The 119,688-nt window shown below is 41.4% G+C and overlaps 5 protein-coding genes and 10 long non-coding RNA genes across 31 annotated transcripts; 3 read left to right on the plus strand and 12 right to left on the minus strand.

Moving 5' to 3' along the window:
- Positions 1-5,200: 5,200 nt before the first annotated feature.
- Positions 5,201-7,837, minus strand: LOC143485635 (uncharacterized). 2 transcript variants are annotated; one of them, XR_013122961.1, is made up of 5 exons: positions 7,692-7,837; positions 7,123-7,588; positions 6,905-7,043; positions 6,709-6,812; positions 5,201-5,993 (listed from the first exon to the last, which is right to left on the minus strand). It is a non-coding gene; the product is annotated as an uncharacterized LOC143485635 (long non-coding RNA). The 2 variants fall into 2 exon arrangements; XR_013122960.1 differs by having other exon boundaries at positions 7,120-7,588; positions 7,692-7,836.
- A 33-nt stretch (positions 7,838-7,870) lies between these two features.
- Positions 7,871-10,705, minus strand: LOC143485743 (ubiquitin carboxyl-terminal hydrolase 37-like). Its single transcript, XM_076985273.1, has 8 exons — positions 10,274-10,705; positions 9,926-10,092; positions 9,755-9,807; positions 9,625-9,664; positions 9,271-9,435; positions 8,898-9,029; positions 8,650-8,776; positions 7,871-7,876 (listed from the first exon to the last, which is right to left on the minus strand). Exons 1-8 carry the CDS (start codon positions 10,298-10,300, stop codon positions 7,871-7,873), a joined length of 717 nt encoding a protein of 238 aa, XP_076841388.1. The 5' UTR covers positions 10,301-10,705.
- A 3,935-nt stretch (positions 10,706-14,640) lies between these two features.
- LOC143485534 (uncharacterized) lies at positions 14,641-22,211 on the minus strand. The gene is made up of 10 exons (XM_076984988.1): positions 22,157-22,211; positions 18,105-18,166; positions 17,855-17,922; positions 17,517-17,606; positions 17,306-17,404; positions 17,167-17,214; positions 17,000-17,080; positions 16,474-16,901; positions 15,530-16,343; positions 14,641-15,080 (listed from the first exon to the last, which is right to left on the minus strand). The coding sequence occupies exons 4-8, from the start codon at positions 17,559-17,561 to the stop codon at positions 16,731-16,733; spliced, it is 444 nt and encodes a 147-aa protein (XP_076841103.1). The 5' UTR covers positions 17,562-17,606; positions 17,855-17,922; positions 18,105-18,166; positions 22,157-22,211; the 3' UTR covers positions 14,641-15,080; positions 15,530-16,343; positions 16,474-16,730.
- A 5,329-nt stretch (positions 22,212-27,540) lies between these two features.
- On the plus strand, positions 27,541-33,046 carry LOC143485700 (uncharacterized). The gene is made up of 3 exons (XR_013122989.1): positions 27,541-27,746; positions 27,916-28,012; positions 31,153-33,046. It is a non-coding gene; the product is annotated as an uncharacterized LOC143485700 (long non-coding RNA).
- A 7,198-nt stretch (positions 33,047-40,244) lies between these two features.
- LOC143485657 (uncharacterized) lies at positions 40,245-42,862 on the minus strand. 2 transcript variants are annotated; one of them, XR_013122973.1, is made up of 5 exons: positions 42,736-42,862; positions 42,167-42,632; positions 41,949-42,087; positions 41,753-41,856; positions 40,245-41,037 (listed from the first exon to the last, which is right to left on the minus strand). It is a non-coding gene; the product is annotated as an uncharacterized LOC143485657 (long non-coding RNA). The 2 variants fall into 2 exon arrangements; XR_013122972.1 differs by having other exon boundaries at positions 42,164-42,632.
- A 2,124-nt stretch (positions 42,863-44,986) lies between these two features.
- Positions 44,987-46,288, minus strand: LOC143485537 (uncharacterized). Its single transcript, XR_013122911.1, has 2 exons — positions 45,863-46,288; positions 44,987-45,418 (listed from the first exon to the last, which is right to left on the minus strand). It is a non-coding gene; the product is annotated as an uncharacterized LOC143485537 (long non-coding RNA).
- Positions 46,289-46,300: 12 nt separating this feature from the next.
- On the minus strand, positions 46,301-53,586 carry LOC143485535 (uncharacterized). 4 transcript variants are annotated; one of them, XR_013122908.1, is made up of 7 exons: positions 53,512-53,586; positions 53,285-53,396; positions 52,812-53,205; positions 51,131-52,000; positions 47,663-47,896; positions 47,393-47,551; positions 46,301-46,672 (listed from the first exon to the last, which is right to left on the minus strand). It is a non-coding gene; the product is annotated as an uncharacterized LOC143485535 (long non-coding RNA). The 4 variants fall into 4 exon arrangements; XR_013122907.1 differs by having other exon boundaries at positions 52,812-52,882; positions 53,004-53,396; XR_013122909.1 differs by having other exon boundaries at positions 47,663-47,843; positions 52,812-53,396.
- On the plus strand, positions 47,723-64,137 carry LOC143485533 (uncharacterized). 5 transcript variants are annotated; one of them, XM_076984986.1, is made up of 3 exons: positions 47,723-47,911; positions 63,108-63,184; positions 63,342-64,137. In XM_076984986.1, exons 1-3 carry the CDS (start codon positions 47,750-47,752, stop codon positions 63,649-63,651), a joined length of 549 nt encoding a protein of 182 aa, XP_076841101.1. In that variant the 5' UTR covers positions 47,723-47,749; the 3' UTR covers positions 63,652-64,137. The 5 variants fall into 5 exon arrangements, 2 of the variants coding, with proteins under 2 accessions (XP_076841101.1, XP_076841102.1); XR_013122904.1 differs by lacking the exons at positions 47,723-47,911; positions 63,108-63,184; positions 63,342-64,137 and adding exons at positions 55,832-56,032; positions 56,383-56,471; positions 61,226-61,335; XM_076984987.1 differs by lacking the exon at positions 47,723-47,911 and adding an exon at positions 55,861-56,032.
- Positions 64,138-64,210: 73 nt separating this feature from the next.
- LOC143485539 (uncharacterized) lies at positions 64,211-65,909 on the minus strand. The gene is made up of 3 exons (XR_013122912.1): positions 65,612-65,909; positions 65,271-65,520; positions 64,211-65,165 (listed from the first exon to the last, which is right to left on the minus strand). It is a non-coding gene; the product is annotated as an uncharacterized LOC143485539 (long non-coding RNA).
- A 5,346-nt stretch (positions 65,910-71,255) lies between these two features.
- LOC143485541 (uncharacterized) lies at positions 71,256-75,976 on the minus strand. Of its 3 annotated transcripts, none has more exons than XR_013122915.1 (3): positions 75,838-75,976; positions 73,020-73,406; positions 71,256-72,938 (listed from the first exon to the last, which is right to left on the minus strand). It is a non-coding gene; the product is annotated as an uncharacterized LOC143485541 (long non-coding RNA). The 3 variants fall into 3 exon arrangements; XR_013122916.1 differs by having other exon boundaries at positions 71,256-72,132; positions 72,248-73,406; XR_013122914.1 differs by having other exon boundaries at positions 71,256-73,406.
- On the plus strand, positions 75,836-82,985 carry LOC143485540 (uncharacterized). Its single transcript, XR_013122913.1, has 2 exons — positions 75,836-76,295; positions 82,379-82,985. It is a non-coding gene; the product is annotated as an uncharacterized LOC143485540 (long non-coding RNA).
- Positions 82,986-90,430: 7,445 nt separating this feature from the next.
- Positions 90,431-93,047, minus strand: LOC143485636 (uncharacterized). Of its 2 annotated transcripts, none has more exons than XR_013122963.1 (5): positions 92,921-93,047; positions 92,352-92,817; positions 92,134-92,272; positions 91,938-92,041; positions 90,431-91,222 (listed from the first exon to the last, which is right to left on the minus strand). It is a non-coding gene; the product is annotated as an uncharacterized LOC143485636 (long non-coding RNA). The 2 variants fall into 2 exon arrangements; XR_013122962.1 differs by having other exon boundaries at positions 92,349-92,817.
- A 729-nt stretch (positions 93,048-93,776) lies between these two features.
- On the minus strand, positions 93,777-95,002 carry LOC143485744 (ubiquitin carboxyl-terminal hydrolase 37-like). The gene is made up of 5 exons (XM_076985274.1): positions 94,879-95,002; positions 94,520-94,684; positions 94,147-94,278; positions 93,899-94,025; positions 93,777-93,782 (listed from the first exon to the last, which is right to left on the minus strand). Exons 1-5 carry the CDS (start codon positions 94,884-94,886, stop codon positions 93,777-93,779), a joined length of 438 nt encoding a protein of 145 aa, XP_076841389.1. The 5' UTR covers positions 94,887-95,002.
- On the minus strand, positions 95,003-95,937 carry LOC143485536 (uncharacterized). The gene is made up of 3 exons (XR_013122910.1): positions 95,523-95,937; positions 95,176-95,342; positions 95,003-95,057 (listed from the first exon to the last, which is right to left on the minus strand). It is a non-coding gene; the product is annotated as an uncharacterized LOC143485536 (long non-coding RNA).
- Positions 95,938-99,898: 3,961 nt separating this feature from the next.
- LOC143485566 (uncharacterized) lies at positions 99,899-113,469 on the minus strand. Of its 5 annotated transcripts, none has more exons than XM_076985024.1 (12): positions 113,327-113,447; positions 106,299-106,479; positions 106,029-106,187; positions 103,362-103,423; positions 103,112-103,179; positions 102,774-102,863; positions 102,563-102,661; positions 102,424-102,471; positions 102,257-102,337; positions 101,731-102,158; positions 100,787-101,600; positions 99,899-100,338 (listed from the first exon to the last, which is right to left on the minus strand). In XM_076985024.1, the coding sequence occupies exons 6-10, from the start codon at positions 102,816-102,818 to the stop codon at positions 101,988-101,990; spliced, it is 444 nt and encodes a 147-aa protein (XP_076841139.1). In that variant the 5' UTR covers positions 102,819-102,863; positions 103,112-103,179; positions 103,362-103,423; positions 106,029-106,187; positions 106,299-106,479; positions 113,327-113,447; the 3' UTR covers positions 99,899-100,338; positions 100,787-101,600; positions 101,731-101,987. The 5 variants fall into 5 exon arrangements, with proteins under 5 accessions (XP_076841139.1, XP_076841138.1, XP_076841141.1 ...); XM_076985023.1 differs by having other exon boundaries at positions 106,299-106,532; positions 113,327-113,444; XM_076985026.1 differs by lacking the exon at positions 106,299-106,479.
- Between the last annotated feature and the right edge of the window lie 6,219 nt (positions 113,470-119,688).

Below are 119,688 nucleotides of genomic sequence, written 5' to 3' on the forward strand. Positions count from 1 at the left end.
ATTTAGGTACTCCGCCTGGTTGATGTACTGCACGTCCTCCTGTGCTCGCTGCAATGAACAGATGTCGTGTCGTACATACTCTGTACCACGGCCAGAACAATTTGTCGTAGCTCTGCTGAGTGTGTCACTAATAAACATCTCAGGCCCGGGCTTGTATGTGATTCCTAAGTTGTAGTTTTGCAGTGTCAAAAGCATGCTCTGGAGCCTCTTAGGTGCAGACAGTAAGGGCTTGCTGAATATCGAAATCAAGGGCTTGTGATCGGTCTCTACTGTGATATGGTCACGTCCATACAGATAATGGTGAAACCTCTGGCATGCAAATACGATACTAAGACACTCCTTTTCAATCTGAGCATAATTTCTCTCCGTAGGAGTGAGTGCCCTTGACGCAAAAGAAACAGGCTGGCCGTCTTGCATGAGGCAACAACCCAATCCGCTCTGGCTGGAGTCGCTCTGCACCGTGACAGGCCTAGTAACATCGTAATAGCGCAACACTGGTGTGGACGATGCTAAGGATTTCAGTTCGGACACTGCTGCATCATGCTTGGGGAGCCAGTGCCAAGGGGTGTCTTTATCCAATAATCGTCGCAGTGGTTCACAGACGGCAGACAAGTGTGGCATGAACTTTGCTAGGTAGTTGGCAAAACCTATGAGTCGCTGCACACCTTTCGCATCTGCCGGGTTAGGCATGTCCACTATTGCCTTCACTTTCTCTGGGTCGGGCTTTAATCCAGTGGCTGTTAGAATGTGTCCATGAAAGCGGACATCTGACAACTTGAACTGCAGCTTTGTCAGGCTTAAGCGGAGCTTCACCTCTCTGCAGCGTTCCATCAGTGCTCTCAAGTTGATGTCATGGTCTCTCTCTGCCTTTTCATCAGTGTCTCCACAGCCTATGACTAAAATATCATCCGCAATAGGCTCAATACCCTTAAGCCCGGACAAAAGCTCATGTTGTTTGCGCTGATACACCTCGGGGGCCACAGAAACCCCAAACGGTAGCTTGAGCCAACGCTTTCTGCCCCAAGGGGTCCAGAAGGTGGTCATGAGGCTGCTCTCTTTATCTAGCCTACACTGTAGGAATGCATGCTTTGCATCCACTAATGTGAAAACTCTTGCCTTTGGCAACTTGTATAATACATCCTCAAGAGTAGGCATGATATAGTGGGAGCGTTTCAGAGCTTTGTTCAAGAATTTAGGATCCAAGCACACTCTTAACTTGCCCGGCTTTTTGACAATGACCATATTGCTGATCCAGTCGGTCGGCTCAGTGACATCTGTGATGTGTCCATCAGCCTGATATTGATCCAGCAAGGCCTTGACATCAGCTTTCATTGCAATAGGTACATTGCGCGGTGCACATTGAACAGGGGGAATGGTCGGGTCCAACTCAAAACAAACTACACCAGGCACTGACTTCACTGGTGAGTTAAACACATCTCCAAATTGTTTTATCAACTGTTCTTTCGTTAGTGCCCCGGAGTAAGTGTGCTCCACGGTGTGCACTGTGGCTGGAATCATGAACTGAATGAGTCCCAGGCGCTCACAGGTGGAGCCTGATAACAAAGGCTTTTGACTAGTCTTGACCACCTCGAATGCCAGTTGGTGGGTCTGGCCATTAACCGTGCACTCTGTTTCAAAAATGCCCATGGAGCTCAACAGGTCGCCTGAATACAACTTTAATCTGGTACTGCTGGGTTGCAGTAGTGTATTAGGTGCCAGTTTCATCTTGTCTCTGTAGCTCATTACGTCACACGTGGCCCCTGAATCAAGCTGGCACTGCTGTGGCCTCTGGTTAATTTGTAGCATGACAAACCATTTCTTCCCTCTTGTCTGCACTGCCCCAATTGACTCATGCATGTATATGTCATCATCAGTGTTCGCCTCCGAGTCCCCTGTATAATCTACACAGTGCAACTTCTTCTCAGTCTTTTTACTTTTCAAACACATTTTGGCAAAATGATTTTGCGTTCCACATGACTTGCATGACTTCCCAAAAGCAGGACAGTGTTGTCTACCCCTAGGGTGTGTGTAGCCGCAGTATTTACACAAATTATCTGTGTCTGCAATTTGAGGCGCATCACTCTGTTTCGACTTGATCGGTCTGAAACGTTGCTTAGCAGCTACATGTACGGTGTCGGTATGAGGTGCGCACTCCATCATTTTCATTCGCATGTCAGTCTGTTCTGATGCGCGACACATTTCGATAGCATTGACGAGTGTTAGAGCTTTTTCCCTTAGCAGTCTGCGTCGTGTGCCTTCATCCATAATGCCCAGTACAATCTTATCACGAATCATCTCGTCTTTCAATTGCCCATACTCACATGTAGCAGCTTTTTCCCTCAGCCTGGTAACAAATGTATCAATCGTCTCTCCGTCCTCTTGTTTGCAACGCCCAAACATGTACCTCTCATAAATGACGTTCTTCGCGGGCTTGAAATACCGCTCTAATGCGTCCAGTATGACTTCAGGATCATTCCGTTGCTCTTCGGTGAGATTCAGATTGTGACGGTAAATGTGTCTGCACTCACTTCCCATGACGGTCCGTAGCATAGCTGCTTGCACATTCTTCGATTTGACAGCAAGACCCGTGACCAAAGAATAGTCCTCAAACTCTGCACGGAATATTTCCCAGTTCGCATACCAGTCACCCGCGAAACTCATTGGTGATGGCGGTGAAATGTTAGCAGCTAAGGCTAGCCCCGCCACCTGCTGCTGAGCACCTGCTACCGACTCATTATCGCCTGCCTCTTGTGACATCCTGTAGCTTTACAATTCAGCCTCGAACAAAAGCGCAAGTTCACGAACTTCTGACACCATGTTACTGTGCTAGTAATGTTTAAAGGAGAGAGGCACACACAAAGATAGTGTATCGTCAGGTGTGTATTGCTCGAGTGCCGGTACAGTGCTGACTTCCGGTGTCATAATAAAAGTATACAGCCAATACAAATCCCGTAACAGACTGGGGCGCTGGTGCTGTCGTCCTGTCACTGCTCGTGGTCACTCAAGTTTGTTGACAGTGCAGTGGACGGATGCCATTGTCTCAGAATGCCCCCAAGCCTATGTTACCTTCTGGTTCTGCCTTTTAGCTAGGCTGTAATAATTTAACTAAATGCCGGAGATGCTGCCACACTCCGGAAATGTTTATAATTTCACCTGTCCTGTATATGTCCTCATACAGAGCTAATTTTCCCTGTTTCATTTCTCCACATGGCTGCCCGCCTGCTTGAGGAATAATGAGATGAGGAGACCAGCGATCCATCCTGGGCCAGCCACCTCCTGCCTAACCGGATGCATACATCATGATGGACATTATTACATATTTTTCCTTTTCTTTCTCTTCTTTCTGTCTAAATTGTTGTTGTTGTTGTCATGGTGACCGGTGTCGGCCAGAGGAGGATGGGTTCCCCCCCTGAGTCTTGGATCCTCTCAAGGTTTCTTCCTCATGCAAAAAACTAGGGAGTTTTTCCTTGCCACTGTCACTAGGACTTTCCTTGCCACTGGGGGCTAGGACTCGGCACTTGTAAAGCTGCTTTGTGACAACAACTGTTGTAAAAAGCGCTATATAAATAAAATTTGATTGATTGATTGATGTTCTCCTCCACATACGTCTCCCAGTCTAAAATATCTTCTTCATATACAGTGGAGCCTCCTGGGTGGAAATAGACTCCTCATCCTCCTCAAGTGTAGTAGGAAGTCTGGACAAAGAGCAAAATGCAGTAACCAAAAAATACCTATATAGTAACCAAAAAGTTGTACATTGTATTTTGGACTAGGGCTTGTCATGGTATGCCAGCCCTGTAGCCCAAGGGAGACGCCCACACACATCTGCACACACCCTTCACTTATTCTACACAAGTGACTGTAAGGAAGGAGTGAAGCTACACAAGCCTCCCGCTCTTCTGAAGTCACAGCGCCAGGGTCTCAACTTCTCGAAACATGCATGTTCAATCTCCTGAATACTAATGACCTCCACCTGTCCCTGTGTGTCCCCACCCTCCTCCACCTTTCTTACACTACTCACTCACCACTTTACATTGTGAAGTTTTGCCTCTGACGTTGCATAGTGAGCGTTCCTTGCTTGTTTTTGCCTACCGTTGTTGTGACCTTTGCTTCTCCCTTACACCTCATTCTCAGCCCGACCCCTGGATTTGTAATGGACTCTGGACTGTATGGACCATGCTGCCCTGACCCTGCTGCCCTGTGTTCACTTCTTTTTGTACTGTGTGTTTTGTGTGTGTCTTGTGCTGCTAGCTACAGTAGATTGTGTCTGGAGGATAAAGAAGCACTACGCTGCATTTAGATCCTTTTGTGGTTTTTCCAGCACATATTACAGTCACAAATGTTACAGGTTTTGCTTCCCATCTACGTGGGACCATTACTTACCCACTAACTAGAGACTGGCTTAATCTGCTAAAATCAGAACAAAAAACAAACAAAACTTGGCTATTAATTTGTCTATTTGCATGCATAAAGATTGTCTGAGCAAATTAAGTAAAAAAACTACAGCATGAAAGAACTACTCACCTGCATTTCAATTCGTTGTTGCACTTGAGAGTTCGCTCCTTACAGAACCGAATGTATTTTCATGTGTGGGTATGCAACATGGATTTGGCTTATTAATATTGTTCATTAAATGACAATGAATTCTTCTGCCCTTGCACTACTTTACCATCTGCATATTTCATTCAGCACAACTAATGACTTGTAGTGTAACCTACCAAAAATGCCAATTACAATGTTCAGGAATATGAAGGAGCGAATACAAATCCACAGAACGATGTAAATGCTGCAGGTGATGCTGTCCAGCTCTGGAACCCTTTGTACTTCTGACAGCAGGACACACCAGTGAGTCATGGTGAGCAGCGTGAACAGTGTGATAAATGCATTGTGCAGATCTCTGGAGAACACAACCAGCACACTCACTTTCAAAGCAAACACTGGCAATTATCAAATACAATGTAAAAACTGAGGAGTCCAAAATGACTGAGGAGCGAAATTAGGCAAACAGCCAGAGAAAAGAACTAAGAACTATTTACTACTAATGTCACGGCCTTTCCCGACAAAGGGCAAAATTTTATATTTCCCTTAGCCCAATCCCAACCACTACACCTTGGGGAGTCGCAAGTTGACAAATGCAGAGAGAAGATGGGAATTTGCACAATATATTTATTCAACAAAAGAATTTTATATATATAAAAAAAAAAAAAAAATCCATCAACTCCAAGTGCACCCAGTCCCAGTCCAGAACCTCGGCAGCCAGTTCAAGGAGGGACACGCAACAGTCCACTTAGTGTTCTGGATAGCAATGCTGCAGACAAAGGACAGAACAAAAACAAAACGCAGTCACCACTCAAAATAACTGAAATTGTAACAAAGAAACACACAAACCCACAAAGACGCAACACAAAAATGGAGCCCAAAGATATAGAATATTTTAGCCAAACAAAATGTTCCCTAATAGGCTAGCACTGGAAAAAAAAACTACTTAACACCACAGCAAACCCTCCAAATTATAAACCCCAAAATAAATCAAACCAAACAAATCCAAATCCCTTACACACAACCAAAAATCAAATAATGAAATAAACCTATAGCAGTACCCAGCCTAATAGAAAGCAACTTAGCTATTTATAGCAACGGACTCCAACAAACTAAAACGAAAATGAAAAATTAAAATGTACTGCCCTAAAACTACGACTGGTGGATGGCAGAAGGTTAAAATTCTTCTAAAAAGGTAGGGGGTTGCACTTAGCTTTTAATCAGCGCGCTTCTTGTGCACAGACAGCACCAGCAGCAGAGTCTCTCACGTTCTCGCTTTCACCAGCAGCTCAGCTGTATTTACTCCGGCACGTCCCAACTTCTCAGATCAGTCGGACAAAACAGACACCGCTTGGTTCACTCGGTTCACCCTTCAAACAACGGAAGTCTTTCCGCTTTGTTGCGTACTTGCCAGAGTCGGGAGCAGTGTCCGCCTGTGTCACGCCTTTTCTGGCCTTTAACACATGAATGGTGGAGAAAATCAAGCGTTGACAGGTCATCTAGGCTACATGCTGTCTAAAGTGACGTCATTCATGAATAGTCATTTTTTATTAGAAAGCCTTTTATCTACTAAGATTTGGAAGAAAAGCAAGGGGCTATTTACACAATTCCCATAGAAACGCAACCCATTAACAGATATAACGGATATAGCATTGAAGTGATGATCACCTTTACAGCTTGTTATTTAGCAGTTGCCTGTAGTCTGCTGGTCTGAATCATGTTTAACTAATTAATTGTAATGAAAATACCATCTAAGCATTAATCATTTTAAAATGGTAGTCTGTAGCCTTATCACACAAGGGGGGAGGAGTGTTAATGTTGAACAAATAATAACTCACTTGAAACTTACCAGTAATATAAAAAGATGTAATATACCACACATACCAGTGTGAGCGGTAATTTAGGAAGGAAGTTTCTAATTGTGTCTAGCCTTATAATTTTGATTGTAAGGGCAGGGTAAAGGTTAGGTTTCTGCCAACATGTAAAATCTTATGGAATTTGTATCTGTCCCCATGGACCGAGGTATTTATGTTCCCAAATCTGAAAGGCAGAAGCCGTTCTTAATGAATTATCTCCTACGATTGGACGACAGGAACAGACAGAAATAGACCTGAACTGAACTGAGCAGATGTGTAGCCTGTCTTGTTAAGTGTGGATGTAGGTGCTTACATGTGTATCCTGACTTAGTCATGGCATGGAGTTGGGTTTAGGGGGATACTGCTGCTTCTCCCTGGTCCACCATCCACGGGACCACGTTCTTCTCTCCAGCCCCACTGGAGACAACAGCAAAACAGGAGCAGCTGGAATTCAGCCAGTTCTCTATGTGTTTCAGCAGATGTACCTGAGTTAGAAGGTGAGCTACTACCTTTGCATGTAGAAAAGCAGGTAGGCTGTTTTTGCCCTGCTCTTAAGGACGGCTGGCTCTGTCTTTTTTGAAACCTTTGAATCGTTGAATTTTAACCAGCACTCTCCTTTCTCCTCAGCTACGTCGCTGATGTAGTGCCCTGTCAGGGAAGCAAGATGTCATTAGTCACTTTATAGTTTCTACTGCATGTTTGTGGATATTATCAGACTGCTCACCACTGTCCATGCTGCCACCCAAATGAGACACCACAGCGTGGAGTCTGTAGATGTCTGTGTGAACAGTTTCCTGCAAACAACAAGTACATCTGTTTTTTCATATGATTAAGTAAGAATGCATCTTAGATCGTTGATATGGGTCTCTCTCATATCTATCTATCTCTCTCAGCCTGTCTTTCTCAGTCTCTCTCAGCATCTTTCAATCTTCTTTTTCATCTCTCTCTCTATTTCCTCACCAGTGGGCTGACGTGCTGTACTTTCTCTCCCTGTCCTTCTCTGCTCTCATTTACTACTAATGGGTTGAGAGAACTACATCATTATGGCAGGTACGTATAAACGTAGACAGGTTGTAAATCCAAAATTTAATTGATCACTGTAGGAAAATGGCTGATGTTTACCTTGTTCTGGCACAGAGCTTTTCTCCAGATTATCCTCCTCATGTCCTTTGTCCTGGGTGTATGCTGGTCCACTGTGGACACATCACAAAGCCATTCAGTTAGCGTCTCATTGCTAATTGTGAAAGGGTGGACAGAGGTGAGAGAGCGTATGCTCAGGCCGTTGTACAAGCTGACCTTAACGGTTGCCCGAGTGAAGCCACTCCAGGGAGGACAGAGAGGTCCAGCTCTGAGGGGATGTCCATTAGGTTTGTTAGTTTCTTGCCCAGCATGTCAAACCTCTTAATGTGGAGGATCAGAACTCTGTTCCAAAAGGAAAAATGATGTAAGAATTGGAAGAGTGTGAGATGACTGCTTTAAAACTCATTGTTTGTGGTAATTCACATAATGCGAGACTCACCGTGGGAGTGTGAAGAACTCCACCACTTCACATGCCTCGGTGCCTTGACCACATTCACATTTGAACTCCAAAACCGTTGACTGAAAAAAAGTTTTCATTGAGAGTGACAATGGTTAGGATGGCTCCCTAACTTAACAAACTGGCAAAAAAGTGTTGTCCAGTAGGGGTGTGTGAGGTGACAGACCTTGAAGTAATTGTGTAGGCTGTCAGTCAAGGTAGAGCTCAGGTTAACAGAGAGGTGGTTGAAGTCCTCCACTCTGGAGCTCTGCAGTCCACAGCTTTCAAACAACAGAAATCAACAGAGAGGTTACAACATTCACACAGAAATAACCCACATTATCCCATACCAAGTGTGTGCATACTTTGTGACAATGCACACTCTGAAGAAACACATGTTAAGAACAGTTGATTTACAAGAAGGAGATGTGGTGATATAGCACAGAATTACCTGCTGCAGGTGCGCACAGATTTGAGGTGAAACTCAAAATTTGCCACAGGGCAGATGTAAGAGAAGGAGGAAACCCTGAGTGTCTCTCCCTCCTCCTTCAGCTGAAGCAAACACATCATCAGGAACTCATGAGCATCCTGTGGAAGACAGTACATCAGAAGGGCATTACTCCTGGACTTCAGCAGCAACAGAGTTGAGAAAACAAAGAAGGTTGTGTGCAGTTCCTGCAGACTACTGCATGTGGTTCTGATGTGTTCTGAATGGCTCAGAGGGTTGTTTAGCCGAACCTGTTCGTAGTCCTCTCCAAACGCAGGGCATCTGACTGAAATACAGGCATTCAGGGCTCTCAGGAGCTTCTTCTTCTTTGAAGAGCTACGACTAGTGAGCCTGCCTTGCTGTAGATCTGCAAAACATCTACGCACAGTAACAGGGAGACCAATGTGGTTTATAACTCTCAGCATCACAACACCTCTCTAAGCACTCATAATTGAACAGTTCATTTAGACATGTGAATCCTCTGTTCCTGATTGGCTACCTGAGCATCTGGCAGCTGGATGGATCCGTCCAGCTGGAGCACTGAGCTCTGATGGGGCTCCAGAAGCAGGAGAGACTCAGAAGACACTGCAGAGTGGCGTTCATATAACATGTATTCCCAATGTTGGGAAACCTAACAGGACATTAATGTTTAGAATAGATTTAATACATAATCAGTAAAACTTCCAGGCCACTAGGTGTCAATGTCACATAATTTCAGAATTTGAAGAAGAACTGCAAAAATACTTATTGCTCCTTTAATTGCTACGTGCCTTTATTTTGGTTCAGAGATAAAGACTGTGTACATTACATCTGTGTACACTGCAAAATCACGTAATGGTTGTGTGCTAAAACACAACGTGTTCTGTCTTTACCCGAGCTGTCGGATCTCTGTGTCTCTGCCAGCAGAAACAGTGGGGGCGTGTCCTTGGCCCTCACCCTGGCCACTCTCAGTCACCCTTTCACTACTGACGATGTGCGGTAACAGGTGCTGCAAATTCTGCACACGAAAGTCTCCCTCTACCACAACAGCCGGAAATCTGAAAGAGAGAGTAGAAGTGACAGATGAATATGGAGTTTGTGTAGTGCACAAAATGTTCACATACATACAAATGTTGTTTTTAATATTTTTCAGTTTCTCTTGATTTATGCCACAATGTCAATATATAACCATTATAGATTGTCCATACTTTACTGTGCCATGAAGATGACTTTAATAATGTACCCACCTATCCATGGGCACGGAGCACACATTTTTATCAGCAGCCCCTATGGAGAGAACAAAGCCTTGGAGTAAGTGTCTTTGACTAAAACATACTATGCAAAGGGACAAAATCATAAAAGATTCTGAGCTCTGACCAGGAACAATCCCTTCCGTGTTCTTGGGTTCAGTAGGGAGTTTGTTGTTGGACCTGGGGGCAAATAATTCCAGGGAAAAATCATAGACAGAATAAATAATAACCAAATGTGCATGTGACTACACATGTGCATGTGACTACACAATTCATAAGGCTGGGACGGTTTTCATACCTGGCTAAGTGTCCCTCAGAGGAAGAGGAGCAAGAGATGGAGGAGGAGCTGACATTCAAGGACTGAGTGTCAGTTACTTGTGTCAGGGAGGATGACTCTATATGTCTCCACCATCTTTGCTTTTTCTTCTTTTTAACTTCACTATTCACACCCTCTTTGTTCTTTTTCTGTAGGAAAGCATTGGTTTGTCAAATCATGGGTATGGGAAACCTCAGTACACCCTAAAAAGCATCACATCTTAAATCGAAAAAATATCGGAGAAAATATCGGAGAATCGGAGAATAACCGGTATAAAAATGCCGGTTACTCCTTTTTAGACCACAACGTATAAAAACGTTAGATAGCTACCTTCATACACGAGTAAATGCAACCCATTTGTCCGATATACGCTCCTTCCTAACAGAATTAATGTAAACGTCGTCGCGTCGGGTTTGCAGGTACTTTAAATGTGATGTTCGCGATATATTGACCTGGTTCTATTGTGCAGCGCTGTCACGGCCTCGTTGTTAACGTCAGTAGCTATATGACGTAATAGTGCTGCGTTCTGTTATCGTTAAGTGTGAAGCTGTAAGCTCCAGACTATTTAGCACAACTTCTATACCCTAAATCCAAAACCAAACACTTAGGTCCTCAGACACAGGTCTTCTGGTGGTTCCAAAATACAAGCTTGTTACTGCTGGTGGGCGCTCATTCTGTGTAATGGCCCCAAAACTGTGGAATGGCCTCCCGCAACATCTCCGCCTCTGTTCATCCTTTTCCTCCTTCAAAACTCAGCTTAAAACTCACCTTTTCTCTCAGTATTTTCTCCCTTCCACATAGTCATAGTATGGTTTAATTAATTATATTTATTTATTTAATTGTTATTTGTTTTTTTTCCCCATAGGATTTTTGTAAAGTGTCCTTGGGTACTAGAAAGGCGCTATATAAGTTTAACTTATATTAAATACGTTGTTTAAATATCTAAGTGACGCACTACCGCTACTAGTGGTGAGAAAGTGTACTGCATTTTATTCAAAATCAATGCGGTCCGGCGGCCCTCTGCGGCCCAAAGTTTAAAACTGTTGTTCTTTTGAGGCCCTCAAGGTGGCGTTCGCGGCCCACAGTTGGGTTAAGAATCCCATCTAGATGAGGTTTTGGGGCTAAATCATCTCTTGACTGTCATGATGATGCCCGATGTTGTGAGGGTTTTGTGTGTTTTTTTGTTTTTGTTTGCCCAATCTTTCCTTTGCAACCTTTCAGTGACTCTGCAATATACTCCGCAGGGGACGACCAAGTTCATGGTCATGGTTCATGGATCATGAAATCCCTTCACCCTTTAGTGCTAAGGTTTAGTGATTCATCTTATACATTATTATACTAGAAAAATCCACATACTAGAATGTAAGATACTGATTAGTGAAAGAAATCTGCACAATTACACACACAGCTTTGGCACCTTGCAGGGCTTTGAGCTTTTATGAAAAGTGCGGTTCAATTATACTTCACATGTACAGTATCAGCTACTCTTTTTGCATTTTAAAGTCCCCTCTAATTTATAACTGTCCAACAATATTTCAGGTTGTCCTAAAATATTTCCTGATTGCTTATAAATTGTTTCTTCACAGCTGATTGCCTGACTGAATCTATAGATTGCCTTTCCTGCATTTACACTGAATGTAGTTTGACAACATTATAAAGGATATATGTTTCCAAAACATGCATAGAAATTCAAGTCATGGAGTACAAATTTAATTTGATCAAATTACAACTTGACAGAAAAAGTAAAACTGCATTTTCATTAAATAAATATACAAAATTCAGATTCAAATTGTAGCTGTAGAGAGAGGAATAAAATCCATCCAATTGTCATTAACAAAAAACAAGCAAAAACAAAACACACACACACACACACACACACACACACACACACACACACACACACACACACACAAAACAGATTTGCCAGATTTCTATACGATGAAGATTTTTTAATCAGGTGTCAACAGCACGACATCTAACTTGGATAAAGCCACTTCTGTTACGTAAGGAAGTGTCTGATGGAAGTGTCTGATGGGAGGGTCTGATGGGAGTGGATCAGAACTCTGTTCCAAAAGGAAAAATTATGTAAGAACTGGAAGAGTGTGAGATGACTGCTTTAAAACTCATTGTTTGTGGTAATTCACATAATGCTAGACTCACCGTGGGAGTGTGAAGAACTCCACCACTTCACATGCCTTGGTACCTTGACCTTGACATTCACATTTGAACTCCAAAACCGTTGACTGAAAAAAAGTTTTCATTGAGAGTGACAATGGTTAGGATGGCTCCCTAACTTAACAAACTGGCAAAAAAGTGTTGTCCAGTAGGGGTGTGTGAGGTGACAGACCTTGAAGTAATTGTGTAGGCTGTCAGTCAAGGTAGAGCTCAGGTTAACAGAGAGGTGGTTGAAGTCCTCCACTCTGGAGCTCTGCAGTCCACAGCTTTCAAACAACAGAAATCAACAGAGAGGTTACAACATTCACACAGAAATAACCCACATTATCCCATACCAAGTGTGTGCATACTTTGTGACAATGCACACTCTGAAGAAACACATGTTAAGAACAGTTGATTTACAAGAAGGAGATGTGGTGATATAGCACAGAATTATCTGCTGCAGGTGCGCACAGATTTGAGGTGAAACTCAAAATTTGCCACAGGGCAGATGTAAGAGAAGGAGGAAACCCTGAGTGTCTCTCCCTCCTCCTTCAGCTGAAGCAAACACATCATCAGGAACTCATGAGCATCCTGTGGAAGACAGTACATCAGAAGGGCAATGCTCCTGGACTTCAGCAGCAACAGAGTGAGAAAACAAAGAAGGTTGTGTGCAGTTCCTGCAGGCTACTGCATGTGGTTCTGATGTGTTCTGAATGGCTCAGAGGGTTGTTTAGCTGAACCTGTCCGTAGTCCTCTCCAAACGCTGGGCATCTGACTGAAATACAGGCATTCAGGGCTCTCAGGAGCTTCTTCTTCTGTGAAGAGCTACGACTAGTGAGCCTGCCTTGCTGCAAATCTGCAAAACATCTACGCAAGGTAACAGGGAGACCAAAGTGGTTTATTTCTCTCAGCATCACAACACCTCCCTAAGCCATCATATTTGAACAGTTCATTTAGACAAGTGAATCCACTGTTCCTGATTGGCTACCTGAGCATCTGGCAGCTGGATGGATCCGTCCAGCTGGAGCACTGAGCTCTGATGGGGCTCCAGAAGCAGGAGAGACTCAGTAGACACTGCAGAGTGGCGTTCTGGAGGCGGGAAGGGAAACTGCAGGTGTTCTCAATACACACCTTGACTAGCTAGCCAGGTATTTTAAAATGAAATGAAATGTGCAATGTGAAATGAGCACACATTTCATTTCATTTTACCTGGCTAGCAGAGGAGTCAATTCCAGGTTCAGAAAGTAAAAGTCCTCACCAGGATTTTGCTCAGGCTTCCTGGATTGTGTTGATTCCACTAATTTTACCTGGATTGCACTAATTAGAAAATCTAGCAAGCTTGAGCAAAATCCTGGTGAGGACTTTTACTTTCGGAACCTGGAATTGACACCTCTGCTGGCTAGCGAGTCAACATGTGTATGAACACCTGCAATTCTCCTTCCCTTAATAGTTTTAGTAAACAATTCAGTAATGTGTAGTGTCTCCACCAAATTTCTCATGGATTTTCGTGACTGGATATGGTGACGGATTAAATCTGGTGGCTTGAAGAATCCCGTTCACCACTGTTAACGACACACTACTATAATTTACCCAGCTACAGTTTATGTATTATGCATTGATGTGCATTTACAGCACACTTGTAATATAGTAATATAATTTTCCCAGCTACATTTTATTGTCACGTAGGGCTACTCCCCCCTCTCCTAGCTGTCACTCCGGTGTCCTGCTCTTCGTGTCTTTGTTGTTCCTTGCTTGTTAATCCCGCCTTGCTTGTCTGTTACCATAGTTTCCCTCTGTCTGCCATGCCCATGTTGTCATTGTCTTCACCTGTGTCTAGTCTATTTCTGTGTATTTATATCCCTGTGTCTCCCTAGCCCGTTTTCGGTTGTTCTGTTCATTTGCTCCGTCGGTATTTGCCAATGTGCTCCGCGATCCTTGTTATTTGATTTCGTGAGTATTGTTCCTGTTCCATTGTTCATTCCTTTTAGTGTTCTCCCCATTGCCCTGTTCGTTCTCTTTGTGTGTCTGATTATGCCGATCAACTTGTCAAACCTGGATGGCTCACCTGTTACGACCCCTGCCTGTTGTTACGACTATGATTATGGAATTCCTTCTAATAAATCTCGCTCTCCTCAGCGTTTGTCTGCCTCCTAGCTGAGGAGGTGCCTGCGTTACATTTGTACTTATATTTTATGTTGTGCATTTGTAGCACACTTGTACTATTTAAAAGCTAGTCATTTCATTTTTTAAAATAAACATTTTAAAATTTCCACCAGGGAAATTTTAGTAAGCACCAATGCAAACTGTCTATAAGAAACTATTTCTACTTTCTTTTGTTTCCCCTCTCTTGAAGCTACATTTTATTTATTTGTAATAATTTAGGCTGTGTGTTTCCAGTGTAATATTCCTCTCTCACTATAGTTTACTAAATTCAGGTATCGCATGGTTAGTGTTGCTAGCTGGGAAAATAGTGAATCACTCAAATATCATAACTGGATACATTCAACCTAAAACATAATTAGCCTATAACTCACTAATGATCAAGTCAAGTCAAGTTTATTTGTATAGTGCTTTTCACAATCTTTACAAGATTAACAATCTTATGGGTCCAAATCCCTAATGAGCAAGCCAATGGCGACAGTGGCGAGGAAAAACTCCCTATGATGGAGGGGAATAGGAAGAAACCTCGGGAGGACCAAGACTCAAAAGGGAACCCATCCTCCATTGGGCGGCCCGTTAGCACAAGTCCGTGGTGCGCAGGGTGGTTCTACAGTTCTACAGTAGTAGTCACAGTTCTCGTTCCCCGGCCAAGTAGTCACAGTCCCTTCAGTGTAGATGGTGAGCCTCTGATAGGAACTAGCATCCGCACGACCTCTTGTGGCAATGGCACGTCCAACCCTGGCATCAGTACATCCACAGGCAGGTGCTTGTATCCGGATAGGTGCGTGTATCCAGCAGGGACCAGTCCCCTTCGGGTGGCCTGGTTAAATACACAAATCACACAAAAAACACAAAATCAAATTATACAGACTAATACACAAGTCACACACAAACCACACAATCAGACTAAGCATACTGATGATTACATGAGTAACACCAAAGGTAAAATACAAGACAGTATGACTCCTTTGCAATTAAAACACAATCACATTACTGATAAATATTTATAAAACAATAATACATATTTCACTAACAATTTACAAAATCATTTACATTTACGGCATTTAGCAGACGCTCTTATCCAGAGCGACTTACAAAGTGCTTTGCATTCAATCACAGAATTCATCCTAGGAAATAGTACGAATAGGCCAGAATTCAAGATACCATTGAGTCAGACTACTACTAAACCACAGGAGTCAATGTCATTACCTAGTGTTTTTGCAAGTTAGACATTTGCCAAGAAGCACAAATAACCACAGACAGACATACCATTTAAAGAACCACGGCAAGTGGTATCAGCTGAGTTAGTGCTCTGGTAAGAACTCAACAAACAGGTGGGTCTTCAGTCTACGCTTGAAGATAGCAATAGACTCTGCAGTCCTAGCAGCTAATGGAAGATCGTTCCACCATCTTGGAGCCAGGACGGAGAATAGTTTGGAGCTTTGTCTTCCATGAGACTTTAAGCATGGAGTTTCGAGTCGAGGCAAGCTTGAGTTTCTGAGTGTTCGCTGTACGGATTGGCTTTTGACCATGGACATCATGTAGGGAGGGGCCAGTCCATTTTTGGCTTTGTAAGCAAGCATCAATGTTTTATATCTGATGCATGCCACTACTGGAAGCCAGTGAAGAGAGCGTAGCAGAGGAGTCACATGTGAGAACTTAGGGAGATTGAAGACCAGTCGTGCTGCAGCATTCTGAGTTAGTTGTAGAGGTCTGATGAGGATGACAGGAGCACTGATAATCTGCTGTTGATAACCAAAAATCCCACAATGGTCGAATCTGTAATCCTGATGGTTGTCCACGGTGATGATGAATAGTCCACGAATGGTGATTCTTTCGGGCTTTCCTCACAGTTCCTTGCACACTGACGATGGTGATTGTTCTAATAATCCCGACGATCGGTTCTTGATGCCGTTCAGTCCTCTGGTCTTGTCTCTGTTCTCTGGCGTGGATCACAAAGTCTCTCATCATCCTGATGCACATCTTGTCAAGGCTTATTATTCTGTCCTGGTCCACAAACTGCAGTAGTCCTCTTGTCCTGGGAGCCTGCGTGAAATTCAGGTTGCACAGCTGTCGGTAGTCTCTAATCCAGGAAGAAGCACAGGAGACCCACATGATGGACAGAACGAAAGAGACAGAAAAGCAGAATAAAGACTACACACAGCTTTATGTTTTCATGAGAAATCTGGAAGATGAGTTAGGGTTACACAAACCTCAAAAGATGAAACAGAGTGTTGGGGGAAAGAGAAGGGGCAGATGTAAAACGCTCCAGGTGGGTGATCAGTCCATGTGATGTTCTACCTCTGTGTCCCAAAAGACCAACATCTAGTCCTCATGTGGTTATGGGAAAACCTTCAGCATCTGAAAAACACACATGCAAGGAAAAATATTAAATTACGTAGAAAAATAAAACGCATGCCACACAGTGAAATTATGAATTTATATAAGAATTCAATTCATGTGTAGGTATTTAAAAGCCTGGAGGTGGTCGTTGAGGGGGTGCTCTCGGTGGGGATGGACTGCTGGAAAAAACAGCTGGGTTCGGTGTCTCCAGGGTCTGGGTGTGACTAGATTCGGATGACCTGAAAATGTCATCCGAACCAATGGAGACACCCTTAAACCAAGTGGACACCACCGTTTGCTACAAAACACACAAAATAAAAATGCCTTTAGATATCATTTTCTAAAAACCTCACCACAAATAATTCTAAATGCAATCAGAAAGGAGGAAGCACTAACCAGAAAAATATTCTGCACCGACGTTGTTGTTGAACAGGTGCGCAGGTAGATGGTGGCGTCTGTGATGCTGGATCCCCTCCGCTGAATTAACAGAGGACATGCTGATGAGTGTAATTCAGAATGGGACAAGCTAGTGAAAGATGCTTATAGTGAAGACTCTTTGTTACCTTGATGCAGGCCACGGCACTAGCGCTGGCAAAGTGGTGGAGGGTAAGCTACAAATACAAGGAAAAGATTAGGTTGAAGGGACATTTACAGTAGCATGTCCATTCTTACTGAAATTGTGAACCTGTTCCCATGACTCACCTCTGCACCTATCCAGTAGAATTCATTGTTGAGCACCCACCAGTGCTCACTCTCCAGCCCACTGTAGATGGACTTGTGCTGGAGCTTCACCTCCACCACCTGCAGTCAAGCAGAAAAATAACTTTACCACTGAAATGGACAAACCCCTTATAAACCCTCAGGTAACAAAATATTTTTGTGCCTGTGATACACATTAAAAACTTAAGGGAACCTGTGTAGCTGAAGAACCCATTCGTGAGAAGGTGAAGGCAAACATCCTATGTGCTCTGTCCAATCCTTGGCGAGTCTGTATAAGCCTCAACTATGGAGAAAACCAAATACGTGTTACTTTGCGACTAGACAAGTATGTGCAAGACCTGCATTTTACAATTATTGTGACCAGCATGCAAATAAACAATGCATGCTACAGTTCTGCACAGAAACTTCCCTAAATCCTGTACATGTTGTGACAACGTGTTGTGAAAAGCGCTATACAAATATATTTGATTTGATTTGATTTAAACAGAATGAAGCTGGCTAAGAAAGATTTCACCAATAATAGCCAACTACCTCTCGGATCGGGGTATGGAGCGTCTCAAAGATGCCTTCGTCCAATGCAAAAGGCTCCCGATCATGTCCTAAGGAAGATGTTTAAAAAAACACTGAAATATTAAAAACTTTGATGCAACCTAGTTTAAATTTGCCGTTAAAGGGTAGCCAATTTAGTTAGGCTAAGTAACATAGTGATAAGTAGCTAGTTTAATGTAGCAAACTAGCTTGCGAATATAAGGGTGTGTTCGTCGCTAGCTCCCTAATTTACCGTCGCAGGTGTCGGTATGAGCTGCAGCTTCGACTTCCCTCTGTTGATCTCGGACCCGCCGCCTGTAAACGAGAAAAGACCAAACAACGGCCGAAACTCCAGTGGCACAAAGGAGCACTGGTCGCAGCCCAGTGAAAGGCAGGGAAAACAACATTTTAAACAGGTTAAACAAATTAATTCGAGATATTAACTCGTTGAATATGTTAATTCGAGATATTAATTCGGTACATATATTAATTCAATATATTAATACGTTGAAGATATTAAATTGAGATATTAATTGTTTGAAGATATTAATTTGTAGATATTTGGAGATATTTGTTGATTTTTTTCCACAGCAAATGCAAAAGTGTCTTGTCTCTTTGGGGGTCGGTAAACGACTGAGGGATTTTAGATATTTTGTTTGGAGTTTCACCTTGGCGATTTACCTTCATATCAAAACATGTTTTTCTCCATGACTCCGATATGCAGAAACACTTAGCAACGTAAAAGGGGGAAAGCAAACGCTAGCAAAATAATTACCTTTTGCGGAGTATTGGACTAAATGACACATAATACCTTGTCGTTTTATTTAACTGCTGTCAAATAAATATTCTGCCACATGAATTAAATTAGCAGTAATGTATGCTTGTCAGAGTTAACCACAAAACGTGACATCTCTACTCATTGGACGGATAATTGTCTACAAACGAATGTTATTTACTTGTCAGTCTTAAAGTTCGTTTTATTTGAAGATTAGCGTATTGCCTGCAGTTCTTATTTCTGCCGTTAGGTGGCAACCGTAATGCACCAGTTTATAGCTCGCACATATGGAGTACGTAGAGGCAGCGGCACGATGTGGCTGTTTTTCTAATTAATTGTGTGTCCATTGATCGTGAGTAACATTATTTGTTAGTGATGGGCACAGCAGTTCTTTTAGATGAACTGAATCATTAGAATCAGTTCACTAAAAATATTCGTTCAAAAGATTCGTTCACCGAATCGTTCAGTGCTTGGCAGGACTCCAACCCACATGGGTCCACTATAATGATTCAAATTGGACTTTGACATTTTCAATTTTTTTGCTTAAATGTATCATTTCTCTGTGTACATCACAGCATTAAGGATATTTTTATCAATCACAAAATCATATTTTCTCATCTCAAGCATTAGCTCTTTATAATTATTGGTCATTTTTTCAAGATCTGGGCAATGTTTTTCTTCAACCCCATTTCGTACACAGTGGCAGCTCTCTGAATATGATCATAAAATGCATTTCTGAAGAAATCAATATTTTCATATTAATCAGATGTCCTCAACATTAATACAATAATTGTGAATACAAATACTTTTTGCAATACTAAGGTCTGAAATGTTCCTTTTCATGAAAGTGCTGCTATCTACATTATTACTGCCGTTTGGCCTGAGTCTTGGTGTTTCTTTTTACCATGGATAATGAAGCTTTCAGTTTGCAGCCTCTGCCTCCTGCCACCTCTGTACATGCGTCACACCATGAAGGAATTCTCCACACAGGTGTACACACATCTGGAAGTGCCATTCTGATGGTGTATGTCTCCAAAATAATAAGGTGGTCTGCATGTAGAGACTACAACATAATGAACATAATCATACATTTTGATAAATGTCATATTATTCCGTTTTTATGTCATGTCAGACAAAATGTTTTCATAATGTAACATAGACTTGATATGCAGACCAGGAAGTGATGGCAGTACTTCACATGTACTGGGAGACACTGGAAGTGTTGTATAGTGTGGTGATGAGGCTGTTGGAACACAGGTGAATGAGAGGAGTATCCATGGAGACCAACAGTATTCAGGGGATGAAGCTCACTAGTGGCCAGAATGGTGCATGCGGCCGCTTCCCACACAGCATCCCTGAAGCAAGCAGAGCCAGTACAGTTTGTTTGCTGTGCACAAGGAACGCAGGACTGCAGGTGGAGAAGGTAGACATTAACATTACCTTCTTTCCTTATTATCATTTATTAAAAACTGCTTTAATTACCTAAGCTTACCAAAGTCTTTAAAAATGTATCACTCTATATTTGCCAACTGCTGACTAATAGGTGTTTGAGGGAATGCAAGAGATGGGCATGGGCGAGGATCTGTACTATGATTAGATCAAAGGAGTTGGGACGAGATCTCCACAGTGGCATGGGTCCTCCACAGGATCATCATAGCTATAGCATAACTACTGACATTTAGTTAATTAACGGTGTTCAGTGTGAGGTTGAAGCGTGTACAGACTAAACTCCTAAGAGTTCAAGAGGTATAAGTGTATATTCTAAACTTTGCAGCAGTACACGGGCATTAAAGAATGTTAAAGGGAACCCCGGCTGGTAACACTTGTAAGCCTTAATATGATGTCTTAATAATTTAGATTAATTACATGTAAAAAAAAATCACAAAAGCAGCAAATTTATTTACAAATCAACACTTTTATTCGAAATATTTGACATATGGGCGCAGCCATGTTTTCTGACGCGCAATGCCTGCTGTGTAGATGACGTCAAATGGTTGCAGCACGCTAAACTTGACTGCGGTTGGAAGGAGTTAATTAGTGATGGGATTTTCGGCTCTATTTTGAGATGCGGCTCTTGTCGGCTCCCAAACGGCTCCCCATATATATTTTTTACATTATTAATTAATAGCTTAAACCTAATTTTATAACATTGTTTCATTATTGACATTGTTAAGCACTTGTGATGAGTAAAAATGCTGCATAACAATGCTTTATAAATAAAACTTTTATTATAACCAATTATTAAATTATCACAAAATAGCACCAAAATAGAACGCAATACAGCTTGGCCAATTGCCTGCCGTTTCCACAAAAAAAGTGGAGCTAACTTTTTTCCAGTGTTTTACCACCACATTTTTAACTGAAAGCTGCGTGTGATTGGTCAGATGTGTGGAGCACACGCTTGACATGCGGGCCGTGGAGACATTCTTTGCAGTGTTGTCCGAAACGATATGTGGTAGTATAAAGAAACACCCTTTAAAAACAGGGGAAGGAACATTTACCTGACAAAAATTAATGTTGCATTGTGTTCCAGGTTTGAAAAGTGCTAAAGTACTTGAAAATGTAACTGTATTTTGTTTCACAACAAATAGCTGTCTGATTGAATCGATGTGATAAACAAGCAAATTATTTCGAATAATTTTGAGTATATGTATAAATATTTAAGTTTAAGGTGCTGGGAAATATTGAAAATGGCCTTTTTCAATATTGAAAAGTGACGTACAAGTGCTTGAATTCCACCTTGTAAAGGTGTATGAACCCGGCATACATAACTTTGTTCATTGCGCTGAAGAGGTGCACGACCTCACTTCGCACGGGGGTCCTCACGCAGGGCGCACGGACCCTCGCGCTGGTATCAACTTAGCTTAAGCACCGACTGAGGAAATAAACTCTCCGCTCTCTACCACTGGCAGAAGCAGAGCAATACGTGCAAGGAGAGGGAGAGACAGCGAGGCACCGGAGGACAAATAAAAACGATGTTGGAAAAAAACTGTGGCACTTGCAGAGCACAAGCGCAATACTGAAGGAAAAAGCGGCTCCCAAATAGGATCCTAAAACGGCTCCCATTGTGGAGCCGGTTCCAATCGTTCACTTCAAAGCGCCGGCTCTTAGAGCCGGATCGTTCGCGACCGACATCACTAGAGTTAATGTTAGTTAGCTGAACTACCTTAAAAAAAACCATGCCACACTGTGTTGCCGTTGGATGTTATTTCCAGTCGAAAGGCAGTGGGAAGACTGATATTAGTCTTCACAGTTTTCCCAAAGATAAAAAGAGGAGAAAAATTTGGGAAGCAGCGTGTGGACGAACACAGCTACCAAAAGACCCGCGGCTCTGCTCTCTCAGTAGAGTCATTCAGTAGAGCCCGACTGGTGAGAGTTGACGGGTGCTGTTGGTTTTAAACATAGACTAAAACACAATGCAGTGCCCACAGTTTTCCCACACAGAAAGTCCAAAAGCCCCAGAATGTGGAGCGAGAACCGCACGAAGAAACGTGAACATAAACATGCGCTGGATTCTCTCTGTCACTCACTTGGTGGGTGTTGTAGCCGCTGATGTCAGAAATGTTGCGTTCTGGCTCAAGCTGAAAAGGCTGAACAGTAGCCAGGTCTAGCTAGCTGTGCTCAAGCGCGACGGCCAGTCACTGCAACCATTTGACGTCACTACCTGCTGCGCCCGTCAGCAGTTATAAAAATGGCGACCTACGTGCAGCGGGATTTTACAGAAAATCTAATAAATCTGCTACTTTTTGTGAATTTTTACAACGTGTCTTAATAATTTAGAGTAATTACACAATATTAAGGCTTACATATGTTATCAGCCGGCGTTCCCTTTAAGACCTGGAAATACCTAGAACAAGCAAGCATCATATAAATAAAAGTTAAGATGATTCATGTGTGCGTTGCTCATGGGATAATGAGACATAAAGCAATTTTTCCAGCTCTATTCACTCCTACAGAACAATGTTTACAGAGTCCCTTGGCCACACTGATTGGGAAGTTTGGTCTCTCAAATGGATCCCTTGACTAAGTTGTGGTATTGTTTTTATTTCATTTATTTTTTACTAAATAAAAAACTAACCCTGACATACTAAATAAATGAACCATACTATAAAACAAATGTAAATTAATTATCTACCCTGTTCTTGAGGTCATTGATGATCTGGGTTGTTATTAATATGCAGCATCTTGTCACTCACCCGGTTAACGTTTTCTAGGGTTCCTGTCCAAAAGGCCCCTGTATTTTTTTCCAGCAGGAAAGGTTTGGCTGGGTAGCTGATATCATGACCCTCAAAGGAGAAAGACACGTACAAACAGCTGATCCTGCCTTTCAGGCTCAAATGCAGTGGTGGACTCGTCCGATACCACATCACATGTAACGGATGTTGACGTGCAGCTTGTAACTGAAAGTGGACTGAGAGTGATTGTTGTGGGCTCAGCAGCAACCTGTCTTTCCTCCTCATTCTGCTTCTTAACAGCACCCACAGAACCTCCATCAGGACCATCACCAGATGCAAACATCTTGGTCCGTTCTCTCTTCCAGGCTTTAAGCGAACTGCCTCGGAAAATCTGGGTAAAGAACTGCCGTTTCTTGCTCCTGGTCTTTTTCTTCTCCAGTAGACACACAGTCCCATTGAAGATGTCAAACTCCCCACCACAGATTGGTGTGGACAGCGCACTACCCTTATTCCCAGGTTGGGAAATACATTTTGTCAACTGTCTCTGAATTATTGGATCTCAACTGACAGGATGTGGAATTGTCACCTAAGGAAAAAAAATATTGATTAGTGTAGTGTTATCTAAATTTGATAAGAACAAGCTCTTTAGGCCTGAACCAACATTCAACAATCATTCCTTTGGTTTTCATTACATTACATGTGCATTTAGGGACTAATTAGGTTAATTAGGCTGCGAGCGTGAATACAACAACTTCAGCAAAGGACTGCTGAAGTTGCTCGCCTTAAGTAGGCTGCAAACACCTGCAGCCTATGTGCCTGATTGCCCCCAGGTCTAGCTCGCGGGCTCCTCCTTGTGGCGACTGGAGGAACGGTCCTGGGTCCAACCCTGACAGTATGGACAAGGGAAGCGTGGATTAAAATCTATTATAGCTTCCTTATTAATATTTTACATGGTGAGCATATCTCGATAGGCTGATATCATACATCAAATAATGCTTTCCTTATCAAATCATGCTTTCAGTACATGTGTTTATGTACATGTGTTTCAGTACATGTGTTTCAGCTTTCAGCCGTGTGTTTATGTTGTCTACGTCTAGTCGTAGACAGGATCTCCGTCGGTGTGGTTGTGTCTGAGTGTGTTCATCAGTCTCACCTGTGGCTCATCTCGTGAACACTCGGCGCTTATGTGGTTTGTCTATTTAATGTGCGTTCGCGCAGTGTCCCGTGCTCGTCTTTGTTAGTCATTTATGTCAGTCTTATACGTTCATGTGTGTAAGCTATACGTGCGCTGTCTGGACTATTTTTGTATTAAATAAAATAACATTTGTGGAAGACTATTGGACTCGTGCCTCGTCCGTCTCCCTGCGCCCAGCGTCACACCCATCTTTTTTTTTTTTTTTTTTTTTACATCGCTACTAACTCTGTGTGCACTGTATGGACAAGGGAAACATGGATATGCAGTTTATTAGAACTTCTTTATTAGAACTTGTATATAAACCAAGCACAACACTAACTTTTTACAACAGTAACATTTTTTGCACACATATGTAAGACTAGTGTCTTTGTTGTATTCGGCACATTCAACATGTGCCCACCTACTGCAGAAATCACACTACACCTACCCCCCAAAAAAAGCCATTAGGTACATATTAGTACTAATACTACTCCAGTTGTCTAATAATACAAAGTATGCTTATGTTATACATTACCATTTCAATCATGCTCTTGTCTGCATCAGATTCCAGCAAGGAGCACACCACACAGTAATCATCTGCATTCCCTAGAAACAATGATTTTAGTATGGTTTTAAACTGTAGCACTCATTCTCTAGAAATAATCATGTAGTAAAGAGTCTCTGCAGTAGCTTTATGGTACAGGACACAGATTGATAGTTTCGTTACCTTTGAGTCAGATGATGGAATATGGATTTATATGGGTTTTGACTAAAGAAAACTTTATGGCACTGCTTTCATGCAGTGTTTGATACCACTGAACTTTACACTGCAGCAGTGCACAGGCTACTTCAAGTCGTGCCTTGGTAACATCTTGTGGGGATGTCTGGACAGCGCTGATGTTTCTCCTCTGGAGATAATCTTCTGCAAACTGCAAAGTGGCATTTTACATGGTAAGAGTAATATCAGTTACTTATAAATGCCCATCACATTATTTTCAAAAGGTTTACCCTCAACACTAAAATCCCACAACTGCTGGAATCCTGCTGCTTGTTGTGCAGTATTGTTTGTACTGTCCATTTAGGCTCCTGGTCTCCATGGCCTGTCATCCTTAAGAAGTTCCTAATTATTGTTTTTAAAAAATGATAGAAGAACACAGTTTAACATCACACCAGTTCTTTTAAAAAAAAAGCTCCAAAATTAGCACTGTAAAATAGCAATGTTAAAATGTTATTACCGCCAGTTACGTAGCAGCTTGCGCTCGAGTGCACTTTCATTTGCCAGGGGATCGATCAACACAAGGACCTTGTCAGACATGTTGACAATCTAAAAGAAATTAGTTCATTCATGTTATTCTCTCGTCATATTATAACACTCTGCTGCATCATAGCACAATTAGAATATCTCTGTACGATTCATGCAAATAATGACTGATGTACACTACCAGTCAAATGTTTGAACACAAAAAAAGGCATTATAATCTAAAGGATTATGCCTTAATTTGTTTATAAGACAATTTGGGAAGGTTGTTGTATATATTAATTAATTCTCAACATACTTGATTTTAAATGCACCCTTTATTTCAGAACTTTAGTTCTCTACAAGGTCTCTGCATGTGAGAATGTGTTCAGGACTGATGTTAAAGCATCATAGGTGCTGCTTCATGAACAGGACAGTTACTTCAAAGAATCTAATATTTGTTTATTAGAGCATAAATAGAGCACAGCATTCGTTCATTGCTTTAGCATCTTTCCAGTTTTTTTATGTCAAAAATAATAAAAATAAACAAAGTAGGTGTGACCAAACATTTGACTTGTAGTGTAAACAAACCTGCTCTGAAAAATAAGGAAAGGTAAACAAACCACTAAAACCCAGTGAGCCCCAGTGTTTACAGGGCACATCCAGATTTGCTCCAGTGGAAACGTCATCTAAAGAATGTGTTGAATACAAAGTTGTCATTATTGTTACTGATAATCATTACTGCTAGACTGTAAATGTGATGAAAGTACCTTTCTGAGTCTCTGGAATTGTCCAGAAAACAACGATGTTGCAATAACGGCACAGAGCTGGTGAACAGCTTTCTGTTAAGAACAACTGAAATTTTAATTATGTTGCAAGAAATACCTAACACAGCTACATAAATATAATTGCCACTTACCTGCTGTTTTTCAATGAGTGTGTGCAAGTACGCATCAATAACCTGCATTGTAAAATAAACAACCATTAAAGATTGTTATACTTCCTCTTGTAATACATTTTGACAGTGATTTGGTCTCTTACATCATCAGCCAGCCACTCGGTCCCATGCAGTGTACGGAAAGACGAATCAAACAGTTTATATGGTCCAACAACTGCCTCCACCCGACCACAGTCTTCTGCAGCCCACAACATTCCAACTGAAAGCACAGCATGAATGTCAAAGCATAGATATTTGTTTTTTTCTAATCCCTGTACTATTACAGTTACATGGCCAAAAGCATGTGAATACATGAACACCATTCTCATTTGCCCTAGTTTAACGCCAGGGCCTTTCAAACCCAGGGCCATCTATACACAATTCCCTATGCCATTGCATGATGTAGAATTAAGATTTCCCTCCCATACAATGACCATGCCTGGCCAGATCAGTTCATTAGAAGAGGTATGCACATACTTTTGGCAACATAGTGCATCTGACAAACGTCCAACAGGTCAAAATGGCCAACGGGCCAACATGTATAGTTTGAACAGGCCAAATCCCTTTCATGCAAACTATAAACAAGGGTAGGCTGAACAAATGACCAACAGGTCAAACTTGAACACAGAACTCATTAACAACCTCTTTCTTGTATGCTTTCCTGTATGGCTGATGAACCTGGGGGATGCTTCAACAGTCAACAGTGGTAATTGTCACATACACTGTTGACTGGTATACAGAAAACTGTGAAAGGCAAACTCATCATACTCTAATGATTGTGTAATTGAAAAAATGTCTGTATAAAGACTCATTGAATAATAAGGAATGGATCAAATAAACACTAAACAAGAAACAATATATTCAAGACGTATGTAGGCCTCAATTTACCTCTGTTGTTGCATCACAGACTTGAGTGTGTTTTTTAGGGGCAAAGTGGATAACTGATGGTCTCTGTGGCAGGTAAAGGTCTTCAGTTAGTCTTTCCAAATCTCCTCCCATGGTCAAAGAGTTGGGGCCATCAGAACATGTGCTGGTCTCATTCTCTTTGAGGATCTTGTGAGATTCTTGAGTGGTGACTTGCCTGTCATCATTTTGGCTTCTTCTGTATGGCTTGATGTGGTTGACACCCAGGTCTACTGACGCACCCATGCGTCAAAGATGGCCACCGTGCGAGTATATACATTAATGTTATTAATATCTCAGCGATACAACATCGCAGACACACGGTTCGAATGTTTTTGAAAACTGGAAACTGTTTTAAAAAAAATGTTAATTCATGCTTGAGCAGACTGGCCACAAGATGGCAATACATGACCGAGTTGAAGCACGCCCGTATATGGCTAATCCTTTTATGGCTTGCACAAGGGGGGGGGGGGGGGGGGGGGGGGGTATTGCTCCTGCCTGTGACTGCTGTGACTGGCGGATTCAAGTGTCAGTCATTACATGACCGCTGACATCACTCACATCGCCCTTTACGGATGTAGGAGGGTTTTAGGACGGCATTAGATCCGTTTCACCTCGGACAAACACGGAAATACACTTTGACGGCCGCTAGCTAGCGAGCTAGCGTCTACTTAACTACATGGCGATGGTGAAGGTATGTTGATGATCGATGACTAAATGAATGTTATTTTGCAATATTGATCACTATAATAGCGGGCGATCACAGATAGGGTCGCGAATTTCGCGATGGTGTACTGTAGTCCTGTTTGTAGTTCTATGTAGCATCTAGCTATCTAGCGTCTACTGATGACCCCATATTGTAGGACTGAGGAGAGACTCGTGACCGATGACCCGATGACCTACGACCTCAGGAAACATATCGCCCTTTGCGGAAGTTTTGGCCGCTTTTTGACGCCTGAGGTAAACAAACCGGTTTTGCTCAGTAGTTTACTACTACTACTACTAGCCCTTACTACTACTACATAGCGGTTATGAACGTATGTTGATTTCCTGAAGGGTTTTATGAAAAGTATAACAGATCGAAGGCTAAATGAATGTTATTTTGCAATATTGCTCACTATAATAGCGGACGATCGCAGATCGGCTCGCGATGTGTTACTAGCTGTCTAGCTAGCCTCCTGGCTAGCTGGCTGGCTAGCTAGAAACTGCTTCTGTGCAAAATTCGTAATTTATTCTTTATAAAATTATTTTTACTTATTTTTTTTATTATTTCGTATTTGTCTTTTGCCTATATGCTTGCTTTGTAGATGTGAAAGTATAGTATATAATAATCTAGATGAGTGGATATGGTTTTGGCTAAGCTGATTTAGCCTGTAGTTCAGGAGTTTGATGGGAGTTTCGTAGTTTGGTGTACACATTTTTGTACTTGTATACTACTATATATATTACATGTTTCACTATTTTTGTGAAGCAACCCCTTGAGCAAACATATTTCAAGCAACAATATTATTGATCTTTTAGTAAATGTGTAATTTCATATAAAATATGAAAGAATTTTTGAAAATATGCCTCATATTTCCAGGTTTAGGACCATATTATTTATTTATGCAATACTCTAAGTCAATGTAACCTCATTAGGAAGAGAACTGATATTGTTCTGAACATTTTGATATGAGACATGTGGGTAAAATGCTATAATTAAGTATGTTTAGAGACACATTTATGTAACCATGCTTAAACAACAAAAATGCCCATAGTGTGTGTCTGTGTCTCTCTCTGTTCAATAAAAACAAGTTGCTGTGCGCAATTGGCTGCCGCTTCTCGCCGGTGTGTGATTGGTTGTCTGAGAGGTAGCTGTCTTAACAATTGTAAAGCGCCTTGGGTATCGTGAAAAGGCACTATATAAATTGAAACATTCATTCATTCATTCATTTATAACAGATATGCAGATTTATCAACAGCTCAAAACACACAAGAACGCACTTCAACACATACCCAGTTTTCAAGATCAATGGTCATGCCAAGCCAGTAAAATCTGGAGCACACTGCAGCTCGAGTTTTCTGGATGCCTGAATGTCCTCCAATCTGAGAGGCGTGAAATTCCTGAAAGCTTTCTTGCCTCTTCTTTGGATTTTATGGCTTTTCTACTTTTAAAGAAAAGCTGTCCTTCTGCATTGAATATTCATTAACATTCATTAAAGTCGTATAATAATTAAAGAGCTACCTTACCAAGACACTGGCTACATTTAAACAAATAAATGCTCACCCTTTTCAGTAAATTTGGAAGCATACCTCCTCAAATGTAATTTTTGGGAGTTATTATACCCAGATGGGTATGATCCCTGAGAGAGGAAGTTGAATACCTCATCCCACCTGTTCTCCATAGCTATGTATGGATAGGGAGAGAGAAGAGATGGGATAACTTTTATAATTTTATTTGGATGTAAAATGGTACATTTCATAGTACATCTCTATTATATATAGAGTACTGAGTATAATGTGCTATATATCTTATCTTTTGTTTGTTTTTAAGGCATGGATTACAGTGAAGTAGAGAGCATGGAAAGAAATCTCTTAAATTTTGCGCTGACCATTCTGAACATTCTAGAATAGTGGAGGCACCACCACGAATTTGCCTCATGAAATCCTGCTTCATGTCATCTTTGCAAAGCCAGTATGTAAAACATTTACATGTTTATAGGTCAAAATGACAATAGAAACAAATGACAAGCCTGTGGGTCTGCGCATGTGCAAAACCGCAAACGAGCACAACTCGATGCTAAGCACAACTCGACAGAACACCGGCTGTCAGGGGAGGTCAGTGTGAGAGCCTGTGCTACAGGTCCATGAAGAAGGAGTCACCACACAGTTTACGAGTAGGGAGGAGGAAGTGTAGGGCTAAAGCAGGGGTTTCATATTTCAGTCCTGTGTCCATAACACTGCACAGTTTAGCATTAAATTATTTTTAATTTTATACAACTGTATTGTTCTAAAATTGGAATAACATTGAGCTGTTGGTATCCTGGAGCTGAGCTTGAAACTCTATGGCAGTGTTTCTCAGTCCTGTTCCTAACTGCTCCACACAGTTTTAAATATTCCACGATTCAACACACTAAGTATTGAATGTACATGATCTAGCTCCAACTGCTTATCAAACAAACGGTTTATTAAGTCATTAGTGAAGTGGATTATGTGTGTTGAGCTATGTGAATTACCACAAGTAGGATTAAGAGACACTGCTCTAGGAATGAATATATTGGCAAAACAGAGTCCCCAGAGTCAGTCCTGTCAACACTATACTTTGCCGTTTTTTTGTGTTCCTCCAATATGACAGTTTTTTACTTAGTTAATGAGCTGAATCTGGTATTATAAATGAGGAAAAGCACTAAAATATGCATGACATGGGGTCTCAGTGACTGGGTTGGAGTCTCTGTTTGTCGTTAAGTTCAGATGTTCACTGTTTTTGACTAACAAAAGTTAAGGGGTTTGTTGACAGGTTAGACAGATACATGTCTCAGGATTATGTATAACTTGAGCATTATTTTAATGTCAGTGATAGCCTATCCATGTTCTGTATGCAAAATCTATTGTCAAAAAAAAAGCAAACGGGTCCAGGTTCCATTCTTGGGGTTCTTATGCCATGCACATTTTTTTCTCCATTTTAAAACACTTTTTTTACTCAGCCCCACCCACATTGATCTTAATTTGCTAAATAGGTCAATCAGGTTTTAGAAAAGGTAAAACACAACGTGTGATATAGGATCCCCAGGACTGGTATACGGAACCCCTGAATTAAACAAAGTCATTACTAATTTTGCTTACCCTCTTACAGATTGGACTTTCTGATTCAACTCCTGTTGTGCTGAGACACGCATGCTGTTCACATGTCGCAGACACTGCCCTATGCAAACGTATAGTGGCTTTGCTTTTTCAAACTGCACATTTTTCTCAGCTCAGTGTGCCAGTTGTTCCCCCTGTGCACAGCTGTACTGAAACTGAACAGTGCTGGCACAAACCTTGGACAATCGTAAGTTTATAATAATCACACTAGATGAATGATCTAATTTAATGCACTTCTTCTTTCGGCTATTCTCTTTCAGGGGTCACCACAGCGGATCAAACTCCTCCATCTGGCCCTGTCCTGAGTGTCCTCCACTGACACCCCAGCCACTCTGATATCCTCTACCACTGCATCCATAAACCTCCTCTTAGGTCAAGAACTCCACTGCTGTCTCTCCCAAACATTTCCATGCCTCCACTGGAATATCATCAGGTCCAACTGCCTTACCACACTTCATTCTCTGAATTGCAGCCCTTACTTCCTCCTTGCTCACCTGAGGCACTTCCTGATTCACAACCTCTACCTCTTCTAACCTTCTTTCCCTTTCATTCTCTTGATTCATCAGCTCCTCAAAATACTCCTTTCACCTTCCCAAGACACTCTCCTCACCAGACAACACATTTCCATCTTTATCCTTTATCATCCTAACCTGCTGCACATCCTGCCCATCACAGTTTCTCTGTCTGGCCAATCTGTACAGATCCTTTTCCCCTTCCTTAGTGTCCAACTTCTCATACAGCTTGCTATATGCCTTCTCTTTAGCTTCTGCCACTGCTCTCTTTGCCTTGCGACACATCTCCTTGTACCTCTGTCTACTTTCTTCATCTCGCTGAAAATCCCAATTCTTTTTAGCCAACCGCTTTCCTCTCAAACTTTCCTGAACTTCCTCATTCCACCACCACGACTCCTTGTCTATCTTCCTCTGTCCTGAGGTCAAGTACCTTCCTAGCCACATCCCTCACTGCATTTGAAGTTTCATCCCAGGTATCCAGAACACCACCACCATTACCCAGTACCTGCCTCACCTCATCCCTGAATTTTACACCACAGTCCTCATCCTTTAACTTCCACCACCTGATCTTAGGTTCCGCTCTCACTCTCTTCCTCTTCTTCACCTCCAACATCATCCTACATATCACCATCCTATGCTGTTTAGCTACGCTCTCCCCGGGTAACACCTTGCAATCACTAACCTCTTTCAGGTTTCGTCTCCTACAGAGGATATAGTCGACCTGTGTGCATCTTCCACCACTCTTATGTTACCCTGTGCATGTAACCCATGTAGCCTATCTGTTGACCTGGTGTGCTAAAACACACTTTTTGCAAAACATTAAACACAGTTGTTCACATAAGACATTCAAACATTCAAAACTGAAAATCATGTGTTTCTTTTGGAAAACACTGCCACGCAACTGCTACACTCACCTACCAAAATCCATACCCAGTCCTCCTCACACGTTACAACACTTGAGCTATGTATGTTTAAATCAATAGTGGTTTAAATTGATGTCCACACACTCAGTCTGTATTGTCTATCTTTTTGCAGGCTTCTACCCAAGACGATTGCATGCAAGCACCTACAAGCACCTGGGAGATGGTCTGACTTGCCAGTGGATGTACTGATGCCGGGGTTGGATGTGCCATTGCCACAAGAGGACGTGCTGATGCTCCTACCTGAGGCCCAACATCTACACCGAAGGGACTGTGGGAACTAAAACCATAAATGTAGAACCACCTTTTGTCCACAAATACGGACTTGTGCCAACAGGCTGCCCAATGGAGGATGGGTTCCCTTTTCAGTCTTGGTCCTCCCAAGGTTTTCTTCCTAATTTTTTTTTTATTTATTTAAACTTTATTTTACCAGGGAAAAATCCCATTAAGAACCTCTTTTTCAAGGGAGCCCTGGCCAAGATGCAACAACAGCAATACAGTTACAGCCAACAAATAAAATTACAAAGTTAATTAAAACAGGTGCATGTGAGGGAGGCTGTCTCTCCCTCACTTCCTAATCCCCACCATCATCGTGGGTTTTTCCTCGCCACTGTTGCCTTTGGCTTGCTCATTATGGATCTGGAGCCATACGATTGTAAAGCTGCTTTGTGACAACATGTGTTGTAAAAAGTGCTATATAAATAAATTTGACTTTATGATCACAGTGTACCCTTCTTCTGATGGCTACTTCCAGCAGGATAACTCGCCATGTTATAATTCATGATTCATCTCAGACAGATTTATTGAACACAACAATGAGTTCCCTGTACTCCAGTGGCCTACATAGTCAGATCTCAATCCAATAGAGCACCTTTGGGATGTGGTGGAACGGGTGTAGCCGACAAATCTGCAGCAACTGCGTAGCAATCACATGATGCTATCATGTCAACATGGACCAGACTCTCTGAGGAATGTTTCCAGTACCTTGTTGAATCTATGCCACAAAGGATTAAGGCAGTTCTGAATGCAAAATGGGGTCCAACCTGGTACTAGCTGTAATGGTGGTGAACCCGAGGGTAGAGAAGGATCCATTAGCAGGTGTAAAGATGTTGAATTTTAATATAGAAAAACAATGAACTGAAGTCCCAAAAGGGGACGACCCCAAAGGGTAGACAGGCAGCAGCACAAAAGGGCAAGACAAAAACAGGAGAGTCAAAAACCAGAGAAGACTAAGAGCAGCAGACAAAGGTAACAAAAGGGCCAAACAGGCAGGAGGATCAAAAACCAGAACATCAATCAGAGAAATACACAGGATCACAGCTTGGTAAAGACACTCAGAGAGGCAATACTTCGCACTGGCGACTTGTGAACAGAGTCCTTAAGTAGGGTGTGGTGAATAGTAAATTAGAGTCAGGTGTTCTGGTCAATATTCCAGCGATGGCGCCCTCTGGCGGTCACGGGCGTGATTGCCATTCCTGACACTAGCAAGGTGTGCCTAATAACGTGGCCGGTGAGTGTATATCAGAGGTGGGACCAAGTCAGTGTTTTGCAAGTCTCAAGTAAGTCCAAGTCTTTATACCTCAAGTCCCGAGTCAAGTCTCAAGCAAAGACACTCAAGTCAAGTCAAGTCTCGAGTCAAGACAGGCAATAGTCAAGTCAAGTCCCAAGTCTGAAACTTGGAATTTCAAGTCCTTTCGAGTCTTTTTTTTTTTTTTTTACCAATGTTGCAGGTATATTTTAAATGTAAATAATAGACATGCGTTCTTTTTTAAATCTGTATTCTCCTCAAATCTTGATAAAACATGTGCAACTGAAAACATGAAGTATAAAAAAAATTAAAATTACACCTCTTTATTGCACAGTTCAATTTATTAAACTTAGCTGCAAAAATATTCATACTTTAAACTACAATTTTCCAGAAATAAATATTCTGTGAAAAAGTCTTAAGTAGAACTCCATGTTCAAATAAAAAGTGCTGATATTTTCACAGTACAATACAAAGAACCATAACAGCATTTTCCCTCTCTTCTCTTATCTGGTTTCTTGGAGAACATGAGTGACACAAGACAAACAAATATAAGAACTGAACAATTAACAGGAATCTGCAACTTTAGACATTTCAGTAAACTATTCTGCATTGCATTTGCTGGCCAAAAGTCTGTATGTCATTTGTGCACGATGAATGATGTCCCCATAGCTGAAAACTCGCTCCACTTTTGTCAATATATTTTTTTCTCGATGTAGATGTCTTCAAATACACAATCCATGCTGAGATAGAACTGGATATTATGATGGTGACAGAGAGAGGCTCTCTTCCCCGAGTTCAGATACAGAACCCAGGGTTGCCAACTCTCACGCATTGAGCGTGAGACACACGCATTTGACCGTCTTCGCACGCTCTCACGCCACACATCCGATTTCTCACGCCGGAAAAAATCTAGTTTATTTACCTCTGATCCACATCTATGATTCAATGAGTTACTAGTTCGCTCTGGCACCAACCACTGGCGATCGATCGATCGCTATACAATACTTAATTTGTGTCCATTTTACACCTCGCCCGGTAAAAATTTACGTTCGCCAACCCCCCATTTGGTTGTGCTGCAGCTCATGCACACACACACGTACAGAGTGTGGAAAAGCAGAGGACTGGTCTGCGTCAGAAGGACGGAAATGAAATTAATGGGGCGCACTTTATAAATATTAATATGCGTTTTAAAATTTAGATTTGTGGTAAAAAAAATCAAGTCTTTGCAAGTAAACAGGTTCAAGTCCAATTCAAGTCCCAAGTTATTGGTGTAAAAGTCCAAGTCAAGTCTAAGTCTCTGAATATTTTTTCAAGTCAAGTCTAAAGTCTTAATATTAATGACTCGAGTCTGACTCGAGTCCAAGTCATGTGACTCGAGTCCCCACCTCTGGTGTATATACTATATATACTATATTATATAGTGTATATGATTGTGATGGAAATTGTGTTATACTGATTACAAGAGAATTGTGAAGTGTGATTCAGTATGAAATCATGTGCTCATGTGTATGTGTGTATTATGACCTATGTTAAAGGAATGTGCAGAGGTAGAAAACACTCTTATCTGCCTTGACCCGCGGACCCATCAGCTGTTTCTATAAGCTGCTGCTTATGCTAAAACATGAAAACTACTGTCAGGAGAGAATGCACATGTAAGGCAAAAACTGTCTACTGTGCATTCTGCCTTGTTTCTCAGTGTGCCCAAATGTACTGTAAACATGTGATAAGAACCCCGCCTACTAAACGGTATAAAGGAGGGGGACGGTTCTCTCTCCTCTCAGCTTCTGTTCTAGACTGAACTTTCATGCTTATTTTGTCTATTAATAAATTTCTCTTTTAACCACGCCTGAGTCCTCGTATATTTCAGAAATTTCCACGACAATGATAATGAATTACATGAATGGTTTATACCTATTATTTTTACATTTTAATTATGACCAAAACTGCTATATTTAATTAAAATATCATGGGTATACATTCAACATAATACTAATGCTACTCCCACCACTAATAATAAAACTACTGTAAATGTTTTGTTAATTTTCCTTAGCTCAAGGACAGTAACGTTTCACTGGGGGCCATCCCGTTATTTACCACTAGGTGGAGTATGGATGCCATGCAGGGCTAAATGATCACTTAATTCTACATATTTTAAATCTATTAAAATCTATTTTAATTATCTAACAATAAAAATGAATTATTGTAATAATTTAACCATCAAGCTAAAAAAAGTCTAGATCTGGTACCATGGAAATGTCTTCAGAAGGTACAAGGTGTGTGGAGCACAATGCTAATAAATCTTTTTTTCTTTTCAACTTTAGATAATTCTCCAGTGGTCTGTTTCTGTATTCATACAAGTGCTAGAGCCATCATAAGCTCTTTTTTGAGGTTCTAATTTCTGTAATCCATGTTAAATTAACTTATTCCGACAGATGCACATGAAGTCAGAATCACATGCCCACTCAACAGGCAAACAGACCATCTTTAGTACAATTAACAGCCTTTAAAATAACTTGGATGCTGGCTGCAGTCAGCTTCTAGGAATCCTCATGAATTATCATTTGTGTAAGTCAGATCATATGGTGGTCTGAATGCCACCCTCACCACACAGTCCATAAACCACATACAGTGAATTAAGTGTAAATGGAGTTTGTCACCATACTGGACCAGTAAGATAACACAATGCAACATAATGTAAGCATATTTTATTCATTCTGCTTTAACTGGAGACTGGAGTGACTCTGGAGTGTAACTGGAATCTTGGAGGTTAAGCAACAGCTGAGCTGGAAGACAAGAGACAAAAAGGTCATTCACTCACTCAAACACTAGCTTTCACCTTCAGTGCTGTAAACCACCTAATAGGTTTACCTGGTAGGTTCTGCAGATGCATCCTGGTATCCAGGATGTCCTGGAGTCTGTTCATCAGCACAAAGTAACGTAGGAGAAGCTCCTTGGGCCACAGCACCTTCTCATCCTCCATCTGGAGCTGCATCACCTGCATGTTCGCATACTGGGAGAAAAACTTGATGTTTTTCATCCACTCCCACAATCAGAATTAGAGAAAATAATTTCTTCCTTAAATTGTGCTACCTGCACACTAGACTCGGTTCCATCAAAGTTATTAAAAGAGGTATTACCAGCGGTAACTGAACCTTTTCTAACTATAGTTAACTCATCCATTACAATAGGTCACATGCCCAAATCATGTAAATTAGCAGTTATTAAACCTCTGATTAAGAAACCAAATCTTGATCCTACTGTACTATCTATTTATAGACCCATTTCAAACACATCATTTATATCTAAGATCATAGAAAAAGCTGTTGCCCAGCAATTATGCCTATATCTGCATAGGCATCACATATTTGAAAAGTTCCAATCTGGTTTTAGGCCCCATCACAGTACTGAAACAGCATTAGTTAAAGTAACAAATGACCTCCTCCTTGCTTCAGATCAAGGTTATGTATCGCTGTTAGTGCTTCTTGATCTTAGTGCAGCTTTCGACACAATTGATCATAGGATCTTGCTAGAAAGGTTAGAACGCTGGGTTGGAGTCTCTGGCACAGCCCTTTCATGGTTTCATTCTTACTTAACAAATCGCTATCAGTTTGTAGAGCTCAATAATATTCCATCCAAACGTACAAAAGTTAAATATGGGGTCCCGCAAGGCTCCATTCTAGGACCACTATTATTTACATTATATATGCTACCATTGGGCACAGTTATAAACAAACATGGTGTCAATTTTCACTGCTATGCAGATGACACTCAACTTTACATATCAGCCAAACCTGATGACAAACTCAGTTTAAGAAAAATTGAGGCCTGTGTAAGAGATTAAATGCTGGATGTCCTGAGTACCTTCAGGAACTTATTTCCTATTACGAACCCCCACGCCCACTAAGATCACAGGGTGCTGGTCTTTTATTAGTTCCAAAAATTAATAAGGTAACAGCAGGGGGAAGAGCCTTTTCTTGTAAGGCCCCCCAGCTTTGGAATAATCTTCCTAAATGCGTCCGGGACTCCGACACAGTCACAATCTTTAAGTCTAGGTTGAAAACCCACTTATTAAGTTTAGCGTTTGATAATTAATATCCCCCCTTAGATAAAGGTACAGATCCAGGGGTTCACAGGCGAAGGGTTTTATGGTAGACTGGGGCGCTGGTGCTGTCGTCCTGTCACTGCTCGTGGTCACTCAAGTTTGTTGACAGTGCAGTGGACGGATGCCATTGTCTCAGAATGCCCCCAAGCCTATGTTACCTTCTGGTTCTGCCTTTTAGCTAGGCTGTAATAATTTAACTAAATGCCGGAGATGCTGCCACACTCCGGAAATGTTTATAATTTCACCTGTCCTGTATATGTCCTCATACAGAGCTAATTTTCCCTGTTTCATTTCTCCACATGGCTGCCCGCCTGCTTGAGGAATAATGAGATGAGGAGACCAGCGATCCATCCTGGGCCAGCCACCTCCTGCCTAACCGGATGCATACATCATGATGGACATTATTACATATTTTTCCTTTTCTTTCTCTTCTTTCTGTCTAAATTGTTGTTGTTGTTGTCATGGTGACCGGTGTCGGCCAGAGGAGGATGGGTTCCCCCCCTGAGTCTTGGATCCTCTCAAGGTTTCTTCCTCATGCAAAAAACTAGGGAGTTTTTCCTTGCCACTGTCGCCTTTGGCTTGCTCACTGGGGGCTAGGACTCGGCACTTGTAAAGCTGCTTTGTGACAACAACTGTTGTAAAAAGCGCTATATAAATAAAATTTGATTGATTGATTGATGTTCTCCTCCACATACGTCTCCCAGTCTAAAATATCTTCTTCATATACAGTGGAGCCTCCTGGGTGGAAATAGACTCCTCATCCTCCTCAAGTGTAGTAGGAAGTCTGGACAAAGAGCAAAATGCAGTAACCAAAAAATACCTATATAGTAACCAAAAAGTTGTACATTGTATTTTGGACTAGGGCTTGTCATGGTATGCCAGCCCTGTAGCCCAAGGGAGACGCCCACACACATCTGCACACACCCTTCACTTATTCTACACAAGTGACTGTAAGGAAGGAGTGAAGCTACACAAGCCTCCCGCTCTTCTGAAGTCACAGCGCCAGGGTCTCAACTTCTCGAAACATGCATGTTCAATCTCCTGAATACTAATGACCTCCACCTGTCCCTGTGTGTCCCCACCCTCCTCCACCTTTCTTACACTACTCACTCACCACTTTACATTGTGAAGTTTTGCCTCTGACGTTGCATAGTGAGCGTTCCTTGCTTGTTTTTGCCTACCGTTGTTGTGACCTTTGCTTCTCCCTTACACCTCATTCTCAGCCCGACCCCTGGATTTGTAATGGACTCTGGACTGTATGGACCATGCTGCCCTGACCCTGCTGCCCTGTGTTCACTTCTTTTTGTACTGTGTGTTTTGTGTGTGTCTTGTGCTGCTAGCTACAGTAGATTGTGTCTGGAGGATAAAGAAGCACTACGCTGCATTTAGATCCTTTTGTGGTTTTTCCAGCACATATTACAGTCACAAATGTTACAGGTTTTGCTTCCCATCTACGTGGGACCATTACTTACCCACTAACTAGAGACTGGCTTAATCTGCTAAAATCAGAACAAAAAACAAACAAAACTTGGCTATTAATTTGTCTATTTGCATGCATAAAGATTGTCTGAGCAAATTAAGTAAAAAAACTACAGCATGAAAGAACTACTCACCTGCATTTCAATTCGTTGTTGCACTTGAGAGTTCGCTCCTTACAGAACCGAATGTATTTTCATGTGTGGGTATGCAACATGGATTTGGCTTATTAAATATTGTTCATTAAATGACAATGAATTCTTCTGCCCTTGCACTACTTTACCATCTGCATATTTCATTCAGCACAACTAATGACTTGTAGTGTAACCTACCAAAAATGCCAATTACAATGTTCAGGAATATGAAGGAGCGAATACAAATCCACAGAACGATGTAAATGCTGCAGGTGATGCTGTCCAGCTCTGGAACCCTTTGTACTTCTGACAGCAGGACACACCAGTGAGTCATGGTGAGCAGCGTGAACAGTGTGATAAATGCATTGTGCAGATCTCTGGAGAACACAACCAGCACACTCACTTTCAAAGCAAACACTGGCAATTATCAAATACAATGTAAAAACTGAGGAGTCCAAAATGACTGAGGAGCGACATTAGGCAAACAGCCAGAGAAAAGAACTAAGAACTATTTACTACTAATGTCACGGCCTTTCCCGACAAAGGGCAAAATTTTATATTTCCCTTAGCCCAATCCCAACCACTACACCTTGGGGAGTCGCAAGTTGACAAATGCAGAGAGAAGATGGGAATTTGCACAATATATTTATTCAACAAAAGAATTTTATATATATAAAAAAAAAAAAAAAATCCATCAACTCCAAGTGCACCCAGTCCCAGTCCAGAACCTCGGCAGCCAGTTCAAGGAGGGACACGCAACAGTCCACTTAGTGTTCTGGATAGCAATGCTGCAGACAAAGGACAGAACAAAAACAAAACGCAGTCACCACTCAAAATAACTGAAATTGTAACAAAGAAACACACAAACCCACAAAGACGCAACACAAAAATGGAGCCCAAAGATATAGAATATTTTAGCCAAACAAAATGTTCCCTAATAGGCTAGCACTGGAAAAAAAAACTACTTAACACCACAGCAAACCCTCCAAATTATAAACCCCAAAATAAATCAAACCAAACAAATCCAAATCCCTTACACACAACCAAAAATCAAATAATGAAATAAACCTATAGCAGTACCCAGCCTAATAGAAAGCAACTTAGCTATTTATAGCAACGGACTCCAACAAACTAAAACGAAAATGAAAAATTAAAATGTACTGCCCTAAAACTACGACTGGTGGATGGCAGAAGGTTAAAATTCTTCTAAAAAGGTAGGGGGTTGCACTTAGCTTTTAATCAGCGCGCTTCTTGTGCACAGACAGCACCAGCAGCAGAGTCTCTCACGTTCTCGCTTTCACCAGCAGCTCAGCTGTATTTACTCCGGCACGTCCCAACTTCTCAGATCAGTCGGACAAAACAGACACCGCTTGGTTCACTCGGTTCACCCTTCAAACAACGGAAGTCTTTCCGCTTTGTTGCGTACTTGCCAGAGTCGGGAGCAGTGTCCGCCTGTGTCACGCCTTTTCTGGCCTTTAACACATGAATGGTGGAGAAAATCAAGCGTTGACAGGTCATCTAGGCTACATGCTGTCTAAAGTGACGTCATTCATGAATAGTCATTTTTTATTAGAAAGCCTTTTATCTACTAAGATTTGGAAGAAAAGCAAGGGGCTATTTACACAATTCCCATAGAAACGCAACCCATTAACAGATATAACGGATATAGCATTGAAGTGATGATCACCTTTACAGCTTGTTATTTAGCAGTTGCCTGTAGTCTGCTGGTCTGAATCATGTTTAACTAATTAATTGTAATGAAAATACCATCTAAGCATTAATCATTTTAAAATGGTAGTCTGTAGCCTTATCACACAAGGGGGGAGGAGTGTTAATGTTGAACAAATAATAACTCACTTGAAACTTACCAGTAATATAAAAAGATGTAATATACCACACATACCAGTGTGAGCGGTAATTTAGGAAGGAAGTTTCTAATTGTGTCTAGCCTTATAATTTTGATTGTAAGGGCAGGGTAAAGGTTAGGTTTCTGCCAACATGTAAAATCTTATGGAATTTGTATTTGTCCCCATGGACCGAGGTATTTATGTTCCCAAATCTGAAAGGCAGAAGCCGTTCTTAATGAATTATCTCCTACGATTGGACGACAGGAACAGACAGAAATAGACCTGAACTGAACTGAGCAGATGTGTAGCCTGTCTTGTTAAGTGTGGATGTAGGTGCTTACATGTGTATCCTGACTTAGTCATGGCATGGAGTTGGGTTTAGGGGGATACTGCTGCTTCTCCCTGGTCCACCATCCACGGGACCACGTTCTTCTCTCCAGCCCCACTGGAGACAACAGCAAAACAGGAGCAGCTGGAATTCAGCCAGTTCTCTATGTGTTTCAGCAGATGTACCTGAGTTAGAAGGTGAGCTACTACCTTTGCATGTAGAAAAGCAGGTAGGCTGTTTTTGCCCTGCTCTTAAGGACGGCTGGCTCTGTCTTTTTTGAAACCTTTGAATCGTTGAATTTTAACCAGCACTCTCCTTTCTCCTCAGCTACGTCGCTGATGTAGTGCCCTGTCAGGGAAGCAAGATGTCATTAGTCACTTTATAGTTTCTACTGCATGTTTGTGGATATTATCAGACTGCTCACCACTGTCCATGCTGCCACCCAAATGAGACACCACAGCGTGGAGTCTGTAGATGTCTGTGTGAACAGTTTCCTGCAAACAACAAGTACATCTGTTTTTTCATATGATTAAGTAAGAATGCATCTTAGATCGTTGATATGGGTCTCTCTCATATCTATCTATCTCTCTCAGCCTGTCTTTCTCAGTCTCTCTCAGCATCTTTCAATCTTCTTTTTCATCTCTCTCTCTATTTCCTCACCAGTGGGCTGACGTGCTGTACTTTCTCTCCCTGTCCTTCTCTGCTCTCATTTACTACTAATGGGTTGAGAGAACTACATCATTATGGCAGGTACGTATAAACGTAGACAGGTTGTAAATCCAAAATTTAATTGATCACTGTAGGAAAATGGCTGATGTTTACCTTGTTCTGGCACAGAGCTTTTCTCCAGATTATCCTCCTCATGTCCTTTGTCCTGGGTGTATGCTGGTCCACTGTGGACACATCACAAAGCCATTCAGTTAGCGTCTCATTGCTAATTGTGAAAGGGTGGACAGAGGTGAGAGAGCGTATGCTCAGGCCGTTGTACAAGCTGACCTTAACGGTTGCCCGAGTGAAGCCACTCCAGGGAGGACAGAGAGGTCCAGCTCTGAGGGGATGTCCATTAGGGTTGTTAGTTTCTTGCCCAGCATGTCAAACCTCTTAATGTGGAGGATCAGAACTCTGTTCCAAAAGGAAAAATGATGTAAGAATTGGAAGAGTGTGAGATGACTGCTTTAAAACTCATTGTTTGTGGTAATTCACATAATGCGAGACTCACCGTGGGAGTGTGAAGAACTCCACCACTTCACATGCCTCGGTGCCTTGACCACATTCACATTTGAACTCCAAAACCGTTGACTGAAAAAAAGTTTTCATTGAGAGTGACAATGGTTAGGATGGCTCCCTAACTTAACAAACTGGCAAAAAAAGTGTTGTCCAGTAGGGGTGTGTGAGGTGACAGACCTTGAAGTAATTGTGTAGGCTGTCAGTCAAGGTAGAGCTCAGGTTAACAGAGAGGTGGTTGAAGTCCTCCACTCTGGAGCTCTGCAGTCCACAGCTTTCAAACAACAGAAATCAACAGAGAGGTTACAACATTCACACAGAAATAACCCACATTATCCCATACCAAGTGTGTGCATACTTTGTGACAATGCACACTCTGAAGAAACACATGTTAAGAACAGTTGATTTACAAGAAGGAGATGTGGTGATATAGCAAAGAATTACCTGCTGCAGGTGCGCACAGATTTGAGGTGAAACTCAAAATTTGCCACAGGGCAGATGTAAGAGAAGGAGGAAACCCTGAGTGTCTCTCCCTCCTCCTTCAGCTGAAGCAAACACATCATCAGGAACTCATGGGCATCCTGTGGAAGACAGTACATCAGAAGGGCAATGCTCCTGGACTTCAGCAGCAACAGAGTGAGAAAACAAAGAAGGTTGTGTGCAGTTCCTGCAGGCTACTGCATGTGGTTCTGATGTGTTCTGAATGGCTCAGAGGGTTGTTTAGCTGAAACTGTCCGTAGTCCTCTCCAAACGCTGGGCATCTGACTGAAATACAGGCATTCAGGGCTCTCAGGAGCTTCTTCTTCTGTGAAGAGCTACGACTAGTGAGCCTGCCTTGCTGCAAATCTGCAAAACATCTACGCAAGGTAACAGGGAGACTAAAGTGGTTTATTTCTCTCAGCATCACAACACCTCCCTAAGCCATCATATTTGAACAGTTCATTTAGACAAGTGAATCCTCTGTTCCTGATTGGCTACCTGAGCATCTGGCAGCTGGATGGATCCGTCCAGCTGGAGCACTGAGCTCTGATGGGGCTCCAGAAGCAGGAGAGACTCAGTAGACACTGCAGAGTGGCGTTCTGGAGGCGGGAAGGGAAACTGCAGGTGTTCTCAATACACACCTTGACTAGCTAGCCAGGTATTTTAAAATGAAATGAAATGTGCAATGTGAAATGAGCACACATTTCATTTCATTTTACCTGGCTAGCAGAGGAGTCAATTCCAGGTTCAGAAAGTAAAAGTCCTCACCAGGATTTTGCTCAGGCTTCCTGGATTGTGTTGATTCCACTAATTTTACCTGGATTGCACTAATTAGAAAATCTAGCAAGCTTGAGCAAAATCCTGGTGAGGACTTTTACTTTCGGAACCTGGAATTGACACCTCTGCTGGCTAGCGAGTCAACATGTGTATGAACACCTGCAATTCTCCTTCCCTTAATTTGATTTCGTGAGTATTGTTCCTGTTCCATTGTTCATTCCTTTTAGTGTTCTCCCTCTTTGTGTGTCTGATTATGCCGATCAACTTGTCAAACCTGGATGGCTCACCTGTTACGACCCCTGCCTGTTGTTACGACTATGATTATGGAATTCCTTCTAATAAATCTCGCTCTCCTCAGCATTTGTCTGCCTCCTAGCTGAGGAGGTGCCTGCGTTACATTTGTACTTATATTTTATTTTATGTTGTGCATTTGTAGCACACTTGTACTATTTAAAAGCTAGTCATTTAAAATGTTTATTTTAAAAAATGAAAATTTCCACCAGGGAAATTTTAGTAAGCACCAATGCAAACTGTCTATAAGAAACTATTTCTACTTTCTTTTGTTCCCCTCTCTTGAAGCTACATTTTATTTATTTGTAATAATTTAGGCTGTGTGTTTCCAGTGTAATATTCCTCTCTCACTATAGTTTACTAAATTCAGGTATCGCATGGTTAGTGTTGCTAGCTGGGAAAATAGTGAATCACTCAAATATCATAACTGGATACATTCAACCTAAAACATAATTAGCCTATAACTCACTAATGATTAAGTCAAGTCAAGTTTATTTGTATAGTGCTTTTCACAATCTTTACAAGATTAACAATCTTATGGGTCCAAATCCCTAATGAGCAAGCCAATGGCGACAGTGGCGAGGAAAAACTCCCTATGATGGAGGGGAATAGGAAGAAACCTCGGGAGGACCAAGACTCAAAAGGGAACCCATCGTCCATTGGGCGGCCCGTTAGCACAAGTCCGTGGTGCGCAGGGTGGTTCTACAGTAGTAGTCACAGTTCTCGTTCCCCGGCCAAGTAGTCACAGTCCCTTCAGTGTAGATGGTGAGCCTCTGATAGGAACTAGCATCCGCACGACCTCTTGTGGCAATGGCACGTCCAACCCTGGCATCAGTACATCCACAGGCAGGTGCTTGTATCCGGATAGGTGCGTGTATCCAGCAGGGACCAGTCCCCTTCGGGTGGCCTGGTTAAATACACAAATCACACAAAAACACAAAATCTAATTATACAGACTAATACACAAGTCACACACAAACCACACAATCAGACTAAGCATACTGATGATTACATGAGTAACACCAAAGGTAAAATACAAGACAGTATGACTCCTTTGCAATTAAAACACAATCACATTACTGATAAATATAAAACAATAATACATATTTCACTAACAATTTACAAAATCATTTACATTTACGGCATTTAGCAGACGCTCTTATCCAGAGCGACTTACAAAGTGCTTTGCATTCAATCACAGAATTCATCCTAGGAAATAGTACGAATAGGCCAGAATTCAAGATACCATTGAGTCAGACTACTACTAAACCACAGGAGTCAATGTCATTACCTAGTGTTTTTGCAAGTTAGACATTTGCCAAGAAGCACAAATAACCACAGACAGACATACCATTTAAAGAACCACGGCAAGTGGTATCAGCTGAGTGCTCTGGTAAGAACTCAACAAACAGGTGGGTCTTCAGTCTACGCTTGAAGATAGCAATAGACTCTGCAGTCCTAGCAGCTAATGGAAGATCGTTCCACCATCTAGGAGCCAGGACGGAGAATAGTTTGGAGCTTTGTCTTCCATGAGACTTTAAGCATGGAGTTTCGAGTCGAGGCAAGCTTGAGTTTCTGAGTGTTCGCTGTACGGATTGGCTTTTGACCATGGACATCATGTAGGGAGGGGCCAGTCCATTTTTGGCTTTGTAAGCAAGCATCAATGTTTTATATCTGATGCGTGCCGCTACTGGAAGCCAGTGAAGAGAGCGTAGCAGAGGAGTCACATGTGAGAACTTAGGGAGATTGAAGACCAGTCGTGCTGCAGCATTCTGAATTAGTTGTAGAGGTCTGATGAGGATGACAGGAGCACTGATAATCTGCTGTTGATAACCAAAAATCCCATAATGGTCGAATCTGTAATCCTGATGGTTGTCCACGGTGATGATGAATAGTCCACGAATGGTGATTCTTTCGGGCTTTCCTCACAGTTCCTTGCACACTGACGATGGTGATTGTTCTAATAATCCCGACGATCGGTTCTTGATGCCGTTCAGTCCTCTGGTCTTGTCTCTGTTCTCTGGCGTGGATCACAAAGTCTCTCATCATCCTGATGCACATCTTGTCAAGGCTTATTATTCTGTCCTGGTCCACAAACTGCAGTAGTCCTCTTGTCCTGGGAGCCTGCGTGAAATTCAGGTTGCACAGCTGTCGGTAGTCTCTAATCCAGGAAGAAGCACAGGAGACCCACATGATGGACAGAACGAAAGAGACAGAAAAGCAGAATAAAGACTACACACAGCTTTATGTTTTCATGAGAAATCTGGAAGATGAGTTAGGGTTACACAAACCTCAAAAGATGAAACAGAGTGTTGGGGGAAAGAGAAGGGGCAGATGTAAAACGCTCCAGTGATGGGCACAGCAGTTCTTTTAGATGAACTGAATCATTAGAATCAGTTCACTAAAAATATTCGTTCAAAAGATTTGTTCACCGAATCGTTCAGTGCTTGGCAGGACTCCAACCCACATGGGTCCACTATAATGATTCAAATTGGACTTTGACATTTTCAAATTTTTTGCTTAAATGTATCATTTCTCTGTGTACATCACAGCATTAAGGATATTTTTATCAATCACAAAATCATATTTTCTCATCTCAAGCATTAGCTCTTTATAATTATTGGTCATTTTTTCAAGATCTGGGCAATGTTTTTCTTCAACCCCATTACGTACACAGTGGCAGCTCTCTGAATATGATCATAAAATGCATTTCTGAAGAAATCAATATTTTCATATTAATCAGATGTCCTCAACATTAATACAATAATTGTGAATACAAATACTTTTTGCAATACTAAGGTCTGAAATGTTCCTTTTCATGAAAGTGCTGCTATCTACATTATTACTGCCGTTTGGCCTGAGTCTTGGTGTTTCTTTTTACCATGGATAATGAAGCTTTCAGTTTGCAGCCTCTGCCTCCTGCCACCTCTGTACATGCGTCACACCATGAAGGAATTCTCCACACAGGTGTACACACATCTGGAAGTGCCATTCTGATGGTGTATGTCTCCAAAATAATAAGGTGGTCTGCATGTAGAGACTACAACATAATGAACATAATCATACATTTTGATAAATGTCATATTATTCCGTTTTTATGTCATGTCAGACAAAATGTTTTCATAATGTAACATAGACTTGATATGCAGACCAGGAAGTGATGGCAGTACTTCACATGTACTGGGAGACACTGGAAGTGTTGTATAGTGTGGTGATGAGGCTGTTGGAACACAGGTGAATGAGAGGAGTATCCATGGAGACCAACAGTATTCAGGGGATGAAGCTCACTAGTGGCCAGAATGGTGCATGCGGCCGCTTCCCACACAGCATCCCTGAAGCAAGCAGAGCCAGTACAGTTTGTTTGCTGTGCACAAGGAACGCAGGACTGCAGGTGGAGAAGGTAGACATTAACATTACCTTCTTTCCTTATCATTTATTAAAAACTGCTTTAATTACCTAAGCTTACCAAAGTCTTTAAAAATGTATCACTATATTTGCCAACTGCTGACTAATAGGTGTTTGAGGGAATGCATGAGATGGGCATGGGCGAGGATCTGTACTATGATTAGATCAAAGGAGTTGGGACGAGATCTCCACAGTGGCATGGGTCCTCCACAGGATCATCATAGCTATAGCATAACTACTGACATTTAGTTAATTAACGGTGTTCAGTGTGAGGTTGAAGCGTGTACAGACTAAACTCCTAAGAGTTCAAGAGGTATAAGTGTATATTCTAAACTTTGCAGCAGTACACGGGCATTAAAGAATGTTAAAGGGAACCCCGGCTGGTAACACTTGTAAGCCTTAATATGATGTAACATAAAACAGGAAGATGATAAATCCTGCACCTAACATCCAGAGTCATGCAACAGGCTTGGCTAGGATGTATTAACCAACCAACAACCATGATCTAATAATACCTACACAATACTACTAAGAAGACAAGACAGATTTCACACACCCTATGCACACACTAGTTGCTTGAACAGAACACAGCAGCAGCTACAATCTGATACTGGCTCGACAAGGATCCAGAAGCACAGCGCACTATGTTCATGGTCCATTGCCTCAACTGCCAAGTACTCAGACCACCAAACAAACCTGGACTGACCTTCAAAACAAAGTGACATGGACACACACAATACCTTGCAAGCTTTTCCTTGGGGTCATCAGGAAGGCACCTCCCTTCGTTGGTGTTTCGATGAATTGAGCCCCCAACACCTCCAGAAGGCTCATCAGTGGAGTCTGGCGTCCCAGACCCACCCCCCTCCAAGCTCACAATGTAGCCCATCACAAAATTACCAACAACCCTGCTACCCGACGGCTATCGGAAAAGCCAAGTGACAATCCTACCCATATCTCAACATCACACCCACCAAACAATTTATCTCTTCAAGTACTATCCTTACCCCACCTACCCTCAGCCCTTCTTAGCCACACCCACTGACTAGATCTCTCAGCTACCTCTGACAACTCCTTTACCACTGCTCTCATCCCACAGCCTCTAAATCCAAACTCAGCCAGTAGTCTTGTGGCAGACTTCGCCACGAAACCCCTAGCCCCTACCTCTACAGGTCTAATATATGCTTGCCAGCCCCGCTCTCTTACCTCAGCCACCAAATCTGCATACTTCAACCTTTTCCTTTCATATGCTGCATCAACTTCGTCCTCAAACGGAACAGTTAGCTCTATGAAATACACTATTCGCTTACTTTCAGAGTACAACACAACATCTGGCCTCAAGTTTGTGACAACAATACACTCTGGAACCTGCAATTTACAGCCTACATCAACCAACAGTTTCCAATCTCTTGCATCAGCCCACTTATCGCCAACTTTTGAAAACTGTGCTGGCTCCTTGCTATGCTGCCCCTCACACACAAACCTAATTACTCTATTGGAACTAGCAACTGGCATGCCACTAACTTCCAAACGCTTCTTATCAAGTGCACCTGCCAGTGATTTAAGTACCTGATTATGCCTCCATGTATAACGTCCCTGTGACAAACTCACCTTGCATGCCGACAGGATGTGCTTCAATGTACCACTTCCTGCACATAGCTTACAAGTTGGATCCTCACCTAACCACTGCCCAAGGTTTTGTGGAGTTGGAAGCACATCATAAGTAGCTCCCACCAGAAACTTTATACGACTCGCATCCAATGCCCACAACTCTCGCCAGGTGATTCTCCTCTTCTCTACACTTTCCCATTTCATCCACTGACCCTGCTTACTCTGTCCTGCAGCTTTTGCCCGTCTTACTTCCTCCTCCTGCTCTCGAATAAAAAAAAAGATAAATGTTATAAAATAAAGAATGTTAAAGGGAACCCCGGCTGGTAACACTTGTAAGCCTTAATATGATGTAATTAATCTAAATTATTAAGACATGTTGTAAAAAAAAAAAAAAAAATCACAAAAGCAGCAAATTTATTTACAAATCAACACTTTTATTCGAAATATTTGACATATTGGCGCAGCCATGTTTTCTGACGCGCAATGCCTGCTGGGTAGATGACGTCAAATGGTTGCAGCGCGCTAAACTTGACTGCGGTTGGAAGGAGTTAATGTTAGTTAGCTGAGCTACCTTAAAAAAAACCATGCCACACTGTGTTGCCGTTGGATGTTATTTCCAGTCGAAAGGCAGTGGGAAGACTGATATTAGTCTTCACAGTTTTCCCAAAGATAAAAAGGAGAAAAATTTGGGAAGCAGCGTGTGGACGAACACAGCTACCAAAAGACCCGCGGCTCTGCTCTCTTCAGTCCCGATGCGTTTGAGTCATTCAGTAGAGCCTGACTGGTGAGAGTTGACGGGTGCTGTTGGTTTTAAACATAGACTAAAACACAATGCAGTGCCCAGTTTTCCCACACAGAAAGTACAAAAGCCCCAGAATGTGGAGCGAGAACCGCACGAAGAAACGTGAACATAAACATGCGCTGGATTCTCTGTCACTCACTTGGTGGGTGTTGTAGCCGCTGATGTCAGAAATGTTGCGTTCTGGCTCAAGCTGAAAAGGCTGAACAGTAGCCAGGTGTAGCTAGCTGTGCTCAAGCGCGACGGCCAGTCACTGCAACCATTTGACGTCACTACCTGCTGCGCCCGTCAGCAGTTATAAAAATGGCGACCTACGTGCAGAGGGATTTTACAGAAAATCTAATAAATCTGCTACTTTTTGTGAATTTTTACGTGTCTTAATAATTTAGAGTAATTACACGATATTAAGGCTTACATATGTTATCAGCCGGCGTTCCCTTTAAGACCTGGAAATACCTAGAACAAGCAAGCATCATATAAATAAAAGTTAAGATGATTCATGTGTGCGTTGCTCATGGGATAATGAGACATACAGCAATTTTTCCAGCTCTATTCACTCCTACAGAACAATGTTTACAGAGTCCCTTGGCCACACTGATTGGGAAGTTTGGTCTCTCAAATGGATCCCTTGACTAAGTTGTGGTATTGTTTTTATTTCATTTATTTTTTACTAAATAAAAAACTAACCCTGACATACTAAATAAATGAACCATACTATAAAACATAAATGTAAATTAATTATCTACCCTGTTCTTGAGGTCATTGATGATCTGGGTTGTTATTAATATGCAGCATCTTGTCACTCACCCGGTTAACGTTTTCTAGGGTTCCTGTCCAAAAGGCCCCTGTATTTTTTTCCAGCAGGAAAGGTTTGGCTGGGTAGCTGATATCATGACCCTCAAAGGAGAAAGACACGTACAAACAGCTGATCCTGCCTTTCAGGCTCAAATGCAGTGGTGGACTCGTCCGATACCACATCACATGTAACGGATGTTGACGTGCAGCTTGAAACTGAAAGTGGACTGAGAGTGATGGTTGTGGGCTCAGCAGCAACCTGTCTTTCCTCCTCATTCTGCTTCTTAACAGCACCCACAGAACCTCCATCAGGACCATCACCAGATGCAAACATCTTGGTCCGTTCTCTCTTCCAGGCTTTAAGCGAACTGCCTCGGAAAATCTGGGTAAAGAACTGCCGTTTCTTGCTCCTGGTCTTTTTCTTCTCCAGCAGACACACAGTCCCATTGAAGATGTCAAACTCCCCACCACAGATTGGTGTGGACAGCGCACTACCCTTATTCCCAGGTTGGGAAATAAATTTTGTCAACTGTCTCTGAATTATTGGATCTCAACTGACAGGATGTGGAATTGTCACCTAAGGAAAAAAAATATTGATTAGTGTAGTGTTATCTAAATTTGATAAGAACAAGCTCTTTAGGCCTGAACCAACATTCAACAATCATTCCTTTGGTTTTCATTACATTACATGTGCATTTAGGGACTAATTAGGTTAATTAGGCTGCGAGCGTGAATACAACTAACAACTTCAGCAAAGGACTGCTGAAGTTGCTCGCCTTAAGTAGGCTGCAAACACCTGCAGCCTATTGTGCCTGATTGCCCCCAGGTCTAGCTCGCGGGCTCCTCCTTGTGGCGACCGGAGGAACGGTCCTGGGTCCAACCCTGACAGTATGGACAAGGGAAGCGTGGATTAAAATCTATTATAGCTTCCTTATTAATATTTTACATGGTGAGCATATCTCGATAGGCTGATATCATACATCAAATAATGCTTTCCTTATCAAATCATGCTTTCAGTACAGACCCATTGTCACGGTACAGCTCCTGGCCCCTCCCCTTTGGCCGTGTGTTTATGTTGTCTACGTCTAGTCGTAGACAGGATCTCCGTCGGTGTGGTTGTGTCTGAGTGTGTTCATCAGTCTCACCTGTGGCTCATCTCGTGAACACTCGGCGCTTATGTGGTTTGTCTATTTAATGTGCGTTCGCGCATTGTCCCGTGCTCGTCTTTGTTAGTCATTTATGTCAGTCTTATACGTTCATGTGTGTAAGCTATACGTGCGCTGTCTGGACTATTTTTGTATTAAATAAAATAACATTTGTGGAAGACCATTGGACTCGTGCCTCGTCCGTCTCCCTGCGCCCAGCGTCACACCCATCTTTGTTTTTTTTTTTTACATCGCTACTAACTCTGTGTGCACTGTATGGACAAGGGAAACATGGATATGCAGTTTATTAGAACTTCTTTATTAGAACTTGTATATAAACCAAGCACAACACTAACTTTTTACAACAGTAACATTTTTTGCACACATATGTAAGACTAGTGTCTTTGTTGTATTCGGCACATTCAACATGTGCCCACCTACTGCAGAAATCTACACCTACCCCCCCAAAAAAAGCCATTAGGTACATATTAGTACTAATACTACTCCAGTTGTCTAATAATACAAAGTATGCTTATGTTATACATTACCATTTCAATCATGCTCTTGTCTGCATCAGATTCCAGCAAGGAGCACACCACACAGTAATCATCTGCATTCCCTAGAAACAATGATTTTAGTATGGTTTTAAACTGTAGCACTCATTCTCTAGAAATAATCATGTAGTAAAGAGTCTCTGCAGTAGCTTTATGGTACAGGACACAGATTGATAGTTTCGTTACCTTTGAGTCAGATGATGGAATATGGATTTATATGGGTTTTGACTAAAGAAAACTTTATGGCACTGCTTTCATGCAGTGTTTGATACCACTGAACTTTACACTGCAGCAGTGCATAGGCTACTTCAAGTCGTGCCTTGGTAACATCTTGTGGGGATGTCTGGACAGCGCTGATGTTTCTCCTCTGGAAATAATCTTCTGCAAACTGCAAAGTGGCATTTTACATGGTAAGAGTAATATCAGTTACTTATAAATGCCCATCACATTATTTTCAAAAGGTTTACCCTCAACACTAAAATCCCACAACTGCTGGAATCCTGCTGCTTGTTGTGCAGTATTGTTTGTACTGTCCATTTAGGCTCCTGGTCTCCATGGCCTGTCATCCTTAAGAAGTTCCTAATTATTGTTTTAAAAAAATGATAGAAGAACACAGTTTAACATCACACCAGTTCTTTTCAGAAAAAAGCTCCAAAATTAGCACTGTAAAATAGCAATGTTAAAATGTTATTACCGCCAGTTACATAGCAGCTTGCGCTCGAGTGCACTTTCATTTGCCAGGGGATCGATCAACACAAGGACCTTGTCAGACATGTTGACAATCTAAAAGAAATTAGTTCATTCATGTTATTCTCTCGTCATATTATAACATTCTGCTGCATCATAGCACAATTAGAATATCTCTGTACGATTCATGCAAATAATGACTGATGTACACTACCAGTCAAATGTTTGAACACAAAAAAAGGCATTTTAATCTAAAGGATTATGCCTTAATTTGTTTATAAGACAATTTGGGAAGGTTGTTGTATATATTAATTAATTCTCAACATACTTGATTTTAAATGCACCCTTTATTTCAGAACTTTAGTTCTCTACAAGGTCTCTGCATGTGAGAATGTGTTCAGGACTGATGTTAAAGCATCATAGGTGCTGCTTCATGAACAGGACAGTTACTTCAAAGAATCTAATATTTGTTTATTAGAGCATAAATAGAGCACAGCATTCGTTCATTGCTTTAGCATCTTTCCAGTTTTTTTATGTCAAAAATAATAAAAATAAACAAAGTAGGTGTGACCAAACATTTGACTTGTAGTGTAAACAAACCTGCTCTGAAAAATAAGGAAAGGTAAACAAACCACTAAAACCCAGTGAGCCCCAGTGTTTACAGGGCACATCCAGATTTCCTCCAGTGGAAACGTCATCTAAAGAATGTGTTGAATACAAAGTTGTCATTATTGTTACTGATAATCATTACTGCTAGACTGTAAAAGTGATGAAAGTACCTTTTTGAGCCTCTGGAATTGTCCAGAAAACAACGATGTTGCAATAACGCCACAGAGCTGGTGAACAGCTTTCTGTTAAGAACAACTGAAATTTTAATTATGTTGCAAGAAATACCTAACACAGCTACATAAATATAATTGCCACTTACCTGCTGTTTTTCAATGAGTGTGTGCAAGTACGCATCAATAACCTGCATTGTAAAATAAACAACCATTAAAGATTGTTATACTTCCTCTTGTAATACATTTTGACAGTGATTTGGTCTCTTACATCATCAGCCAGCCACTCGGTCCCATGCAGTGTACGGAAAGACGAATCAAACAGTTTATATGGTCCAACAACTGCCTCCACCCGACCACAGTCTTCTGCAGCCCACAACATTCGAACTGAAAGCACAGCATGAATGTCAAAGCATAGATATTTGTTTTTTTCTAATCTCTGTACTATTACAGTTACATGGCCAAAAGCATGTGAATACATGAACACCATTCTCATTTGCCCTAGTTTAACGCCAGGGCCTTTCAAACCCAGGGCCATCTATACACAATTCCCTATGCCATTGCATGATGTAGAATTAAGATTTCCCTCCCATACAATGACCATGCCTGGCCAGATCAGTTCATTAGAAGAGGTATGCACATACTTTTGGCAACATAGTGCATCTGACAAACGTCCAACAGGTCAAAATGGCCAACGGGCCAACATGTATAGTTTGAACAGGCCAAATCCCTTTCATGCAAACTATAAACAAGGGTAGGCTGAACAAATGACCAACAGGTCAAACTTGAACACAGAACTCATTAACAACCTCTTTCTTGTATGCTTTCCTGTATGGCTGATGAACCTGGGGGATGCTTCAACAGTCAACAGTGGTAATTGTCACATACACTGTTGACTGGTATACAGAAAACTGTGAAAGGCAAACTCATCATACTCTAATGATTGTGTAATTGAAAAAATGTCTGTATAAAGACTCATTGAATAATAAGGAATGGATCAAATAAACACTAAACAAGAAACAATATATTCAAGACCTATGTAGGCCTCAATTTACCTCTGTTGTTGCATCACAGACTTGAGTGTGTTTTTTAGGGGCAAAGTGGATAACTGATGGTCTCTGTGGCAGGTAAATGTCTTCAGTTAGTCTTTCCAAATCTCCTCCCATGGTCAAAGAGTTGGGGCCATCAGAACATGTGCTGGTCTCATTCTCTTTGAGGATCTTGTGAGATTCTTGAGTGGTGACTTGCCTGTCATCATTTTGGCTTCTTCTGTATGGCTTGATGTGGTTGACACCCAGGTCTACTGACGCACCCATGCGTCAAAGATGGCCACCGTGCGAGTATATACATTAATGTTATTAATATCTCAGCGATACAACATCGCAGGCACACGGTTAGAACGTGTTTGAAAACTGGAAACTGTTTTCAAAAAAATGTTAATTCATGCTTGAGCAGACTGGCCACAAGATGGCAATACATGACCGAGTTGAAGCACGCCCGTATATGGCTAATCCTTTTATGGCTTGCACAAGGGGGGGGGTTATTGCTCCTGCCTGTGACTGCTGTGACTGGCGGATTCAAGTGTCAGTCATTACATGACCGCTGACATCACTCACATCGCCCTTTACGGATGTAGGAGGGTTTTAGGACGGCATTAGATCCGTTTCACCTCGGACAAACACGGAAATACACTTTGACGGCCGCTAGCTAGCGAGCTAGCGTCTACTCACCTACATGGCGATGGTGAAGGTATGTTGATGATCGATGACTAATAGAATGTTATTTTGCAATATTGATCACTATAATAGCGGGCGATCACAGATAGGGTCGCGAATTTCGCGATGGTCCCGTGTAGTTAGTTCGCTAGCTAGCAGCTAGCTAGCATCTGGCTAGCTAGCGTCTACTGATGAACCTGTGTTGATTTCCTGAGGGGTTTATGAAAAATATAAACGATCGATGACTAAATGCAATATCGATCACTATATTAGCGGGCGATCACAGATAGGGTCGCGAATTTCGCGATGGTGTACTGTAGTCCTGTTTGTAGTTCTATGTAGCATCTAGCTAGCTAGCGTCTACTGATGACCCCCATATTGTAGGCCTGAGGAGAGACTCGTGACCGATGACCTACGACCTCAGGAAACATATCGCCCTTTGCGGAAGTTTTGGCCGCTTTTTGACGCCTGAGGTAAACAAACCGGTTTTGCTCAGTAGTTTACTACTACTACTACTAGCCCTTACTACTACTACATAGCGGTTATGAACCTATGTTGATTTCCTGAAGGGTTTTATGAAAAGTATAACAGATCGAAGGCTAAATGAATGTTATTTTGCAATATTGCTCACTATAATAGCGGACGATCGCAGATCGGCTCGCGATGTGTTACTAGCTGTCTAGCTAGCCTCCTGGCTAGCTGGCTGGCTAGCTAGAAACTGCTTCTGTGCAAAATTCGTAATTTATTCTTTATAAAATTATTTTTACTTATTTTTTTATTATTTCGTATTTGTCTTTTGCCTATATGCTTGCTTTGTAGATGTGAAAGTATAGTATATAATAATCTAGATGAGTGGATATGGTTTTGGATATGCTGATTTAGCCTGTAGTTCAGGAGTTTGATGGGAGTTTCGTAGTTTGGTGTACACATTTTTGTACTTGTATACTACTATATATATTACATGTTTCACTATTTTTGTGAAGCAAACCCTTGAGCAAACATATTTCAAGCAACAATATTATTGATCTTTTAGTAAATGTGTAATTTCATATAAAATATGAAAATTTTTGAAAATATGCCTCATATTTCCAGGTTTAGGACCATATTATTTATTTATGCAATACTCTAAGTCAATGTAACCTCATTAGGAAGAGAGCTGAGATTGTTCTGAACATTTTGATATGAGACATGTGGGTAAAATGCTATAATTAAGTATGTTTAGAGACACATTTATGTAACCATGCTTAAACAGCAAAAATGCCCATAGTGTATGTCTGTGTCTCTCTCTGTTCAATAAAAACAAGTTGCTGTGCGCAATTGGCTGCCGCTTCTCGCCGGTGTGTGATTGGTTGTCTGAGAGGTAGCTGTCTTAACAATTGTAAAGCGCCTTGGGTATCGTGAAAAGGCACTATATAAATTGAAACATTCATTCATTTATAAAAAAAATTAGACATACTTCATTCACAAATTCTCTTCCCTGATCAGAGAGTATTCTATTTGGACAACCATGTCTATATAAAATTGAGCAAATATTTCGTCCCACTTCAGCTGTTGATTTTGTCTTTATTGGGAAAGCTTCAACCCATTTGGAAAAGTAATCTGTGGCTGTCAGGATATACTGGAAGCCATCGGCAGTTTTTGGAAGCGGTCCTGTCCAATCAATGCCAATGAGCTCCCAGACAGCAGATACCTATAAATTTAAAACATACATGTTTTATTTTACATTTCAACATTTTTCTTAAAAGCTGTTGTATATTATAGAGATACCACTGGACATTTACTTTTATACACTCCAATGGCTGGGCACCAGTCAAAGGTTTTCCAGTTCGCTGGCACTGATCACATTCCAAGACCATTAAGAAAGTCACTGTTAATATTTATGCAGATTTATCAACAGCTCAAAACACACAAGAACGCACTTCAACACATACCCAGTTGTCAAGATCAATGGTCATGCCAAGCCAGTAAAATCTGGAGCACACTGCAGCTCGAGTTTTCAGGATGCCTGAATGTCCTCCAATCGGAGAGGCGTGAAATTCCTGAAAGCTTTCTTGCCTCTTCTTTGGATTTTATGGCTTTTCTACTTTTAAAGAAAAGCTGTCCTTCTGCATTGAATATTCATTAACATTCATTAAAGTCGTATAATAATTAAAGAGCTACCTTACCAAGACACTGGCTACATTTAAACAAATAAATGCTCACCCTTTTCAGTAAATTTGGAAGCATACCTCCTCAAATGTAATTTTTGGGAGTTATTATACCCAGATGGGTATGATCCCTGAGAGAGGAAGTTGAATACCTCATCCCACCTGTTCTCCATAGCTATATATGGATAGGGAGAGAGAAGAGATGGGATAACTTTTATAATTTTATTTGGATGTAAAATGGTACATTTCATAGTACATCTCTATTATATATAGAGTACTGAGTATAATGTGCTATATATCTTATCTTTTGTTTGTTTTTAAGGCATGGATTACAGTGAAGTAGAGAGCATGGAAAGAAATCTCTTAAATTTTGCGCTGACCATTCTGAACATTCTAGAAAAGTGGAGGCACCACCACGAATTTGCCTCATGAAATCCTGCCTCATGTCATCTTTGCAAAGCCAGTATGTAAAACATTTACATGTTTATAGGTCAAAATGACAATAGAAACAAATGACAAGCCTGTGGGTCTGCGCATGTGCAAAACCGCAAACGAGCACAACTCGATGCTAAGCACAACTCGACAGAACACCGTCTGTCAGGGGAGGTCAGTGTGAGAGCCTGTGCTACAGGTCCATGAAGAAGGAGTCACCACACAGTTTACGAGTAGGGAGGAGGAAGTGTAGGGCTAAAACAGGGGTTTCATATTTCAGTCCTGTGTCCACAACACTGCACAGTTTAGCATTAAATTATTTTTAATTTTATACAACTGTATTGTTCTAAAATTGGAATAACATTGAGCTGTTGGTATCCTGGAGCTGAGCTTGAAACTCTATGGCAGTGTTTCTCAGTCCTGTTCCTAACTGCTCCACACAGTTTTAAATATTCCACGATTCAACACACTAAGTATTGAATGTACATGATCTAGCTCCAACTGCTTATCAAACAAACGGTTTATTAAGTCACTAGTGAAGTGGATTATGTGTGTTGAGCTATGTGAATTACCACAAGTAGGATTAAGAGACACTGCTCTAGGAATGAATATATTGGCAAAACAGAGTCCCCAGAGTCAGTCCTGTCAACACTATACTTTGCAGTTTTTTTGTGTTCCTCCAATATGACAGTTTTTTACTTAGTTAATGAGCTGAATCTGGTATTATAAATGAGGAAAAGCACTAAAATATGCATGACATGGGGTCTCAGTGACTGGGTTGGAGTCTCTGTTTGTCGTTAAGTTCAGATGTTCACTGTTTTTGACTAACAAAAGTTAAGGGGTTTGTTGACAGGTTAGACCACATATGTCAAAGTCAAGGCCCGCGGGCCAGATCCGGCCCGTGAATTGATTATCTATGGCCCCCTGGATGATATTTAATTACTATTAGAACCGGCCCGCAGGACACAGCCACCCGATGGTGTTTTGCACGCACAAACACTACATTCCCCACAATGCAACGGTAGCCCGCAAAGTCACTGTAGCGCACACAAGCGGCGAGGGTCCGCGCAGCGAAAATGACGTAATCGCAGTGGCTTCACCTGTGCGCTCTGTCGATTCGTGAGGTCGTGCACCTCTCGAATTTTGCAACTTTGCGCGCACCAGCACATTAAACTTAATTAAGTTAAATATTTATACATATATTCGAAATGATTCGTTTTTTATTCACATTATTTAATGGTTGTTTATTTTCAAAACGCCCAATCTTAACGTCTTCACGTTCTCTCATGTTTCGTCCTGGAATTACAAGAGGCTCGTATTTGTTAACGCAATACAAGAGAACTGGGGTGAGTTTCCCAAAACGTTCTTAGCACTAAGTACTTCGTAACCTCGTTCTTATGTACGAGGTTAAGAAGTACTTAGTGCTAAGAACGTTTTGGGAAACTCACTCCTGTTCAGTCAGACAGATATTTGTTGTGAAACGAAGTAGTTACAATTTCAAGCATTTTCAAGTACTTAGCCTAAATTCCAGCACTTTTCAAACCTTTATTACTTTATTCAGTGGCGCAAAAAGGGGGCATGCAGCGTATGCGACGCATAGGGGCGCTGCACTAGAGGGGGTGCCAAATCGATGAGATATAATACTTAATTTGTGTCCATCTTACGTTCGCCACCCCCCCCCTCCCCCCGTCAACAACTTTCGTTCGTTCCGATAGTATGTTTGCATACACCTCAGAAAGTAAGTAATTGCACCCCTGACTTTATTCATTTAATGTACAGGACATGTTTTCTTTGAAGGAAGTTTGTTTTTATCTGTTTGCTTGCTGAAAAATGTTTTCACTTGAAATTACTGACAGATCCATAAGAAAATATTGCTTTATTCATTTAAGCATTAAATAATATACACTGTGTTAGGTCTTGGTTCAATAGGCTATGTGCAATCATTTCAATATGTTTTAATAAACATTGAACCAGTCCGGCCCTCTGCTTGTAGCAAATTTGGTTTTTTGGCCCTCTGTGTATTTGACTTTGACATCCCTGGGTTAGACAGATATACATGTCTCAGGATTATGTATAACTTGAGCATTATTTTAATGTCAGTGATAGCCTATCCATGTTCTGTATGCAAAATCTATTGTCATAAAATAAGCAAACGGGTCCAGGTTCCATTCTTGGGGTTCTTATGCCATGCACATTTTTTTTCTCCATTTTAAAACACTTTTTTTACTCGGCCCCACCCACATTGATCTTAATTTGCTAAATAGGTCAATCAGGTTTTAGAAAAGGTAAAACACAACGTGTGATATAGGATCCCCAGGACTGGTATACGGAACCCCTGAATTAAACAAAGTCATTACTAATTTTGCTTACCCTCTTACAGATTGGACTTTCTGATTCAACTCCTGTTGTGCTGAGACACGCATGCTGTTCACATGTCGCAGACACTGCCCTATGCAAACGTATAGTGGCTTTGCTTTTTCAAACTGCACATTTTTCTCAGCTCAGTGTGCCAGTTGTTCCCCCTGTGCACAGCTGTACTGAAACTGAACAGTGCTGGCACAAACCTTGGACAATCGTAAGTTTATAATAATCACACTAGATGAATGATCTAATTTAATGCACTTCTTCTTTCGGCTATTCTCTTTCAGGGGTCACCACAGCGGATCAAACTCCTCCATCTGGCCCTGTCCTGAGTGTCCTCCACTGACACCCCAGCCACTCTGATATCCTCTACCACTGCATCCATAAACCTCCTCTTAGGTCAAGAACTCCACTGCTGTCTCTCCCAAACATTTCCATGCCTCCACTGGAATATCATCAGGTCCAACTGCCTTACCACACTTCATTCTCTGAATTGCAGCCCTTACTTCCTCCTTGCTCACCTGAGGCACTTCCTGATTCACAACCTCTACCTCTTCTAACCTTCTTTCCCTTTCATTCTCTTGATTCATCAGCTCCTCAAAATACTCCTTTCACCTTCCCAAGACACTCTCCTCACCAGACAACACATTTCCATCTTTATCCTTTATCATCCTAACCTGCTGCACATCCTGCCCATCACAGTTTCTCTGTCTGGCCAATCTGTACAGATCCTTTTCCCCTTCCTTAGTGTCCAACTTCTCATACAGCTTGCTATATGCCTTCTCTTTAGCTTCTGCCACTGCTCTCTTTGCCTTGCGACACATCTCCTTGTACCTCTGTCTACTTTCTTCATCTCGCTGAAAATCCCAATTCTTTTTAGCCAACCGCTTTCCTCTCAAACTTTCCTGAACTTCCTCATTCCACCACCACGACTCCTTGTCTATCTTCCTCTGTCCTGAGGTCAAGTACCTTCCTAGCCACATCCCTCACTGCATTTGAAGTTTCATCCCAGGTATCCAGAACACCACCACCATTACCCAGTACCTGCCTCACCTCATCCCTGAATTTTACACCACAGTCCTCATCCTTTAACTTCCACCACCTGATCTTAGGTTCCGCTCTCACTCTCTTCCTCTTCTTCACCTCCAACATCATCCTACATATCACCATCCTATGCTGTTTAGCTACGCTCTCCCCGGGTAACACCTTGCAATCACTAACCTCTTTCAGGTTTCGTCTCCTACAGAGGATATAGTCGACCTGTGTGCATCTTCCACCACTCTTATGTTACCCTGTGCTCTTCCTTTATCTTAAAGTAAGTGTTAACTACAGCCATCCTTTTAGCAAAATCTACCACCATTTGTCCTTCCATATTCCTTACATTAACACCATATCTACCCAACACCTCCTCATCATCACTGTTCCCTCCACCAACATGTCCATTTGAATCTGCTCCAATAACCACTCTCTTCATTAGGAACCTGCAAAACAACTTCATCTAACTCTCTCCAGAATTCTTCTTTCTCCTCCACATCACAACCTACCTGAGGAGCATAAGTACTGATGACCTTCATCATCACCCCATCGATCTCCAACTTTACACAGATCACCCTGTCACTTTACCTCCACTACACTCTTACTAAATTCATCCTTCAGGATTACCCCTACTCCATTTCTCTTCCTGTCTGCACCATGATAGAAGAGTTTGAAGCCACCACCAATGCTCCTGGCCTTGCTCCCCTTCCACTTGGTCTCCCGTACACACAGTATATCTATCTTCCTTCTGTCCATCGCATCAGCTAGCTCTCTCCCTTGACCTGTCATAGAGCCCACATTCAACGTACCAACTCTAACCTCCACTTTCCTGCTCTGCCTCCTCTCCTTCAGCTTCAGAACCCTCTTCCCCCCTCTCCTCCTCGTCCCAACAGTAGTCCAATTTCCGCTAATGCCCTGCCTCGACCGACCCGGTATGGAATTTCTGTTTTTGATCCGCATCATTTGATTTGGCGCAGTTTTTACACCGGATGCCCTTCCTGACGCAACCCTCCCTATTTATCCAGGCTTAGGACCGGCACTAAAATACACTGGTGTGTGCACCCTAGTGGCTAGGTTATCTAATTTAATGCACTGCCTGAATTAAATTACAGCAACTTTTGTCCATATTATTAGGGTGTAAAGCCAGGAGCAATCAACAACATGGTGATCACAAAACCTGTGCCGAATGGAACATCTCAAGGTGGAGTTAGGTATGGTGCTTAATTACTTCTAATTAGACATGCAATTGTGCAGTTTAGCTGCTCTACCACAAATGTATAGTTACAATTAACTTTAATTTAAATATTCTAATTTAATATTAAACTAAATGCTTATAGTTTGGGATATTGTCTGTACTTGAATTTGTAGGAGTGGACTCTACAGGGGCATGGTGACCACTGTAGGCATGGCATCCCACAAGCCAGCTGTGCAGTGTGCATTTGGTATGGTGCAGGAAGGCATTGGTCTGTCATATCAGCAGCCTGTTTTACCATCACGACACATCACTCTCCACCCTGATGTGCCATCAACCCCACTTCTTCCTCTAAAAGACCACCACCTTGATGCACCCACCTGTGCTTTTGTGTGCACTGAACAGGAACTCTTTCACCTGAAGTCTTTGGAGGTGTCACTTGATATGGCTCACAGAATTGAGATGTCAACTCTGGCTCAAGCCTAGAGTAACAGCGTCACGTTTTCGTGAGGTGTGCCATGTCAGAGGGCATAGCTCTGCAGAGTCCCTTGCTGAACGCATCATCAGAGGTACCAGACGGACGGCTGAAATGAAGAGAGGTCTAGAGATGGAGTCCGGAGCAGCATCTGAGTATTGCAGGATACTCAATGTAAATCACACACCATGTGGCCTCATCATCCACCCAGATGCTCCCTGGCTTGGTGCAGCCCCTGATGGTGTCGTATTTGACCCCACTGAATACCCCCAGTTTGGCTTGGTCGAGATTAAATGCCCTAATGTGAAGAATTACATTGACTGTAAGTATCTGTATATGGAGTACGGATGTTCAAAACTAAAAAAAGACGTGCGTATTACTGGCAGATTCAAATGTCAGTTACTAATCAGCGGGCTTCACTGGTGTGATTGTGGTGTGGGCTAAGGAGGATTTTTTTTTGTGGAGCGTGTTTATATGAATGCAGATGTACAGAGACAAATTCGTGAGAAGACAGATTTATTTTACTTCTACACATATATGACAAAATATCTGTCATTGAAATGTTAACATGTTCTATACAGAATCTTTTTTAAATCAAATGTTCCCTTATTTAACAGTATTTGAGCTTTTCTTAAACAGCACAATGTGTTTTTGATGTAAAGAACCTGGAAATATGAAAAAAGTTTATGAAAAAAATATTTACAGTTACAAATGTAAATGTTACAAATTATTCATATGTAATTAATTATTGTTTGATTAATAAAAAGAGCTTTATTTTAACCCATGACTTAACTAGTGCTTTGTTTTGATAGTTTGACAACAGGCATGCCACTGTAAATAACTGGTTATTGTTTACTGTGTGGGGGAAAAGGAAATTATGCCATCAAACAACTTTTGTTTGATTCTCCTTATTACACGTTCTACGCGTACACCAAGTCGGGCTATGGATTGCGTTTCAGATACCTGGTATGCAGGCATCTGACTTTGCTTTGACAAAAATGGTGGGCAGTAGACTTTGCACTTAACACAATCAGTAATTAGGAAGCCCTTGCCAATCATCACTGCCATTTCTTCTGTGAGCAACTTGGCCAATCCTGATTGTTTGAATAACTCTTTGTCACTGACTGACCCAGCGTAAAGTGAGGAGACAAATGTCACTGCACCGTGTGGGGCGATGCCAACTAGGCCCTTCATGGTGCAGTGAGACTTGTATGCGGAGTACATCTCACTTTGTAGGAGTGGTGATGATGGTGTCTGACACCTGAGCTCAGTGCAGTCCAAGATAACCCGAGTTACAGGGATGGCTGGAGCCTCGTCGGAGGAAGGTGGCCTCAGACGCGCTGGGAAGCCTGTCCGGAAGCGTCTGCCTTGATGTTGGTCATAGGCTTGGTGGGCGTGCGTGGGACGCTCCGGGAGCTAGCTCATCGCGGGAGGGAGGGGTTCCGAGGCCACCGTGGGAGTGCTGGACTGGCCAACGCTCAGGCACAGAACGTCCTGTTCCTGCTTCTTCTTCCTGGCGTTGTACCTGTAACAGAAATGCAACACAGCCTATGAGTAATCAGCCTGTATAGCTCACAGTGTCAATGAGATCAATTTCAAACCAAAAAGACTTAAAGGTGGGTAAACTCACCACTGGGTCAGTGTCCTCTGATTCAGCTCAAAGAGCTGTATTCTGGTCCGGGCCACGAGGCCAGGGCTGCCCAGGACTACGCCCCTGTTGACGCCGTAGTCCCTCATGATGGCAGCCCACCTGTTCACCCTGACGCCGGCGATGGTCTGCCCACCAGGGTGAAGGCGACAAAGCGCCGGGGCAAATGGCCTCGACGAGGCGGCTCACCCTGGGCCACTGAGCAGGCCCGCTGCCTTGTCCGAGGAAGCAGCTGCAGACAGACACAGACCGAAATCAGTGACACGGATACAAGCCAAACTAGAAAAGCCCGAAGGATACTGGATTACTGAATGTTCGCCTACCGCTTCAGACTCTCTGTCCCAGCGACAACAGACGTCTAGGAAAGACTGCTTTTGGACAGTCGGTTTCTGTGACGTGGCGGGCAGACAGCACTGCCTTTGTCGCTCTCTGGCAGTTTGTCCCAGAGTGCAAGGATGCCGTCTACCCTCTGCTGTGTCACAAAAGCCATACATAGGAGATTACATACGTTAAACATACAGATGTTTCCTTACTAAGAGTGGAAGCGAGGTCTTCGCTTCCTGGTCTTGTCAAACTGACCTACAGAAGCTTATTTTAAACATCCTGTATCCTGCAGGCACTTAGAATATGGGAAAGAGCAGACAATCATTTTCACCGACACTCTTGATAATAAGCAATTTGATTAATACTGTGACGGGCAGGGTGAGCGAAATAAAATGGAAGCGATCACGCCAAGTCTCAGGGAAAATGGAAGGTTTAATAGAAAAGTGCGCAAACCAAAAACCCGTGACTTTGATCCGAATTAAGGATATAATAACCAGCGGTCAACTGGTACAAAAGACAAGACATATATAGGCAAACAAACGACCCTCAGGTGAGACGGATCACGGGCTCCGCCCACCCGAGGGACACACACAACGCAACGATACAGGACAGCTGCCGCTGTAGACGGGGGCGACCAGCAGTGGGCCCGCCGTACTGTGACAAATACTACAATGTGAGCAAAATATAACGTGATTAACATAAGAAATTTGGTTAATACTTTAAGGCTAGTCAAATTCTATAAGGATTATAAAAAGCTGTTTGATTAGAATATATGAGCTTTCATTCTTGAGCATTGTGGTTAAAATATACCTTAGCATTCTTTTACAAATAAAATTCTCCAACAATACTACTAGTCATCTTGGAGAGTTATGTTAATAAAGTTGATAAATAATTTTACAGGGGGGAAAAACCCAGAAATTTGTGTTTTCACAGAAGAATAAAATAATAAAAAATCGTATGAGTTTTTAAATGACAAACATTTTTAACAACCAATTTACATTAGCTAAACAGCACTGTGCGCATGCTCACTACGCGGTCAACGTTTGTTGCTTAGTAAGCGATGCTAACTTCCGTCTTGTATCTTCAAATGTTTGATATATGATCTTTTCTTTCAAAACGGCGAAATTTGATTCTTTATTAAACTAATGGTATAAATTAAAAAGTAATCTTATTGTGGTATTTATTATTTCATTTTATTATCAATATATTTTTTTTCAAAGATAAATTTTTTTTTTTTTAAGTAAGAAGAGGTTTTCCCGTAGGTCAGTGGATTGCATGTTGCGCTACGAACCGATTGCCCACTCAGTGGGGGGTTCGTAATCTGACCTTGACGCTGCCGTGTACACGCCGGACCGCCAGGTAAAGTATAAGCGTAATAAGTTACTCCAGTGCCAACGTCGGCAGTTGAAAAAAGCCGTGGTCCAGACCTACTGCAAAACCATCCTTTTATTTTATACTAATTGCTTTCCTTTCAACTTCATGCTTACGCGCTTACACACTCACATCCCTTGCACAAAGGACACTAAATCTTTCACAAATTTACATTTATGCAAAATACACACAGAGCAGCCCAGACCGAGAATCGAACCCAGACCGCCTTGTTGTGAGGCGAAAGTGCTAACCACTACACCACCGTGCCGCCTCCTTCAACTCACCTACTTTTAAAAGTGATGCACTCTGCCGTTACGCGCCTCCGTTACTTCTCGTTCATCGAGCCTGTGCGAGTTCGCCACGTTTACTCTGCTCGTCCGTCACAAACGTTTGCAGTTTGTCAACTTGGCTTTTTCCCCACCATACTGCACAAAGCGGGGTGATACTATCCCGCTCCCATATTCGCACTTGTACTCAATGACAACATTTTAAACCAAACCAAACTCAATAAAGCATTTTCCTTACAACTCTGGGGGGGAGAAAAGCATGAATGAAACCAAAGACATTGCTTATGTAGCGCACGCAGTTTGTTTCAGTATAGGAAAAATACACATTAGATGGCCTGTATTTGCGATCGGTTCAGAACCTGGATCTAAAGCAAAAAAATTTATGCCTCGTCATACATACACAAATACGAAGGTAAGGAAAATTTTATCTCATATTTTAGGTTGGCCCATGAAATAATCTAGTTAGTTAATGCTAGCAAGGATAACTACATTAGTGTTAGCTGCGCTAGTTTGTCCTGTTGACAAGTGGATTCGTATGTTGAAGCTGCAACTTGGCTATTGTTCAATGATCTTAACTTCTAGGCATGCATTGCATTAAAATAACGCTTGATATCTTCACCCTGTTATAATGGTCAGAATTGCTAACACAGCTCAACAGCATGAAAATATTGCTAATGTGTCTACAGTCTACTATCTAGGGTTAGATATGTAGCTGTCTAATGTGCTATCTGTGCAGTTGTTTTAAATGTTATTTTTTATTCAGTGTCGAATAGGGACCGGTGTTCTGTCGAGTTGTGCTGCTTATTAATATTTTACATGGTGAGCATATCTCGATAGGCTGATATCATACATCAAATAATGCTTTCCTTATCAAATCATGCTTTCAGTACAGACCCATATTTTTTTTACATCACTACTAACTCTGTGCGCACTGTATGGACAAGGGAAGCGTGGATTAAAATCTATTATAGCTTCCTTATTAATATTTTACATGGTGAGCATATCTCGATAGGCTGATATCATACATCAAATAATGCTTTCCTTATCAAATCATGCTTTCAGTACAGACCCATATTTTTTTTATATCACTACTAACTCTGTGCGCACTGTATGGACAAGGGAAGTGTGGATTAAAATCTATTATAGCTTCCTTATTAATATTTTACATGGTGAGCATATCTCGATAGGCTGACATCATACATCAAATAATGCTTTCCTTATCAAATCATGCTTTCAGTACAGACCCATATTTTTTTTACATCACTACTAACTCTGTGCGCACTGTATGGACAAGGGAAGCGTGGATTAAAATCTATTATAGATTCCTTATTAATATTTTACATGGTGAGCATATCTCGATAGGCTGATATCATACATCAAATAATGCTTTCCTTATCAAATCATGCTTTCAGTACAGACCCATATTTTTTTATATCACTACTAACTCTGTGTGCACTGTATGGACAAGGGAAGTATGGATTAAAATCTATTATAGCTTCCTTATTAATATTTTACATGGTGAGCATATCTCGATAGGCTGATATCTTACATCAAATAATGCTTTCCTTATCAAATCATGCTTTCAGTACAGACCCATATTTTTTTTTTACATCACTACTAACTGTGCGCACTGTATGGACAAGGGAAGTGTGGATTAAAATCTATTATAGCTTCCTTATTAATATTTTACATGGTGAGCATATCTCGAGAGGCTGATATCATACATCAAATAATGTTTTCCTTATCAAATCATGCTTTCAGTACAGACCCATATTTTTTAGAAAATAGAAAAAGGAAACAAAAACAACGCGGAAGACTGACGCATGAAAAGCAAAACTCACTCGTAGCGAGAGGGTGGAAAAAATAATAAAGGCAACTAAGAGGACGCGGAAAAAACTCGTCGCGTAAAACGGAAATAAGAACACCAGGAGAAGAATCTGGCTACTGGCAAAAATGCCGCAACAAAACAAAACCTTCCCAAAATAAATGAATAACGGATAGGAAGAGAAACAGATGGAGGAAAACTTGAGATTGGCTAGAAAGCAGCGCAGGAGACAGAGACTCGAATAAGTGAAAGAACAAGAGAGAGGGAGAGAGAAAGAATAAGGTGGCGAGACACCTTTAACTTGAGAATGAGACAAGAGAAAGGGCTGAGAACGTACCGGCATAACCAAAACGAATCAGCAATGATCCGTCTCCAAAAGCTTCCTTAAAAAGCCATGGCAACAGGTGAGACGGATCATTGCTGATTGCGTGGATGTAGTCTAGGGCTGACTCGGGTGCCCCTAGTGGAGGTAGATGGTGTGGAATCCGAGCCAGCCCTGACATCGATAGGCTGATATCATACATCAAATAATGCTTTCCTTATCAAATCATGCTTTCAGTACAGACCCATATTTTTTTTACATCACTACTAACTCTGTGCGCACTGTATGGACAAGGGAAGCGTGGATTAAAATCTATTATAGCTTCCTTATTAATATTTTACATGGTGAGCACATCTCGATAGGCTGATATCATACATCAAATAATGCTTTCCTTATCAAATCATGCTTTCAGTACAGACCCATATTTTTTTTATATCAATACTAACTCTGTGCGCACTGTATGGACAAGGGAAGTGTGGATTAAAATCTATTATAGCTTCCTTATTAATATTTTACATGGTGAGCATATCTCGAGAGGCTGATATCATACATCAAATAATGTTTTCCTTATCAAATCATGCTTTCAGTACAGACCCATATTTTTTTTACATCAATACTAACTCTGTGCGCACTGTATGGACAAGGGAAGCGTGGATTAAAATCTATTATAGCTTCCTTATTAATATTTTACATGGTGAGCACATCTCGATAGGCTGATATCATACATCAAATAATGTTTTCCTTATCAAATCATGCTTTCAGTACAGACCCATATTTTTGTTACATCACTACTAACTCTGTGCGCACTGTATGGACAAGGGAAGCGTGGATTAAAATCTATTATAGCTTCCTTATTAATATTTTACATGGTGAGCATATCTCGATAGGCTGATATCATACATCAAATAATGCTTTGCTTATCAAATCATGCTTTCAGTACAGACCCATATTTTTTTTACATCACTACTAACTCTGTGCGCACTGTATGGACAAGGGAAGCGTGGATTAAAATCTATTATAGCTTCCTTATTAATATTTTACATGGTGAGCATATCTCGATAGGCTGATATCATACATCAAATAATGCTTTCCTTATCAAATCATGCTTTCAGTACAGACCCATATTTTTTTTATATCACTACTAACTCTGTGCGCACTGTATGGACAAGGGAAGTATGGATTAAAATCTATTATAGCTTCCTTATTAATATTTTACATGGTGAGCATATCTCGATAGGCTGATATCATACATCAAATAATGCTTTCCTTATCAAATCATGCTTTCAGTACAGACCCATATATTTTTTTTACATCACTACTAACTCTGTGCGCACTGTATGGACAAGGGAAGCGTGGATTAAAATCTATTATAGCTTCCTTATTAATATTTTACATGGTGAGCATATCTCGATAGGCTGATATCTTACATCAAATAATGCTTTCCTTATCAAATCATGCTTTCAGTACATGTGTTTCAGTACATGTGTTTCAGCTTTCAGCCGTGTGTTTATGTTGTCTACGTCTAGTCGTAGACAGGATCTCCGTCGGTGTGGTTGTGTCTGAGTGTGTTCATCAGTCTCACCTGTGGCTCATCTCGTGAACACTCGGCGCTTATGTGGTTTGTCTATTTAATGTGCGTTCGCGCAGTGTCCCGTGCTCGTCTTTGTTAGTCATTTATGTCAGTCTTATACGTTCATGTGTGTAAGCTATACGTGCGCTGTCTGGACTATTTTTGTATTAAATAAAATAACATTTGTGGAAGACCATTGGACTCATGCCTCGTCTGTCTCCCTGCGCCCAGCGTCACACCCATCTTTGTTTTTTTTTTACATCGCTACTAACTCTGTGTGCACTGTATGGACAAGGGAAACATGGATATGCAGTTTATTAGAACTTCTTTATTAGAACTTGTATATAAACCAAGCACAACACTAACTTTTTACAACAGTAACATTTTTTGCACACATATGTAAGACTAGTGTCTTTGTTGTATTCGGCACATTCAACATGTGCCCACCTACTGCAGAAATCACACTGCACCTACCCCCAAAAAAAGCCATTAGGTACATATTAGTACTAATACTACTCCAGTTGTCTAATAATACAAAGTATGCTTATGTTATACATTACCATTTCAATCATGCTCTTGTCTGCATCAGATTCCAGCAAGGAGCACACCACACAGTAATCATCTGCATTCCCTAGAAACAATGATTTTAGTATGGTTTTAAACTGTAGCACTTATTCTCTAGAAATAATCATGTAGTAAAGAGTCTCTGCAGTAGCTTTATGGTACAGGACACAGATTGATAGTTTTGTTACCTTTGAGTCAGATGATGGAATATGGATTTATATGGGTTTTGACTAAAGAAAACTTTATGGCACTGCTTTCATGCAGTGTTTGATACCACTGAACTTTACACTGCAGCAGTGCACAGGCTACTTCAAGTCGTGCCTTGGTAACATCTTGTGGGGATGTCTGGACAGCGCTGATGTTTCTCCTCTGGAGATAATCTTCTGCAAACTGCAAAGTGGCATTTTACATGGTAAGAGTAATATCAGTTACTTATAAATGCCCATCACATTATTTTCAAAAGGTTTACCCTCAACACTAAAATCCCACAACTGCTGGAATCCTGCTGCTTGTTGTGCAGCATTGTTTGTACTGTCCATTTAGGCTCCTGGTCTCCATGTCCTGTCATCCTTAAGAAGTTCCTAATTATTGTTTTAAAAAAATGATAGAAGAACACAGTTTAACATCACACCAGTTCTTTTCAGAAAAAAGCTCCAAAATTAGCACTGTAAAATAGCAATGTTAAAATGTTATTACCGCCAGTTACGTAGCAGCTTGCGCTCGAGTGCACTTTCATTTGCCAGGGGATCGATCAACACAAGGACCTTGTCAGACATGTTGACAATATAAAAGAAATGAGTTCATTCATGTTATTCTTTCGTCATATTATAACATTCTGCTGCATCATAGCACAATTAGAATATCTCTGTACGATTCATGCAAATAATGACTGATGTACACTACCAGTCAAATGTTTGAACACAAAAAAAGGCATTTTAATCTAAAGGATTATGCCTTAATTTGTTTATAAGACAATTTGGGAAGGTTGTTGTATATATTAATTAATTCTCAACATACTTGATTTTAAATGCACCCTTTATTTCAGAACTTTAGTTCTCTACAAGGTCTCTGCATGTGAGAATGTGTTCAGGACTGATGTTAAAGCATCATAGGTGCTGCTTCATGAACAGGACAGTTACTTCAAAGAATCTAATATTTGTTTATTAGAGCATAAATAGAGCACAGCATTCGTTCATTGCTTTAGCATCTTTCCAGTTTTTTTATGTCAAAAATAATAAAAATAAACAAAGTAGGTGTGACCAAACATTTGACTTGTAGTGTAAACAAACCTGCTCTGAAAAATAAGGAAAGGTAAACAAACCACTAAAACCCAGTGAGCCCCAGTGTTTACAGGGCACATCCAGATTTCCTCCAGTGGAAACGTCATCTAAAGAATGTGTTGAATACAAAGTTGTCATTATTGTTACTGATAATCATTACTGCTAGACTGTAAAAGTGATGAAAGTACCTTTTTGAGCCTCTGGAATTGTCCAGAAAACAACGATGTTGCAATAACGCCACAGAGCTGGTGAACAGCTTTCTGTTAAGAACAACTGAAATTTTAATTATGTTGCAAGAAATACCTAACACAGCTACATAAATATAATTGCCACTTACCTGCTGTTTTTCAATGAGTGTGTGCAAGTACGCATCAATAACCTGCATTGTAAAATAAACAACCATTAAAGATTGTTATACTTCCTCTTGTAATACATTTTGACAGTGATTTGGTCTCTTACATCATCAGCCAGCCACTCGGTCCCATGCAGTGTACGGAAAGACGAATCAAACAGTTTATATGGTCCAACAACTGCCTCCACCCGACCACAGTCTTCTGCAGCCCACAACATTCGAACTGAAAGCACAGCATGAATGTCAAAGCATAGATATTTGTTTTTTCTAATCCCTGTACTATTACAGTTACATGGCCAAAAGCATGTGAATACATGAACACCATTCTCATTTGCCCTAGTTTAACGCCAGGGCCTTTCAAACCCAGGGCCATCTATACACAATTCCCTATGCCATTGCATGATGTAGAATTAAGATTTCCCTCCCATACAATGACCATGCCTGGCCAGATCAGTTCATTAGAAGAGGTATGCACATACAGTTGTGATCAAATTTATTCAACCCCCAATGCTGCGAAGGGTTTTATGGAATTCAGTGCACATTTGTAATTGTGTTCATAATGAAATCTTACAAGGACTTGTTAAAGAACTAAATGCAACTAAGATAGCATCAATTTTTTTTGTCATAAAGTATTAAATGGCCTTTTTGTGATTTCTTCATTGACACAATTATTCAACCCCTTTACGACTACCACTCCTAAGAACAGAGGTTCATTCCAGTGTTTTCCATCAGGTATTGAAAACATCTGTGGATGTCAACGAGCAGCAAACAAGCATGATAAGCACCAATTAGGCAGATTTAAAAGGACTGTGATACTCAGCTCCTTCTAGACATCTACTGGTGTGTTTCCAAGCATGGTGAAGGCAAGAGAATGGTCCCAGAAGACAAGAGAAGAGGTTATTGCTCTTCACAAGAATGGCAATGGATATAAAAAGATTGCGAAGTTGTTAAATATTCCAAGAGACACTATCGGAAGTATCATTCGCAAGTTCAAGTTAAAGGGCACAGTGGAAACGTTACCTGGTCGTGGCAGAAAGAAGATCCTGACCGCGACTGCTGTGCGCTACCTGAAGCGTAATGTGGAGAAAAATCCCCGCGTGACTGCTAAGGAACTGAAAAAAGACCTGTCAGATGTGGGCACTGAAGTTTCAGCTCAGACAATAAGGCGCGCACTGCATAACGAAGACCTCCATGCCAGAACGCCCAGACGCACCCCCTTGCTGACTCCAAAGAACAAGAAAAGTCGACTGCAGTATGCCAAAAGTCATGTAGACAAGCCACAAAGGTTTTGGAACAGGTTTTGGAAACTAAATTAGAACTGTTTGGGACAATGGACCAGCGCTATGTTTGGAGAAGGAAGAACCAGGCTTATGAACAAAAGAACACCTTGCCTACTGTGAAGCATGGCGGGGGGTCAATTATGCTTTGGGGCTGTTTTGCTTCTAATGGTACAGGAAAGCTTCAACGTGTGCAGGGTACCATGAATTCCCTTCAGTACCAGGAGATCTTGGAGGAAAATGTGATGGAGTCAGTCACAAACCTGCGGCTTGGGAGACGTTGGACCTTCCAACAGGACAATGATCCGAAGCACACATCCAAGTCCACTAGAGCATGGTTGAACATGAAAGGCTGGAACATTCTAGAGTGGCCATCGCAATCACCAGACTTAAATCCAATTGAGAACCTCTGGTGGGACCTAAAGAAGGCAGTTGCAGTGCGCAAGCCTAAGAATGTGACTGAACTGGAGGCTTTTGCCCATGAAGAATGGGCTAAGATACCCATAGGTCGCTGCAAGACACTTGTGTCAAGCTATGCTTCACGCTTGAAAGCTGTCATAACTGGAAAAGGATGTTGTACTAAGTACTAAAAAATAATGTCACTAGGGGGTTGAATAAAACTGATAATGATGTGAGCACAGTAAAGACATTTGTGGTTATTCCATCATAAATATTATGTTATGTTTGTCTAATTTATAAGTGCCTCTTTGATATAATTGTAAATAAGATGACTGAAATGATCAAAATCAATGTCAAACTGGCCAAAACACTTTATTTCAGTGGGGGTTGAATAAATTTGATCACAACTGTACTTTTGGCAACATAGTGCATCTGACAAACGTCCAACAGGTCTAAATGGCCAACGGGCCAACATGTATAGTTTGAACAGGCCAAATCCCTTTCATGCAAACTATAAACAAGGGTAGGCTGAACAAATGACCAACAGGTCAAACTTGAACACAGAACTCATTAACAACCTCTTTCTTGTATGCTTTCCTGTATGGCTGATGAACCTGGGGGATGCTTCAACAGTCAACAGTGGTAATTGTCACATACACTGTTGACTGGTATACAGAAAGCTGTGAAAGGCAAACTCATCATACTCTAATGATTGTGTAATTGAAAAAATGTCTGTATAAAGACTCATTGAATAATAAGGAATGGATCAAATAAACACTAAACAAGAAACAATATATTCAAGACCTATGTAGGCCTCAATTTACCTCTGTTGTTGCATCACAGACTTGAGTGTGTTTTTTAGGGGCAAAGTGGATAACTGATGGTCTCTGTGGCAGGTAAATGTCTTCAGTTAGTCTTTCCAAATCTCCTCCCATGGTCAAAGAGTTGAGAGACGCTAGAGAGCTAGACGCTACTCACCTACATGGCGATGGTGAAGGTATGTTGATGATCGATGACTAATAGAATGTTATTTTGCAATATTGATCACTATAATAGCGGGCGATCACAGATAGGGTCGCGAATTTCGCGATGGTCCCGTGTAGTTAGTTCGCTAGCTAGCAGCTAGCTAGCATCTGGCTAGCTAGCGTCTACTGATGAACCTGTGTTGATTTCCTGAGGGGTTTATGAAAAATATAAACGATCGATGACTAAATGCAATATCGATCACTATAATAGCGGGCGATCACAGATAGGGTCGCGAATTTCGCGATGGTGTACTGTAGTCCTGTTTGTAGTTCTATGTAGCATCTAGCTAGCTAGCGTCTACTGATGACCCCCATATTGTAGGCCTGAGGAGAGACTCGTGACCGATGACCTACGACCTCAGGAAACATATCGCCCTTTGCGGAAGTTTTGGCCGCTTTTTGACGCCTGAGGTAAACAAACCGGTTTTGCTCAGTAGTTTACTACTACTAGCCCTTACTACTACTACATAGCGGTTATGAACCTATGTTGATTTCCTGAAGGGTTTTATGAAAAGTATAACAGATCGAAGGCTAAATGAATGTTATTTTGCAATATTGCTCACTATAATAGCGGACGATCGCAGATCGGCTCGCGATGTGTTACTAGCTGTCTAGCTAGCCTCCTGGCTAGCTGGCTGGCTAGCTAGAAACTGCTTCTGTGCAAAATTCGTAATTTATTCTTTATAAAATTATTTTTACTTATTTTTTTATTATTTCGTATTTGTCTTTTGCCTATATGCTTGCTTTGTAGATGTGAAAGTATAGTATATAATAATCTAGATGAGTGGATATGGTTTTGGCTATGCTGATTTAGCCTGTAGTTCAGGAGTTTGATGGGAGTTTCGTAGTTTGGTGTACACATTTTTGTACTTGTATACTACTATATATATTACATGTTTCACTATTTTTGTGAAGCAAACCCTTGAGCAAACATATTTCAAGCAACAATATTATTGATCTTTTAGTAAATGTGTAATTTCATATAAAATATGAAAATTTTTGAAAATATGCCTCATATTTCCAGGTTTAGGACCATATTATTTATTTATGCAATACTCTAAGTCAATGTAACCTCATTAGGAAGAGAGCTGAGATTGTTCTGAACATTTTGATATGAGACATGTGGGTAAAATGCTATAATTAAGTATGTTTAGAGACACATTTATGTAACCATGCTTAAACAGCAAAAATGCCCATAGTGTATGTCTGTGTCTCTCTCTGTTCAATAAAAACAAGTTGCTGTGCGCAATTGGCTGCCGCTTCTCGCCGGTGTGTGATTGGTTGTCTGAGAGGTAGCTGTCTTAACAATTGTAAAGCGCCTTGGGTATCGTGAAAAGGCACTATATAAATTGAAACATTCATTCATTTATAAAAAAAATTAGACATACTTCATTCACAAATTCTCTTCCCTGATCAGAGAGTATTCTATTTGGACAACCATGTCTATATAAAATTGAGCAAATATTTCGTCCCACTTCAGCTGTTGATTTTGTCTTTATTGGGAAAGCTTCAACCCATTTGGAAAAGTAATCTGTGGCTGTCAGGATATACTGGAAGCCATCGGCAGTTTTTGGAAGCGGTCCTGTCCAATCAATGCCAATGAGCTCCCAGACAGCAGATACCTATAAATTTAAAACATACATGTTTTATTTTACATTTCAACATTTTTCTTAAAAGCTGTTGTATATTATAGAGATACCACTGGACATTTACTTTTATACACTCCAATGGCTGGGCACCAGTCAAAGGTTTTCCAGTTCGCTGGCACTGATCACATTCCAAGACCATTAAGAAAGTCACTGTTAATATTTATGCAGATTTATCAACAGCTCAAAACACACAAGAACGCACTTCAACACATACCCAGTTGTCAAGATCAATGGTCATGCCAAGCCAGTAAAATCTGGAGCACACTGCAGCTCGAGTTTTCAGGATGCCTGAATGTCCTCCAATCGGAGAGGCGTGAAATTCCTGAAAGCTTTCTTGCCTCTTCTTTGGATTTTATGGCTTTTCTACTTTTAAAGAAAAGCTGTCCTTCTGCATTGAATATTCATTAACATTCATTAAAGTCGTATAATAATTAAAGAGCTACCTTACCAAGACACTGGCTACATTTAAACAAATAAATGCTCACCCTTTTCAGTAAATTTGGAAGCATACCTCCTCAAATGTAATTTTTGGGAGTTATTATACCCAGATGGGTATGATCCCTGAGAGAGGAAGTTGAATACCTCATCCCACCTGTTCTCCATAGCTATATATGGATAGGGAGAGAGAAGAGATGGGATAACTTTTATAATTTTATTTGGATGTAAAATGGTACATTTCATAGTACATCTCTATTATATATAGAGTACTGAGTATAATGTGCTATATATCTTATCTTTTGTTTGTTTTTAAGGCATGGATTACAGTGAAGTAGAGAGCATGGAAAGAAATCTCTTAAATTTTGCGCTGACCATTCTGAACATTCTAGAAAAGTGGAGGCACCACCACGAATTTGCCTCATGAAATCCTGCCTCATGTCATCTTTGCAAAGCCAGTATGTAAAACATTTACATGTTTATAGGTCAAAATGACAATAGAAACAAATGACAAGCCTGTGGGTCTGCGCATGTGCAAAACCGCAAACGAGCACAACTCGATGCTAAGCACAACTCGACAGAACACCGTCTGTCAGGGGAGGTCAGTGTGAGAGCCTGTGCTACAGGTCCATGAAGAAGGAGTCACCACACAGTTTACGAGTAGGGAGGAGGAAGTGTAGGGCTAAAGCAGGGGTTTCATATTTCAGTCCTGTGTCCACAACACTGCACAGTTTAGCATTAAATTATTTTTAATTTTATACAACTGTATTGTTCTAAAATTGGAATAACATTGAGCTGTTGGTATCCTGGAGCTGAGCTTGAAACTCTATGGCAGTGTTTCTCAGTCCTGTTCCTAACTGCTCCACACAGTTTTAAATATTCCACGATTCAACACACTAAGTATTGAATGTACATGATCTAGCTCCAACTGCTTATCAAACAAACGGTTTATTAAGTCACTAGTGAAGTGGATTATGTGTGTTGAGCTATGTGAATTACCACAAGTAGGATTAAGAGACACTGCTCTAGGAATGAATATATTGGCAAAACAGAGTCCCCAGAGTCAGTCCTGTCAACACTATACTTTGCAGTTTTTTTGTGTTCCTCCAATATGACAGTTTTTTACTTAGTTAATGAGCTGAATCTGGTATTATAAATGAGGAAAAGCACTAAAATATGCATGACATGGGGTCTCAGTGACTGGGTTGGAGTCTCTGTTTGTCGTTAAGTTCAGATGTTCACTGTTTTTGACTAACAAAAGTTAAGGGGTTTGTTGACAGGTTAGACCACATATGTCAAAGTCAAGGCCCGCGGGCCAGATCCGGCCCGTGAATTGATTATCTATGGCCCCCTGGATGATATTTAATTACTATTAGAACCGGCCCGCAAGACACAGCCACCCGATGGTGTTTTGCACGCACAAACACTACATTCCCCACAATGCAACGGTAGCCCGCAAAGTCACTGTAGCGCACACAAGCGGCGAGGGTCCGCGCAGCGAAAATGACGTAATCGCAGTGGCTTCACCTGTGCGCTCTGTCGATTCGTGAGGTCGTGCACCTCTCGAATTTTGCAACTTTGCGCGCACCAGCACATTAAACTTAATTAAGTTAAATATTTATACATATATTCGAAATGATTCGTTTTTTATTCACATTATTTAATGGTTGTTTATTTTCAAAACGCCCAATCTTAACGTCTTCACGTTCTCTCATGTTTCGTCCTGGAATTACAAGAGGCTCGTATTTGTTAACGCAATACAAGAGAACTGGGGTGAGTTTCCCAAAACGTTCTTAGCACTAAGTACTTCGTAACCTCGTTCTTATGTACGAGGTTAAGAAGTACTTAGTGCTAAGAACGTTTTGGGAAACTCACTCCTGTTCAGTCAGACAGATATTTGTTGTGAAACGAAGTAGTTACAATTTCAAGCATTTTCAAGTACTTAGCCTAAATTCCAGCACTTTTCAAACCTTTATTACTTTATTCAGTGGCGCAAAAAGGGGGCATGCAGCGTATGCGACGCATAGGGGCGCTGCACTAGAGGGGGTGCCAAATCGATGAGATATAATACTTAATTTGTGTCCATCTTACGTTCGCCACCCCCCCCCCCCCTCCCCCCGTCAACAACTTTCGTTCGTTCCGATAGTATGTTTGCATACACCTCAGAAAGTAAGTAATTGCACCCCTGACTTTATTCATTTAATGTACAGGACATGTTTTCTTTGAAGGAAGTTTGTTTTTATCTGTTTGCTTGCTGAAAAATGTTTTCACTTGAAATTACTGACAGATCCATAAGAAAATATTGCTTTATTCATTTAAGCATTAAATAATATACACTGTGTTAGGTCTTGGTTCAATAGGCTATGTGCAATCATTTCAATATGTTTTAATAAACATTGAACCAGTCCGGCCCTCTGCTTGTAGCAAATTTGGTTTTTTGGCCCTCTGTGTATTTGACTTTGACATCCCTGGGTTAGACAGATATACATGTCTCAGGATTATGTATAACTTGAGCATTATTTTAATGTCAGTGATAGCCTATCCATGTTCTGTATGCAAAATCTATTGTCATAAAATAAGCAAACGGGTCCAGGTTCCATTCTTGGGGTTCTTATGCCATGCACATTTTTTTTCTCCATTTTAAAACACTTTTTTTACTCGGCCCCACCCACATTGATCTTAATTTGCTAAATAGGTCAATCAGGTTTTAGAAAAGGTAAAACACAACGTGTGATATAGGATCCCCAGGACTGGTATACGGAACCCCTGAATTAAACAAAGTCATTACTAATTTTGCTTACCCTCTTACAGATTGGACTTTCTGATTCAACTCCTGTTGTGCTGAGACACGCATGCTGTTCACATGTCGCAGACACTGCCCTATGCAAACGTATAGTGGCTTTGCTTTTTCAAACTGCACATTTTTCTCAGCTCAGTGTGCCAGTTGTTCCCCCTGTGCACAGCTGTACTGAAACTGAACAGTGCTGGCACAAACCTTGGACAATCGTAAGTTTATAATAATCACACTAGATGAATGATCTAATTTAATGCACTTCTTCTTTCGGCTATTCTCTTTCAGGGGTCACCACAGCGGATCAAACTCCTCCATCTGGCCCTGTCCTGAGTGTCCTCCACTGACACCCCAGCCACTCTGATATCCTCTACCACTGCATCCATAAACCTCCTCTTAGGTCAAGAACTCCACTGCTGTCTCTCCCAAACATTTCCATGCCTCCACTGGAATATCATCAGGTCCAACTGCCTTACCACACTTCATTCTCTGAATTGCAGCCCTTACTTCCTCCTTGCTCACCTGAGGCACTTCCTGATTCACAACCTCTACCTCTTCTAACCTTCTTTCCGTTTCATTCTCTTGATTCATCAGCTCCTCAAAATACTCCTTTCACCTTCCCAAGACACTCTCCTCACCAGACAACACATTTCCATCTTTATCCTTTATCATCCTAACCTGCTGCACATCCTGCCCATCACAGTTTCTCTGTCTGGCCAATCTGTACAGATCCTTTTCCCCTTCCTTAGTGTCCAACTTCTCATACAGCTTGCTATATGCCTTCTCTTTAGCTTCTGCCACTGCTCTCTTTGCCTTGCGACACATCTCCTTGTACCTCTGTCTACTTTCTTCATCTCGCTGAAAATCCCAATTCTTTTTAGCCAACCGCTTTCCTCTCAAACTTTCCTGAACTTCCTCATTCCACCACCACGACTCCTTGTCTATCTTCCTCTGTCCTGAGGTCAAGTACCTTCCTAGCCACATCCCTCACTGCATTTGAAGTTTCATCCCAGGTATCCAGAACACCACCACCATTACCCAGTACCTGCCTCACCTCATCCCTGAATTTTACACCACAGTCCTCATCCTTTAACTTCCACCACCTGATCTTAGGTTCCGCTCTCACTCTCTTCCTCTTCTTCACCTCCAACATCATCCTACATATCACCATCCTATGCTGTTTAGCTACGCTCTCCCCGGGTAACACCTTGCAATCACTAACCTCTTTCAGGTTTCGTCTCCTACAGAGGATATAGTCGACCTGTGTGCATCTTCCACCACTCTTATGTTACCCTGTGCATGTAACCCATGTAGCCTATCTGTTGACCTGGTGTGCTAAACCTTAAGCACATTCTCTGCCTTACACTCATTTAGAAATTCTAAAACACACTTTTTGCAAAACATTAAACACAGTTGTTCACATAAGACATTCAAACATTCAAAACTGAAAATCATGTGTTTCTTTTGGAAAACACTGCCACGCAACTGCTACACTCACCTATCAAAATCCATACCCAGTCCTCCTCACACGTTACAACACTTGAGCTATGTATGTTTAAATCAATAGTGGTTTAAATTGATGTCCACACACTCAGTCTGTATTGTCTATCTTTTTGCAGGCTTCTACCCAAGACGATTGCATGCAAGCACCTACAAGCACCTGGGAGATGGTCTGACTTGCCAGTGGATGTACTGATGCCGGGGTTGGATGTGCCATTGCCACAAGAGGACGTGCTGATGCTCCTACCTGAGGCCCAACATCTACACCGAAGGGACTGTGGGAACTAGAACCATAAATGTAGAACCACCTTTTGTCCACAAATACGGACTTGTGCCAACAGGCTGCCCAATGGAGGATGGGTTCCCTTTTCAGTCTTGGTCCTCCCAAGGTTTTCTTCCTAATTTTTTATTTATTTATTTAAACTTTATTTTACCAGGGAAAAATCCCATTAAGAACCTCTTTTTCAAGGGAGCCCTGGCCAAGATGCAACAACAGCAATACAGTTACAGCCAACAAATAAAATTACAAAGTTAATTAAAACAGGTGCATGTGAGGGAGGCTGTCTCTCCCTCACTTCCTAATCCCCACCATCATCGTGGGTTTTTCCTCGCCACTGTTGCCTTTGGCTTGCTCATTATGGATCTGGAGCCATACGATTGTAAAGCTGCTTTGTGACAACATGTGTTGTAAAAAGTGCTATATAAATAAATTTGACTTTATGATCACAGTGTACCCTTCTTCTGATGGCTACTTCCAGCAGGATAACTCGCAATGTTATAATTCATGATTCATCTCAGACAGATTTATTGAACACAACAATGAGTTCCCTGTACTCCAGTGGCCTACATAGTCAGATCTCAATCCAATAGAGCACCTTTGGGATGTGGTGGAACGGGAGATTCGCATCATTGATGTGCAGCCGACAAATCTGCAGCAACTGCGTAGCAATCACATGATGCTATCATGTCAACATGGACCAGACTCTCTGAGGAATGTTTCCAGTACCTTGTTGAATCTATGCCACAAAGGATTAAGGCAGTTCTGAATGCAAAATGGGGTCCAACCTGGTACTAGCTGTAATGGTGGTGAACCCGAGGGTAGAGAAGGATCCATTAGCAGGTGTAAAGATGTTGAATTTTAATATAGAAAAACAATGAACTGAAGTCCCAAAAGGGGACGACCCCAAAGGGTAGACAGGCAGCAGCACAAAAGGGCAAGACAAAAACGGGAGAGTCAAAAACCAGAGAAGACTAAGAGCAGCAGACAAAGGTAACAAAAGGGCCAAACAGGCAGGAGGATCAAAAACACAGAGCAAGGATCAGAAACCAGAACATCAATCAGAGAAATACACAGGATCACAGCTTGGTAAAGACACTCAGAGAGGCAATACTTCGCACTGGCGACTTGTGAACAGAGTCCTTAAGTAGGGTGTGGTGAATAGTAAATTAGAGTCAGGTGTTCTGGTCAATATTCCAGCGATGGCGCCCTCTGGCGGTCACGGGCGTGATTGCCATTCCTGACACTAGCAAGGTGTGCCTAATAACGTGGCCGGTGAGTGTATATACTATACAGTTGTGATCAAATTTATTCAACCCCCACTGAAATAAAGTGTTTTGGCCAGTTTGACATTGATTTTGATCATTTCAGTCATCTTATTTACAATTATATCAAAGAGGCACTTATAAATTAGACAAACATAACATAATATTTATGATGGAATAACCACAAATGTCTTTACTGTGCTCACATCATTATCAGTTTTATTCAACCCCCTAGTGACATTATTTTTTAGTACTTAGTACAACATCCTTTTCCAGTTATGACAGCTTTCAAGCGTGAAGCATAGCTTGACACAAGTGTCTTGCAGCGACCTATGGGTATCTTAGCCCATTCTTCATGGGCAAAAGCCTCCAGTTCAGTCACATTCTTAGGCTTGCGCACTGCAACTGCCTTCTTTAGGTCCCACCAGAGGTTCTCAATTGGATTTAAGTCTGGTGATTGCGATGGCCACTCTAGAATGTTCCAGCCTTTCATGTTCAACCATGCTCTAGTGGACTTGGATGTGTGCTTCGGATCATTGTCCTGTTGGAAGGTCCAACGTCTCCCAAGCCGCAGGTTTGTGACTGACTCCATCACATTTTCCTCCAAGATCTCCTGGTACTGAAGGGAATTCATGGTACCCTGCACACGTTGAAGCTTTCCTGTACCATTAGAAGCAAAACAGCCCCAAAGCATAATTGACCCCCCGCCATGCTTCACAGTAGGCAAGGTGTTCTTTTGTTCATAAGCCTGGTTTTTCCTTCTCCAAACATAGCGCTGGTCCATTGTCCCAAACAGTTCTAATTTAGTTTCCAAAACCTGTTCCAAAACCTTTGTGGCTTGTCCACATGACTTTTGGCATACTGCAGTCGACTTTTCTTGTTCTTTGGAGTCAGCAAGGGGGTGCGTCTGGGCATTCTGGCATGGAGGTCTTCGTTATGCAGTGCGCGCCTTATTGTCTGAGCTGAAACTTCAGTGCCCACATCTGACAGGTCTTTTTTCAGTTCCTTAGCAGTCACGCGGGGATTTTTCTCCACATTACGCTTCAGGTAGCGCACAGCAGTCGCGGTCAGGATCTTCTTTCTGCCACGACCAGGTAACGTTTCCACTGTGCCCTTTAACTTGAACTTGCGAATGATACTTCCGATAGTGTCTCTTGGAATATTTAACAACTTCGCAATCTTTTTATATCCATTGCCATTCTTGTGAAGAGCAATAACCTCTTCTCTTGTCTTCTGGGACCATTCTCTTGCCTTCACCATGCTTGGAAACACACCAGTAGATGTCTAGAAGGAGCTGAGTATCACAGTCCTTTTAAATCTGCCTAATTGGTGCTTATCATGCTTGACTGCTGCTCGTTGACATCCACAGATGTTTTCAATACCTGATGGAAAACACTGGAATGAACCTCTGTTCTTAGGAGTGGTAGTCGTAAAGGGGTTGAATAATTGTGTCAATGAAGAAATCACAAAAAGGCCATTTAATACTTTATGACAAAAAAAATTGATGCTATCTTAGTTGCATTTAGTTCTTTAACAAGTCCTTGTAAGATTTCATTATGAACACAATTACAAATGTGCACTGAATTTCATAAAACCCTTCGCAGCATTGGGGGTTGAATAAATTTGATCACAACTGTATATACTATATTATATAGTGTATATGATTGTGATGGAAATTGTGTTATACTGATTACAAGAGAATTGTGAAGTGTGATTCAGTATGAAATCATGTGCTCATGTGTATGTGTGTATTATGACCTATGTTAAAGGAATGTGCAGAGGTAGAAAACACTCTTATCTGCCTTGACCCGCGGACCCATCAGCTGTTTCTATAAGCTGCTGCTTATGCTAAAACATGAAAACTACTGTCAGGAGAGAATGCACATGTAAGGCAAAAACTGTCTACTGTGCATTCTGCCTTGTGTTCTCAGTGTGCCCAAATGTAGTGTAAACATGTGATAAGAACCCCGCCTACTAAACGGTATAAAGGAGGGGGACGGTTCTCTCTCCTCTCAGCTTCTGTTCTAGACTGAATTTTCATGCTTATTTTGTCTATTAATAAATTTCTCTTTTAACCACGCCTGAGTCCTCGTATATTTCAGAAATTTCCACGACAATGATAATGAATTACATGAATGGTTTATACCTATTATTTTTACATTTTAATTATGACCAAAACTGCTATATTTATTTAAAATATCATGGGTATACATTCAACATAATACTAATGCTACTCCCACCACTAATAATAAAACTACTGTAAATGTTTTGTTAATTTTCCTTAGCTCAAGGACAGTAACGTTTCACTGGGGGCCATCCCGTTATTTACCACTAGGTGGAGTATGGATGCCATGCAGGGCTAAATGATCACTTAATTCTACATATTTTAAATCTATTAAAATCTATTTTAATTATCTAACAATAAAAATGAATTATTGTAATAATTTAACCATCAAGCTAAAAAAAAGTCTAGATCTGGTACCATGGAAATGTCTTCAGAAGGTACAAGGTGTGTGGAGCACAATGCTAATAAATCTTTTTTTCTTTTAAACTTTAGATAATTCTCCAGTGGTCTGTTTCTGTATTCATACAAGTGCTAGAGCCATCATAAGCTCTTTTTTGAGGTTCTAATTTCTGTAATCCATGTTAAATTAACTTATTCTGACAGATGCACATGAAGTCAGAATCACATGCCCACTCAACAGGCAAACAGACCATCTTTAGTACAATTAACAGCCTTTAAAATAACTTGGATGCTGGCTGCAGTCAGCTTCTAGGAATCCTCATGAATTATCATTTGTGTAAGTCAGATCATATGGTGGTCTGAATGCCACCCTCACCACACAGTCCATAAACCACATACAGTGAATTAAGTGTAAATGGAGTTTGTCACCATACTGGACCAGTAAGATAACACAATGCAACATAATGTAAGCATATTTTATTCATTCTGCTTTAACTGGAGACTGGAGTGACTCTGGAGTGTAACTGGAATCTTGGAGGTTAAGCAACAGCTGAGCTGGAAGACAAGAGACAAAAAGGTCATTCACTCACTCAAACACTAGCTTTCACCTTCAGTGCTGTAAACCACCTAATAGGTTTACCTGGTAGGTTCTGCAGATGCATCCTGGTATCCAGGATGTCCTGGAGTCTGTTCATCAGCACAAAGTAACGTAGGAGAAGCTCCTTGGGCCACAGCACCTTCTCATCCTCCATCTGGAGCTGCATCACCTGCATGTTCGCATACTGGGAGAAAAACTTGATGTTTTTCATCCACTCCCACAATCAGAATTAGAGAAAATAATTTCTTCCTTAAATTGTGCTACCTGCACACTAGACTCGGTTCCATCAAAGTTATTAAAAGAGGTATTACCAGCGGTAACTGAACCTTTTCTAACTATAGTTAACTCATCCATTACAATAGGTCACATGCCCAAATCATGTAAATTAGCAGTTATTAAACCTCTGATTAAGAAACCAAATCTTGATCCTACTGTACTATCTATTTATAGACCCATTTCAAACACATCATTTATATCTAAGATCATAGAAAAAGCTGTTGCCCAGCAATTATGCCTATATCTGCATAGGCATCACATATTTGAAAAGTTCCAATCTGGTTTTAGGCCCCATCACAGTACTGAAACAGCATTAGTTAAAGTAACAAATGACCTCCTCCTTGCTTCAGATCAAGGTTATGTATCGCTGTTAGTGCTTCTTGATCTTAGTGCAGCTTTCGACACAATTGATCATAGGATCTTGCTAGAAAGGTTAGAACGCTGGGTTGGAGTCTCTGGCACAGCCCTTTCATGGTTTCATTCTTACTTAACAAATCGCTATCAGTTTGTAGAGCTCAATAATATTCCATCCAAACGTACAAAAGTTAAATATGGGGTCCCGCAAGGCTCCATTCTAGGACCACTATTATTTACATTATATATGCTACCATTGGGCACAGTTATAAACAAACATGGTGTCAATTTTCACTGCTATGCAGATGACACTCAACTTTACATATCAGCCAAACCTGATGACAAACTCAGTTTAAGAAAAATTGAGGCCTGTGTAAGAGATTAAATGCTGGATGTCCTGAGTACCTTCAGGAACTTATTTCCTATTACGAACCCCCACGCCCACTAAGATCACAGGGTGCTGGTCTTTTATTAGTTCCAAAAATTAATAAGGTAACAGCAGGGGGAAGAGCCTTTTCTTGTAAGGCCCCCCAGCTTTGGAATAATCTTCCTAAATGCGTCCGGGACTCCGACACAGTCACAATCTTTAAGTCTAGGTTGAAAACCCACTTATTAAGTTTAGCGTTTGATAATTAATATCCCCCCTTAGATAAAGGTACAGATCCAGGGGTTCACAGGCGAAGGGTTTTATGGTAGACTGGGGCGCTGGTGCTGTCGTCCTGTCACTGCTCGTGGTCACTCAAGTTTGTTGACAGTGCAGTGGACGGATGCCATTGTCTCAGAATGCCCCCAAGCCTATGTTACCTTCTGGTTCTGCCTTTTAGCTAGGCTGTAATAATTTAACTAAATGCCGGAGATGCTGCCACACTCCGGAAATGTTTATAATTTCACCTGTCCTGTATATGTCCTCATACAGAGCTAATTTTCCCTGTTTCATTTCTCCACATGGCTGCCCGCCTGCTTGAGGAATAATGAGATGAGGAGACCAGCGATCCATCCTGGGCCAGCCACCTCCTGCCTAACCGGATGCATACATCATGATGGACATTATTACATATTTTTCCTTTTCTTTCTCTTCTTTCTGTCTAAATTGTTGTTGTTGTTGTCATGGTGACCGGTGTCGGCCAGAGGAGGATGGGTTCCCCCCCTGAGTCTTGGATCCTCTCAAGGTTTCTTCCTCATGCAAAAAACTAGGGAGTTTTTCCTTGCCACTGTCGCCTTTGGCTTGCTCACTGGGGGCTAGGACTCGGCACTTGTAAAGCTGCTTTGTGACAACAACTGTTGTAAAAAGCGCTATATAAATAAAATTTGATTGATTGATTGATGTTCTCCTCCACATACGTCTCCCAGTCTAAAATATCTTCTTCATATACAGTGGAGCCTCCTGGGTGGAAATAGACTCCTCATCCTCCTCAAGTGTAGTAGGAAGTCTGGACAAAGAGCAAAATGCAGTAACCAAAAAATACCTATATAGTAACCAAAAAGTTGTACATTGTATTTTGGACTAGGGCTTGTCATGGTATGCCAGCCCTGTAGCCCAAGGGAGACGCCCACACACATCTGCACACACCCTTCACTTATTCTACACAAGTGACTGTAAGGAAGGAGTGAAGCTACACAAGCCTCCCGCTCTTCTGAAGTCACAGCGCCAGGGTCTCAACTTCTCGAAACATGCATGTTCAATCTCCTGAATACTAATGACCTCCACCTGTCCCTGTGTGTCCCCACCCTCCTCCACCTTTCTTACACTACTCACTCACCACTTTACATTGTGAAGTTTTGCCTCTGACGTTGCATAGTGAGCGTTCCTTGCTTGTTTTTGCCTACCGTTGTTGTGACCTTTGCTTCTCCCTTACACCTCATTCTCAGTCCGACCCCTGGATTTGTAATGGACTCTGGACTGTATGGACCATGCTGCCCTGACCCTGCTGCCCTGTGTTCACTTCTTTTTGTACTGTGTGTTTTGTGTGTGTCTTGTGCTGCTAGCTACAGTAGATTGTGTCTGGAGGATAAAGAAGCACTACGCTGCATTTAGATCCTTTTGTGGTTTTTCCAGCACATATTACAGTCACAAATGTTACAGGTTTTGCTTCCCATCTACGTGGGACCATTACTTACCCACTAACTAGAGACTGGCTTAATCTGCTAAAATCAGAACAAAAAACAAACAAAACTTGGCTATTAATTTGTCTATTTGCATGCATAAAGATTGTCTGAGCAAATTAAGTAAAAAAACTACAGCATGAAAGAACTACTCACCTGCATTTCAATTCGTTGTTGCACTTGAGAGTTCGCTCCTTACAGAACCGAATGTATTTTCATGTGTGGGTATGCAACATGGATTTGGCTTATTAATATTGTTCATTAAATGACAATGAATTCTTCTGCCCTTGCACTACTTTACCATCTGCATATTTCATTCAGCACAACTAATGACTTGTAGTGTAACCTACCAAAAATGCCAATTACAATGTTCAGGAATATGAAGGAGCGAATACAAATCCACAGAACGATGTAAATGCTGCAGGTGATGCTGTCCAGCTCTGGAACCCTTTGTACTTCTGACAGCAGGACACACCAGTGAGTCATGGTGAGCAGCGTGAACAGTGTGATAAATGCATTGTGCAGATCTCTGGAGAACACAACCAGCACACTCACTTTCAAAGCAAACACTGGCAATTATCAAATACAATGTAAAAACTGAGGAGTCCAAAATGACTGAGGAGCGACATTAGGCAAACAGCCAGAGAAAAGAACTAAGAACTATTTACTACTAATGTCACGGCCTTTCCCGACAAAGGGCAAAATTTTATATTTCCCTTAGCCCAATCCCAACCACTACACCTTGGGGAGTCGCAAGTTGACAAATGCAGAGAGAAGATGGGAATTTGCACAATATATTTATTCAACAAAAGAATTTTATATATATAAAAAAAAAAAAAAAAATCCATCAACTCCAAGTGCACCCAGTCCCAGTCCAGAACCTCGGCAGCCAGTTCAAGGAGGGACACGCAACAGTCCACTTAGTGTTCTGGATAGCAATGCTGCAGACAAAGGACAGAACAAAAACAAAACGCAGTCACCACTCAAAATAACTGAAATTGTAACAAAGAAACACACAAACCCACAAAGACGCAACACAAAAATGGAGCCCAAAGATATAGAATATTTTAGCCAAACAAAATGTTCCCTAATAGGCTAGCACTGGAAAAAAAAACTACTTAACACCACAGCAAACCCTCCAAATTATAAACCCCAAAATAAATCAAACCAAACAAATCCAAATCCCTTACACACAACCAAAAATCAAATAATGAAATAAACCTATAGCAGTACCCAGCCTAATAGAAAGCAACTTAGCTATTTATAGCAACGGACTCCAACAAACTAAAACGAAAATGAAAAATTAAAATGTACTGCCCTAAAACTACGACTGGTGGATGGCAGAAGGTTAAAATTCTTCTAAAAAGGTAGGGGGTTGCACTTAGCTTTTTATCAGTGCGCTTCTCGTGCACAGACAGCACCAGCAGCAGAGTCTCTCACGTTCTCGCTTTCACCAGCAGCTCAGCTGTATTTACTCCGGCACGTCCCAACTTCTCAGATCAGTCGGACAAAACAGACACCGCTTGGTTCACTCGGTTCACCCTTCAAACAACGGAAGTCTTTCCGCTTTGTTGCGTACTTGCCAGAGTCGGGAGCAGTGTCCGCCTGTGTCACGCCTTTTCTGGCCTTTAACACATGAATGGTGGAGAAAATCAAGCGTTGACAGGTCATCTAGGCTACATGCTGTCTAAAGTGACGTCATTCATGAATAGTCATTTTTTATTAGAAAGCCTTTTATCTACTAAGATTTGGAAGAAAAGCAAGGGGCTATTTACACAATTCCCATAGAAACGCAACCCATTAACAGATATAACGGATATAGCATTGAAGTGATGATCACCTTTACAGCTTGTTATTTAGCAGTTGCCTGTAGTCTGCTGGTCTGAATCATGTTTAACTAATTAATTGTAATGAAAATACCATCTAAGCATTAATCATTTTAAAATGGTAGTCTGTAGCCTTATCACACAAGGGGGGAGGAGTGTTAATGTTGAACAAATAATAACTCACTTGAAACTTACCAGTAATATAAAAAGATGTAATATACCACACATACCAGTGTGAGCGGTAATTTAGGAAGGAAGTTTCTAATTGTGTCTAGCCTTATAATTTTGATTGTAAGGGCAGGGTAAAGGTTAGGTTTCTGCCAACATGTAAAATCTTATGGAATTTGTATCTGTCCCCATGGACCGAGGTATTTATGTTCCCAAATCTGAAAGGCAGAAGCCGTTCTTAATGAATTATCTCCTACGATTGGACGACAGGAACAGACAGAAATAGACCTGAACTGAACTGAGCAGATGTGTAGCCTGTCTTGTTAAGTGTGGATGTAGGTGCTTACATGTGTATCCTGACTTAGTCATGGCATGGAGTTGGGTTTAGGGGGATACTGCTGCTTCTCCCTGGTCCACCATCCACGGGACCACGTTCTTCTCTCCAGCCCCACTGGAGACAACAGCAAAACAGGAGCAGCTGGAATTCAGCCAGTTCTCTATGTGTTTCAGCAGATGTACCTGAGTTAGAAGGTGAGCTACTACCTTTGCATGTAGAAAAGCAGGTAGGCTGTTTTTGCCCTGCTCTTAAGGACGGCTGGCTCTGTCTTTTTTGAAACCTTTGAATCGTTGAATTTTAACCAGCACTCTCCTTTCTCCTCAGCTACGTCGCTGATGTAGTGCCCTGTCAGGGAAGCAAGATGTCATTAGTCACTTTATAGTTTCTACTGCATGTTTGTGGATATTATCAGACTGCTCACCACTGTCCATGCTGCCACCCAAATGAGACACCACAGCGTGGAGTCTGTAGATGTCTGTGTGAACAGTTTCCTGCAAACAACAAGTACATCTGTTTTTTCATATGATTAAGTAAGAATGCATCTTAGATCGTTGATATGGGTCTCTCTCATATCTATCTATCTCTCTCAGCCTGTCTTTCTCAGTCTCTCTCAGCATCTTTCAATCTTCTTTTTCATCTCTCTCTCTATTTCCTCACCAGTGGGCTGACGTGCTGTACTTTCTCTCCCTGTCCTTCTCTGCTCTCATTTACTACTAATGGGTTGAGAGAACTACATCATTATGGCAGGTACGTATAAACGTAGACAGGTTGTAAATCCAAAATTTAATTGATCACTGTAGGAAAATGGCTGATGTTTACCTTGTTCTGGCACAGAGCTTTTCTCCAGATTATCCTCCTCATGTCCTTTGTCCTGGGTGTATGCTGGTCCACTGTGGACACATCACAAAGCCATTCAGTTAGCGTCTCATTGCTAATTGTGAAAGGGTGGACAGAGGTGAGAGAGCGTATGCTCAGGCCGTTGTACAAGCTGACCTTAACGGTTGCCCGAGTGAAGCCACTCCAGGGAGGACAGAGAGGTCCAGCTCTGAGGGGATGTCCATTAGGGTTGTTAGTTTCTTGCCCAGCATGTCAAACCTCTTAATGTGGAGGATCAGAACTCTGTTCCAAAAGGAAAAATGATGTAAGAATTGGAAGAGTGTGAGATGACTGCTTTAAAACCATTGTTTTGTGGTAAAACTCATTGTTTGTGGTAATTCACATAATGCGAGACTCACCGTGGGAGTGTGAAGAACTCCACCACTTCACATGCCTCGGTGCCTTGACCACATTCACATTTGAACTCCAAAACCGTTGACTGAAAAAAAGTTTTCATTGAGAGTGACAATGGTTAGGATGGCTCCCTAACTTAACAAACTGGCAAAAAAAGTGTTGTCCAGTAGGGGTGTGTGAGGTGACAGACCTTGAAGTAATTGTGTAGGCTGTCAGTCAAGGTAGAGCTCAGGTTAACAGAGAGGTGGTTGAAGTCCTCCACTCTGGAGCTCTGCAGTCCACAGCTTTCAAACAACAGAAATCAACAGAGAGGTTACAACATTCACACAGAAATAACCCACATTATCCCATACCAAGTGTGTGCATACTTTGTGACAATGCACACTCTGAAGAAACACATGTTAAGAACAGTTGATTTACAAGAAGGAGATGTGGTGATATAGCACAGAATTACCTGCTGCAGGTGCGCACAGATTTGAGGTGAAACTCAAAATTTGCCACAGGGCAGATGTAAGAGAAGGAGGAAACCCTGAGTGTCTCTCCCTCCTCCTTCAGCTGAAGCAAACACATCATCAGGAACTCATGAGCATCCTGTGGAAGACAGTACATCGGAACGGCATTACTCCTGGACTTCAGCAGCAACAGAGTTGAGAAAACAAAGAAGGTTGTGTGCAGTTCCTGCAGACTACTGCATGTGGTTCTGATGTGTTCTGAATGGCTCAGAGGGTTGTTTAGCCGAACCTGTTCGTAGTCCTCTCCAAACGCAGGGCATCTGACTGAAATACAGGCATTCAGGGCTCTCAGGAGCTTCTTCTTCTTTGAAGAGCTACGACTAGTGAGCCTGCCTTGCTGTAGATCTGCAAAACATCTACGCACAGTAACAGGGAGACCAATGTGGTTTATAACTCTCAGCATCACAACACCTCTCTAAGCACTCATAATTGAACAGTTCATTTAGACATGTGAATCCTCTGTTCCTGATTGGCTACCTGAGCATCTGGCAGCTGGATGGATCCGTCCAGCTGGAGCACTGAGCTCTGATGGGGCTCCAGAAGCAGGAGAGACTCAGAAGACACTGCAGAGTGGCGTTCATATAACATGTATTCCCAATGTTGGGAAACCTAACAGGACATTAATGTTTAGAATAGATTTAATACATAATCAGTAAAACTTCCAGGCCACTAGGTGTCAATGTCACGTAATTTCAGAATTTGAAGAAGAACTGCAAAAATACTTATTGCTCCTTTAATTGCTACGTGCCTTTATTTTGGTTCAGAGATAAAGACTGTGTACATTACATCTGTGTACACTGCAAAATCACGTAATGGTTGTGTGCTAAAACACAACGTGTTCTGTCTTTACCCGAGCTGTCGGATCTCTGTGTCTCTGCCAGCAGAAACAGTGGGGGCGTGTCCTTGGCCCTCACCCTGGCCACTCTCAGTCACCCTTTCACTACTGACGATGTGCGGTAACAGGTGCTGCAAATTCTGCACACGAAAGTCTCCCTCTACCACAACAGCCGGAAATCTGAAAGAGAGAGTAGAAGTGACAGATGAATATGGAGTTTGTGTAGTGCACAAAATGTTCACATACTGTACATTCAAATGTTGTTTTTAATATTTTTCAGTTTCTCTTGATTAATGCCACAATGTCAATATATAACCATTATAGATTGTCCATACTTTACTGTGCCATGAAGATGACTTTAATAATGTACCCACCTATCCATGGGCACGGAGCACACATCTTTATCAGCAGCCCCTATGGAGAGAACAAAACCTTGGAGTAAGTGTCTTTGACTAAAACATACTATAGGGACAAAATCATAAAAGATTCTGAGCTCTGACCAGGAACAATCCCTTCCGTGTTCTTGGGTTCAGTAGGGAGTTTGTTGTTGGACCTGGGGGCAAATAATTCCAGGGAAAAATCATAGACAGAATAAATAATAACCAAATGTGCATGTGACTACACATGTGCATGTGACTACACAATTCATAAGGCTGGGACGGTTTTCATACCTGGTTAAGTGTCCCTCAGAGGAAGAGGAGCAAGAGATGGAGGAGGAGCTGACATTCAAGGACTGAGTGTCAGTTACTTGTGTCAGGGAGGATGACTCTATATGTCTCCACCATCTTTGCTTTTTCTTCTTTTTAACTTCACTATTCACACCCTCTTTGTTCTTTTTCTGTAGGAAAGCATTGGTTTGTCAAATCATGGGTATGGGAAACCTCAGTACACCCTAAAAAGCATCACATCTTAAATCGAAAAATATCGGAGAAAATATCGGAGAATCGGAGAATAACCGGTATAAAAATGCCGGTTACTCCTTTTTAGACCACAACGTATAAAAACGTTAGATAGCTACCTTCATACACGAGTAAATGCAACCCATTTGTCCGATATACGCTCCTTCCTAACAGAATTAATGTAAACGTCGTCGCGTCGGGTTTGCAGGTACTTTAAATGTGATGTTCGCGATATATTGACCTGGTTCTATTGTGCAGCGCTGTCACGGCCTCGTTGTTAACGTCAGTAGCTATATGACGTAATAGTGCTGCGTTCTGTTATCGTTAAGTGTGAAGCTGTAAGCTCCAGACTATTTAGCACAACTTCTATACCCTATATCCAAAACCAAACACTTAGGTCCTCAGACACAGGTCTTCTGGTGGTTCCAAAATACAAGCTTGTTACTGCTGGTGGGCGCTCATTCTGTGTAATGGCCCCAAAACTGTGGAATGGCCTCCCGCAACATCTCCGCCTCTGTTCATCCTTTTCCTCCTTCAAAACTCAGCTTAAAACTCACCTTTTCTCTCAGTATTTTCTCCCTTCCACATAGTCATAGTATGGTTTAATTATTTATATTTATATATTTAATTTTTATTTGTTTTTTTTCCCCATAGGATTTTTGTAAAGTGTCCTTGGGTACTAGAAAGGCGCTATATAAGTTTAACTTATATAAAATACGTTGTTTAAATATCTAAGTGACGCACTACCGCTACTAGTGGTGAGAAAGTGTACTGCATTTTATTCAAAATCAATGCGGTCCGGCGGCCCTCTGCGGCCCAAAGTTTAAAACTGTTGTTCTTTTGAGGCCCTCAAGGTGGCGTTCGCGGCCCACAGTTGGGTTAAGAATCTCATCTAGATGAGGTTTTGGGGCTAAATCATCTCTTGACTGTCATGATGATGCCCGATGTTGTGAGGGTTTTGTGTGTTTTTTTGGTTTTGTTTGCCCAATCTTTCCTTTGCAACCTTTCAGTGACTCTGCAATATACTCCGCAGGGGACGACCAAGTTCATGGTCATGGTTCATGGATCATGAAATCCCTTCACCCTTTAGTGCTAAGGTTTAGTGATTCATCTTATACATTATTATACTAGAAAAATCCACATACTAGAATGTAAGATACTGATTAGTGAAAGAAATCTGCACAATTACACACACAGCTTTGGCACCTTGCAGGGCTTTGAGCTTTTATGAAAAGTGCGGTTCAATTATACTTCACATGTACAGTATCAGCTACTCTTTTTGCATTTTAAAGTCCCCTCTAATTTATAACTGTCCAACAATATTTCAGGTTGTCCTAAAATATTTCCTGATTGCTTATAAATTGTTTCTTCACAGCTGATTGCCTGACTGAATCTATAGATTGCCTTTCCTGCATTTACACTGAATGTAGTTTGACAACATTGTAAAGGATATATGTTTCCAAAACATGCATAGAAATTCAAGTCATGGAGTACAAATTTAATTTGATCAAATTACAACTTGACAGAAAAAGTAAAACTGCATTTTCATTAAATAAATATACAAAATTCAGATTCAAATTGTAGCTGTAGAGAGAGGAATAAAATCCATCCAATTGTCATTAACAAAAAACAAGCAAAAACAAAACACACACACACACACACACACACACACACACACACACACACACACACACACACACACACACACACACACAAAACAGATTTGCCAGATTTCTATACGATGAAGATTTTTTAATCAGGTGTCAACAGCACGACATCTAACTTGGATAAAGCCACTTCTGTTACATAAGGAAGTGTCTGATGGAAGTGTCTGATGGGAGGGTCTGATGGGAGTGGATCAGAACTCTGTTCCAAAAGGAAAAATGATGTAAGAACTGGAAGAGTGTGAGATGACTGCTTTAAAACTCATTGTTTGTGGTAATTCACATAATGCGAGACTCACCGTGGGAGTGTGAAGAACTCCACCACTTCACATGCCTCGGTGCCTTGAGCTTGACATTCACATTTGAACTCCAAAACCGTTGACTGAAAAAAAGTTTTGATTGAGAGTGACAATGGTTAGGATGGCTCCCTAACTTAACAAACTGGCAAAAAAGTGTTGTCCAGTAGGGGTGTGTGTGGTGACAGACCTTGAAGTAATTGTGTAGGCTGTCAGTCAAGGTAGAGCTCAGGTTAACAGAGAGGTGGTTGAAGTCCTCCACTCTGGAGCTCTGCAGTCCACAGCTTTCAAACAACAGAAATCAACAGAGAGGTTACAACATTCACACAGAAATAACCCACATTATCCCATACCAAGTGTGTGCATACTTTGTGACAATGCACACTCTGAAGAAACACATGTTAAGAGCAGTTGATTTACAAGAAGGAGATGTGGTGATATAGCAAAGAATTACCTGCTGCAGGTGCGCACAGATTTGAGGTGAAACTCAAAATTTGCAACAGGGCAGATGTAAGAGAAGGAGGAAACCCTGAGTGTCTCTCCCTCCTCCTTCAGCTGAAGCAAACACATCATCAGGAACTCATAGGCATCCTGTGGAAGACAGTACATCAGAAGGGCATTACTCCTGGACTTCAGCAGCAACAGAGTGAGAAAACAAAGAAGGTTGTGTGCAGTTCCTGCAGGCTACTGCATGTGGTTCTGATGTGTTCTGAATGGCTCAGAGGGTTGTTTAGCTGAACCTATTCGTAGTCCTCTCCAAACGCAGGGCATCTGACTGAAATACAGGCATTCAGGGCTCTCAGGAGCTTCTTCTTCTGTGAAGAGCTACGACTAGTGAGCCTGCCTTGCTGCAAATCTGCAAAACATCTACGCAAGGTAACAGGGAGACCAAAGTGGTTTATTTCTCTCAGCATCACAACACCTCCCTAAGCCATCATATTTGCACAGTTCATTTAGACAAGTGAATCCTCTGTTCCTGATTGGCTACCTGAGCATCTGGCAGCTGGATGGATCTGTCCAGCTGGAGCACTGAGCTCTGATGGGGCTCCAGAAGCAGGAGAGACTCAGTAGACACTGCAGAGTGGCGTTCTGGAGGCGGGAAGGGAAACTGCAGGTGTTCTCAATACACACCTTGACTAGCTAGCCAGGTATTTTAAAATGAAATGAAATGTGCAATGTGAAATGAGCACACATTTCATTTCATTTTACCTGGCTAGCAGAGGAGTCAATTCCAGGTTCAGAAAGTAAAAGTCCTCAACAGGATTTTGCTCAGGCTTCCTGGATTGTGTTGATTCCACTAATTTTACCTGGATTGCACTAATTAGAAAATCTAGCAAGCTTGAGTAAAATCCTGGTGAGGACTTTTACTTTCGGAACCTGGAATTGACACATCTGCTGGCTAGCGAGTCAACATGTGTATGAACACCTGCAATTCTCCTTCCCTTAATAGTTTTAGTAAACAATTCAGTAATGTGTAGTGTCTCCACCAAATTTCTCATGGATTTTCGTGACTGGATATGGTGACGGATTAAATCTGGTGGCTTGAAGAATCCCGTTCACCACTGTTAACGACACACTACTATAATTTACCCAGCTACAGTTTATGTATTATGCATTGATGTGCATTTACAGCACACTTGTAATATAGTAATATAATTTTCCCAGCTACATTTTATTGTCACGTAGGGCTACTCCCCCCTCTCCTAGCTGTCACTCCGGTGTCCTGCTCTTCGTGTCTTTGTTGTTCCTTGCTTGTTAATCCCGCCTTGCTTGTCTGTTACCATAGTTTCCCTCTGTCTGCCATGCCCATGTTGTCATTGTCTTCACCTGTGTCTAGTCTAGTTCTGTGTATTTATATCCCTGTGTCTCCCTAGCCCGTTTTCGGTTGTTCTGTTCATTTGCTCCGTCGGTATTTGCCAATGTGCTCCGCGCTCCTTGTTATTTGATTTCGTGAGTATTGTTCCTGTTCCATTGTTCATTCCTTTTAGTGTTCTCCCCATTGCCCTGTTCGTTCGTTCTCTTTGTGTGTCTGATTATGCCGATCAACTTGTCAAACCTGGATGGCTCACCTGTTACGACCCCTGCCTGTTGTTACGACTATGATTATGGAATTCCTTCTAATAAATCTCGCTCTCCTCAGCGTTTGTCTGCCTCCTAGCTGAGGAGGTGCCTGCGTTACATTTGTACTTATATTTTATTTTATGTTGTGCATTTGTAGCACACTTGTACTATTTAAAAGCTAGTCATTTAAAAAATGAAAATTTCCACCAGGGAAATTTTAGCAAGCACCAATGCAAACTGTCTATAAGAAACTATTTCTACTTTCTTTTGTTTCCCCTCTCTTGAAGCTACATTTTATTTATTTGTAATAATTTAGGCTGTGTGTTTCCAGTGTAATATTCCTCTCTCACTATAGTTTACTAAATTCAGGTATCGCATGGTTAGTGTTGCTAGCTGGGAAAATAGTGAATCACTCAAATATCATAACTGGATACATTCAACCTAAAACATAATTAGCCTATAACTCACTAATGATTAAGTCAAGTCAAGTTTATTTGTATAGTGCTTTTCACAATCTTTACAAGATTAACAATCTTATGGGTCCAAATCCCTAATGAGCAAGCCAATGGCGACAGTGGCGAGGAAAAACTCCCTATGATGGAGGGGAATAGGAAGAAACCTCGGGAGGACCAAGACTCAAAAGGGAACCCATCCTCCATTGGGCGGCCCGTTAGCACAAGTCCGTGGTGCGCAGGGTGGTTCTACAGTTCTACAGTAGTAGTCACAGTTCTCGTTCCCCGGCCAAGTAGTCACAGTCCCTTCAGTGTAGATGGTGAGCCTCTGATAGGAACTAGCATCCGCACGACCTCTTGTGGCAATGGCACGTCCAACCCTGGCATCAGTACATCCACCGGCAGGTGCTTGTATCCGGATAGGTGCGTGTATCCAGCAGGAACCAGTCCCCTTCGGGTGGCCTGGTTAAATACACAAATCACACAAAAACACAAAATCTAATTATACAGACTAATACACAAGTCACACACAAACCACACAATCAGACTAAGCATACTGATGATTACATGAGTAACACCAAAGGTAAAATACAAGACAGTATGACTCCTTTGCAATTAAAACACAATCACATTACTGATAAATATTTATAAAACAATAATAACTATTTCACTAACAATTTACAAAATCATTTACATTTACGGCATTTAGCAGACGCTCTTATCCAGAGCGACTTACAAAGTGCTTTGCATTCAATCACAGAATTCATCCTAGGAAATAGTACGAATAGGCCAGAATTCAAGATACCATTGAGTCAGACTACTACTAAACTACAGGAGTCAATGTCATTACCTAGTGTTTTTGCAAGTTAGACATTTGCCAAGAAGCACAAATAACCACAGACAGACATACCATTTAAAGAACCACGGCAAGTGGTATCAGCTGAGTTAGTGCTCTGGTAAGAACTCAACAAACAGGTGGGTCTTCAGTCTACGCTTGAAGATAGCAATAGACTCTGCAGTCCTAGCAGCTAATGGAAGATCGTTCCACCATCTTGGAGCCAGGACGGAGAATAGTTTGGAGCTTTGTCTTCCATGAGACTTTAAGCATGGAGTTTCGAGTCGAGCCAAGCTTGAGTTTCTGAGTGTTCGCTGTACGGATTGGCTTTTGACCATGGACATCATGTAGGGAGGGGCCAGTCCATTTTTGGCTTTGTAAGCAAGCATCAATGTTTTATATCTGATGCGTGCCGCTACTGGAAGCCAGTGAAGAGAGCGTAGCAGAGGAGTCACATGTGAGAACTTAGGGAGATTGAAGACCAGTCGTGCTGCAGCATTCTGAGTTAGTTGTAGAGGTCTGATGAGGATGACAGGAGCACTGATAATCTGCTGTTGATAACCAAAAATCCCAAAATGGTCGAATCTGTAATCCTGATGGTTGTCCACGGTGATGATGAATAGTCCACGAATGGTGATTCTTTCGGGCTTTCCTCACAGTTCCTTGCACACTGACGATGGTGATTGTTCTAATAATCCCGACGATCGGTTCTTGATGCCGTTCAGTCCTCTGGTCTTGTCTCTGTTCTCTGGCGTGGATCATAAAGTCTCTCATCATCCTGATGCACATCTTGTCAAGGCTTATTATTCTGTCCTGGTCCACAAACTGCAGTAGTCCTCTTGTCCTGGGAGCCTGCGTGAAATTCAGGTTGCACAGCTGTCGGTAGTCTCTAATCCAGGAAGAAGCACAGGAGACCCACATGATGGACAGAACGAAAGAGACAGAAAAGCAGAATAAAGACTACACACAGCTTTATGTTTTCATGAGAAATCTGGAAGATGAGTTAGGGTTACACAAACCTCAAAAGATGAAACAGAGTGTTGGGGGAAAGAGAAGGGGCAGATGTAAAACGCTCCAGGTGGGTGATCAGTCCATGTGATGTTCTACCTCTGTGTCCCAAAAGACCAACATCTAGTCCTCATGTGGTTATGGGAAAACCTTCAGCATCTGAAAAACACACATGCAAGCAAAAATATTAAATTACGTAGAAAAATAAAACGCATGCCACACAGTGAAATTATGAATTTATATAAGAATTCAATTCATGTGTAGGTGTTTAAAAGCCTGGAGGTGGTCGTTGAGGGGGTGCTCTCGGTGGGGATGGACTGCTGGAAAAAACAGCTGGGTTCGGTGTCTCCAGGGTCTGGGTGTGACTAGATTCGGATGACCTGAAAATGTCATCCGAACCAATGGAGACACCCTTAAACCAAGTGGACACCACCGTTTGCTACAAAACACACACAATAAAAATGCCTTTAGATATCATTTTCTAAAAACCTCACCACAAATAATTCTAAATGCAATCAGAAAGGAGGAAGCACTAACCAGAAAAATATTCTGCACCGACGTTGTTGTTGAACAGGTGCGCAGGTAGATGGTGGCGTCTGTGATGCTGGATCCCCTCCGCTGAATTAACAGAGGACATGCTGATGAGTGTAATTCAGAATGGGACAAGCTAGTGAAAGATGCTTATAGTCAAGACTCTTTGTTACCTTGATGCAGGCCACGGCACTAGCGCTGGCAAAGTGGTGGAGGGTAAGCTACAAATACAAGGAAAAGATTAGGTTGAAGGGACATTTACAGTAGCATGTCCATTCTTACTGAAATTGTGAACCTGTTCCCATGACTCACCTCTGCACCTATCCAGTAGAATTCATTGTTGAGCACCCACCAGTGCTCACTCTCCAGCCCACTGTAGATGGACTTGTGCTGGAGCTTCACCTCCACCACCTGTAGTCAAGCAGAAAAATAACTTTACCACTGAAATGGACAAACCCCTTATAAACCCTCAGGTACCAAAATATTTTTGTGCCTGTGATACACATTAAAAACTTAAGGGAACCTGTGTAGCTGAAGAACCCATTCGTGAGAAGGTGAAGGCAAACATCCTATGTGCTCTGTCCAATCCTTGGCGAGTCTGTATAAGCCTCAACTATGGAGAAAACCAAATACGTGTTACTTTGCGACTAGACAAGTATGTGCAAGACCTGCATTTTACAATTATTGTGACCAGCATGCAAATAAACAATGCATGCTACAGTTCTGCACAGAAACTTCCCTAAATCCTGTACATGTTGTGACAACGTGTTGTGAAAAGCGCTATACAAATATATTTGATTTGATTTGATTTAAACAGAATGAAGCTGGCTAAGAAAGATTTCACCAATAATAGCCAACTACCTCTCGGATCGGGGTATGGAGCGTCTCAAAGATGCCTTCGTCCAATGCAAAAGGCTCCCGATCATGTCCTAAGGAAGATGTTTAAAAAAACACTGAAATATTAAAAACTTTGATGCAACCTAGTTTAAATTTGCCGTTAAAGGGTAGCCAATTTAGTTAGGCTAAGTAACATAGTGATAAGTAGCTAGTTTAATGTAGCAAACTAGCTTGCAAATATAGGGGTGTGTTCGTCGCTAGCTCCCTAATTTACCGTCGCAGGTGTCGGTATGAGCTGCAGCTTCGACTTCCGTCTGTTGATCTCGGACCCGCCGCCTGTAAACGAGAAAAGACCAAACAACGGCCGAAACTCCAGTGGCACAAAGGAGCACTGGTCGCAGCCCAGTGAAAGGCAGGGAAAACAACATTTTAAACAGGTTAAACAAATTAATTCGAGATATTAACTCGTTGAATATGTTAATTCGAGATTAGGGTTGCAGCGGTAACCGGTTTCACGGTATACCACGGTATTAAAATGCACGGTTATCATACCGTGTGCGTTTGCTTATTACCGGTAAAAAGCAAGCCAGCGGAGAAACTGACCCGCGCATGCGCAACTCCGCTCCGGTTCAGCTACTAAGCACACAGCAGTGAGAATGGCAGAAAGTGCATTAGACTTAACAAATTTTTTAACAAAAAAAAAGCTTAACTAAAATCAGCGGCGAAAATGACGTAATCGCGGTGGCTCCGCCGGTGAGCGCGGGTCTCGCGCGCTGTCGATTCGCGAGGTCGTGCACGTCTCGAATTTTGTAACTTTGCGCGCGTCGCGCCTCAGCGCAATGAACAAAGTCATGTTTGCAGGGTTCATACACCTTTATAAGGTGGAATTAAAGCACTTGTACGTAACTTTAAAGGTCCGTTTCAATATTTCCCAGCACCTTAAACTTAATTAAGTTAAATATTTATACATATACTCAAAATAATTCGCTTTTTATTAAATTATTTAATGGTTGTTTATTTTCAAAACGCCCAGTCTTAACGTCTTCACGTTCTCTCGTGTTTCGTCCTGGAATTACAAGAGGCTCGTATTTGTTAACGTAATACAAAAGAACTGTGCCGAGTCGCGCGCTACGGTCACTAGTGAAAGTGTAAATCCATAGATTTTTAAGGTCCTTGCTTTCACTGGATGTGAAAGATGCCATTAATTTACATGCGTTCATTTTCAAAATTTTACGTGCCTGTTTTTCATATGTTAAAACCAGACTCGGTGTGAAAGCCTTAAAATAGAAATCTCTATTGTGAGGGTCATGTCAGAAATAAATCCTCTCTTTCTGCAGTATCTGGTTATATTCTAACTTGGCAGTACAACGGACGTTTACAACAGTTGTTGATCAGACACTGACCCAGGTTGAGTTTATCAGATATTAAATAATTTAAACTTAAATAATTGTACTGAAATCCATGATTTAGGTTTATCTAATTTTGCAGTATTTATTTAAACATGTGTACAGCTTATTTTTTTAAAGGAGACATTTTGTATACAATAGTTCCAGGTTTCTACAATAAATAGTTAATTGAACAAAAAAAACTTGTAATTTCTTTAAGGGTCAGTGTATCTTTTAATAATATACAAACTAACTGTGATACCGTGATAACCGTGATACCGCGGTATTTTCTGAGACGGTTATCATACCGTGAAAATCTCATACCGTTGCAACCCTATTCGAGATATTAATTCGGTAAATATATTAATTCAATATATTAATACGTTGAAGATATTAAATTGAGATATTAATTGTTTGAAGATATTAATTTGTAGATATTTGGAGATATTTGTTGATTTTTTTCCACAGCAAATGCAAAAGTGTCTTGTCTCTTTGGGGGTCGGTAAACGACTGAGGGATTTTAGATATTTTGTTTGGAGTTTCACCTTGGCGATTTACCTTGATATCAAAACATGTTTTTCTCCATGACTCCGATATGCAGAAACACTTAGCAACGTAAAAGGGGGAAAGCAAACGCTAGCAAAATAATTACCTTTTGCGGAGTATTGGACTAAATGACCCATAATACCTTGTCGTTTTATTTAACTGCTGTCAAATAAATATTCTGCCACATGAATTAAATTAGCAGTAATGTATGCTTGTCAGAGTTAACCACAAAACGTGACATCTCTACTCATTGGACGGATAATTGTCTACAAACGAATGTTATTTACTTGTCAGTCTTAAAGTTCGTTTTATTTGAAGATTAGCGTATTGCCTGCAGTTCTTATTTCTGCCGTTAGGTGGCAACCGTAATGCACCAGTTTATAGCTCGCACATATGGAGTACATAGAGGCAGCGGCACGATGTGGTCGTTTTTCTAATTAATTGTGTGTCCATTGATCGTGAGTAACATTATTTGTTAGTGATGGGCACAGCAGTTCTTTTAGATGAACTGAATCATTAGAATCAGTTCACTAAAAATATTCGTTCAAAAGATTCGTTCACCGAATCGTTCAGTGCTTGGCAGGACTCCAACCCACATGGGTCCACTATAATGATTCAAATTGGACTTTGACATTTTCAAATTTTTTGCTTAAATGTATAATTTCTCTGTGTACATCACAGCATTAAGGATATTTTTATCAATCACAAAATCATATTTTCTCATCTCAAGCATTAGCTCTTTATAATTATTGGTCATTTTTTCAAGATCTGGGCAATGTTTTCCTTCAACCCCATTACGTACACAGTGGCAGCTCTCTGAATATGATCATAAAATGCATTTCTGAAGAAATCAATATTTTCATATTAATCAGATGTCCTCAACATTAATACAATAATTGTGAATACAAATACTTTTTGCAATACTAAGGTCTGAAATGTCCCTTTTCATGAAAGTGCTGCTATCTACATTATTACTGCCGTTTGGCCTGAGTCTTGGTGTTTCTTTTTACCATGGATAATGAAGCTTTCAGTTTGCAGCCTCTGCCTCCTGCCACCTCTGTACATGCGTCACACCATGAAGGAATTCTCCACACAGGTGTACACACATCTGGAAGTGCCATTCTGATGGTGTATGTCTCCAAAATAATAAGGTGGTCTGCATGTAGAGACTACAACATAATGAACATAATCATACATTTTGATAAATGTCATATTATTCCGTTTTTATGTCATGTCAGACAAAATGTTTTCATAATGTAACATAGACTTGATATGCAGACCAGGAAGTGATGGCAGTACTTCACATGTACTGGGAGACACTGGAAGTGTTGTATAGTGTGGTGATGAGGCTGTTGGAACACAGGTGAATGAGAGGAGTATCCATGGAGACCAACAGTATTCAGGGGATGAAGCTCACTAGTGGCCAGAATGGTGCATGCGGCCGCTTCCCACACAGCATCCCTGAAGCAAGCAGAGCCAGTACAGTTTGTTTGCTGTGCACAAGGAACGCAGGACTGCAGGTGGAGAAGGTAGACATTAACATTACCTACTTTCCTTATTATCATTTATTAAAAACTGCTTTAATTACCTAAGCTTACCAAAGTCTTTAAAAATGTATCACTCTATATTTGCCAACTGCTGACTAATAGGTGTTTGAGGGAATGCAAGAGATGGGCATGGGCGAGGATCTGTACTATGATTAGATCAAAGGAGTTGGGACGAGATCTCCACAGTGGCATGGGTCCTCCACATAATTAACGGTGTTCAGTGTGAGGTTGAAGCGTGTACAGACTAAACTCCTAAGAGTTCAAGAGGTATAAGTGTATATTCTAAACTTTGCAGCAGTACACGGGCATTAAAGAATGTTAAAGGGAACCCCGGCTGGTAACACTTGTAAGCCTTAATATGATGTCTTAATAATTTAGATTAATTACATGTAACAAAAAATCACAAAAGCAGCAAATTTATTTACAAATCAACACTTTTATTCGAAATATTTGACATATGGGCGCAGCCATGTTTTCTGACGCGCAATGCCTGCTGTGTAGATGACGTCAAATGGTTGCAGCACGCTAAACTTGACTGCGGTTGGAAGGAGTTAATTAGTGATGGGATTTTCGGCTCTATTTTGAGATGCGGCTCTAATGGTTCTTCTTACTGTGGAGAGCCGGCTCTTGTCGGCTCCCAAACGGCTCCCCATATATATTTTTTACATTATTAATTAATAGCTTAAACCTAATTTTATAACATTGTTTCATTATTGACATTGTTAAGCACTTGTGATGAGTAAAAATGCTGCATAACAATGCTTTATAAATAAAACTTTTATTATAACCAATTATTAAATTATCACAAAATAGCACCAAAATAGAACGCAATACAGCTTGGCCAATTGCCTGCCGTTTCCACAAAAAAAGTGGAGATAACTTTTTTCCAGTGTTTTACCACCACATTTTTAACTGAAAGCTGCGTGTGATTGGTCAGATGTGTGGAGCACACGCTTGACATGCGGGCCGTGGAGACATTCTTTGCAGTGTTGTCCGAAACGATATGTGGTAGTATAAAGAAACACCCTTTAAAAACAGGGGAAGGAACATTTACCTGACAAAAATTAATGTTGCATTGTGTTCCAGGTTTGAAAAGTGCTAAAGTACTTGAAAATGTAACTGTATTTTGTTTCACAACAAATAGCTGTCTGATTGAATCGATGTGATATACTCGAAATTATTCGAAATAATTTGCTTGTTTATGTATAAATATTTAAGTTTAAGGTGCTGGGAAATATTGAAAATGGCCTTTTTCAATATTGAAAAGTGACGTACAAGTGCTTGAATTCCACCTTGTAAAGGTGTATGAACCCGGCATACATAACTTTGTTCATTGCGCTGAAGAGGTGCACGACCTCACTTCGCACGGGGGTCCTCACGCAGGGCGCACGGACCCTCGCGCTGGTATCAACTTAGCTTAAGCACCGACTGAGGAAATAAACTCTCCGCTCTCTACCACTGGCAGAATCAGAGCAATACGTGCAAGGAGAGGGAGAGACAGCGAGGCACCGGAGGACAAATAAAAACCATGTTGGAAAAAAACTGTGGCACTTGCAGAGCACAAGCGCAATACTGAAGGGAAAAGCGGCTCCCAAATAGGATCCTAAAACGGCTCCCATTGTGGAGCCGGTTCCAATCGTTCACTTCAAAGCGCCGGCTCTTAGAGCCGGATCGTTCGCGACCGACATCACTAGAGTTAATGTTAGTTAGCTGAGCTACCTTAACACTAGGAACCCGACGGCCGCGAAAATTTTCGCAAGGCTTAGTAAGGTCCATGTAGCCCACTCCCCTGCTGTGAAGAGATTAACGCCCATTGTCTTGGTAATGCGGTGGAAGCGTCTCACCCCCAGCTCATACGCCTGCCAAAGCACAAGCGGCTCACCTCCAAGCTCATACAAGGCACCAAACGTGATACTTCACGAAAAACTTGGTTACAAACAAGCAGACTGTATATGTTACCGATCCTACAACAAACAGCGGAAATTTTGTAGACTCGTGTTTCAAAAGATACAATTCAAGCGCACGTAGAGAGTTTCTCAAATGAGTCCCGTCAAACAATAAAAATAAATAAAATTGTCTGAACCTCTTTGTATATTGTTTGAAGCTCTTTGTATATTTACTACACTATATAATATTTGTTACACTTTCTGTTTCCGCGTTTGAATTCGCGTTTGAAAAGCTAAGAAATTATATGGCGCAATTATATATATGGCTGATAAATGTTGTGATCTAAACAGCAGACTGGAAAAGGAGAGGAAAAGACAGGAAGAACAAATTCATGTGCTGTAAAACAACTTTATTTTGATCAAACATGGATGTCTATTCCGGGTTTCTTGAAGTGGAATGTCAAGAAAGTTGAGGGTGTCTTGAAGTTGAGGGTGTACTCGCCAGATGCACTTGCCGCATGCAACACACGCGTTGATGCTGTGGAGAACAATTCAAGGTACACCTTACATTTTGAATAAAATCTTTCAGAAGACAAAAATACGTAACATATGTGGTGTTACGTATGTAGGCCTACTTATCAACGTACCTTCATGTAGTTGTAGCCAACAGTTGCTACACAGCCAGGGTGTACTCGCTGCATGCAACGGGCCACCGGCGTGTTCCTGCGTGCACTGTGTATGCACGCACCTTCATGATGTCTGTCAACGGCGCACTGCAAAGAACAAAGTACATGTTATATTTTGAACGAATTTATTCATGTGTACCAGCCAGGGACCCTCTTTCTTACATTTGCGGCAGGTTCATCGTTCATCGCTGCCAAGGTCAACGGGCCACCGGCGTGTTCCTGCGCGCACTGTGTATGCACGCACAGAAGTACATGTTATATTTAGAACGAATTCATTCATGTATAAATTGATTCTGTGAAAATGTCACAGGCATGGGTCATAACAGAACGGGAATCCAATTCCAGCAACCATGAGAAAAATAACCAGCAACCACGACGAGAAATAAACAGAGGACTAACACGGAAACAGACATGAAATGGCAGGAGATGCGGGGCAGACCGTGACACCGGGTTTCATGATGTGCGACTGTGGAACAGAAAGAGAAGAGATTTTTGGTTATGTTCAAATAATAGTGTGTGTGTATATATATATGTGTGTGTGATTGGTTGTCTGTATATATATATAATATATTTATATATATATATATATATATAAATATACTTATCGACGTACCTTCATGTAGTTTTAGGTACACAGTTGCCACACAGCCAGGGACACTCTGCCCTACACTTGCGACAGGTGTACTTGCCGCATGCAGCGCACGGGGTTATGCTGTGGTTCCGGTTGCAGTTTGTCTGCACCTGACACGTAGTCTTCTTTCCAGGAGCAGGCGAAGGACGTGGCGTTCTCTTCAACTCCTTTTCCTGTAGGAAACGAAGACGGAGTTCCTCAGCAAGAGTACACATAAAAACTCTCCTACTCTCTGTGGACCCCGTACATGCCGTGTACAAAACATGCGCGTTCATCGCTGCCAGGTCAAGTATGTTATAAAACACTGCAACGGGCCACCGGCGTGTTCCTGCGCGCACTGTGTATGCACGCGCCTTCTGGTCCATGATGTCAACGGCGCACTGCAAAGAACAAATACAAAGAAGTACATGTTATATTTTGAATAAATTCATTCATGTATGATAAATTGATTTATCAATGCCAACACATGCATACCTTCGTCCGGTTGTAGTCCGTCACAGTGTTTGGCTTCTTTTTGCGGTCGTCTGCAATCTCCACGTGCGTGTGCATAGTGCTCAGAACGCAAACTGTTTTGTTGGGCTTGGAGGCATACACCGTCAGAAGCGCATCATCGGATCTGTACACCTCCGTTGACAACTTCTCACGTCCCTTGGCGTTTTTGGCTTCCAAAGGAACTTCTCGGCGAATCTTGTTCATTGTCCCAAGCAGAGTCGTGTTGCATTCCAGCAGCTTCTTAGCCAGGGAAAGAGATGTGAAAAAATTGTCTGTGGCTACAGTTCTGCCCTTGCCCAGGTATGGCTTCATAAGCTTCATCACCACATTCTCGGACACTCTTTCCCCCTTGGGACGATCGGGGTCCTTTCCAAGGTATGGAATGGCGTTGCACATGTACTTTGTGTTCAACTCAGAAGCAACCCAAAACTTTATTCCAAACTTGTCCGGCTTTGAGGCAATGTACTGGGTGAATGGACAGCGAACCTTGGTCGGAAACAGCTGCTCGTCGACTGTCAGTTCCTTGCCTGGGGTATAGCACAAAATGCAGTTGTTCACAAATCGCTGCCAGATGTCCGAAATCGCAGCAAATCTGTCGCTCTTTGCACGCTCCGCACGGGTGTCCTTATTATCAAAGCGCAAGTACCGCATGATTTCTTGGTAGCGGTCCCGTGCCATTGTCTCCTGGATCGAAGGCACAGCGAACATTGCCGACCAACAGTCCGACATCGCTCCAACTGGACAGAGGACTGCTCGTAGAAATAGGATTGCTACGAATGCCATAAACTCGCTGACCGACAAACTCCAGCTGCTGTCTGTTCTGCGGGCTTCATGGACAGTGCAGTCTGTGATGATTCGCAGCATCTCCATGTCGAGCAAACACAGAAAACTCTGCAGTCTGCTTGTGATCCTACGCTGTATTAGTAAAAGTAAACAAATGACGCTAGGTAAATTACACGTACTAAATATCATTCAAACACAAGCAGAAACACTGGAAAGAAATATGAAGTTACTATACCTTTGCATGCTCTGTAGGCCCGGACGGCTCAACAAATGTTGAATTAGGCAAACAGCTGCTGACACGAGAGCGTGCGATGCCAACCTTCTCCCAAACAGTTCCATCTTTTGCCCGTACGGTTGGTGCAGGTGTGGTGTCAGCCTGTGTCCGTCTCTTCCTTGGAGGGCTCTGTTGTACCTCATCCGATGTACTGCTTCTTTCTTCATCGGATGAATCGCTGGTCAAAAAACAGGAGGGTCCTTCTCCCGCATCGGACTCACAGCAGTCCTCGTTGGTCAGCAAAGCCGCAACTTCTTGACCGGTGAACGTCCTCTGTCTTGCCATGGTGTTTTGCGTCGTCTCCACACAGGATAGTAGTGAAAATGTAAGTCGCCTGCCTTTGGGTTTCAGCTTTTATCATGACTCTGAAGAACACACCCACAACAGCGCATACTAATTATACTTTATTGTAATAGGTGGCGCTTCACACATAACGCCGAAACCGAAACCGGGCTAATCCCCTGCATACACGGGAACAATAAAAGTTGATTGGACCCGTGATAATGGTTCACGGCAATCCGTGAATATCAGTCAAACACAAGCATAAACACTGCAAAAAATATTATATTACTATGCTGTATGAGTAAAAATAAATAAATGACGCTAAGTTATTTACACAAACGAAATATCTTATTTACACAAACGAAATATCAGTCAAACACAAGCATAAACACTGCAAAAAATATTATATTACTATGCTGTATGAGTAAAAATAAATAAATGACGCTAAGTTATTTACACAAACGAAATATCTTATTTACACGAACGAAATATCAGTCAAACACAAGCATAAACACTGCAAAAAATATTATATTACTATGCTGTATGAGTAAAAATAAATAAATGACGCTAAGTTATTTACATGAACGAAATATCTTATTTACACAAACGAAATATCAGTCAAACACAAGCATAAACACTGCAAAAAAATATTATGTTACTATGCTGTATGAGTAAAAATAAGTAAATGTACAAATAAATATTACTTTACTATACCTTTATTACTTTGTTGCTGCTATTGAAGTGCATACACAAGAAAATCTGGGACGCTTGCTTCATACATAACGCCAATACCACGCTAATGATAATGTGTTTCACGGGAACAATATGAACCCGTGATAATGGTTGGTTCAGCCATGTAAATGTGTGGCGCTATTGAAGTGCATACACAAGAAAATCTGGGACGTTTGCTTCATACATAACGCCAATACCACGCTAATGATAATGTGTTTCACGGGAACAATATGGACCCGTGATAATGGTTGGTTCAGCCATGTAAATGTGTGGCGCTATTGAAGTGCATGCACAAGAAAATCTGAGACGCTTGCTTCATACATAACGCCAATACCACGCTAATGATAATGGTTCACCGCTCTAAATAATACTTATGTCAATATGTAGCGCTTCACACATAACGCCGAAACAGGGCTAAACTTTATTTATTTATTTTAGACTACAAACTAGACCTGGTGCACACAGACTGCACACAGACTAGACCTGGTGCACCACAGAGCTCCTGCCACAGAGCTCCTGCCTGTCTTTCTGCTCCTGTCTTGCTCTGAAATTAACATATGTATGGTCCTGCTAATTGGGCAGGAGAAGGAGGGGTGATGTCCTCAGAACCTTGAAATCTCAGGAGTTCCAGTGTTAAAAAAACCATGCCACACTGTGTTGCCGTTGGATGTTATTTCCAGTCGAAAGGCAGTGGGAAGACTGATATTAGTCTTCACAGTTTTCCCAAAGATAAAAAGAGGAGAAAAATTTGGGAAGCAGCGTGTGGACGAACACAGCTACCAAAAGACCCGCGGCTCTGCTCTCTCAGTAGAGTCATTCAGTAGAGCCCGACTGGTGAGAGTTGACGGGTGCTGTTGGTTTTAAACATAGACTAAAACACAATGCAGTGCCCACAGTTTTCCCACACAGAAAGTCCAAAAGCCCCAGAATGTGGAGCGAGAACCGCACGAAGAAACGTGAACATAAACATGCGCTGGATTCTCTCTGTCACTCACTTGGTGGGTGTTGTAGCCGCTGATGTCAGAAATGTTGCGTTCTGGCTCAAGCTGAAAAGGCTGAACAGTAGCCAGGTCTAGCTAGCTGTGCTCAAGCGCGACGGCCAGTCACTGCAACCATTTGACGTCACTACCTGCTGCGCCCGTCAGCAGTTATAAAAATGGCGACCTACGTGCAGCGGGATTTTACAGAAAATCTAATAAATCTGCTACTTTTTGTGAATTTTTACAACGTGTCTTAATAATTTAGAGTAATTACACGATATTAAGGCTTACATATGTTATCAGCCGGCGTTCCCTTTAAGACCTGGAAATACCTAGAACAAGCAAGCATCATATAAATAAAAGTTAAGATGATTCATGTGTGCGTTGCTCATGGGATAATGAGACATACAGCAATTTTTCCAGCTCTATTCACTCCTACAGAACAATGTTTACAGAGTCCCTTGGCCACACTGATTGGGAAGTTTGGTCTCTCAAATGGATCCCTTGACTAAGTTGTGGTATTGTTTTTATTTAATTTATTTTTTACTAAATAAAAAACTAACCCTGACATACTAAATAAATGAACCATACTATAAAACAAATGTAAATTAATTATCTACCCTGTTCTTGAGGTCATTGATGATCTGGGTTGTTATTAATATGCAGCATCTTGTCACTCACCCGGTTAACGTTTTCTAGGGTTCCTGTCCAAAAGGCCCCTGTATTTTTTTCCAGCAGGAAAGGTTTGGCTGGGTAGCTGATATCATGACCCTCAAAGGAGAAAGACACGTACAAACAGCTGATCCTGCCTTTCAGGCTCAAATGCAGTGGTGGACTTGTCCGATACCACATCACATGTAACGGATGTTGACGTGCAGCTTGTAACTGAAAGTGGACTGAGAGTGATGGTTGTGGGCTCAGCAGCAACCTGTCTTTCCTCCTCATTCTGCTTCTTAACAGCACCCACAGAACCTCCATCAGGACCATCACCAGATGCAAACATCTTGGTCCGTTCTCTCTTCCAGGCTTTAAGCGAACTGCCTCAGAAAATCTGGGTAAAGAACTGCCGTTTCTTGCTCCTGGTCTTTTTCTTCTCCAGTAGACACACAGTCCCATTGAAGATGTCAAACTCCCCACCACAGATTGGTGTGGACAGCGCACTACCCTTATTCCCAGGTTGGGAAATACATTTTGTCAACTGTCTCTGAATTATTGGATCTCAACTGACAGGATGTGGAATTGTCACCTAAGGAAAAAAATATTGATTAGTGTAGTGTTATCTAAATTTGATAAGAACAAGCTCTTTAGGCCTGAACCAACATTCAACAATCATTCCTTTGGTTTTCATTACATTACATGTGCATTTAGGGACTAATTAGGTTAATTAGGCTGCGAGCGTGAATACAACTAACAACTTCAGCAAAGGACTGCTGAAGTTGCTCGCCTTAAGTAGGCTGCAAACACCTGCAGCCTATTGTGCCTGATTGCCCCCAGGTCTAGCTCGCGGGCTCCTCCTTGTGGCGACCGGAGGAACGGTCCTGGGTCCAACCCTGACAGTATGGACAAGGGAAGCGTGGATTAAAATCTATTATAGCTTCCTTATTAATATTTTACATGGTGAGCATATCTCGATAGGCTGATATCATACATCAAATAATGCTTTCCTTATCAAATCATGCTTTCAGTACATGTGTTTATGTACATGTGTTTCAGTACGTGTTTCAGCTTTCAGCCGTGTGTTTATGTTGTCTACGTCTAGTCGTAGACAGGATCTCCGTCGGTGTGGTTGTGTCTGAGTGTGTTCATCAGTCTCACCTGTGGCTCATCTCATGAACACTCGGCGCTTATGTGGTTTGTCTATTTAATGTGCGTTCGCGCAGTGTCCCGTGCTCGTCTTTGTTAGTCATTTATGTCAGTCTTATACGTTCATGTGTGTAAGCTAGGCCTGGGCGATATGTCGAGATTTTGAGAAATATCGATATATTTTCATACGAGATATAAGATGAGACAATATCGTTATATCGATATAGTCTATGTCGCGTTAGTTACACGTGTTATGGGTTGCGTACGAAACCGCTTACTTCCATACTGAATAGTCAGTGTTGTGCCAGTTCACAGCTTTTCTGAACTAGTTCAAGTTCAGTTCATACATGCTCAAAGTGAACAGTTCACGTTCAAAGTTCACAATTTTAATTATGAAATAGTTCAAAGTTCAGTTCATTTTACTTTTTTCGTGAGATATTCAAATGCTTTTTTTCACGATTTGGCTGTTGCGCAATCAAGGGGCGGACACAAATGCGAAGTAGAGAGTACAATCTCATTCGATTTTATTTCACATCTTACATTTGCAGACGACACGCGAGTGGACCGCGAATGACGTGGCATGATGAATAGAGAACTAACGCTTAATATACTAAAAGGCAGCGGAAATGACAAGGGCACAAAACTAGACCAAACAAGAGTACAACTAATTGTTACATACACCGACATGAACAAACACACGGGAAGCAAGTAACGGCCATACATGAACATGAAGACTAACAGAACATACATGTATTGCCAGGCACGATACCACGTTAGAGAACACAGAGACCAAACATGAACTGAAAACCTAAAACACTACGAACCTGAAAATGGAACAGAGACTTTAACCACACACAAACACGAAGCTAATCAAAACCACGAATCACAGATAAGGCGTGAATACGGCCGTGCACATCCAACTAGGAAATAAAGAAACGACAGTGATCCCCGAAGGTATAGTCTGGACATAGGCTATATATACACACCAACTAGGAGATAAAGAAACGACAATGATCCCCGAAGGTATAGTCTTTACATAGGCAATACAAACACACACACACACACATTTGTAAAACTAAGACGAGCTAACACGGAACAGCTGAAACAGAGGGGCGTGACAAGAACAAGGAAAACATAAAAACGACAAGACTAGAAGGGGCGGAGCCAGACGTGACAACTACAAGCTAGAAATCACTATACGTACTATACGTGCTATGCCTACCCCGCTCTGCTGCAATTCATCACGGGTAACGTCGTGCGGAAGCCAGTATGTTATTAACTAGCCAGTATGTTAACTATTCTCAGCCGGACACTACGTTGCCCACAATGCATTGCGCACACAACGTCAAAACCATTTGTCTGGTGATACATGATTTAAGTGGCACCAGCGAGGGATGAACTTTCTCTCATTGCGTTTCAAAAGAGAAAACAGATGTCACTCAGTTTTCAATGGAAAACAAATTCCAACGTTCATTTACAGCAGTGGTTCTCAAACTTTTTCAATAATTCCCCACCTCAGAAGATGGGGAAATTCTATGCCCCACCACCAAAATGGCGCGCCCCACACTTTGAGAAACGCTGATTTACAGTGATGTCTACCGTTCATGACACAACGTGAACTAATTCACGTTCAAGTTATTAAAAAATGTGTTGCGTTCAGTTCAACGAACACAATGAGCGTGTTCAATGAACGCATCATTCACGCACAACACTATGAATAGTGAATTTACTTGAGTTTCTTTTTTAACAACTTCCGCCCTGCCCCGCCTCTCTTCCTCGCTCAAATCATTTGGGACGTAGATTTGACTTATTACTGCCTCTTTGTTATTACCTTTTGGGAAGAAAAAATATCGAGATATATATCGTATATCGCCATTCATCTTAAAAATATCGAGATATTATTTTTGCTCCATATCGCCCAGCCTTAGTGTAAGCTATACGTGCGCTGTCTGGACTATTTTTGTATTAAATAAAATAACATTTGTGGAAGACTATTGGACTCGTGCCTTGTCCGTCTCCCTGCGCCCAGCGTCACACCCATCTTTTTTTTTTTTTTTTTTTTTTACATCGCTACTAACTCTGTGTGCACTGTATGGACAAGGGATGGATATGCAGTTTATTAGAACTTCTTTATTAGAACTTGTATATAAACCAAGCACAACACTAACTTTTTACAACAGTAACATTTTTTGCACACATATGTAAGACTAGTGTCTTTGTTGTATTCGGCACATTCAACATGTGCCCACCTACTGCAGAAATCACACTACACCTACCCCCCAAAAAAAGCCATTAGGTACATATTAGTACTAATACTACTCCAGTTGTCTAATAATACAAAGTATGCTTATGTTATACATTACCATTTCAATCATGCTCTTGTCTGCATCAGATTCCAGCAAGGAGCACACCACACAGTAATCATCTGCATTCCCTAGAAACAATGATTTTAGTATGGTTTTAAACTGTAGCACTCATTCTCTAGAAATAATCATGTAGTAAAGAGTCTCTGCAGTAGCTTTATGGTACAGGACACAGATTGATAGTTTCGTTACCTTTGAGTCAGATGATGGAATATGGATTTATATGGGTTTTGACTAAAGAAAACTTTATGGCACTGCTTTCATGCAGTGTTTGATACCACTGAACTTTACACTGCAGCAGTGCACAGGCTACTTCAAGTCGTGCCTTGGTAACATCTTGTGGGGATGTCTGGACAGCGCTGATGTTTCTCCTCTGGAAATAATCTTCTGCAAACTGCAAAGTGGCATTTTACATGGTAAGAGTAATATCAGTTACTTATAAATGCCCATCACATTATTTTCAAAAGGTTTACCCTCAACACTAAAATCCCACAACTGCTGGAATCCTGCTGCTTGTTGTGCAGTATTGTTTGTACTGTCCATTTAGGCTCCTGGTCTCCATGGCCTGTCATCCTTAAGAAGTTCCTAATTATTGTTTTTAAAAAATGATAGAAGAACACAGTTTAACATCACACCAGTTCTTTTCAGAAAAAAGCTCCAAAATTAGCACTGTAAAATAGCAATGTTAAAATGTTATTACCGCCAGTTACGTAGCAGCTTGCGCTCGAGTGCACTTTCATTTGCCAGGGGATCGATCAACACAAGGACCTTGTCAGACATGTTGACAATCTAAAAGAAATTAGTTCATTCATGTTATTCTCTCGTCATATTATAACACTCTGCTGCATCATAGCACAATTAGAATATCTCTGTACGATTCATGCAAATAATGACTGATGTACACTACCAGTCAAATGTTTGAACACAAAAAAAGGCATTTTAATCTAAAGGATTATGCCTTAATTTGTTTATAAGACAATTTGGGAAGGTTGTTGTATATATTAATTAATTCTCAACATACTTCATTTTAAATGCACCCTTTATTTCAGAACTTTAGTTCTCTACAAGGTCTCTGCATGTGAGAATGTGTTCAGGACTGATGTTAAAGCATCATAGGTGCTGCTTCATGAACAGGACAGTTACTTCAAAGAATCTAATATTTGTTTATTAGAGCATAAATAGAGCACAGCATTCGTTCATTGCTTTAGCATCTTTCCAGTTTTTTTATGTCAAAAATAATAAAAATAAACAAAGTAGGTCTGACCAAACATTTGACTTGTAGTGTAAACAAACCTGCTCTGAAAAATAAGGAAAGGTAAACTAACCACTAAAACCCAGTGAGCCCCAGTGTTTACAGGGCACATCCAGATTTCCTCCAGTGGAAACGTCATCTAAAGAATGTGTTGAATACAAAGTTGTCATTATTGTTACTGATAATCATTACTGCTAGACTGTAAATGTGATGAAAGTACCTTTCTGAGTCTCTGGAATTGTCCAGAAAACAACGATGTTGCAATAACGGCACAGAGCTGGTGAACAGCTTTCTGTTAAGAACAACTGAAATTTTAATTATGTTGCAAGAAATACCTAACACAGCTACATAAATATAATTGCCACTTACCTGCTGTTTTTCAATGAGTGTGTGCAAGTACGCATCAATAACCTGCATTGTAAAATAAACAACCATTAAAGATTGTTATACTTCCTCTTGTAATACATTTTGACAGTGATTTGGTCTCTTACATCATCAGCCAGCCACTCGGTCCCATGCAGTGTACGGAAAGACGAATCAAACAGTTTATATGGTCCAACAACTGCCTCCACCCGACCACAGTCTTCTGCAGCCCACAACATTCAAACTGAAAGCACAGCATGAATGTCAAAGCATAGATATTTGTTTTTTCTAATCCCTGTACTATTACAGTTACATGGCCAAAAGCATGTGAATACATGAACACCATTCTCATTTGCCCTAGTTTAACGCCAGGGCCTTTCAAACCCAGGGCCATCTATACACAATTCCCTATGCCATTGCATGATGTAGAATTAAGATTTCCCTCCCATACAATGACCATGCCTGGCCAGATCAGTTCATTAGAAGAGGTATGCACATACTTTTGGCAACATAGTGCATCTGACAAACGTCCAACAGGTCAAAATGGCCAACGGGCCAACATGTATAGTTTGAACAGGCCAAATCCCTTTCATGCA

This window comes from Brachyhypopomus gauderio, unplaced genomic scaffold, assembly GCF_052324685.1.
Source record: "Brachyhypopomus gauderio isolate BG-103 unplaced genomic scaffold, BGAUD_0.2 sc37, whole genome shotgun sequence".
NCBI classification, from domain to species: Eukaryota; Metazoa; Chordata; class Actinopteri; order Gymnotiformes; family Hypopomidae; genus Brachyhypopomus; species Brachyhypopomus gauderio.

Excerpts from the sequence above, each read along its gene's own strand:
- LOC143485744 (XM_076985274.1), bottom strand. Across the intron at positions 94,279-94,519 it reads ACAGAGATCCGACAGCTCGG|GTTTCCCAACATTGGGAATA; the intron begins GTAAAGACAGAA and ends ATGTCCTGTTAG. Across the intron at positions 94,026-94,146 it reads TCCAGCTGCCAGATGCTCAG|ATGTTTTGCAGATCTACAGC; the intron begins GTAGCCAATCAG and ends TACTGTGCGTAG.
- LOC143485566 (XM_076985022.1), bottom strand. The coding sequence starts at position 103,515 with ATGTTGTTTTCCCTGCCTTTCACTGGGCTGCGACCAGTGCTCCTTTGT. Across the intron at positions 102,472-102,562 it reads TCTACTGGATAGGTGCAGAG|CTTACCCTCCACCACTTTGC; the intron begins GTGAGTCATGGG and ends TTGTATTTGTAG. Across the intron at positions 102,338-102,423 it reads GTGCCGTGGCCTGCATCAAG|CGGAGGGGATCCAGCATCAC; the intron begins GTAACAAAGAGT and ends CTGTTAATTCAG.
- LOC143485743 (XM_076985273.1), bottom strand. The coding sequence starts at position 10,300 with ATGGGTTGCATTTACTCGTGTATGAAG. Across the intron at positions 10,093-10,273 it reads GCATTTACTCGTGTATGAAG|AAAAAGAACAAAGAGGGTGT; the intron begins GTAGCTATCTAA and ends GCTTTCCTACAG. Across the intron at positions 9,665-9,754 it reads CACGGAAGGGATTGTTCCTG|GGGCTGCTGATAAAAATGTG; the intron begins GTCAGAGCTCAG and ends TTCTCTCCATAG.
- LOC143485534 (XM_076984988.1), bottom strand. The coding sequence starts at position 17,561 with ATGTTTGCCTTCACCTTCTCACGAATGGGTTCTTCAGCTACACAG. Across the intron at positions 17,215-17,305 it reads TCTACTGGATAGGTGCAGAG|CTTACCCTCCACCACTTTGC; the intron begins GTGAGTCATGGG and ends TTGTATTTGTAG. Across the intron at positions 17,081-17,166 it reads GTGCCGTGGCCTGCATCAAG|CGGAGGGGATCCAGCATCAC; the intron begins GTAACAAAGAGT and ends CTGTTAATTCAG.
- LOC143485533 (XM_076984986.1), top strand. The coding sequence starts at position 47,750 with ATGAGAGGAGTATCCATGGAGACCAACAGTATTCAGGGGATGAAGCTC. Across the intron at positions 47,912-63,107 it reads CAGGACTGCAGGTGGAGAAG|GGTGTAAAGCCAGGAGCAAT; the intron begins GTAGACATTAAC and ends CCATATTATTAG. Across the intron at positions 63,185-63,341 it reads ACATCTCAAGGTGGAGTTAG|GAGTGGACTCTACAGGGGCA; the intron begins GTATGGTGCTTA and ends TTGAATTTGTAG.